A 144,179-nucleotide genomic window follows, 5' to 3' on the forward strand; every position below is an offset into this window, starting at 1 on the left:
CAACCACACAACACACACGCACAAACACTGTTACAGTAATATAGTGCAGAACGTTTCTATGCAACAGAAAACCACTGGAAAATATGAAAATAAGTGTACCAGTAAACCAGTCAGGCAGACAAGGCCAGATTGTTACAGGACTTTCTAACACAAACATCCAGGGCCACATTAAGTGAAGCGTGCAGTAAAATCCAGACTAAAATAACAAGTACACTTGTCTCTACACACACTTGTTGATAAACCATTTCGATTGGGTGCTTATGTATATTCGCTCGTATTTACCCCAGGCTAAACATTACACCAATTCTGTGCCAGCTTTAGGTGAACGTTGCAAAACAATGGCTGCAGTAGGAAAGGAAATAATACAAGAAAAGATAAGCAAACACTGTTTACTGTCGTAAACGTCTGAAGTGTGGATTCTGATAGATGCACAGTCTGCAATTTTTTTTTTAATTAGAAAGAGAGAAGTAAAAGGGAATCGAACACAGGACCTTCTTGCTGTGAGGTGACAATACTACCCACCAAGCCACTATGTGGCCTGGAGAAATTTTAGTTCTTGCTAAAACACTTTTTTTAAATGCATTTTCTCCCCATTTTCCTCCTGATTTAGCGCACTCTATTTTGTCTTCTGCTGCCGAGGGATACCAGATTGCATCCGAGGAGAGCACATCGCTGTACGACACGTGTACAGCCCTCCTCTTCTCGCCCCTGCTTTCTGCACAGGCGTCTCTTCCACCAATCAGGGTCCTTACACGGCATATGAAGACCCACCCACCCACACATAATCCGGCCCCCACCCTGCAGACACGGTGGTCAATTAGTATCTGCTGCAGGCACTGACAATTATGCCCGCTAGATGGCGCTCAGCCGACCGGTGGCAACACCGAGGAGTTCAGAAACTCGGTGCTGGTGTGCAAGCGGAATATCTGCGCCACCTGGGCGCCCATTCTTGCTAAAACACTTGATGAGGTTACGATCTGATTTTTGACTAAGTCTGCTATGGATATTAGTTCTATTATGTTTCATGTAATTTGCCAGCTACACAAGTCACACAAATCGCCCTCGGCTTGCTCAACAGGGGTTTTTGTTGCTTTCAGACAATGCCCATTGTAAAAAGCGCTATACAAATTAATTTGACTTGACATATGCGGCATATGTGCCAGCCTGTGGTCTTTCTCAGTCAGAAGGAGTGTAATGCATGGGGTCAAAGTTGCAAGTTTAATGGAAATCGAGCATAAAAACAGTCACTCAGTACACTTGTCTCTACACACACTTGTTGCTACACCATTTCGATTAGAGACAACTGGGGTGCTTACGTATATTCGCTCGTATTTACCCAAAGCTAAACATTAAACCAATTCTGTGCCAGCTTCAGGTGAACGTTGCAAAACAACGGCTGCAGTAGGAAAGGAAATAATACAAGAAAAGATAAGCAAACACTGTTTACGGTTGTAAATGTCTGAAGTGTGGTTTCTGATAGATGCACAGGCTGAAAAAAAATATTTTAAAAGGAAGGAAAAAACATGCATAGGTTCAAACAGAGTCAGCACTATGACCATCAGTGGCTCCTTCCAAATCCTTCAAAAGTGCCAAGACAAAGCAGCTACTGTGCAGAATTACTCATCAACACATTATGAAATCCAAATGATATGATAACCTTGTCATGAAAAATACAACACTTTTAGGGTATTATGGTTTGAAGAAAACATATAAAATTACACAAGGTGGTAAAAAAGGCCAAAAAACCCTTTAATTTATTTATATACAACTGTAATGCTGTAAGTGTATACACCTGACCGATATAGGTATATATCTATAGGAAATAAATCTGAAATATGCTGTTTCGCTGTTTTAAGGCACAATTTCTATTTATTTGTTGAACTAAACACAAATAAGCCAAAACATAAGGACCACCCACCTAATATGCTGTCAAAACAGCCCTGACCCATCGAGTTTTAAACTCCCAAAGACATCGTAAGGAGTCTTGTGGCATCTGCTACCAGGACATTACCAGCTTTTTCCCCGGTGCCATCTCTTTTGTGGGTAAATGATGCCCACATGCTTGACTGGCCACATAATCTTGAAAAAAAAAAACAGGATTTGAATGTGACAGTTGTAGCCTAGCGGTTAAGGTACTGGACTAGTAAGGAGAAGGTTGCTGGTTCAAACCCCACCACTGCCAGGTTGTCACTGTTGGGCCCTTAAGCAAGATCCTTTAACCCATTAACACTGAATTGCTTAGACGGTATAATGTAAGTCGCTCTGGATAAAAGCGTCTGCTAAATGCCGAAAATGTAAATGATGCTTGTGTGCTCACCAAAGGTGCTTTCGACAGTAAACAGGATTTAATATGGGCACTTGCAAAACACAGTCCCATACACAAATGGGTTCCATGGACTGGGTGTAGGTACTCACCCCCCCTTGCTGTTTCGGAGATACTTCAACCCAGTCGTTTATCTATAATGATTTGGGTCGTATATAAAGAAATAAAAGTCACTCAGGTCTTTATGTCTTTATCTACTAGATTTGAAACACACACCATTTAACTACCATCAGCAATGAAACAAGCATTGCCATGCACATTTTTGGGAGGTGGTCCTAATGTTTTGGCTTATCCGTGTATTTAATGAGCCATACAATATTAGACTTGCCATTTTTTTTCTTCAATGAACAGTATTTGTGTATAATTGTGTATGGAAATGTGAACTCGTGTCACAAGTCTAGAAAACGTAATTTGATCAGTCGTTTCTAATTATCTGCCATATGATCACACACACATGCTTTCAGTTGAACAGACTGTGGTACAGAGACTGAGAATGTTGATATATCAGAACTGAATTAGAGCCAATAATACAGAGATGGTTCAAAGATCATTTATTGTAAGATGCTAAACTAAAACCTTAACCCCAGCGTATTTGATGTGCATCAAGACAGCTGATGTGATTTGTTTTTAGAAAACGTACAGACGTTGTGATGGCTGGCCAGTCCCCGTCACTTCCCATTAAGGTAAAAGCACCATGCTGAGCAGAGATCATGTTATGAATGAATTATTAATTAATTTTGTTTTACAAAAATGGATTATTCTTCTTTAAACATACAGGTTTTGGATGCTTTATTTATTTAATAAAATTTAACGTCATGTTTTACACACTTTGGTTACATTCAGGACAGAATAGGTAGTTACTCGCAACACAATGTAATGTCAAACACAGTCATGGACAATTTTGTATCTCCAATTCACCTCACTTGCATGTCTTTGGACTGTGGGAGGAAACCGGAGCTCCCGGAGGAAACCCACACTTGCTGTGAGGCGAGAGTGCTACCCACTGAGCCACTGTGCCACCATTTGGCTGCTTTATTTTAACTCATGATGTGAAAAGGTGATTAGTTGTAATATGATGGGCAACATTAAAGCTTTGTAATGATAATTGTTTGGTGGAACCTTAAATGCAATTTTCACCTTTTTCTAAGGTAATTAAAAGTCACTGTAATTAGGAAACTTTCTGTAAATTAGATGCATTCATGGCAGCAGTTTTTAACCTTGGGGTCAGGCCCTATAAGGGGCCCCGCTAATATGCAATTGTGAATACATCTAACGTTGCAGTTTTGAGCATGGTATAACAGCATAAGCTTAAGCTATTTTCATAATTTGAAGCCAGTCATGAAAAAATAAACTACATGAACAAAGCTCACTTTTTTAACTGCTTATCCAATTCGGGTCGCTAGAGCCTATCCCAGCTTTTCAATGGGCGCAAGACACACAGTAACACCCTGGACGGGGTGCCAGTCCATCACAGGACAGACACACACATACACACACCCATTCACCAATAGGGCAATTCAGTGTCTCCAATTAACCTGACTGCATGTTTTTGGACTGTGGGAGGAAACCGGCGCTCCCAGAGGAAACCCACGCAGACACGGGGAGAACATGCAAACTCCACACAGAAAGGACCCGGACCGCCCAGCCTGGGGATCGAACCCAGGACCTTCTTGCTGTGAGGCGACAGTGCTACCCACCAAGCTACTCAGTTCTATTTGTTAATTCACATAAGCACTTAGAACACCTACTTACAGTACTGCCATAAAAATAGCCCACAGGTAAAAAATGAGGTTCTGATGGGGTCGTAAATATCTTAAACCCCAGAATATAGCTCACTGAGAAAGTGAGATGAAATAGCCGCAAGATCTTACATTGAGACTTAGACACTGTCGCTCCATAACAAGCTTATTACACCATCATATGCTGACCAACAAAAGAACAGGCTTTTGTTTTATTACGATATGCAGTATGTCACCTGACTAAAATACACAATCTGAAACAAAATGTGCTCCGTAATTTTATTAGAAACGCATTCTAAACAGAATAAACACATACAAATTAATAGAATCATTTTCATTTTTTTGTTTCCAGTTGACAGTAATTGCTGTTGTCCCAAAAATATGCATAAATTACCTTTATAATTATGCAAAATTTACTCAGCATCATTCTTATGCATACACACCCTTTATTTTATACCAATAACCATTGGGTTAACTGCACTTAGCATGGCACCAGTCTTCTTCTAACCACACTTATCATTCTTATAAAAAAGAATCCTCATCACATTATAGTACAAACACTGCATTCTGAAGGAGGAGAATACTACATTAAACAGTAAAAAGGTTTAAGGACCATGCTTTTTGCATTGTAGCAGTCATGTTAGACTTTTTAAACACCTGTAAGCAATGTGTGTGGATAAAACACCCAAACTCAATACTTAGGACATGTTCACAAACGACTGGCCAGATTTATTATATACAGGTTTAGAATAACCGTTTATCTGTATATGAAGGTTCATGGTGAATGTAATCTAAAATGTAAATGAATAGCTGCTTAGGAAGGGAGTAGCTTTGTTCAAATTGTTTGGGTTCACTTGTCCCCTTAAAGGTAAAGCTGACTAAAAATTAGTAACAAGGAAATTAAAATAATTTCTATCATAAGTACTTTGTCTGGATAACAATGCCCCAAGGAGCAGGGCACAGGGGTTCACTAACTATATGCTCTATACTTATCACACCAACTATTCATATGCTTTTGACCTTCCCAGATCTTAATCCAAAAGTACTTTCAATTACTATTAATAATTCCCAAGCTATTGGCATGGATTCTACAAGTCCAACAACTTACTTCGATGGTTAATGGGAATTTGGAGTGAGGGAGGAGGGTTCTTTAATTTGTGAGCAGTCGGTAATAGAGAACTTAGTCTATGGAAAGAGACAATTTGCTAGGAGCTCATGAGTGGCACAACAGTACCCTACTTATAGGAGTTTGAATGCTGCTAAAGCCACAGCCACCCATGGCCGGGAGTTGAGAGAACAACTTATGCTGCTCTTAGAGTAGAAGGTAAAAAACAAATGATAGAATTACCAGCCAACCCAGATTGTGAAACTGCTCGGCAGCCTGTGTTTTGAGGATTGCATATGGCCCAAAGTATTATGTGTGAAGTGTCTATTGAAGACAAAAGATGATGTATGGATCCATGAGTCTTAACATAACTAGTACTAATGTGAATTTTCTCCCTAACCTGGTTACATCTGAATAGTTTTTGCATATTGGTTATATTATGCAATGCATAATGCATATAAACAATGCATAATAATTAATTCACATTTTTTTCTGTCAACATTGCAAAATTAATCAACTCAGTGTTTAAAACACATCATACGTCCATATGCAGTTCTGGTAGGTGAGGAAGATTTTTATATGGTTTAAATAAACACTGACATTTAAAACCTGCCTGTCTGGCCTTATCCAAATGTACAGCCCATAACGGTCCTTGTATAAGGATACATATACTTATAAAGATGAACATTTTGATATGTGATATCTATCATATATACAGACTCTACAAAGCTGCTTGACAAACAGTAAAAATAAGCATAAAAGCAACTTGACAGTATATGCCATCTGAAAGGGAAAACACCATGTTTGTCACAGCTTAGCACTAAAACAGAGTACTATTTACCAGCAGGCTTATGAAAAAGGTCTAGATTGCCATCATGGTAGCCTCACCGCTGACTATGACGTGTACTGTCATTTCTTTATGAAATCCAAACTCTAATAAAAGTGTCCATTTATATATATACTTACTGCATTCTAGTAATGTGGCTGTGTTGAGTGAAAGGCACGACTTATACAGGAACAGGAAAGTGTGAAAGTAAAAACAACTGGCTTTTTTTTCCTAGACAGCTTTGCAAAAGCACTACACATTTTATAGACTCTTTATGCTATGCTATTCTTGTGCATTATACTCAGCAGGGTGATTTTTTTTTAAGCATTTGAGCATATGGGTCAACGACATGTTTACAATAATTGATGTATTGATATGTTTGAATGCGCTTGAACAATTTTGTATTTTTTGCATTTTTCCCTCCCAATCTATCTAGTTTTGAGGAAAGTGAGACTGACACACACCCTGAGCAGTACCCGACTGCATCTTTTCACCTGCACGAGACGAGTTCATATACGAATCAGGTTTGTGTACGGAGAGACACACCCTGATCAACGCATTAATCCTCGACAAGGTACAGGCACCATCAACCAGCCTGCAGAGGTTTTAACTGCATCAGTTATGAGGTCCTGGCTCCGACTCCCACTCTGTATGTACGACAGCCAATTGAGAGTTTCAAACCGGCGAGTTCGAAATGTCAGTTCTGGTGTGCTAGTGTGTTTTACCGCTGCACCACCTGAGCGCCAATCATACTCTTTTTTTTACAAGGATGACAAATATGCAGGGGCTGTAATCTATGAGTAGTCTCAGTGGCACAAATTAAAATAGAAAATATGTTTTTAATGGCTGGATTTGTAAATAAAAAGTTTGGTTTCCTCATAATAGAACCAACTAATACATTTTGGTGCCCCGTGTGAGGAGCACTCGGAGTCCTTACAGAAATTATGTAAAAACTTTGTTTTAATGTAGAAACCCAGCATTTTTTTCCTGCAAATCATCACCCTATTTTAAGATTTAAAAAGATACATGCTATGGGTGGGTGGCAATAAGTGTGTAGGGAGGTTCTATTGTCTAGCTGAGAGTCACAACAAATCTACTTCATTGCATTACAAACTTGGGTGCACAGGCAGCTGCAATTAAACAAAATTGTCAACCTGAAAAGCAAACACCAAACAGGATCTGAATTTATTGGGTTCCTCTTGGTACTTCAGTTTTTTTCCTATTCCCTAAACACTACTCTTTTCCATTTCATGAGTTTGAATATATGTTAAAGAAATATTAATTTGCAGCTTGTTCTAGACATAAATTCATGCCTGTGTATGTTATGTAAAATGTTGTATGAACTCTTTACCATTTATATCAGCAAATATACATGGAGAGGTCACACAACCTGACAGATCTTTGAAAATTTCAAAAAGCAAATGCCTGAGATTTTATTATTCTTGAAAAATGTGTTTGGATAAATGAGTTAATGTATGATGTATAATGCATGACTGAATTATTTTAGAGAGAAATAACACAATTGGACATGTCATTGACCCATATGAATTTTCACCCTTATGTCTTTTGTCATTTTTATTTAAATCTTACATTGAAAAAGCAGTCCTGACTCAAACACATAGATTGTCATTGCTAACGAAGAAAGAAAAACAAACCAAAAAGTCAAATATACAGTAAGAAACACATTTCATTCATACAACAGGAATAAAAGATAATACCAGGTGCTTTAAAAGATGCCGTATCACAAAAGAATATGAACTCCAGTTTACGATGACCAGATAGAGACCTGAATTTGATTTCCCATTTTCTGTATCTACAATCTATTACTGTCTCTAAGGCCCATCATTTCCCAAATTAAGGTTTATGAAGGTCGCTGTTTTGATTGCTTCTGATTTTTTTTTATTTTGATATCTCTTTCTTGATTTACTCCATGACATCAATAACATGGCCACGTTAACAGCCATGGTGATTGCGTTTTTTTAAACGATCCAGATGTGGGTTTGAAGCAAAATTCGTCAGCTTTCAGAGTGTTCCTGATAATCCCAAGAGAGACACTGGGCCAGATCTCAAGCACAAACTCTGGACAATCTGTCAAGAATAAAGCTGCTCAACCAGGGGATGGTGAAGGAGCTCAGATTACATTTATCATGATTGACATCCTCAGCATTAGCATTCATCCCTGGCTAACTGTGAAACCTGCAGCCATTGGCTCTCTGATAAAACCAAACCTTAAGCCTTTCAGGTCTCTGGATTATGGATGCAGTCTCAGTCTTTGGAGTTCTATGCGGATGCAAAGTAAAATCAGCAGCTTTACCCTCCGAAATGCCTGGGCCTTTGTCATGCTATAGCTGCATCGCAGTCTTTCTTTCTGCAGGAAAGAGCATCATCCACCACATCAGTTTGTTGGGTTTCCTTTTTGGCTCAGTGTTTCCGTTTCATGTGTGCTTTTTATTTTCCTTAAAGCATACTGTGACGGGTCTGATCTTCTGGTCGATGAGACCAATAATCACATTGCTTTCAGGTTCTAAATGGGTCGATTAAGTACAAAGCTCACTGGGCTCCTTTTGTCCAGCCCTTTTGCACAAATGAGCTGATCAATGAAGATGTCCAGTTGAAACAAAGGCCAAGAAGAAAGCAGTGATTAGGTTAAACACTGAGCCAGAGGAAGGAGTAGGAGTGTAACATTTAGGCTCTACGCTCCACTGGTTGCTGAAGACACACTTCACTTCCTGCAGAGACGATCGGCAACCGGTTGTCCATGTGATAACTGATTAGGTGACTGACGCTCTCGAAGCGGTGGTCTTTGGTACGAACCTACAAATTAAAAGAAAGGATATCACTGCAATGACCATTTCTGGTTTCTGATTGGCTAGTGTGCATTTATTCTTTTTTAATTGTTTATTTATTAGGATTTTATCGTCATGTCAGAAACAGTAGTTGTACAAGATTCATCAGTTCACAAGGTTATATCAAACACAGTCATGGACAATTATGTATATCCAATTAACCTGACTGCATGTCTTTGTACTGTGGGAGGAAAACAGAGCTCCCGGAGAAAACCCACACAGACATGGGGAGAACATGCAAACTCTACACAGAAAAAACCCAGACCCACCTGGGGATCGAACCCAGGACCTTCTTGCTGTGAGGTGACAGTGCTACCCAGTGAGTCACTGTGCCACCCTATCCTTTATAAAAGGATAGTAAAAAAACACTATATGTGGCTAAAAGTATGAGTTTTAGTCAAACCTGTTACTTCATATGCTTTTAACTGTGTGACTGGTAACAGTTTTCTAATCCAGTATGACTGTGCACTTGTGCAGCAACGGAGGTCCAACAAGACATAGTATGACAAGTTTGATGTGACTGCCCAGAGCCCTAACCACTATTACTATTGAACAGGGGGATGAATTTTTTAAAACATGGTTTGGTTTGTTTGTGTGTTGGTGTGCAGAAAATAAGCACTGACGTCAACCCAAGGAACACCTTTGGGATGAATAAGAATGTTGATTGTGAACCTACAGTTCTTGCCAGCATCAGTTCCAACTGAATTTTACATTCATTTCTTTAAAAGAGTGTTTGTGATGTCAGACACTAATGTTGGCAAGATGACCTTGCTTACAACCTTGGTCCATAAGCTTGATGTCAAGGCTCAGACATCAGAGCCTTCCCCAAACTGTTTCCACAAAGTTAAAAGCATTACATTAATTTACTGTAATTATTCACTGATTACATGTAATGTAATTTTATACACCTGTTAGCAATTGGTGTGGCTACAACTGAACGTTTTGATAGTAGGGGTGTCCACATTCTTTTGGTAAAGCAAAAAGCTTTGTTCTTCCCACTACAATTAATAATCCCAACCCTCACTCTCATTTTAATTTCCGTTTTTCTTACCACTCCCTCTGGGTCCACCAGCAGCAGGTGTTTGGGCTGGCTGCCTTGCTGGCCCGTGAGCACGTACTGGCCTGGTGTGGTGCCCGACTCGCGCACCAGAAAATCTCCGTCCTTACTCAGAAGCCTCTCCGCCTGTCTACGACTTAGGGGCCCATGGAACCAGGGCTCGCTCTGCAGCTGTTCACCCAGAGGGGGCGCCCCTGTGCTAGACACTCCGAGGGCATCGTCGAATGGCTCTGCAAAGTCAAAGCATGCCAAGCACGATAAAGAGAAATAAACACACTGGTTTGGTTTTATGTATTGGATCAGCTTTGAAGCACAAGAATAATGAGGAATTGGACACTCACTCATGTCGAAAGCATCTTTGTGAGCATTGCCGTTGGCTGCAGGCGCCGGGGGGCGGGGTTTATCTACATTGACGTATGAGGGGTCGTCAAACAAACCGCCTTCCTTCGCTCCCACTTCAGAAAACGGAAAGAGAGTAAAAAAAAAGGTAAGAGGTTGATGCACAGATAAGTAGTATTTATAGAGCTGACCTTTAAAGCAACACTGAAAGCAGAGGAAGCATTAGATCAGCAGTAGTGACAGAAATGATGACCACCTCTGTTTTGGGTAAAGAGATGCTGTTATGTGGGTGAGAGATACAGCCAAAATTCACCATCATGGTACAGTAGATGTAAAAAAATCTACACCCCTGTTACAGTGCCAGGTTATTATGATGTAAAAAATCAAAAATAAGGAGATTGTTGTCATATGTAGTACACAACCACTACTCAGTATAAGAGTTCCCTGTTTATTGTAGGGTTGTTTTTAAATGTGCTCTATAAATAAATGTAATTGTATGCTTCATATTTTACCAGCAGAGCTTGATCATGTGCCAGGCAGAATGGGTAATTAACCAGGGTGCCAAAGCTGTCTTAGCACAAGTGTGTTCCCTACCACAACAAAAAAGAGTTTTACCCAGTTTTATTGTATTAAGACCTACACCGATAAACCATAACATTAAAACCACCTCCTTGTTTCTACACTCACTGTCCATTTTATCAGCTCCACTTACCATATAGAAGCACTTTGTGGTTCCACAATTACTGACTGTAGTCCATATGTTTCTCTGCATGCTTTGTTAGCCCCCTTCCATGCTGTTCTTCAAATGGTCAGGACTCTCCCAGGACCACTACAGAGCAGGTATTATTATGGGTGGTGGATCATTCTTAGCACTGCAGTGACACTGACATGGTGGTGGTGTGTTAGTGTCTTGTGCTGGTATGAGTGGATAAGACACAGTAATGCTGATGGAGTTTTTAAACACCTCACTGTCACTGCTGGACTGAGAATAGTCCACCAACCAAAAATAGGCAGTGTCCTGTGAGCACTGATGAAGGTCTAGAAGATGACCAACTCAAACAGCAGCAATAGATGAGCGATCGTCTGAGACTTTACATCTACAAGGTGGACCAACTAGGTAGGAGTGTCTAATAGAGTGGACAGTGAGCGGACATGGCATTTAAAAACTCCAGCAGCGCTGCTGTGTCTGATCCACTCATACCAGCACAACACACACTAACACACCACCACCATGTCAGTGTCACTGCAGTGCTGAGAATGATCCACCACCTAAATAATACCTGCTCTGTGGTGGTCCTGTGAGAGTCCTGACCATTGAAGAACAGCATGAAAGGGGGCTAACAAAGCATGCAGAGAAACAGATGGACTACAGTCAGTAATTGTAGAACTACAAAGTGCTTCTATATGGTAAGTGGAGCTGATAAAATGGACAGTGAAACAAAGAGGTGGTTTTAATGTTATGGCTGATCGGTGTATTTATAATGACCAAAACTGCTAAAAATAAAGCAATGTCAGGTAGCATGAATATTTTAAATGTGCACAATTCTGCTGAGGGAGCTGGACGGGCACTATCAGGCCCTGTGTGCCAGGTATTACGAATGAAAGTAATTTTCCGCTTGATTACTACAGAAACCAATTACCCACTTTCTTTCAATAAATGGGTTTAATAAGACTAGACACACACAGACTGTTAAATCTTAACATGACTTAAATCAAACCATATCAGTAATGTGAAGCTACAAGGTTTTAACAAGCAGCAACTGATCTCTTTTACGATACATTTCAAACAAAATATAAATAAAATATAGAAAAAAACATGTGGGCCGGTCAGGTGGCGCAGCGGTAAAACACACCAGAGCTGACATATTGAACTTGTCGGTTCGAAACTCAGCTCTGCCATCCGACTGGGCTGGGAAGCTACATGAACAACGATTGGCTTGTCGTCCTTACAGGATGGGAAGCCGGACAGGGACCTCATAACTGATGCAATTACAACCTCTGCTGGCTGATTTGTGGCACCTGCACAGAGTCAAGGAATAATGCGTTGATCAGGGTGTGGCTCTCCGTACACAAAGCTGATCCGCATATTAACTCGCCTCGTGCAGGTGAAAAGATGCAGTCGGCTACTGCACACGTGTCGGAGGGGGTCTCTTTCTTCTCAATCAGAAGTGGGGATCAGCATCAGTAGAGAGGAAGCGTAATGCAATCAGTTAATTGGATACGACAAGATTGGGAGGAAAATCGGGAAAAATACAAAAAAAAAAGAAAAAAAAATTTGTTGAGGAATTACAATAATGATAATGTTTTTTTTTTTTTTACAATAATGATTTTGTGATAATGTTTTGGTAGACTTATAAGTCAAGAGTGAAACTTTGAGTATCTGAAAGGTCCTATTTCATCTGGCATATAGTTATTAAATCATTCCACAATACGAACATTGAATTTGGAGAAATTATTACACACCAGGAAACGTTAATAAAAGACTGTAGTTTCTACAGATTTGTATTCATTATATGTTAATCAATGCAAGAATAGTGCGCTTGATTGCTACACTGAGCCTGCATTGATATTGAGTTCTTAGCACTCATAGCAAGGACACACTTCTTTTCCCGTCTTTTATTTTCATACAGATTAAATAGAAAAAGTCTCTCTGCCTAACTCCTTTGAATGAGGACTGATTCTTTCACTTGGCTGTGTTGAGGCGTTCGATACGCAGCGCTGCTTTTGGCTTCATCAGTGCGATACAAACCCCAACGGCAGAACATCCACACTATATCCTCACTCTTTTTTTTTACTGGCTTGCTGACTACAATTAAATGAATTTATTCTCAGTGCACCTGCTACTTCAGACTGAGCTGCAGAACTAATAGGAGGGGTTATTTTTAAATGGTGTACAAGATGTTTGTGCTTGTTTTTTTTTTGCTCTGTACTTTTTGCTTTTTACTTTGCTAATGGGTGTAAATTGAACCATAATAGGTCTTCGCTGAGAAGCAAAATCTTATCATGAGATTATCACCACTGGTGATGATTTTGTATTTACACCGATCAGCCATAACATTAAAACCACCTCCTTGTTTCTACACTCACTGTCCATTTTATCAGCTCCACTTACCATATAGGAGCACTTTGTAGTTCTACAATTACTGACTGTAGTCCATCTGTTTCTCTACATACCTTTTTAGCCTGCTTTCATCCTGTTCTTCAAATGGTCAGGACCCCCACAGGACCACCACAGAGCAGATATTATTTAGGTGGTGGATCATTCTCAGCACTGCAGTGACACTGACATGGTGGTGGTGTGTTAGTGTGTTTTGTGCTGGTATGAGTGGATCAGACACAGCAGCGCTGCTGGAGTTTTTTTTTTAATACCATGTCCACTCACTGTCCACTCTAAGACACTCCTACCAAATTGGTCCAGCTTGTAGATGTAAAGTCAGAGATGATCGCTCATCTATTGCTGCTGTTTGAGTTGGTCATCTTCTAGACCTTCATCAGTGGTCACAGGACGCTGCCTACAGGGCGCTGTTGGCTGGATATTTTTGGTTGGTGGACTATTCTCAGCATAGCAGTGACAGTGAGGTGTTTAAAAACTCCATCGGCATTGCTGTGTCTTATCCACTCATACCAGCACAACACACACTAACACACCACCACCCAAATTATATCTACTCTGTAGTGGTTCTGGGAGAGTCCTGACCATTGAAGAACAGCATGAAAGGGGGCTAACAAAGCATGCAGAGAAACAGATGGAGCTACAAAGTGCTCCTATGTGGTAAGTGGAGCTGATAAAATGGACAGTGATTGCAGAAACAAGGAGGTGGTTTTAATGTTATGGCTGATCGGTGTATATTTGTTGTCGATTTTATTGGTTTCCAAAGTTGGTTTCACAGAATTTTAATGAGCTTTACTTAAAACAGACACAGAACTAAAACTGTACAAACAGCACCAAGAATTTTATCGTCTATCACTTTACCCGGAGTTTAGATATGTGTAACTGGTGTCATTTAGAAGAGAGCGAGGAAAAAAAATCACTATTTATGTCTCACCTGGTAATGGAGGCAGAGGTTGCTTATGGATATCATTCTGTCCATAGGGCTGCAAACACAGGAAAGGCATTTACACACACATATACAATAATACACTGTCTGAACCAAAGTATTGGGACACCTCTTCTAATTAGTGAATTAATGTGTTTCAGCCACAACAACTGCTAACGGGTGTAATAAATTCATTCTATGAAGGAATTATATGCTTATAACTTTGCAGCAACAGTTTATGGAAGGCCCCTGTCATGTTCCAGCATGACTGAGCCCCTGTGCACAAAGCAAGATCCAAAAAGACATGAAGAAACTCTTGGTTTAAAGAACCTCCAGTGTCCCGCACAGAGCCCTGACCACAGCCCCACTGAACAGCTCTGGAATGAAATGGACCAAGCTATACAAGTGCTCTTTTGACTGAATGGGCACAAATTCCCACAGACATACTTCAAAGTTTTGTGAGAAGCCTTTTCAGAAGAGTGGCTGTAATAGCTGAAAAGATCGCATAAAAGTCTCTTGATTTAAATACCATTCGTTTTTAAAAAACAAGCTCATGGTCTGGTGTCCAAATACTTTTGAACATATAGTGTACATTCATAAGCTGATAAGAAGCAACATAATTGCATAGATTCCCTATATAAAAGACAGAACATCTTCTAATAATGCTTTCTGTAATGTTGCACAGACTCCATTTCAATTATTTTGCCGTCTTGACTAATTATCACATGGTCAAAAGACAAATCCTTATCAGTCACACTGCTACCAAAAAGACTACTGGAACTCGAATGACGCAGTGGTCTAACTTCTTAGCACACACACACATTAACATTAAAAGGTATTACCAGTGTGGGTCCTGTGCTGTGTCCAGGACGAGTCCTCATGTCCACCAGTCCTCCTGGGGGTGGCTGTTTTCCAGGAAAATTATTATAATAAGGGACCTCCGGGGGAGGAACCAAGTCATCTTCCTCCTCCTCCCACGCTGAACCATCGAATGGTGTCATCCTGTAAGACAAAAACAGAGCTAATTCTCTTGTCCAGTCTTTTGTGGGTGCTGGCTCATCAGATAAAAATAACAACTGCTTTTTTAAACAGCAGTAATAATAATAGTAATAATAACAACATTCTCAGAACCTTCCCCACCCACCCCCGGCTTCCTATTGCACGGTCACATTAGTCGTATACACTTATACCCTGACGCTGATACAACTCAGTCATCGGTCTTCCTCAAATTCTTTAAAAGCGCTTTAAAATAGGCTGACTGATGGTGCCTGCACTAAGATGGGGATAGTGGAGATCAATGCATGAATCATATGAACCTGCCTTGTGCAAGTGAAAAGATGCAGTCGGCTATTGCACACGTGTCAAAGGGGGCATGTGTTAGTCACGGCTCTCCTCGGTCAGGAGTGGAGGTCAACATTAGTAGAGAGGAAGCGAAATGCAATCGGGTAACTAAATATGACTAAATTGGGAGGAAAAAACCCTAGCCCAACATTGCAAGCCAGTGGTGCCAAACCAGGCGCTCAACATCTGAGAAAGGGGAGGCCAGACGGGCAATCACTTTCCTGTCGCTGTAACAGCAACTCCTATTGTCTGGTCTAGATGCTGGAACAAAAAATACAGAAAAATACAGAAAGAGTAGCATGGTTCTCTGTACACACTTGTGCAAATCTGCCGTCATACGGTCTAAAACCGCTGCTGCTTCTTTCAGTGCTGCATATTACTTCTGCTAGCTTGCAGCTCTCCAAGGCCAGCATTGATAATAAATAGTTACAGCTTACATATATAAAAGCTGACGAGAGGAATAAGGAACTGCAAGCACACCCATATACAGTGCCTTGCAAAAGTATTCAGCCCCCTTGAACTTTTCAACCTTTTGCCACATTTCAGGCTTTAAACATAAAGATATGAAATTATAATTTTTTGTGAAGAATCAATAACAAGTGCGACACAATTGTGAAGTGGAACGAAATTTATTGGATATTTTAAACTTTTTTTAGAAATAAAAACCTGAAAAGTGGGGCGTGCAATATTATTCAGCCCCTTTACTTTCAGTGCAGCAAACTCACTCCAGAAGTTCAGTGAGGATCTCTGAATGATCCAATGTTGACCTAAATGACTGATGGTGATAAATAGAATCCACCTGTGTGTAATCAAGTCTCCGTATAAATGCACCTGCTCTGTGATAGTCTCAGAGTTCTGTTTAAAGCGCAGAGAGCATCATGAAGACCAAGGAACACACCAGGCAGGTCCGAGATACTGTTGTGGAGAAGTTAAAAGCCGAATTTGGATACAAAAAGATTTCCCAAGCTTTAAACATCTCAAGGAGCACTGTGCAAGCGATCATATTGAAATGAAGGGAGTATCAGACCACTGCAAATCTACCAAGACCCGGCCGTCCCTCTAAACTTTCAGCTCAAACAAGGAGAAGACTGATCAGAGATGCAGCCAAGAGGCCCATGATCACTCTGAATGAACTGCAGAGATCTACAGCTGAGGTGGGAGAATCTGTCCATAGGACAACAATCAGTCGTACACTGCACAAATCTGGCCTTTATGGAAGAGTGGCAAGAAGAAAGCCATTTCTCAAAGATATCTATAAAAAGTCACCTGGGAGACACACCAAGCATGTGGAAGAAGGTGCTCTGGTCAGATGAAACCAAAATCGAACTTTTTGGCCACAACGCAAAACGTTATGTTTGGCATAAAAGCAACACAGCTCATCACCCTGAACACACCATCCCCACTGTCAAACATGGTGGTGGCAGCATCATGGTTTGGGCCTGCTTTTCTTCAGCAGGGACAGGGAAGATGGTTAAAATTGATGGGAAGATGGATGGAGCCAAATACAGGACCATTCTGGAAGAAAACCTGTTGCAGTCTGCAAAAGACCTGAGACTGGGACGGTGATTTATCTTCCAACAAGACAATGATCCAAAACATAAAGCAAAATCTACAATGGAATGGTTCACAAATAAACTTATCCAGGTGAAAGTGGCCAAGTCAAAGTCCAGACCTGAATCCCATCGAGAATCTGTGGAAAGAGCTGAAAACTGCTGTTCACAAACGCTCTCCATCCAACCTCACTGAGCTCGAGCTGTTTTGCAAGGAAGAATGGGCAAACATTTCAGAATCTCGATGTGCAAAACTAATAGAGACATACCCCAAGCGACTTGCAGCTGTAATCGCAGCAAAAGGTGGCGCTACAAAGTATTAACGCAAGGGGGCTGAATAATATTGCACGCCCCACTTTTCAGTTTTTTATTTCTAAAAAAAGTTTAAAATATCCAATAAATTTCGTTCCACTTCACGATTGTGTCCCACTTGTTGATTCTTCACAAAAAATTACAATTTCATATCTTTATGTTTAAAGCCTGAAATGTGGCAAAAGGTTGAAAAGTTCAAGGGGGCTGAATACTTTTGCAAGGCACTGTACCATCACCTTAGGAACATATGGAAATGTTAAACCCACAACACACCTGTCAGGTGGGGTGACGAGTTTAGGTGGGTTCTTCAGATACTGCTTGAATCGCAGCTCAAAGGCTTGACCGATGGTGCTAATCACCTCCTGCGCCAAACCCTCGGAGCACTCCAGGATGTGACATGCTAGGAGACAGGAAGACAGTACAAGACAAGATTAGAAGGCTTGGTGGTAGATAACAACATACGCTTAAACATAACTGATTGCAACAACATAGAGCAAGAAGAGAAGACACTGACGTCAGCTAAAAAAATAAAGCTAAAAATTAAACAACGTGATTTTTTAGCCCCAGTGGACAGCTTTCAAGCATAAACTGTCTGTTTAAGGTTCATCTAAAGTTTTGTTTCTTTTATTTATTTATTAGGATTTTAACGTCATGTTTTACACTTTGGTTACATTCATGACAGGAACGGTAGTTACAGTTACACAAGATTCGTCAGTTCCAAGTTTTTAATGTCACACAGTCATGGACAATTGTGTATCTCCAATTCACCTCACTTGCATGTCTTTGGACTGTGGGAAGAAACCCACACAGACACAGGGAGAACATACAAACTCCACAGAAAGAACCCGGACCGCTCCACCTGGTAATCGAACCCAGGACCTTCTTGCTGTGAGGCAACAGGGCTACCCACCGAGCCACCGTGCGGCCCAGTTTTGTTTCTTTTAAACTATTTACTGGTGAACTTGCACTTGTGCTTTTTCTTCATAAACAAACAGACATTCTCCTTTTAAGATTTCCTGGTAGAGAGCAAAATTCATGGTTCCGTCAATTACAGCATGTCACCCAGGCCCTGATGCAATCACTCGACCACCACCGTGTTTGACTGATATGAGGTACTTATTGAAAAATGCTGTGGTATCTTTACACCAGATGTAACAGGACCCACATCTCTTGACTAATTACTTAACAGAACAACAGTGTTTATCAAGGTGTTTTGGCAAAAGTGAGACAAGCCTTAACAATCCTCTAAAAAAGTTGTGGTTTTGCCCTGCCATTTTTCTACTCACTTTCTAATGAATTTTGGTAATCCAGACACAACTGGAAAAATTCTAATACACCCCCCCAGCTGGAAGTAAAGACTCACTTTGCGGTTTACTGAGATCCCACAGCTTGTGAGGGAAAATCAAGGTAATCAACATCTTCATTGTGAAATATGGTGGTGGTAGCATCTTGTTATGGTGATGGTTTTCAGCCAAAGACAGGCAACATGGTCAGGACTGATTAGTGAGGAATTATTGTTAACGTTGTGCAAAACAGATCTTACAACCCAAAATCAGAAAAAGTTGGGACAGTGGGGAAATGCAAATGAAAAAAAATGCAGTGTTCCTTACATTTACTTTGACTTTAATTGGATTACAAACAGTTTGAACCTGAGGTATTTCATGTTTTGTCTGCTCAACTTCATTTCATTTATTAATAAACGTTCATTCCTGCATTTCTGGCCTGCAACACATTCCAAAAAAAGTTGGGACGGGGGCAATTTAGGACTAGTAATGAGGTGAAAAAACTAAATAATGACGTGATTCCAAACAAGTGATGTCAACAGGTGATTGTAATCATGGTTTGGTACAAAAGCAGCATCCAGGCTGAGTCTTTGATGAGCAAAGATGATCAGAGGATCTCCAGTTTGTCAACAAATGTGTGAGGAAATTATTAAAATGTTTAAAAACAATGTACCTCAAAGAAAGATTGGAAGGGATTTGCATATTTCTCCCTCTACAGTGCATAATATCATTAAACAATTCAAGGAATCGGGAGGAATTTTAGTGCGTCAAAACCAAGGGTGCAAGCTTAAGCTGAAAGCCTGTGATCTTCGATCCCTCAGACGGCACTGCATCAAGAACCGCCACTCAACAATAGCTGATTTAACCACATGGGTGAGGGATTACTTTGGCAAACCTTTGTCAAGCACTACAATACAGAGTTACATGCACAAATGCCACTTAAAACTTTACTGTGCAAAAAAGAAGCCTTATGTTAACCATGTCCAGAAGCAGCGTCGACTTCTCTGGGCTCAGAGGCATCTACGATGGACCATCACACAGTGGAAACGTGTATTGTGGTCAGATGAATCAGCATTCCAGGTCTTGTCAAATCTTTGATCTTAACCCTCAAACACCCATGCAAAGATCTCAGATAGGATGTGCCACTTTGCTCTACTACTGATCTGGCAGAAGTTCTGTAAAGGACTCTGTAAAGTCGTACCAGCTCCATCATGTAGCTGGCTCCACCATTGATGATGAGTTTGAAGATAAATATGTGTTTTTTAATGGTCGACAGTTTTCATTCCTTTTTCTAATTACAAAGCTTCTTGTGAAATGCAAGTGACATGGTATTTTATTATTAAAACAGTTTAGAATCAGCCATCTGGTGTTACCTCTCTGGTTGACTGGGTCCTTGGCAACGTAGGCTACATATTCCGCAGTATCCTAAAGAAAGGGGGGAAGACAGATTGAGAAGACAGATTTAAGAAAGTCAAATAATCCAGAACACAAAACCAAAGAGGAAAAGAAGCGTCTCCTAGGTACTAGAGGCAGTCTACATAATTTTTACAGGTGGAGGAGAAAATATGATGCTATAAAATCTAACTTCAGGACAGGACAGTGGGATGACTCAGGTACAAAAAAGAGAAAACAAACTCTTAACAGAAGGTAACAGAAAGATAAGAGACAAGACTCAGGAATGTGGGACTCACTGGATCTCCTCCTGATGCAAAAGAGATGGACTGCATGTGATGGTTGGCGATAGTCTGCAGGGAGACAAAAAGATGAACAGACAAATGGAGAGATGGACACGTACAAAAAAATGAGAGGTGAAACCGAGTATTAATAAACAAAAAAGGACACGATGGGTATGTGGTGAGTGTGTGATTTAAAATAGCAGACAGTATGGATCTGTTTCATCGGTTTACAGGAATGCAGCATGGCAGGAAATGGGGCACTGCCCATCGTCAGCTTTCACACTGCTGAACTTTTTTCTTCGGGGTTGCAGTGACCTGAATGGAAAACTGACCAATCCTACATGAGCTCAGGAAGCCTAGGAGGTAAAGTGCAGGACTAGTAATCGAAAGGTCGTTGGTTCAAGTCCCACCAATGCCAGGTTGCCACTGTTGGGCTCTTGAGCAAGGCCCTTAACCCTCAATTGCTTGGACAGTATACTGTCACAATACTGTAAGTCGCTTTGGATAAAAGCGTCTGCTAAATGAACATCGTTGGCATGCCCAGCACCCACTAATCCTCGTTGAACAACTGCTTGAAAATGTTTAGTTTTTTTTTAAATTTTGTTTATGCATTTTCTCCCCTTTTCTCCCGACATTTAGCACGTCCAATTGACCGATTGCATCATGTTTCCTCTCCACTGATGCTAATCCCCGCTCTGATCTGAGGAGAACGAAGCTAACTCAAGTCCCCTCTGACACGTGAGCAGCAGCCGTATGCATTTTTTCACCTGCACAAGGCGAGTGCTAATGTGGATCAGCCCTGTGTACGGACACTCCTGTGCAGGCGCCATCAATCAGCCAGCAGATGTCATAGTTGCATCAGTGACGAGGAGACCCTATCCGGCTTACTACTACCCCACCCCTATATGAACAAAAGGCCAATCGTTGTTCATGTGGCCGCTCAGCACAGCCGGATGGCAGAGCTGAGATTCGATACGATGTATTCGAGATCCCAGCTCCGGTGTGCTAGCGTGTGTTTTACCGCTGTGCCACCTGAGCGGCCACAAATGCTTAAAAGGAAACAGTTCCCACAGACAAACACCCAAATCCTGCAGAAAACATTCCATGATGAGTGGAGACTGTTAAAGCCATAATGGTAAATCGAACTTCATATTAATGCCTATTGTAACGATACAATTGGGTTCACGATACGATTTTTTACCAATTTTTTTTAACTGAAATTGAAGACAAATTATGACCTTTCCTTTTAGTTTCCTTTTATTATTTCTCTTAAAAAATAAAATAAAATACTGTATTTGTGATTATCTTTTATTTATCTAAATAATGAACGCCTTTTTTTCTAAGGTAGGTACAAACTATGCAAAACAATTTTGAATTAAGCCCAATTTAGCTGAAAAACCCCGAATTTGGCAACCAGGCGTATAGCGCCAGTGACGTCAACAAGGCGAGGTGTATAGCGCCAGTGCCCTCTGCTGTTTAAAGTGAATATCGATTCATTTTACATGTCAAATCGATTTGAATCGTGGAATTTTTGAATCGGTTATTAACTGTATTGTGGTGAATCATTACATCCCTAATGCCTATGCTTTTGAAATGGGATATCCAACAAACTCTTGGTCAGGTGTCCAGATACTTTTGGCCATCTAGAGCAATCTTGTAAAAAACAATAGATCCCTATTATGAAGATGTTTCCATTTATATTGTAAGGTATTTAGTTCCCCTAATTGTTTAAATAACGTAAGTGTTTATCCACAGCTCCCTGTTTTACTGGTGCATAAATAATAAGCCGACAAATGACAAATTCTCTATGGGGTAAATTAGATATATATTTATAAATAAGGCAATGGTTAAAAATGTACACATTGCTGAAAAATGTCCATACTTATTATTAAAGCAATGACAAAGAATTTTAAAAACATCAAAGCTGTAAAAAAAAAAAAAAAAAAAAAAAAAAAAGCGTCACAGTTAAAGAACTTCATGTGATTGTAATATTTTGGGGGCACCAATTCTCCAAACCTACAATCAGATGCCATCTCTGTGCAATCAAATTATTTAAATGTGCCAGAGCCATTAAAACATTAATGTGAATTTGCTAGATGCCACTAAAACCAGATTTTGCCACGCAACTACACAGGCCTTTACACAGAATGCTGTGATGCATTGTGTTGACACATTCACCTCACCACCAGGATTAAAATAATCTGCAATTTGAGCTACACTTGCCCCTCTGTTGGTCCGTACCAGATGCCACTGCCATCATGTAATCTGGCTTCAATAAATCATGGCCAGTCAACAACCTGTCAGCGGTTCGTGGCTTGTTCCTCTTTGGACCTGTCGATGGGTAGCCACTATGACTGTCTGTGAGCACTCAGGTCTTTATGCTGATCATATCTGCTGCATTCAACATATGAACTACAATTAACTATCATCAGGCCGACATTAAATATATTCCTGATTGTCACATGTACATCACGATGCTTATTTTGTAACGTTTGTGCATTTATTTATTTATAAGGATTTTAAAGTTATGTTTTACACACTTAGGTCATATTCATTTACATTTTCAGCATTTAGCAGACGCTTTTATCCAAAGCAACTTACAGTACAGCTTGAGCGATTGAGGGTTAAGGGCCTTGCTCAAGGGCATATTCATGACAGGACAGGTAATCAGTGGTTACACAAGATTCATCAGTTCAAGTCTTCAATGTCTAACACAGTCATCTCCAATTTCCCTTACTTACATGTCTTCGGACTGTGTTAGGAAACCGGAGCTCCCGGACGAAACCCACACAGACACGTGAAGAACATGCAAACTCCACACAGAAAGGACCAGGACCACTCCACCTGGGAATCGAACTCTTCTTGCTGTGAGACTGTGTCTCTCTTGTTATGTGCATTTTTGGGTCTGGTCTTAATGTTTTGGCTCATCAACGTATATCGATGGTACTTATGATTGTGGTTTTGATTAAAAATTATAAAATGCTAATATCAGTAGCTAGAAATGAATTCTTTTTGTTTGTTTGTTTATTAGGATTTACATTTATGAGAGGACAGGTAGCCAGGTTACACATGATTCATCGGTTCTAGTTCAACGTCAAACATCGTCTTATTGATTTATTCATGTTTCAGGTTTGCACTACGATAATGGCTCTACATAAGTACTACCAGTGATACCAACTTGATAAGAGTGTGTGCTTTGATTTGGTTGAATAGTCCATCAATTATGTGTGGAACTGCTTGTTTTCTTCATTCTTTGAGGTACTTTTATAGAGGTAATTTACAGTGTTAGCAAATCCGGGGGTACCCTCCCCTCTCTAGATGCCCATGTGCCAGGTGAGAGTGCTCAGTGCAGCATCTTGTATATACTGTCTGTTCTGCCTGCAATCCAGACAGTGACTTTGGCAGAGTCTGGATGTTGGGGTGGAATAGTAATGACACAAATACAACTAGCTGGCTCTAACACAGTTTAGTAATAAAATAAAACAATGAAGTAATAAAAATGATGTAAGAAATATTAAGAATTATGCAAATGACAAGAAGAACAAATAAAATTTTACCTGCACCACTGAAAACAATATAACAGGGAATATCACAGCCTAGTTCGGAAACAGCACCAAGCAGTATACATACGTATATGTCCTTGTTTCTACACTTACTGTCTATTTTATCAGCTCCACTTACCATATAGAAGCACTTTGTAGTTCTACAATTACTGCCTGTGGTCCATGTATGCTTTGTTAGCCCCCTTTCATGCTGTTCTTCAATGGTCAGGACTCTCCCAGGACCACTACAGAGTAGGTATTATTTGGGTGGTGGGTCATTCTCAGCACTGCAGTGACTGACATGGTGGTGGTGTGTTAGTGTGTGTTGTGCTGGTATGAGTGGATCAGACACAGCAATGCTGATGTAGTTTTTAAACACCTCACTGTCCCTGTTGGACTGAGAATAGTCCACCAACCAAAAATATATCCAGCAGCACCCCGTAGGCAGAGTCCTGTGACCACTACTGAAGGTCTAGAAGATGACCAACTCAAACAGCAGCAACAGATGAGCGATCGTCTCTGACTTTACATCTACAAGGTGGACCAACTAGGTAGGAGTGTCTAATAGAGTGGACAGTGCGTGGAGCTGCCATGTCTGATCCACTCATACCAGCACAACACACACTAACACACCACCACCATGTCAGTGTCACTGCAGTGCTGAGAATGATCCACCACCTAAATAATACCTGCTCTGTAGTGGTCCTGACAATTAAAGAACAGGGTGAAAGCAGGTTAAAAAAGTATGTAGAGAAACAGATGGACTACAGTCAGTAATTGTAGAACTACAAAGTGCTTCTATATGGTAAATGGAGCTGATAAAATGGACAGTGAGTGTAGAAACAAGGAGGTGGTTTGAATGTTATGGCTGATCAGTGTATATACACATTTTAAAACATTTCTATTTTAATATAAATATATATTTTGTCCATTTTTGTCTGTACTAATGTGGCCGAGCAGTCACACAAGCATTTCACTGCCAGTTGTACTGTGTATGACTATGTGTATGTGACAAATAAACTTTGATTTGATAAACTGTGTTAGAGACAGCTAGTTGAAGCATTCTGAGAATTGTGAGAATTATTGAGAATTACGCAACTTTAAATTACAATCTGTTAAAGCCAGTGTTAATACAACTGTTAACACTGAAGTGGTGTTAATAACACCTTTTAACACTCACATAGTATAATGATTATTTCTGAGCAAGTTACGTGCTGATTCTGTAATCCATATTAAAAGCATAATTATCTCAAGGTTCTTAGTTTGTATCGAGTCCCCTCTTAAACATCTCTGTTGTTTAAATGTTAAATGTAAAAGCGCAGCAGTCTTCTGAATCAGTCCAATATTACTTTCTAGTGCCCTGTTTTAAAGACCTTTGATAGAAGTGTTGTTTCTTCACACATGCACAGTTGCAGAGAAGCGATAGCAATCAGAATGCACAAAAAAGCACATCAGCTGAATAACCAGATCACTGGGTGGAAACCCGGGTAGTGTGTGTGGATTACATTCCTGTATTCATGGAGTTCATACAGATTATTAGTGTGCACGTAAACATAATCGTTGTGACTTTCTCCAGCTGATGTCTGACCTGTTTGCAGTCGGCTGCCATGAGGTTTAGGCTGTTAGTCGAGACGGTGAGGTTGATTGTCATTCCAGCGAACCGGAGATTACTCTTCCCCAAGATAGAGGAAAGAGAACGAGATGTGGGCTAAAGACAGAGAGAGAGAGAGAGAGAGAGAGAGAGAGAGAGAGAGAGAGACAGAGACATAATGATCATCATACAGAGTAATGCTTAAAATACTGTAACTCACAATTACTACACAATTTCTTTGTAGACTACATAAATGTCACAAAATCATAAAATCAAGATTTACGAGAGGTACATAGAGATGACAGGAGAGAATTTATTTTATTTATTTAGATGTTTTACATATTTAGATGTGTTTTGCATTTTTTCAAATTTTCCTCCCAATCTAGTTGTATCCAATTACCCGATTGCATTACGCTTCCCTTCTACTGATACTGACCTTCACTCTGACTGAGCAGAGCCACGTACACACGCCCCCTCCGACACGTGTACAGTAGCCGACTGCATCTTTTCACTTGCATGAGACAAGTTCATATGTGGATCAGCATTGTGTGCAGAGAGACAAATCCTGATCCCATATTATCCCTTGTCTCTGTGCAGGCGCCATCCATCAGCGAGCAGAGGTCTTAATTGCATCAGTCTTCTCTGACACCTGCCCCCTTGAACTACAAGCCAATCGTTGTCCATGTAGGCGCCCAGCCTACCGGTAGCAGAGCTGAGATTTGTGCAGGTGCCATCAATCAGCCAGCAGAGGCCGTAGTTGCATCAGTTACGAGGAGACCCTGGCCGGCATATTACGACCCTATATGAACAACAGGCCAATCGTTGTTCATGTGGCCGCACGGCCCAGCTGGATGGCAGAGCTGAGATTCGATACGATGTATTCGAGATCCCAGCTCCGGTGCTAGCGTGTGTTTTTACCGCTGCATGTTTAACACATATTTGTACCATTTAGGTCATGATGAATATTATTTTTCAGTCTGTTAGTAGTTTCTTTTCTTTATATTTTGATTCTATTTATATAATAAGGATCTAAATAAGGAGATAAATAATAAAGACGGGCACAGAAAACAGTTCCAGACATGTGTCCGGATCACATTCTGCCAATTCTTTCAGACACTGTGCAAAACTGACCCCCTTGCATCCAAACACCACAAAAATGTAGGCGGCAGCTCTATACACACACACACACACACACACACGCAGTCCTGAAAATAAACTCCAGACAGAAGTGAAAACATAACCGAGTCACAGAGAGTCGGTAATAGATTGCAGTCGGATAGACAGAAGCAGTGTGTGTGTGTGTGTGTGTGTGTGTGTGTGTGTGTGTGGGAAGAGAGGCGCTACTAGAGGCGCTGGGATGAAATGATGTTGTGGAGACGCTGAAGTGGACGGATGCGAATGGACGTGCGCACACACGTTGTTTCAGCAGTGCTGTACACTCTATACACCAGACTATACCGACCTTCTTAGCTAGAGTTTATACAAATAAACAGCAAACGAAAAGTGTTTTTGGTCGTTTCACTTCTCGAACCTTTCTAAGCCGAGTTAAATCTGAACATACAGCGTTTGTTGCTTTACGTATCTATTCTCACTGAATCCCACCATTACATAACCTTACTCTTTTTTTTGCTTTTTTGAATAATAAGACATGTCAATTCACCTACACAAACCTTTGCTCTGTGTAAGACATCCATTCTGGCAGAGGAGGACGGCAAACTAGCACTGTAAAGTCACTGGCCTCACCAGCCTTCCCATCCTCATACTGGGTAATTTTGACTGTCTAGAGCCCAATCAGGGTGGTGGCACAAGTACTTAAGGGCAAGTATAATAGACTGATGTTTCACTCACGTTCCTTAGTCATTCTATAATTGCATATTCATGACTGATCATTAACTAGAAGCTTCCAAATGTAGCGGGAGGGGAATCTTCAAAAATGTGGCAACCCATAACATGTCCTTTCTTACATAAGTGATTTATCTTTCTGTATAGATATTTATATGTACTAAATAGTGGATGGTCTGGCGGATAGGAGGACTCAAAGGATTCCTCATTACTGCTGCAATTACGACTCTGCTGGCTGTTCAAAGCTTTTCAATGGGCGCAAGGCACACAGTAACACCCTGGACGGGGCGCCAGTCCATCGCAGGGCAGACACACATACAAACATACACACACACACACACACATTCACCTATGGGGCTATTCAGTGTCTCCAATTAACCTGCCTGCATGTTCTTGGACTGTGGGAGGAAACCGGCGCTCCCGGAGGAAACCCATGCAAACTCCGCACAGAAAGGACCCGAACCGCCCCGCCTGGGGATCGAACCCAGGACCTTCTTGTTGTGAGGCGACAGTGCTACCCACTTAGCCACCGTGCCACCCGTTGAATAAAATTAGATTGGGATAAAAAAAATATATAAAAATAATGAACTGGCGCCCAGGTGGCGCAGCGGGATATTCCGCTAGCACACCAGTGCCGAGATCCTGAACTCCTCGGTTCGAAACTCGGTGCTGCCACCGGTCGGCTGGGCGCCATCTAGCGGGGAGGGATGACCGATATATGTGGAAGGGGTGTAAGGACCCTGACTGACAAATAGAAGCACCTGTGCATGGGTGGAAATGGGTCTCGTTAAAAGCTGCACACGGGTCGGAGGAGGCGTAAGCAGCAATGGACCCTCCTTCATATACCCACCTTCATCAAAAAATAAAATTAAAAAAAAATTTTAATCGGGGATTCCCAGCAGCGGAAGATAATTTGACTATGCTAAATATATATATATATACTGTATATATATAATGAACTGCATGAGTGCGGCTAGTAATTATCAGTAAAGTAGGATGTACGCTTTTAAATTTCTGCGTCAACCTACTCAGGGCTTTAGGTCTGCGTAGCATTTCCACTAAACCCTACCTTCCAGGTGCATGTGTGAGAGTGATCTAAAGTGTTTGTTGTTTGGCTGCTTGAGTGCTGGGTGTGCGTTGGTGAAAAATACCTTTCTCCTGCGCTGAGCTCCTTTGGCACCTGGTACTGCCTCACACACTACTGATATGGCCTCTCTGAAAGACAAAATAAATGTCATAAATAAAAGCATTTGTGTGCTGATCGAATCGTCAGACAGATAGCAATCATGCTGTTTTTTAAGCTTCACATTTCGTGCCCTTACAAGGAGAAATTTGCTTTTATTGTAAATAATGATACACATAAAGCTATAAAATTGCTGATTCAAATAGCTGACATTGATTTCTTTCAGAAATAAAGGAGCAGAACATGCGGAGAATTTGGAGATTTGAGAGAGATTGTTACAAAAGTGTACACTTTAATCTTTGTCCTGTATGCACCGAATTCATTTTCTGACAAATGCCCTTGATTAGTAGTTCACTCTGTGAAAAGAAGATGAGGATGAGACTCTGAATAGGTGCGCACATTACGGCATAGCAGCGGCACATGGGCTGTAAGGATGAACCAGCGACAAAAGCTTGTTTTAATGGCATGGAAACTTTTGACTTTGCTTATGCCTAGTTCACACTACATGATTTTTTGGCGCTAGACGTGGCAGCTCGGCGACAACTCGGCATTTGCTTGGGGCTCGAAACTCGGCTCTTGATAGCTACAGTAGTGTTCAAAAAAATAGCAGTGACTTAAAAAAAGTGAATAAAGCACAAAATCATTATAATAACTTTTATTTCCATAAATGCAAACGCACTGAAAATACTACACTTTCAATTCTAAATCAAAACATTAACAACATTTAGCCAGTTTGTATTAATCCTTTACAGAAAATTAAGAAAAATGAATATTAGGCTGTTCAAAAAAATAGCAGTGCCAGCATTTTTCTTTAAAAACTTAAAAAATGTATCTATAACATGAAAAAATATTTGAGGTTTCACTTTACTTTAAATTACTGAACTAATATTCAGTGGCATAACAATTGTTTCCGAGATCTGTGTTGCATGGAGTCGACCAACTTCTGGCACCTCTGAACAGGTATTCCAGTCCAGGATGATTACACTACATTCCACAGTTCTTCTGCATTTTTGGGTTTTGCCTAAAAAAAAAAACGTGTTTCAGACGTCAGCCCACAAGTTCTCTATGGGATTGAGGTCAGGGGATTGGGCTGGTCACTCTATTACCTTAATCTTGTTTGTCTGTAACCAAGATGTTTTAAGTCATTGTCATGTTGAAACACCCATTTTAAGGACATTTCTTCTTCGACATATAGGGCAACATGATCTCCTCAAGTATTCTGATATATTTAAACTGATCCATGATCCCTCGTATGTGATAAATAGGCATAACACCATGGTACAAAAAACATTCCATATCATCATTTTGTACCACCATGCTTTACTGTCTTCACAGTGTACTGTGGCTTGAATTCAGTGCTCGAGGGTCGTTTGACATACTGTCTACGGCCACTAGACCCAAAAAGAACAATTTTGCTTTCATCAGTCCACAAATGTTGAGCCATTTCTCTTTGGACCAGTCAATGTGTTCCTTGGCAAATTGTAACCCATTCAGGACATGTCTTTATCTTAACAACGGGATTTTGCAGGAGTTCTTGCTGGTAAATTGGCTTCACTTAATCATCTTCTGTACTTACTGGTAACTTCAGATGTTCCTTGATCTTTCTGGTGGTGATCATTGGCTGAGCCTTTGCCATTCTGGCTATTCTCTGATCCATTCGAACAGTAGTTCCACGCTTCCTTCTGCGTTTCAGGTTTTGGTTGTCACTTTAAGGCATTTTAGCTGAGCAGCCAATAATTTGCTGCACTTCTCTGTATGTTTTTTCCCTCTACAATCAACTTTTTAATCAAAGTACGCTGTTCATCAGAACAATGTCTGAAACAATCCATTTTACCCAATATTTCAAAAGGAAATGAGCTATGACCAACCTGTGCAACATTTGCCACCCTCCTACATTAAATAAGGGCCAAAATTGACACCCATTCTTCTGCAGAATGAATGACTTCACCAATTGAACTCCTCACTGCTATTATTTTGAACAAACCCCTTTCAATCAATGCTTCAATTACTCAGAATGAGTGGGATGCATGTCCTAATTGTTGGGTTTGTTTTGTTTTCATTACTCTACTACACTTTCAAGTGAATTATTTGCTATGTAGAAATATCACTTCTACTAAAAACAGTGATTTATCAAGTTAATGGTGTTGGACTGCTATTTTTTTGAACACCACTGTATGTGTGAACTGTTAAACAACTCGATCCGAGCGGCTCGCTGAGCGACTCTGTCTGACTGGGGTTGTAAAAACGTGGGACAGGGATGTAATATGATTTCTATCAGAATACATCAGCACACACACAAGCTTTACAGTATTTGTGATCTTATTGTCTGCGCCAAACCATAATACCCACGCTGCATTGCAAAAAGTATTTATTAACCTCCAACTCACTACAGAACAGACAATCCCTGCTGGTCGTGTAGCCAAATTCACTCGGATTCATTTATTTTTCCTACTTGACTTTACGCTGCACATCAGCACATAAACAACTCTGATCGCTCGCTTATTGTTGGTGTGCGTTTTTGGACATGGTATCATTAAACCCCGGGTCACTTCTCAAGTGTGTTTTCATGACAAATTGTAGTTTGGGAGACCAGATAGACTCATCTGCAATTCCTCCCGGTGATAGATCGTTCCTCCCGATTGCAAGAGATCCAGTCGTGTAGTGTGAACTGTACAGCGACCTGAGCAACTTGGAAAGTCGTGTAGTTACTTGGCATAACACAACTTCCACAGATTTGGTTGCTCAATCGGCTGTTTCAAAATCTTAGTGCTAAAACAATCACCATTACTCAGAAAGAGAAAGAGAGAGAGAGGGAGAGGTTGGGTCCTGTGAAAACCTGCTGAATAATTAAATCCATAATGAACATGTAAGTGATCAATAGATGACCATGTCTTCAAGTGAACATCCCAACAACTGAAATCGTTTAGTCAGCTATTAAGGAGGTGGTTCAGCGGTTAAGGTACTGGACTAGCAATTAGAAGGTTGCTGGTTCAAGCCCCACCAATACCAAGTCACCACTTTTGGGCCCCTAAGCAAGGCCTTTATACCTCACTTGCTTGCACTATAATTGCTTACAACAGTAAGTTGTTTGGAAAAAGGTGTCAGTTAATGCTGTAAATGTAAGGAACTAAACACACACACACACAGTTAAAAGAAAAACAGTTAAATGCAGAAATACATGATCTCTTGTTTTTAGTTTTCATACAAAGTAAACAGGTGGCACAGTGGCTCAGTGGGTAGCACTGCCACCTCACAGCAAGAAGGTCCTGGGTTTAATTCCCAGGTGTAGCAGTTCAGTTTTTTCTGTGTGGAGTTTCCATGTTATCCCTGTGTCTGTTAGGGTTTCCTTCTGAAGCTTTAATTACCTCCCATAATCCAAAGACATGTAAGTTAGGTGAACTGGGGATTGGACTGGAAATTGTCCATGACAGTGTTGGACATTGAACTGATGAACCTTGTGTAACCTGTAACTACCTGTCCTGTCATGAATGTAACCAAAGTGTAAAACATGACGTTAAAATCCTAATAAGCCGTTGCTGAATCATATTTAGATGTTTTTGTTACTTGTATCTGCTTGAAGGTAAGAAAAAGCTGTGATTTGCAGTCCTCGTCCACAATGCGTGTGTTTTTTAAAGCTGCGGTATGTAACAGATGGAGTGTAATTGAGTAACGAAAACCCAGGCATTTAGTTTGTGTGCTTTCGAGAGCTTTAAATCCCTCAAATAAGTTATAAAACTTTGTCACTGAACATTCTGAAAACCTAAAATCGCAGCCTGCAATAACCGCAGTCCTGGCAGTCTGATTTGTTTGGAGTCTGATCACCATACCAACAACACTGTAATTGTATAGAACTAAACCACAAAGATTCCAGAGACTTCCATAATAAGAGTAACTGGCAGCAAGCAATCCTGATGCCATTAAAATGCCTCTTTTTGCTTCTCTCAATCATTTCTGTTGGAGGTTTTTAAGGGATCTGTTGGAGGGCTCAGCAGAGAATGTTCTTCCTGAGACAGCTGAGGAAATTCAACCTGCCACAGAGTCTGCTGATCCAGTTCTACACAGCAATAATAGAGTCCATCCTTACATCATCCATCACCATTTGGTTTGGTTCCTCAACATCACATGAACGAGCCAAACTCCAGCGTATAATCAGGACAGCGGAGAGGATCATTGGATGTAGTCTGCCGACGCTTCAGGACATCTACAACAGCAGAGTGCTGAAGCGTGCCGGCAAAATTACTGCAGACCCCTCTCATCCTGGACATCACCTTTTTCAAACTCTTCCATCTGGCAGAAGACTCAGGACAATAAAAACAAACACATCCAGATACGCTAACAGCTTTTTCCCCAGAGCTGTAACACTTTTTAATCAAAGTTGTTCTCTTGGGCAAATGTTGGTAAATACTGGTTAACAGTCCGTGTGCTGTCGGGTCTGTTAAATATGTTCTATGTTACATGTCATACATGTGTAATTATCTGTACTATTATGTGTATTGTTTGTACTACTATGTGGACTATTGTGTGTATTACTGTGTGTATTACCAAAGCAAATTCCTTGTATGTGTAACATACCTGGAGAAATAAAGTGATTCTGATTCACCTTGCAATTAACTTCACATGCTTGCAGTCCAGTATATGGACACGCCTCTAAAAATCAACTGACTTCTACACATGGACTCAGCCCTATACTGCCCCGCAATTAAAATACATTATTACATAATTGAGGATCAATTTCTCATGTCCGATTCCCCATGGCATGTGCAGCTGGAGCCGTTAGGCCAAGATTCCTTCCTCCAATATGTGCAGCTGCTGGCCACTTTCTTTTTACCTGACATAGGTGGACTTACAGAGTCCTTTACTTATAGGAGGAACATGCTATGTTGACTGTATTGAAGTGTCAATGAAGTGTCAAGAAAGTAATTTCTGTAAAGTGTAAAGTAATTTTCACTGTTATGCAGACGACACCCAGGTTTATCTAAACTTTAAACCATCTGGCCCATTTTCACCCCCATCCTTCTTCAAGTGCATCCATGATTTAAACTCATGGCTGCATGCAAATTTTTTCCTACTGAATGCCCATAACTGGCTCTAAATCCGTTGTCTCTTCTCTCACTAACACATCCCTCTCTATTGCTGGTATCCCTGTTAAGTCTTCTTCCAAGGCCCGTAATCTTGGGGTTCCGTTTGACCCCCTCCTGTCACTTGAGCCACATATAAGTTCACTGGCGTTCTGTCAAGTTCTGTCCTCTCAAGCTGCTGAGACCCTGGTACATGCCTTTGTTACTTCTAAACTAGACTACTGCAGTTCTCTCCTCTATGGGCTTCCCTCAAAGTCCCTCTGACCCCTGCAGATTGTTCAGAATGCTGCTGCCCGATATCAGCCTGGTATTAGAACGACTCCATTGGCTCCCAGTCAATAAGTGTATTCAATACAAAATTTTACTGCTCACTTTTAAGGCACTTCATGGTCTGGCTCCCTTGTATCTGGCTAATCTTCTACACCGCTATGTCTCTTCTCGCAGGTTAAGGTTATCTGATGCTGGTCTCCTGGTTGCTCCAAGGTTTAGGTTGACCACCATGGGTGGTAGATCATTTAGTGTTGCTGCCCCTACACTGTGGGATTCTCTTCCTCTCCCTCTTCGTCTCTCTTCCTCTCTCTCCGAGTTTAAATCTCTTCTAAAAACGTTCTTGTTTACTCAGCACTTTCACTCGTCTTCTTCCGTTTCTGTTTGATCTTGTTTGTGATTATGATTCCTATGTAAAGCATCCTTGGGTACTGTGAAAGGTGCTACATAAGTTGAAATTATTATTATTATAATAAAGTGCCCTTGGTGGGCTAGCGCGTTATACCATTGCACCGCCCAGGTGTCTGTAAATTGTATTTTTGGTTGCCTATCTAATGGGTGGATTTATTTATTTTATAGGAATTTTAACGTCATGGTTTACACACTCGTTACTCGTTACACAAAATCATGGACAATTTTGTTTCTCCAATTAACCTGACTGCATGTCGTTGGACTGTGGGAGGAAACCGGAGCACCAAGAAGAAACCCACACAGACACAGGTAGAACATGCAAGCTCCACACAGAAACCACCTCGGAAAACCCGCTCCACCTGGAAATCAAACTCAGGACCCTCTTGCTGTGAGGCGACAGTGCTACCCACCGAGCCACTGTGCTGCCCACTAATGGGTGGATGGATCATTAATGGTAGCCACCTTTTTAAGAATGTTAAGCTATACACCCTCATAATATATGGTCAAAAGTAGAGATGGGACGATCGATCGGCTACGAATCGGTATCGGCCGATTTTTAATCAAAATATGCTATCGGCGATCGGCGATATTTCCTAAAAGTAGCCGATCCGATCATGTGATATATAAAGACCATGTTAAGTTAACAGCTCAGTGGATTGATCCAGACTTTGAGCTACGAAGCACCAACCATCACATCACCATTCATCAACCATCGTACAGAAACCATCGTGAAAGCTCTTACGATGTAATTTTGCTGATTGTAATATTTACTTTAAAAAGATCATTCAACCCGGTCACATCTGAGTCGATTCTATCAGCACGTTATATAAACTCCTGGTTCACTTTGGTAAATCGTGAGCGGTTCTTACTTGTGATGTAGATGAGAACAGAAGACGTTACAGAGCCAATCCGAGGCAAAAGTTTATTCATTACCAAATTCGTTAGTTCAGGATCATCTGCTGAACTTTTAGAAAACTTTTAGCTCCTTAGACGGAACGAGTCTGACTCGGTTACAGATCTGTGGTAATAGCAGTTTAATTAAGCTTTTTAATTAAGCTTTTTAATGTAAGAGAGGCACACAAAATGTTCTGTAGTAGCTGGTGTTTATTTAAAACCACGACATTAATTAATAACAGTAAACACGGAGAGATAACTGAGAAGAGAAACTTACGCTTCACATAAAAACGAATTAACTCATGAATCAATTAATCACTTATAGCAATACTGTGAACAAAGCGTCTCTTCTAAAGGCACAAACACACACACACACACGCACGCACACACACGGCTCCGGTTTATCTTTACTGTGAGGCTCTTTTTAAGTTTATTTACTGCTAATCCCCCCCCGATCGGAATCGGCTATCGGCCGATGTCCCTGAAAGGAGATCGGAGATCGGAATCGGTGCCAAAAACCCTGATCGGTCCATCTCTAGTCAAAAGTATATGGACACCCTTCCTTATTATTTTGTTCTAGTGTTAAATGAAGTATATAAAAGGAATGATATGCTTGTTTGTGGAAGGTTCTTTTCAGGTTCCAGATTGGGCACTATGCTACTGTGCTCAACGCGAGGTCTATAAAGATGTGGTTGTTGCAGTGGTCTGATAAGAGTCCTGACCTCAACCTCACTGAACACCCTGTAAAATTTAATGGGACTTTAATGGGTGGATGGGTCATTAATGGTAGCCACCTTTTAAAGAATGTTCAGCTATATACCCTCACACTATATGGTCAAAAGTATGTGGACACCCTTCGTTATTAATTGTTCTAGTGTTTTAGCCACACCCATTAGGACCACTGTAGAATCAAGTATATAAATGAATGATATGCTTTCAACTTTTTGCCAACTGTTTGTGGAAGGTTCCAGATCGACTATGCCACTGTGCACAACGTGAGGTCTATAAAGATGTAATTGTTGAAGTGGTCTGATAAGAGTCCTGACCTCAACCCCACTGAACACCCTGTCAACTTTATATTAATGCCTGTAATTCTGGAACAGAATGTCCATCAAGCTCCAGCGTCCACATAGCATTTACAAAGAGGGAAAATGTATTCAAGCACATCAAACCGACACACATTTAACCACCGCCTCTCCACCGTCACACTGCCTCTCCCTCCATCACCGACCACAACATGAAAGGAGCAGCACATGAGTGAGAGAGATTAATATTTAATCAAGCACTCGAGTCTTTCTTTCTCTTCACCGTATCAAGAGTGCACACAGATAAACATGCAAAGAGCAGAACGCCTTCCAGAAGAGTGTATGAGAATGAGTGTTACCTGGTAACCTGAGTTCTGGTGTTGAAGTCCAGTGCTCTCATTGACTGCAGCACCTCCACACAGCCCATGTACTGCAGGAAAACAGAAACACACAATGCAACAAGTCAGGACCATTTCCTGTATTAGCAGAAGCATAAAAAACAAGCATGAGCCATAAAAATACCCACATGCTCCTGTCTTCCCGGTACACCAGATTATTTCCGTGTGAGGTACATTAGATCGAATTTAGTCATTACAAACATTTATGGCCTTTAGCAGATGGCTTGCTTGGTGACTGAATACAACACAAGTAACTGAGAGTTAAGGGCCGAGCTGTGGCATCTTGTCAGTGGCAAGGCTTAGACCAGCAGCCTTATCAGTTAGGCTACCAATGCCCTATTACGTTTATTATATACAGTCGACCCTTGAGTTACGAACGGTTTACCATACGAACATTTCGGGTTAAGAACGACATTTTTCAACTTAACGTACGAACAAATTTCGGATTACGAACCGAAATTCGTGAAACACGTGACGTCACGAACAAGTTGACTCCGAGCGTCTTTCTCTCTGTATATATACAGTGAGAGAACATTCGCACAGCGGACAGTGTTTTTCCGGTGTTTTCAATATTAAAATGTCCCCAAATAAGGTGCAGAGGAAGCACAGAGCTGAGAAACGTTACATTTGTTGTTGTATAATTACTCCTGCCAGTAGCTGTCACTGTGTATCAGACAGAGGGGACAGTGAGTGAGAGAGAAGAAGGAATTCGGCTCAGTAAAGTATTCTTTCGTGCAATTACACCTACAAAATACAACACAAATAAAGAAGGAAATAATAGAGAAATATGAGTTATTGTTGTTTCTGGTAGATACATTTAATAAAAAAAGGAAATGTATTGTGGTGTATGTGATGGTGTATTATGGTGTATGAAATGTGATGTATGTGTTTTATGGACAGTACTACTGTGTATTTTTGTTTATTATTGTTCATTACAGGAATGTCTATTCTATAATTTAAGATTTAAGGGACAATATACTATATTTAAGACATAAGAAGGGTTAGGTAAGGGGGTGGTTTGGGAGGTCTGGCATGGATTAATTCTATTTACATTATTTCTTATGAGAAAAATAGGTTTAACATATGCACATTTTGACTTAAGAACAGCCCTTTGGAACCAATTAAGTTCATAAGTCAAGGGTCGACTGTATATTTTTAAATTATTTAGCCCACTCACAGAGTCAAGTCACATTATTATGGCCACTTCTTACTTTCGGCGGTGGCAGCACGTAGCTCATGAAGGAAGTCATGTTTCGTGACCTGGCTTGGTGGGTATATAAGGTGTGCAATAGGCTGTCTGCACACACATCCCTCGTTGCCGTTATGGGTAAATGTACCATGGGTAAAATTGTCTTCCCTGGGCCGGATGGGATCTTCCAGCAAGACAATGTGACATGTTACACGGTTAGAAATGACCAACATTGGTTGGAAGAGCATGACCTAGACTTCCAAGTACTACCCTGGCCCTCTAACTCCCCAGACTTGAACTCAATTGAGCATCTGTGGGACCACCTGGATTGTCGTGATCGCTCTATGGATCCTTCCCGATGCACCCTCCAGCAGCTGTGGGGTGCACTGCAGTCAGCAGAGCTCCAGATACATGTGACAACCTACCAGGACCTTTATTGAGTCACTCCCAGCCTGTCTAGCTGCTATCCATTAGACTTATAGCCGCTATCCATTAGACTTATAGCCAAAAGTATGTGGACAGCTGACCTGATTGTTGGACATCCTATTCCAAAACAAAATAAATTAATACAGAGTTGGCAACCCTTTGCGGCTTTCTATAAAATATAGATATGTGTCTTCTATAAGCTTAATGGGGTAAATTCTGAAGTAGGGGCACTGCAGCATTGAAACCTGAGGTGATCCAAAGCCCACTGGACTGTGCAGTCTAGACTTGTGTTCTAATAGCTGCTAATTAGTGGTGGTCTGTTTTCTGTTAGTTATTGGATTACATCTGACCATCCAGACAAACCTCCTCTGGTTATAAAGAGACAAACTGGATTTTCTTCCAGACCCTGACACGTGTACTTCTCTACAATTGTTAGAAATGGCTCCACATTTCTGACTTGCAAAAATCTATGGTCAGCATTCTGAGAACTGTTCAACGTTTCCAAGACTTCCTCATTGTCATGCTTGTGGCTTAATCTAATAGACACAGTCAAACTAGGCGTATTTATATGGCACAGAGAAGTCAGAATCTATAGTCATTCAATCACTAGTAAGGATGAACGCAAATGACATTATGGAGCTTTTTATGCTCCCAAATGAATAATTTAAGTTGCTGTGTGTACACAGATCAGCCATAACATTAAAATCACCTTTTTGTTTCTACATTCACTGTCCATTTTATCAGCTCCACTTACCATATAGAAGCACTTTGTAGTCCATCTGTTTCTCTACATGCTTTGTTAGCCTTCTTTCATGCTGTTCTTCAAAGGTCAGGACCCCCCACGGGACCACTACAGAGCAGCTATTATTTGGGTGATCATTCTCAGCACTGCAGTGACAATGACATGGTGGTGGTGTGTTAGTGTGTGTTGTGCTGGTATGAGTGGATAAGACACAGCAGCGGCTGATGGAGTTTTTAAACAGCATTTTTTAAGCAGCAGTAAAAGTACGCTAGTGCACCAGAGTTGGGGTTCTGAATGCATCGCATCGAATCTCGACTCTACCTCTCTGACTGGGTTGGGCGGCAGTATGAACAACGATTGACTGTTGTTCAGGGTTAGAGGGTAGCGAGTCGGATCATAGGTTCTCATAACTGGTACAACTGTGGCCCCTGCTGGCTGACTGATGGCGCCTGCACAGGGCTGAGAAATAATGCTGATGGGGGTGTGACCCTCTGTACAACAGTGTCCATTAGTGTATGAACTCGACTCGTGCAGGTGAAAAATGCAGTCTGTACTGATTGCGTACCGGTGGGGGCGCAAAGTCAGTTGAGAGGCGTCCTCAGTCAGCGGTGAAGGGTCGAACCAGTATAGAGGACGCAATCAGGGTAATTGGACACAACTAGAATGGGGAGAAAAATTGGGGGGAAAAAGTGAGGAAAAAAACCCCCACAAAACACCTCACTGTCCCTGCTGGACTGAGAATAGTCCACCAACCAAAAACATCCAGCCAACAGCGCCCCGTGGGCAGCGTCCTGTGACCACTGCTGAAGGTCTAGAAGATGACCAACTCAAACAGCAGCAACAGATGAGCGATCGTCTCCGACTTTACATCTACAAGGTGGACCGACTAGGTAGGAGTGTCTAATAGAGTGGACAGTGAGTGGACACTGTATTTAAAAACTCCAGCAGCGCTGCTGTGTCTGATCCACTCATACCAGCACAACACACACTAACACACCACCACCATGTCAGTGCCACTGCAGTGCTGAGAATGATCCACCACCCAAATAATACCTGCTCTGTGGGGGTCCTGACCATTAAAGAACAGAGTAAAAGGAGGTTAAAAAAGTATGTAGAGAAACAGATGGACTACAGTCAGTAATAGTAGAATTACAAAGTACTCCTATACGGTAAGTGGAGCTGATAAAATGGACAGTGAGTATAGAAACAAGGAGGTGGTTTTAATGTTATGGCTGATCAGTGTATATTGTGAACCCATTAAATAGTATTTTTTTAATAAAACATACAATAAACAGTTTTGACTTTAACTGTTCATAGTAATAACCAGGATGTTGGGGGGAGGGATGCATCAATGCCAAAAATACTGCCTTGTTTCTGAATTATGAAACATAGCCAAATATTTTGCAGCTGCTGCCTGTATATCATGAGTCAGTGGACCAGTAACACTGAATTAACAAAATGCAACAACACACAGAATCACAATGACACCACGAGAAGGTCTGAACTGAGAGAAAGGTTAGCAATAAAGGGGAAAGAATTAGAAGAAGTGCTATAAGGAACCATAATTCTGTTTAATTAATCAATCTCCAAAATTAACAACCAACAGCCTTAGTTTTTAAAAGTCAGCGCTTTGCCTGTGGTGTGCAGTCAGCAGTATGACTGCACTGTATAACTAAAATTATACAGTAAAGAAAACCTGACCACAAACTTGTTGGACATTCAATTCCAAAACCATGGGCATTAATATGAAGGCCTCCTCTTCTCAGCTTTATCAATATTGCCTCTTTTAAGCGGGCTTTCCACAAGATTTTGCCTTGCTGCCCACTGCCTACCTAAGCAGCTGCCTAGGTAGAGAGGATTCTAATGTCGGAATTTAGAAGGAAGATTATTAAGATGATCTAGGAAGACAGTGATTGCATAATCGGATTCTTCAAACCAATGGGCTGAGGAACACTAGCACTTGAGGAACAACAGGCAGACTTCTTCCTTGACAAGAATAAAGTCTGGAGAATCTGATGGAAGATGTTTAAAAGTGGATGGGAACAAAGATTTATGCATTTTCTCCCTTTTTCTCACGATTTATTTTAGCATGCCCAATTTTCCTCTCTACTGGTGCTTATCCCCGTCCCTGATTGAGGAGAGCAAACTGACACACGTCCCCTCCGGCACGTCAGCAGCAGCCGACTGCATTTTTTCACCTTCACGAGGCGAGTTTTATATGCAGATCAGCCTTGTGCATGGACAGCCACACCCTGATCAGCATAATTCCTCTACTCTGTGCAGACGCCATCAATCAGCCAGCAGAGGTCGTAATTGCATCAGTTCTGAGGTCCCTATGAGTCCGGGTCCCTACCTGGATGAACAACCAGCCAAACGTTGTTCATATAGCCGCTCAGCCCAGCCGGATGGCAGAGCTGAGATTCGATACGATATATTTGATAGCTCTGGTATGCTAGCGTATTTTACTGGAACAAAGATTTATTAGGGTTATTATCTATAAGCCAATTGCGCATCATGAGGATGGCACTTAATGTTAATAAGGTAACTGAAATAGGAATTGAACAGTTTCCACATTAAAGTTGTAGCAGTAAGACATGTTGTGTGGACAAGTGAATGAAAAGGTGCCAACAGGTTAGTCTTATACCTAGTCTACACTAAGCAATTTTTGCCCTTATTTTCACTTACCAACAACAGGTTGCCGACACATGCGCCAAATCAGCGTTGGCTCAGGGCTCGCTTCTTGCTGACGTGCATTTTTGGACATGGTATCATTATACCCCTTGTCACTCCCCACGTGTGTTTTCATGACTAAACATAGTTTGAGAGACCAGACAGACTCGTCTGCGATTCCTCCTAGTGATAGATCATGTAGTGTGTGACCCCCAATCGCCAAGCAATCATGTGGTGTGAAAACCACAATGACTTAAAAGACAATTACAAGAGATCAAGTTGTGTAGTGTAAACGTAGCACTACAGGGCCAGAATTCTTTGCAATTTAAACCATACAACTGCTCCTGGAGGATTTATTTTGAAGACACAACTGTTAAAAATTGGGTTGTTGGGTGGTTTGAGTAACAGATTATTCACTTCAAGACTTTACAAGTGCACAGGCAAGAGGACGCTGGGTGAGGTTTAAAAAGGAAAGTCTGTTGGCTAATCCTTGGAAACCTGATGTGGATGTAGTCGCATTCAATTTAAGTGCAGTTTATAGGCAAATCTTATTCCAAAATGTCATAAAAATACTATTTGTAAGTTTTAAACTAAATCAGTGTTGAATAAATGCGTCACCGCTATCTAACCAAGCACTAGGAAGTAAAAGGCTTACTTGGTCAATTCAGTCTTTGCCTGGCTTAGTTCCTGGAATACGTTACGTTATGACTGGGTTAAGAAAAAATGCTAAATGAAGCAATTATTTAGAAATCTTGAGTAGTAGCTAAGAAGCTAGGTGATCAGCAGTAAGCTCAAGTCAGGAATTGTTAATTGTGAGGCAAAAACAAGTTGACACAAATATTTTTTGATAATGAAAGAATATAACTCCTCTTACCCTGACAGTGTAGGAGACGCCGGTGGTGCTGACCACGTTGTCTAAGTGCAGCCATCCTCGTGTGGGCTTGTTGACGAAGGAGCCGTGGCGCGTCCACTCGTCGCCTCCGAGCTGGCCTCCTTCCACGCGGGCCCTCCGAGACGCGCCGCCCAGCCGGTTCATATCCTGTGGGGGACGAGGAGGAGGACATGGAGCTGTTAGTGGAAGTAATGGAGGAGGAGGAGCGTGAGGAGGAGTCGAGGTAGTGCTGGAGGTGGTGCTGGGAGTCTCCTGGAGCCTAGTGGAGGCTTTCAGGCCTGGGAGCAGAGTGGCCGAAATGCCCAGGCGCAGGGAGCCCATCCTGGGGAAGAAGGAGCACAAGGTGGTAGGGCTGCTCTCGGCTTGGCGAGGGGAGGTCGGGGGCAGAATGGGTGCCAGGGATGAGAAGGAGAGAGAGGGAGGAATGCCCGGTGGAGTAAGAGGGGTGAGGGGAGCCGAGGATGGCAGAGAAGGATTGGAGGCCGTTTCGTCCGTCGAGCTGAACGAGTCGCTCCTGAAGGGGGTGTATTTGGTTTTAGGGACGAGCTCCATTTTTTTAAGTCTATCAGTTCAGGTAAAATGTAGGTTCTCTAAGTGTCTCTTTCCAAACAGTTGCGACTTGATCTTCTGTTTTTTCTCCGTAACAATTGTTCGTTTCTTGACGTCCAGTGATCTCTTCATCATTGGACCACTTTACACAAACTTTACACAGGGTGTCCTTGCATTAGATTTTATCCTGCATAGAGTTGTGTAATTACAGAGCACAAAAGGCTCGACCAAAGAAACCCGAAGTGATTGTCATCAACTGGAAAGTGCGTGACAAAAAAACAAAACAAAACAAGAAACGTTAATATTTGGCATGCTTTTTTGGTTTCTTTGATCTAGGCTAAACTCTAGAAGCTCTTGTCTGACAGAGTCTCTCATAAAACCTATTAGCTGCAGCCGAGACTCTTAGAAGATGCTTCCAGGGTACAGACAGATCAATAAATAAAGAGAGAGACAGCGAGAAGATCAGAGAGTGAACGAACGGCAACAAACCAGTGAACACTGATCAGTTAACATAAAGACTTAGTAAGGATCAGATGAAACGTCTACCTAAATAAACCTCCAGACAAGAAGGTCCTGATTAAATAAATAGGTAGATAGTAGATAGTCTTTTGAAGAAGTAGCTTTCAGTTTGAAGTAAAGAAAAGAAAGATCAGTGGAACAGCAAGTTCCTAATTCTGGTCAGAACTTACAGAGCTGAATTCCCTTCCTTCTCTGCCTTAAGCTTCAAGTCCTTCAAACTTCTCTTTATTTCTTTCTCCAAATAATTCTAGGTCCTCTTTCCTCCAGCTGTATCCTTTCCCTCTCTTTTTCTGTTTCTTCCACCTCTCTTTTCTTCCAGATCACTTCTGGCTGAGCTTCTTTCTCTCCCTCTGCGCCTGTTCCCTTGACTTGCTCCCCTTCCCTATCCTTCCTCTCATGGAATCCCTCCCTAAGTCTCCAGACGGCGTACTGTGCCCTGTTCCTCCTTTCCTCCTCCTCCCGTTCCCGCTCCCTCGCCCTCGCTCGTTCCCTCTCGATCACGCTGGCCCGTTTCTTCCAGACAATCTCTCGCTCCCCCGTTTCCCCACCCACGACTTCTTTCCCGTTCTCCAGGCTGCCTCCTTGTCTTCCTTCCTTACTGGTTGAGAAGTCTTACAAACCTTTTCTGATTGCTTCTTGCTTATACAGGAAAGGAATCGAATTGCTGACGGACCATCGGTAAAACAAGCCCCAAGTTAAGTTACATAGATATACAGGTACGATTTAGAAAAATGTAAACTAATCGAAGAGCCCTGAACCTGTTCTGTAAATCTTCCAGACCAGAAATAAGGTAAATATGGCTATTTAAAGAACCTAATTTGAGCACCATTTGTCATTTTCGAGCCAACAGTAAAATGCTTTGCAAGGTTGAATGTTCTGCATAACCACTAACAGCTGGAACAAGAGTTCCCACAGTACTGACATCCACTATTGGATCTGTCTGAAGTTCCGCCCAACCAGACCTCTAACGAGAACTAGAGGGTTCATTAGAGGCCAGCTGGGAAATCAATCATTCACTCATTACCCTAGAAGACTCCCATCTGAGAAACGGTTCCGTTCAACCGTACAGGTCTTCACAACTGGGTACGACTGGGTCATACAAAATGTAAGCACCTATAAATCCAACAGTCAATAAACGCTGACAGAACAGTCGTTAATCACAACAACCTCAGAACAGTCCAAATTTACTGCATATACGGTATACCAAAACCCCGGTAGCACTCTTAGAGATTAGAACGGTATCTACATTTATACACAACATCCGTCCTCTTTATCCTCTTTCCGTCCACGTAACTAGTGTGAAAGAGCTGCTTTAGTCCAAAGATTTGATTGAAATGTTGGTAAAACAGTCAGTTTTCGATTGTACAAAGCAAATCAATGGCTATTGTCAAAAGTTGATCATTATTAGTGCAGGTCCATCATGTCTTCTGTAGCACCAAGTCCCAGGATATACTAGACATCCAGTGCTTCACATGTGTTACTATGTTAGTCATGTTCTCTCAGTGCAGCTAAGTGCAAAAGCTTAAGGGACCTTGCTGAGAGTCGATTAAATGCACCAGTGATTGAAAGTCCATGGCACTGAATCTGAACTAATGCATTTCTTGAGTGAGAGTTGTACTTGGCACAACAGTACAACGTCCATACAGCCCATAAGGATTCAGTTCCTTCAGTTGTGACCACTGTAGCATGACAGGCTTACACTGGCACAGTGTTGAAACAGTGCACCTTAATGAGTCGTGTACCCAACACCGCACTGGTGTTCAAAAATGTTGAGTAACAGTACAGATAACAGAGCCTTGAGCTGAGTCGGAACCAGCAGCTAAGATGTAGCACCTGTTTGGAGAGGGTTTTAAGTTATGCCCGAGTTATGACGGGTGTGGTGCGACTCGGTGAAGATGGCATCGCTGTGAATCAGCTGATAAAAGGCAAGTAAGGTAAAATAGTACCAGTATAAACTGTCAAAGACGTCTGCATCCAGGTGAGGCTTCAGGTGGACAAAGTACCATTCCAGAATTACACCATGTAGGGACTCACAAACATCTGGAACCGTGTAGAAGCCAGTTTTGTTGGCTTAGGAATTAGCACAGGTGAATATTGCTAGCACGCCGAAAAGAAGGCAAACCTGAGGTAAACGTTAAGTGAACTTCGTTGCGCCAACGATTCAGCAGATGATGTGAAACCGGTGTGAGCCCTGATTGAACCAGGTTAGGTGGATGCCAAGTACAAATAGTCAAAAAAAAAGTCAGGAAAGGGGGGGGAAAAGAGCACCTTTGAAGTTGGTTGGCACTCGTCGAGCTCTAAAGTTCACATCAAACTCACGACTTTCACGGTCGCCGCCTTGTTGCCATGGCAACAGACCGCCGCGCAGAACCGTGTCAGACCGAACATTGGCTGAACCCAAACAGAAGGCGGCGAGTACCGCCAACAAGCGATGTGTCAGACGAGCGAGACACCGGCACACTCGTGAGCGAGCGCGCGCGCGCGCACACACACACACACACGCACTGAACTTCAATGGACAACTCAGTGAGAATCAATAGTCTGAATGAGCTGAATTCAACACCATGAGAAGCCGAAGTCCCGTCGCCGTCTCTGCTTCCATAAGGCTAATCAATGTTGACATCTCGATTAAGGGAGCACCAGACGCTCAGCTAAAAACACAGCCAGACTCCAGGTCAACTAAGAAATCGTATACGGGGCATACACACGCGCTCTCACATGCACACGACAAAGAAGGTGTAAAAGAACGCCTCAGAAAGACTAAATTATTGACTAGTTCTACTAGACTGAAGTTTTGCATAACAGGAACCTGATTTTGTTTGATTTAACACAAAGATCAGAGAGATGATTGTACATTTATATTACATCCATAAAATAAATGGTTGTCTGTCCTCATAAAAAAGTGAAGGCAAATGTATCGTCTCTTTAAGAAAATAAAAAAAGCAGAAACCGAATGACTAGTAGGGTCTGGTATAAAATAGTCAAAACAGTCACTTAGTTCAAATGCTCCGATGCCTCAATTCATCCACTGGCTTGTTTCCTCTTCCCAAAAAAAAAAAGAACACTCATGGTACTGCTTCTTATTTCCTCGTGTCTAGACCCCAATCGGGCCAAAATCAGCCAAAGAGCATCCTCCCTTTGCGTCTTCCCCGTCCCCCATGCCGGCTCATCCTTCAAGTCTCTCCGTGTCTATCTGCATTTGAGAAGCGTGCAATCGTCCAACTGTCCTCTGTTCTTCTTCTCCTCTCTGTCTAGCGCTCCCTCTCTCTCTTTGCCGATGCTCATTCACACACTGATGCTGCAGCTGATTCCTGTTTCCACCCCCCCCCCCCCCCTTTCCTTTCCTCCCTAGCCGACTCCTTGCAGCGTCAGTCATTTATGCATTGTGTGCGTGTGTGTGTGTGTGTATGTGGCCAGCCTCTTGTTTCCCTCTAATGCACATACTTATGATGGGGGGTCGGGAGAATGGAGTATTTGGACTCCGCCGCTGATGGCTGGCCAGAGCAAATGGAAGGAAAAAAGTCAACGCTCCTCCCTTGGTAACCTAAGAGCTTGAAGGACAAAGGAAGCTCATAGAGGATGAGTTTATTTCTCTTTCCGTCCTGTCTGTGTCCCCCCCCCCCCCCCTTTAAACTTATTACATCCTCTTCCAGAACACTGACATAACACGTGCCGGCAAATGAACTGTAACTGTCTTAGTCATTTCCTAGATTCGAGGTAAAGCCCATGACCTGTGAAACAAATCAAAGGTTAAGCGCAATGTATTCTGCCTCACTCTGGATACACAACATGAAAGAAAATCATTTAGTGACCTAAATATACACTGATTAGCCATAACATTAAAACCACCTCCTTGTTTCTACACTTATCAGCTCCACTTACCATATAGAAGCACTTTGTAGCTCTACAATTACTGACTGTAGTCCATCTGTTTCTCTGGATGCTTTGTTAGCCCCCTTTTATGCTGTTCTTCAATGGTCAGGACCCCCCACAGGACCACCACAGAGCAGGTATTATTTAGGTGGTGAATGATTCTCAGCCCTGCAGTTATAATAGCATGGTGGTGGTATGTTAGTGTGTGTTGTGCTGGTATTAGTGGATTAGACACAGCAGCGCTGCTGGAGTTTTTAAATACCGTGTCCACTAACTGTCCACTCCTAGACACTCCTACCTAGTTGGTCCACATTGTAGATGTTTACATTTACATTTTAAGCATTTAGCAGACGCTTTTATCCAAAACGACTTACAGTTGTGACAGTATACAATCTAAGCAATTGAGCCCTAAGGGCCTTGCTTAAGGGCCCAACAGTGGCAACCTGGCAGTGGTGAGGCTTGAACTGGCAACCTTCTGATTACTGGACCAGTACCTTAACCACTAGGCTACAACTGCCCTAGATGTAAAGTCAGAGGCGATCGCTAATCTATTGCTGCTGTTTGAGTTGGTCATCTTCTAGACCTTCATCAGTGGTCACAAGATGCTGTTAACTGGATATTTTTGGTTGGTGGACTATTCTCAGTCCAGCAGTGACAGCGAGGTGTTTAAAAACTCAACGCTCATCAACGCTGCTGTGTCTGATCCACTCATACCAACACAACACACACTAACACACCACCACCATGTCAGTGTCACTGCAGTGCTGAGATTGACCCACCACCCAAATAATACCTACTCTGTAGTGGTCCTGTGGGGGTCCTGACCATTGAAGAACAGGGTGAAAACAGGCTAAAAAAGTATGTAGAGAAACAGATGGACTACAGTCAGTAATTGTAGAGCTACAAAGTGCTTCTATATGGTAAGTGGAGCTGATAAAAAGGACAGTGAGTGTAGAAAAAAGGAGGTGGTTTTAATGTTATGGCTGATCGATGTAGGATAACCTGCAAACAAGGGTGGGCTAAACTACAACTCCCAGGGTGCAGGGTCAGAATCATGTAAGCATGAGGCTGAGCTTGGAGCAGAGAGACGTTGTGTCAGTTTTAATTCAGCTCTTCTGCACGTTAAGGGAAATGAAGCAGCAAGGCTGAACACAGTTGCATCATGGATGCATCCTTCGCTCCCGGGCATGGAGACAGAGTGAGCAAGACAGGCCCAGACGCACAACTCTAACAATGAATAGTAAAACCTGAGTCACAATGATATTAACGCGGAAGACGGATTGTGTTACACTTCTGTGGAAATGCAGTCGAGCCAGCCAGCCTTAAGTGGACGCGCACATACAGTACAGTGTATTTATAAAGTATTCAGAAGCCTTGACTATTTGCACACTTTACTGTGTTGTGGATATGATTTGGATGGCTATAACTGCCTTTTTACCATCAATCGACACCTAATCACCCATGATGAGATACATAACATGAGATTTGTTTTGAACAGTTTGCTTTAATCAACCTTGCGATTTAAATTAACAAAACGACTCTGGGTGTATAAAGCCTGGAACTCTGGAACATCTGGGTGTATAATGACCCACAATATACACTGCGTTGTAAAAAAACAAGAAAAAACACTGCCATCCGACAGGCTGAGCACCTACACGAACAACGATTGGCTGTTGTTCAAGGAGGGTGCCGGAGGGGTCCTCATAACTGATTCAGTTACGACCTGTGTTGGCTGAACGATGGCGCATGCACAAATTTGAGGGATAATGAGGATCAGGGTGTGTCTCTCTGTACACAAAGCTGATCCACGTATGATCTCGGCTTGTGCAAGTGAAAAGATGCAGTCGAATACAGCACACGTGTCAGTGGGGGTGTGTGTTAGTCACAGCTCTTCTCAGTCAGAGTGGAGGTCAACATAAGTAGAGAGGAAGTGTAATGCAATAGGGTAACTGTATACGACTAGATTGGGAGAAAAATTGGTGGGAAAATGCTTAAAAAAAAAAAAAAAAAAAAAAAAAAAAAAAAAAAAAAAAAAAAAAAAAAAAAAAACAAGCCATAAAGTCCATGGAGCTGTCTCTGGATCTCCGTAATCAAACTGTGGCAAGGCATAAATTAGGGCAAGAATATAAAATTTCCTGGACCACAGTGGCTTCAAAAAATTTTAAATGGAAAAAGATTAGCACAGCCTTGACCCTAGGGTTTACCATCCAGCCAATTGGGCCACCTGGACAAAAAAGGTCTTGATCATGAAGGTAGGAAAGAACCCAACTGCTATCCTTACAGGAGCTTTACAATTCCTATGCAGACTTTGGAAAACCTGTTGGACGCCTCAGGCCTTTATGGAAACCAATGCTGAGTAAAATGCATATACCAATAAAACATAATATTATGACCATCTCATTGTTTCTACACTCACTGTCCATTTTATCAGCTCCACTTACCACCTACAATTACTGACTGTAGTCCATGAGTTTCTCTACATACTTTTAGCCTGCTTTCACCCTGTTCTTCAATGGTCAGGACCCCAACAGGAACACTACAGAGCAGGTATTATTTGGGTGGTGGATCACTCTCAGCACTGCAGTGACACTGACATGGTGGTGGTGTGTTAGTGTGTGTTGTGCTGGTATGAGTGGATCAGACAGCAGTGCTGATGGAGTTTTTAAACACCTCACTGTCACTGCTCGATTGAGAATAGTCCACCAACCAAATATATCCAAACCAACAGCGCCCCATGAGCAGCGTCCTGTGACCACTTCAAGATTCAAGATTCAAGAGTTTTATTGTCATGTGCACAGAAGAACCGGCAGTTACACTGTACAATGAAATTCTTACTTTGTTCGTCCTCCAAACATCAATAAGTATTATAAATAAAATAAAAAACAATATTAAACTAACAGAATAAAAACACTTAGTATAAAAAAACTTTTTAAAGGATACATAAATTTAAACTATAAAAAAGACGTTTTATATACAGAGGAATAAAAAAAAAATAGAAATAAACTATGGCAGTAAAAAAAGAAGGCATATAGCAGCAGTCACATAAGGTGCAGAAATTATTGCAGTATTATACAGCATAAATACATACAATACAGCAGCAGTTATTTTAAGGTGCAAATTGTTAAGGTGCACTGATGAAGGTCTAGAAGATGACCAACTTAAACAGCAGCAATAGATGGGCGATCGTCTCTGACTTTACATCTACAAGGTGGACCAACTAGGTAAGAGTGTCTAATAGAGTGGACAGTGAGTGGACACGGTATTTAAAAACTCCAGCAGTGCTGCTGTGTCTGATCCACTCATATTAGCACAACACACACTAACACACCACCACCATGTCAGTGTCACTGCAGTGCTGAGAATGATCCACCACCCAAATAATACCTGCTCTGTGGTGGTCCTTTGGGGGTCCTGACCATTGAAGAACAGGGTGAAAGCAGGCCAAAAAAGTATGTAGAGAAATAAATGGACTACACTCAGTAATTGTAGAACTACAAAGTGCTTCTATATTGTAAGTGGAGCTGATAAAATGGACAGTGATTGTAGAAACAAGGTGGTCATAATGTTATGCATGATCGGTGTATAACAACCCAGTTAGAGTTTACTAAACTGACAAAAAAGAAAAAAGGGCTAATTGAGGGGTGCTCAGATGGTGCAATACACTAGTCCACCAAAAACCCAGAGTTTTGACCCAACCCAGAGGTGCTGCAGCGACACAATCAATTGTGTCTGGAAGCTGGATGATGTCATTGCAGAGTATACTGATAGCACAACACCCTTACTCACCAGACATTATACAACAGGTAGTTCCAACCTTACAATCTGATTGGTTGAGAAGCGTTCTAACCGTGCTGATATTCGTGATAACAGCACGGTCTTTTCACACCACAATGGTATTACTCCGCTGACGCGTTGACAGTAACGACAAGCTTCATGCACACAAACGCGCACGCAGGCGACACAGGCTTTTTTTTCCCCCGATCGCGTTTTAAATCCGTAATCTGATATACAATCTAGCGCACTGTGTAGGGAACATAAATCAATTGTCTAATATATTGTCTAGTGCACTATGTAGTGAACATGAATGCGTTATCTGATATACAATCTAGCGCACTATGTAGGGAACATTAATGTGTTTGTAACGCGAACAGTTAGCTTAATAGCCCAGTTAGCAGCTCCTAGAAGTTCTGTTCTCACCTATATCCTTTGGTGTGTGCAAGATGTTTTTTGTTTCTTTTTTTTCTCTTCGGAGGTTCTTGACTTTTTCTTCTTGTTGTTCTTACCTCCCTGAAATGAGTTTTTGCAACTTGGGATGTCTGCTTTGTAATGTTAAACTTTATATTCGTTGTGGAACTACTTTTTGGCGGAAGGTATTGTCAATATTAAAGCATATTTATTATGAAATTCAGGACTTTTTTTGATTTATTTTCTTTCTTTATTTTGTAAAAACTGTTGTATAAAAGCAATAGAACACTTGAGGTCGTGTGTTATCGCGAATAATATCACGGCTGTGATGATCTACGGCACTCGCCTTCGGCTCGTGCCTGCGACCGAATCACAGCCATGATGTTGTTCGTGATAACACACTCCCTCTCGTGTTCTATTGCTTAAGTATGAATCGCCGTAGCAGACAGATTGGGATATGTGAGTAATAGTTTTCTTGATAGTATCTACGTTTACCATGTCCATTCCCAATGGCCACAATTTACTATACTATATGGCTACTTCCATCATGAGTATGACAGTGCACCTTGTCACCAAGCAGGCGTCATCTCATGCTGGTCTCAGTGTGACATGACATTTCAATGACCTCCCTCATCACCGGACCTAAATAAAAAATCCTTTAGTGATAAAACAGAGGATTCCAAGCATGAATGTGCAGCTAACACATCTGTAGCAATTCAAAATGGAATGATGTTATCATGGATCAAAACTCATAGAGTTTCCAAACCCTGGTGGAATACATGCTAGACAGAATTAAAGTTGAGAGAACAAGGGTCCTAACCAGCATTAGTATCTGTTTTTACTTGAGGCCTAAAACTAAACAATTTTTTACCCAATTGTGTTATGCTTCTTCTCTACTGATGCTGACCCCTGCCCCAATTGAGGAGAGCGAGACTGTCACACGCCCCCTCCGACAAGTGTGCAGTAGCCGACTGCATCTTTTTTAAAAATATATATTTTCTTTATGCATTTTCTTCCCTTTTTTTAGCGTGTCCAATTGCCCCATTGCAACATGCTTCCTCTCCACCGATGCCGATCTCCACTCTGATTGAGGACATCGAAGCTAACCCACGCCCCCTCGGACACATGGGCAGCATGCCGTATGCATCTTATCACCTACACTTTGACGAGCGCAGTGCAGCCTAGCTGTGTGTCTGGAGGGACACGCCCCAAGAGCACTCTTTTCTCATCTCTGTGCAGGCGCCATCAATCAGCCAGCAGAGGTCGTAAATTGCACCAGTCATGAGAGAGAGACCCTATCCGGCTCAGTCCCGCCCATATGAACAACAGGTCAATCGTTGTTCATGTGGCCGCTCAGCCTCAGCCGGCAAGGAAGAACTAAGATTCGATACGATACGATGTGCCGACTGCATCTTTACCCTCGCTTGAGGCGAGTTCATATGCCGATCAGCTTTGTGCACGGAGAGCCACACCCTGATCAGTATTATTTCTCATCTCTGTGCAGGTGCCACCAATCAGCCAGCAGAGGTCGTAATTCGCTCAGTTATGAGGAGTCCCTGTCTGGCTCATCCTACCCTATGAACAACAGCCAATCGTTGTTCGTGCTGCCGCCCAGCCCAGACGGATGTATTCGAAATCTCAGCTCTGGTGTGCTAGCGTGTTTTACTGCTGCACCACCTGAATGGCTTAACAGATACATGTGCTCCTTCATCAGGCGTCCACTCCAATAAGCCTAGAGATGGGGTGTCACAGGTAGCAGTATGGCATACGTACTTAGCAGCCATGCACTACTACCCCTGAATCAACCATACCATACAAGTGAAGTAGCAATAAGGAACCCATTCAACCCTTCCCTCCTCAGGCATGGCCAACTGTGCCTGCATGGTTTATTATTTATTTTATTAGGATTTTAACGTCAGGTTTTACACACTTGGTTACATTCATGACAGAAGTGGTAGATTCATCAGTTCAAGTTTCAATGTTAAACACAGTCATGGACAATTTAGTATCTCCAATTCACCTCACTTACATGTCTTTGGACTGTGGGAGGAAACCGGAGCTCCTGGAGGAAAACCACACAGAACCAGAGAGAACATGCAAACTCCACACAGAAGGGACCAGGACCGCTCCACTTGAAAATTGAACCCAGGACCTTCTTGCTGTGAGGAGACAGTGCTACCCACCGAGCCATTGTGCTGCCCAGCCTGCATAGTTACCCGGTTGGCGGACAGCACAGCTGAGATTCAAGCTCAAGACCTCAGCAGTACTACGCTAGTGCAATTGTACAGCTGGGCCATCTGACTGCCCCAATACTTTATAAGATTTTTTTTAGCAGACCTCTGATTTATGCATGAAGGAAAGAGATGCAATTTATCATGTGCATGCTCTGTAAACTTGCCTTATGCTCAAATGTGCATAATTTTTCATGCATAATGCAACTGATCTGCAGGAAAAACGATACATTTGCATCTGCTTACATGTACACTGATCAGCCATAACATTAAAACCACCTCCTTGTTTCTACACTCACTGTCCATTTTATCACCTCCACTTACCATAGAGAAGCACTTTGTAGTTCTACAATTACTGACTGTAGTTCATTAGTTTCTCTGCATGCTTTGTTAGCCTCCTATTATGCTGTTCTTCAATGGTCAGGACTCTCACAGGACCACTACAGAGCAGGTATTATTTGGGTGGTGGATCATTCTCAGCACTGCAGTGACACTGACATGGTGGTGGTGTGTTAGTGTGTGTTGTGCTGGTATGAGTGGACACAGCAGAGCTGATAAAGTTTTTAAACACCTCACTGTCCCTGCTGGATTGAGAATAGTCCACCAACCACAAATACATCCAGCCAACAGCACCCCGTGGGCAGCGTCCTGTGACCACCGATGAAGGTCTAGAAGATGACCAACTCAAACAGCAGCAACGGATGAGCGATCGTCTCTGACTTTACATCTACCAGGTAGGAGTGTCTAATAGAGTGGACAGTGAGTGGACACTGTATTTAAAAACTCCAGCAGCAATGCTGTGTCTGATCCACTCATACCAGCACAACACACACTAACACACCACCACCATGTCAGTGTCACTGCAGTGCTGAGAATCATCCGCCACCTAAATAATACCTGCTCTGTGGGGGTCCTGACCATTAAAGAACAGGGTGCAAGCAGGCTAAAAAGTATGCAGAGAAACCGATGGACTACAGTCAGTAATTGTAGAACTACAGAGTACTCATAAAATGGACTGTGAATGTAGAAGCAAGGAGGTGGTTTTAATGTTATGGCTGATCAGTGTAAGTCTCAATTACAGTTCATCTAGGCTTTGTCCTTTATAAAATAGGCATTTACAGCGGATCCCTTAAAGAATAAAAAAAGGAAAAAAAAGATTCAGTTTAGAATTGGAACAAGACCGAAGGAACCCACACAGGATCAGAAGAAAGACCCCATCATACTAGCCCAAGTCAAGATCCAAAGATCCAGATGTTCAGAGATCCAAAACTAACGTACAGATAGGTTCGTATGACGAACAGAAAGGAGTGAGGATACACCGCATGTACCCATGCTTCGTACGGTTTTCCCTCCACCGGGTGCATGCATGGGTGGGGCTCCGGGGCATTGAGGCTGATTCTTACTCCAGTGTAATCGAACACCGCACGTATTGTTCGGCGCGTGTTGACGAATGAAGCGGCGGTCTAACAGGAAGTGGCTGGCGGAAGCAATGAGCCTTGCCTCATGATAAATTCGAGATGTCGGCATTGACCTACATTCTTAGCGGCCCACGGCGTTCGCCGAAGTTTCAGAGGGGAGTCTGTTCTGCTGACGTGCGTGAAACCGAGCCACTTGCAAGCAGCTTTATGCACTTTGCAGCCCTTTATGTGGTGACCTATTTTATGAAGTGAGTAATAGGCCTTCACGCTGCGAAATTCATTCACTGCCGTCATGTGATTATGATACGAATGTAAATTTTGGACAAGTTTTAGGACAATGGTGGTGACGCCACCTGATTTGCAAGGGAGCAGAATGAAAATCCCTGATACATCACTCTAAATTCTGCACTGAGTATACTGTTATCAAAAATGTATAGTATCACAATGCCTACTACTACTCACTGTTCATACAGTTAGTACATAATTGCATAATGCATTTCTACTGGGAAAAGATTTAGAATAAACACATTTGTCATACATACTGTACATATACAGATGTACAGTAACCCAGCTTGTTTGGAAGTTGGGGTTCAGAGCAGCAGTAAGGGTTAAAGACCTTGCTCAAGGGCCCAACAATGGCTACATGGCAGACCTGGGATTCGAACACTCATCCTTTTAGTTGACAGCCCAAAGCCCTACCCACTAGGCCACCACTGTCCCCAAGTGATTTTTTTAGTAGCTTCTAGTGATGACTAGATGTACGCAGCACATTTTGCTGCCAAGATAAAAGCACCATTCCCACTTTCTTAAAATGGAATGGCAAAGACAGATCAATTTAGAAATAATTCTAATTATTAATAAAGGTTTAGGGGGATGGGGTTGATTTGTAAACGCCAAGTCAAGACATGAAATGCTAAATGACTATATTACCTATGGCCAGTTTTATGGTCTCTTTTTTATTATTAATAAATAGTAGTCACAATTATGTCCTAAAGCAGGGTTTAAAGCAATTTTCGCCCCTAATCTAGTCGTATCCTTTTACACGTAGTAATGTTCTTATTTGCACAGCTTTAATTGCACAATTTATGTAACTGCACCTCTAGGCTCCCTCCTTTTCATTTTTTATTTTTTGTTCTGTTAGATGTTTTATATTCTTATTTTTTAAATTGTTATATTCTATTTTCTTTTTTATATATTTTGTAGATTTTATATCTTAATTCATATTCTTTCCTACCCCATTGTAATGCCGTTGTGTGACGTTTGTTTGATGTTTGTAATAATTGTAATTGCTGCTGCTGCTACACTGCAATTTCCCTTCGGGGATCAAGAAAGTAAATCAATCAAAATCAATCAAATCCAATTACCCTGATTGCGTTATGCTTCACCTCTACCGATACAACCCTCCACTGCTGACTAATGAGCTTCGCAACTGACACACGCCCCCTCCGACACGTGTGCAGTACCGACTGCATCTTTTCACCTGCACGAGGCGAGTTCATATGCGGATCAGTCTTGTGTACGGAGAGTCACACTCTGATCAGCATTATTCCCCAAATGAGTCAGCAGAGGTCATAATTGCACCAGTTACGGCCTGGTTCGGCTCATCCCACCCTGTAAACAACAGCCAATCGATGTTTATGTAGCCGCCCAGCCCAGCCCAGCCCAGCCGGATGGCAGAGCTGAGATTCGATGCGATGTACTCGAAATCCCAGCTCTGGTGCGCTAGCGTATTTTACCGCTGCACCACCTGAGCGGCCTAAAGCAGGGTTTTTTTAAAACCATGGGTTGTGACCCACCCCCAAAAAATGGGTCAAAGTGAATAATAATAATAATTAAACAGGCACATAAGCACAAAATTAACGTGCACATGAACACCCCGTGTGAAGGCTTTATGTTATTATCTTATAACCCACATTGGGACCAGATTGCCACCATGTTTTTATTAATTAAGCATATTTACATTTGCATTTTCTGCATTTAGCAGACGCTTTTACTCAAAGCGAATTTCAGTTAAGGACTGTGCTCAAGGGCCCAACAGTGACAGCCTGGCAGTAGTGGGGCTTGAACCAGCAACTTTTTGATCATCAGTCCAGCACCTGAACTGCTAGGCTACGGCTGCCTGTTTTCATTTTGTGTTTCGTTTTGATGCATTGTTTGGGTTGCGGTAAAAATTAAGGACAAAATGTGGGTCGCTTGAATTTAAGAAAATAATGATATGCTTTTTATTCTATGGTTCTCGAAACCTTATATAGATAATACAGCATAATTAACTGAGCTGTGGTCATGACTTACCAAGCCTACGTGCAACTGTGCTATTTTTTTCTTTGCAAGTAAACCACGTAACAGAAGCTGTTTTCTAATCGTATTCCTTAATCGACCATTAAAACATAAGGCTACATAAACTAAGATCGCATATTAATCCAGATCTTACAATTTCCAAACAAAGTTACCTAATTTATGTTGATTTTTCCTGACAAATGTAAAAATTAGGGACGTATGTAGTAGAAAGTAGGGTTTAATCCATTTGTGCACATGTACAATCCATGTTCATTCTGCTCTGGAGCAAATCAGGAGTAATTCATATCGAACGCTCAACAAATCAGGTAAGACATGATCAGCCTCTATGCCTCAGGAGATCTGTGTGTGTGTGTGTGTGTGTGTCGCTTACCACGTAGTCCATTGGACAACTCTGCTTTTGTGTATCTGTTTCCCTAGAAACACCACAAAACGCACACAATCTCACATTAGCATAGACATACACTCACAAATGTTTATTAACCCGTGTACCTTAATAAACCAATGCAGCGCTCAGGATGGACCGCAGTCCATAGCAACCTGATCATGATCGACCGTTGATTGGCCAAGGCTTACAGACACACTTCACTACTGCGTTCGTTTACCTATAGTCAAATATGATACCGTCCTTGCTGTTTCTTATATGAAGCTGCTTTCAGCAGGTAACATCATTGTTCCATCCAGACTCTCAGTAATGAAGGTATTTGTTTTTGTATATTTGTTTAACATGGGAAAGTACATACAGGTGAGGTCATACATGGTATAACAAAGGTACAACAGTGTATTATGTGCCTTCAGTGCGGTTACGGTACAATACATGCATGTTCTCATCCAAGTATATACAGACTAAAAACACACGAGGAAAAGTACACCGATCAACCATAACATTAAAACCACCTCCTTGTTTCTACACTCACTGTCCATTTTATCAGCTCCACTTACCATTTAAGAGCACTTTGTAGTTCTACAATTACTGACTGTAGTCCATCTGTTTCTCTGCATGCTTCGTTAGCCCCCTTTCATGCTGTTCTTCAATGGTCAGGACCCCCACAGGACCACTACAGAGCAGGTATTATTTAGGTGGTGGATCATTCTCAGCACTGCAGTGACACTGACATGGTGGTGGTGTGTTAGTGTGTGTTGTGCTGGTATGAGTGGACTGTGTCCACTCACTGTCAACTCTATTAGACACTCCTACCTAGTTGGTCCACCTTGTAGACGTAAAGTCAGAGACGATCGCTCATCTATTGCTGCTGTTTGAGTTGGTCATCTTCTAGACCTTCATCAGTGGTCACAGGACACTGCCCACAGGGCGCTGTTGGCTGGATATTTTTTGGTTGGTTGGTGGACTCTTCCAGGGACTCAGTCCAGCAGTGACAGTGAGGTGTTTAAAAACTCCAGCGCTGATCCACTCATACCAGCACAACACACACTAACACACCACCACCATGTCAGTGTCACTGCAGTGCCGAGAATGATCCACCAGCCAAATAATACCTGCTCTGTAGTGGTCCTGTGGGGGTCCTGACCATTGAAGAACTGCATGAAAGGGGGCTAACAAAGCATGAAGAAATAGATGGACTAGAGTCAGTAATTGTAGAACTACAAAGTGGAGTAAGTAAGTGGAGCTGATAAAATGGACAGTGAGTGTAGAAACAAGGAGGTGTGTAGACTTTAGGGCTTTCATATCAGAGTGTAAGCTTACACAATGTCCCTTGTTAAAAAATAGTGACAAAACTTTTGATCAGCAATATGTTTTTAATTGAGAGCCTTGTGCAGATCTATGTGAGCTTGTGCACACAGTGTGCCTCAGATTACAAAACAGAATACGACAGCTGTATTATGTTATTCATATTCATTTGAACCTGTGTGCATGTGTGTTTGTGTTTATTAATAGGTTTATTAATTCCTGATTTAAAAACAAGGCAATATATTTTAAGGTCCGTATCTCTAGCAGACCTTACCAGTATAAAAACAAGCACACAAATTGAAAGCATATATCAACTCCCCAACCGCTGTTATTCATTCATTTATAGTGAACAAAGGTCCTATGGAGCAAGATTACATATGAACAACAGTTAAACTTCAGACAGACTGGAAAAGAAAAAAACAAAAACAATTGTGTGTGTGTGCGAGTGTGAGAATCTAAGCTTGTGCAACCCCGTTCCCCAATCCAGAGATCAGAGTTGGAAATTGGTGATCACTCTTGTTAACGGCAAATTCGGCAATCAGTACCAGCCTTAAAAAAAGCTCATCAATTTATCTCTGGAATTAAATGTTCCTCACACTATGCTCCTCAAAATTACATTTCCATATAATATCCATCAAATATTTAGTAAATATCCTATACAGTATATATAGGCACTACAGGCACTAGACATATCAGTCTATTAAATTAGCCCAACAATTTGAGTTTAAATCACAGCGGTGCTTTCGGTCAGCCGGGTGTCTACACAGACAGATTGGCTATGTACGATTGTGGTGAAGCCCTGCAATGGATTTGCACCCTGTCCATAATTTTTCTGCCTTGTGCCCAGTGTTTCCTAGTGGAACCTGACTGCGACACCGACCAGTATAAGGCAGTACATGAAAATACACAGATCAGCCATAACATTAAAACCACCTCCTTGTTTCTACACAAAAATCACTGTCCATTTTACCAGCTCCACTTACCATATATGAGCACTTCGTAGTTCTACAATTACTGACTGTCGTCCATCTGTTTTTTTTTTACATACTTTTTTTTAACCTGCTTTCAGCCTGTTCTTCAATGGTCAGGACCCCCACAGAGGAGGTATTATTTAGGTGGTGGATCAATCTCAGCACTGCAGTAACAATGACATGGTGTTTGTGTGTTAGTGTGTGTTGTGCATCAGTGGTCACAGGGCACTGCCCACGGGGCACTTTTGTCTGCATATATTTTAGACTATTCTCAGTCCAGCAGTGACAGTGAGGTGTTTAAAAACTCTATCAGCATTGTTGTGTCTTATCCTTATAACAAAGCATGCAGACAAACAGATGGACTACAGTCAGTAATTGTAAAACTGAAAAGTGCTTCTATATGGTAAGTGGAGCTGATAAAATGGACAGTGAGTGTAGAAACAAGGAGGTGGTTTTAATGTTATGGCTGATCGGTGTGTATATATATTAATGAATAAATAATAGGATGCCACTGTTGCAACAAGTCAGTAGGTAAAATTTCTTTCCTCCTGGATATTCCATGATCAACTGTGTTATTATTGAGAAGTGGAAGCATTTAGGAACCACAGCAACTCGGCCAAAGTACCAAACCATGTATAGTTACAGAATGAGGTCACAGTGCTGAGGCACATAATGCATAAAAGTCACTCCACTGTCCTGCTAGAAACACTTTAGGATGAGCTAGTACAGAGACTGCGAGCCAGGCTCTCTCATTCAACATCAGTGTCTGGGCTCACAATTCTCTTCTGAATGAATGGGCAGAAATTCCCACAGACACAGTCTTGTAGAAGGCCTTTCCAGAGAAGTGGAAGCTGCAAAGAGGGGACCAACTCCATATTAATGCTTATGGACTTTAAATAGGATGTCATAAAAGCTCCTGTATGTGTAATGTGTAGGTGTCCTCATACTTTTGTCCATCTAGCGGTTAAACATCCACTTTTTTGGGAAAGGCTTTCCACAAGATCTTGGCGTGCTATGTAAAATGACTACTGTTCAACCCCTAAGCTGGACCCTAAACCCTTAATTGTTTGCATTGTATTCAGTCACAATTGTAAGTTGTTCTGATAATAAACTTTCTGCTAAATGACGTAAATGTAAATATAGTTTAGTTTAGCGGTTGTGGCGATAACGTGCTGTGGTCGAGCGTCGTATTGTTTCCCTAACTGAAGCCTTTGCTTATCTTAATCCCACAGCCTGGAACACATCTGTCCACAAGTACATCCTGAGAAGTCATTAGAAGGAATTGAATTCCCCTGTAATTCCCCTTATGAGCAAACCTATTGTAATGAAGAAATTGCAGCTGATGGCAGCCTGCAGCTTACGGTGATTAACAATTGTATTGTTTTTCCTGTTGACTTCATACTAATGTAGCCATCTCCAAATCAAAAGACCTGCCAAAAGTATGTAAACATCTGACTAGAAGCGTATTGGACATTGTATCTCAAAACCCTACCTCTTTTCAGAAATTGTAATGTCAGGCACTTATGTTGGACAAAAAGGCAAAAAAGGTGCAACCCAGTGAGGCCACTGATGTTTTCATGGGTCTGGCTTGGTGCAGAGGCAATGGGTCTGTCCGAAAACCTAGTGAGCTGCCTTGCTGCCTACCTAGTAGGGGTGGGCAATATGGCCTTTAGATAATATCATGATATTTTGTATAATATATACAATATATATAAAAACACTTTTTTAAAAAGTTTATTTTGAAAACACCTTTGTTTTGCAGACACTCAGGAAATCTAAGGTGCAAATGTTACTAAATGTACATTAAATTAAGCATCACTTCCAGTAGGGCTGGGCGATATGGCTAAAAAAAACCTCATATCTTGATATGCTTTTGAGAAGTGGTGATATACAATACGATATAATGTAAACTTAAAGTACAATGGCAGGCCAAACACAAAACATTGTAGTTCTGATAAATTCTGACTAATTACAGTGTTTTTTGTATTATTACAGGCTGTATTTGTATTCATATTGACAACATTTATATTAAACAAACCAGCAGAATCTCACAATCACATTTATACTGTCCGTTTTACTTCAAATAAATGAGCATCGAAAAAATCCTGATTAATATTTGATCATGCTTTGCTATCATTGCAAAATGAATATCTGTCAATTATACAGCAACCAATGAAAAGAGAGCTTGAAATTCCGCCCAGAATCTGAATTCGAAGTTCTGATTGGTTTGTTCCGGAGCTCCGGAGTTGTTTTGCCCACAGAGTGAGCAAAACGAATGAATCTTTACCATAGATAAGAGCACAGTTTTCTGATTCGATTCCAATGAATAATTCGTCTGAAAAGAGTCGTTTCTGACTCATGACTCAGTGATTCAGTTTCCACGCTAATACGCGAAAGAAAGCGTTCCGCTTAGCGCATATGTGTTTTAAACATTCTCAGATGTAACCTGTGTATTCTATGTTCGTTCGCTGACACAGTTTGTTGCCACCTTTTGTCGTTACAGTATTTTTGCACGTTTTGTCCGACCTTCTTCTGTGTCCGAAAAACTTCCACACTAGTGATGTAGCTCGGCTTTTAGAGACTAGTTCGTCCTCGGTGCTAACTCCGGTACTACTCTCTGTCCATTTCGTTCACTGTTACGCGCTTGAGAGCGAGTGACGCCTACTACCTAGGCAGCTGTCTAAGTAGAGAGGATTCTAGTAAGACTCGGAACTCATACGGCAAATTACTTAGACGCACTACATAGTCACCGCAGTTTTACCTTACTACACTGACACAGTTAGCCTTGGTACATTCAAACCAACGGGCTAAGGAAGCACAACCCGCCAGCATGCCAGCTATTATCTCCCTATTTATAACGAACACGGTTAAACTGTCACTAATAAGCCCAATTTGCAAATAAATGACCCGTGTATACCTTTACACGAATTAAAAAACTATGAGAATTTATTTACATTTGAAAAGAACTCCACTCGCTGCTCTGCATTTGTCCGCCATATTTGTAATCTTTGGTAAGAAAAGTTGTGCCACACTGAATGCTAGGTTTGCCTTCACCACTAAATAAAGCATCGGATGTTCCTTTGTTATTCAGTAAAATGTTGTATCAACATGTTTCTTCTATTATATTTTAATTAAAAACAACTATTGTGAGATTTATACCCACTTGTCCTGTTTGCATTACACGAGACACCCCCCCCCCCCCCCCCCGTTAAAAAAGTAACTACGTAACGTTTACTCTGAGTACATTTTAAATGAGTTACTTTTTACTTCAGTAGATTTTTAGACTAGTAATTTTACTCGTACTTAAGTAAAAATTCATTACAGTAATAGTACTTTTACTTGAATACAATATTTTAGTACTCTTTCCACCTCTGGCAAGCTGTTGCCAAAACATTTGAAGCATTTCATTTATTTAATACAATTGACTTGGTAACACATATTTTTGGTAAAGTATAAAGTGTAGCTGTTATATATAATTTTTATATAGAGCCTCTAAAAATTCCTGCTGGCAGCATGATGCTCTTGTGAGTAATGTGAGGTGAATGGTAAACATTAATCTGACAAGGATTAATCTAGGAATCAAACCCAGGACCTTCTTGCTGTGAGGTGACATTGCTACCCATCGAGTCACCGGGCCAGCCATCAATGACTAAAGGAAAGGGGCTGAAAATACTGAATTCTGTGTTTTTGCTTGGAAGAAAATTTAGACCTGGGATTTTAGCTCAAATCATTGTAGTCCATTACATATTAATGGAATTATAAAATTATTACCAAACGAGCAGTAAAATGTCTTTATAAAATTATGGCTGCATTAGTGTAGTTAGCACCAGCTGAGATCGTTCATGTGTGAACTGCTGAGAAGAAAACAAAACCGTGGCTTTACCAGAATTCGATCTTCCCTTATAGTCAACAGTAATCTTTGTTCATTGTTTGCTGTGCAAATGAACTTTTGGAGCAGCCACGACCTTCTGCCGAGCACCTCAGTTTAAAAAACACAGCTGCACATAATACAGATCAATTCAGATACCGAAACAGTCGTGCTCAGACGGATCACGGTATGAGAGGCATGACCAGATAGAGGAGGAAGGGTGAATTTGCCCCCGCTTGTCCGCCTCTCTACCTCCCTCTCACAAAACAACAAGTAACTCGTGTTCCAGCCTGCACACTCCGTAACACAGTTAACATATAACATTATAGCAGCGTTTTCTAAAGGCAGTTACCAACAGCAACCCTGTCGAAGACTTTGTGTTCCTTGCGTGTTCAAGTTAGATGAGTTTTAAATAGCTGAAAGCCAGACAGACAGCCGGTTGTGTTAAGAAAGAAAGAGGAACGTGTGCAGAAGCGGCACATCTCAGTTTAACTCCAACTGCAATGTCAGGAATATTACTTTTTTAATAAGGTACCTCATGTTCCCCATTTTGGTGAAAGATTGGGATGGATTATCGTCCCAAAATAGATGAGGTACCATTATTATATAATGACTTTACCACTTACTTTCTTAACTGCTTATTTAATTAGGGTTGGGGGTGGGGAGTCTATCCTAGCTTTCAATGGGCACAAGGCACACAGTAACACCCTGGGGCGCCAGTCCATCGCAGACACACAGACACACACACAGACACACACACACACCCATTCACCTATAAAGCAATTCAGTGTCTCCAATTCACCTCACTTGCATGTTTTTGGACTGTGGGTAGAAACCGGAGCTCCCGGAGGAAACCCACGCAGACACAGGGAGAACATGCAAACTCTGCACAGAAAGGGCCCGGACCGTCCCGCCTGGAGATCAAACCCAGGACCTTCTTGCGGCAGTGCTACCCACCGAGCCACTGTGCCGCCCATAATGACTTTACCATGTAATAAAATGTATACAGAATAGAATGCCTTTATTTGTCATATATACATATTCAGTACAGTAAAATACAATTCTTTTTCCGCGTATCCAAGCTTTTTTTGGAAGCTGGGGTCAGAGCGCAGGGTTAGCCATTGTACGGCACCCGTGGAGCAGACAGGGTTAAGGACCTTGCTCAAGAGCCAAACTCAAGAGTGGTTGCCTGGCAGAGCTGGATTTGAACCCATAATCTTCTGATTGATAGCCCAAAGCTCAATCCACTACGCTACCACTGTCCTAAATTAGACTTATATAAGGTGAGACAAAAACTGGAAAACTGAAGTACATTCAGATTGTTTACATAAGCGGTGTCCAATCGTCATTAGTTGTCTATGGTAGCTATTAAGGGGTGTGTGGAGGGGGATCCGGTGGTCAAACGCATTTGAATGAGCTGGTTTTGCATGCGAATTAATCAGCAGCACCATTTCTCCTGTCACTGATCAGCTATTAGTCTTTTACTTTGAGTTTCCTCATATCTCTAAGCCTAGTGAAGACATCCAATGGGCATGCAAGTAAAAAGTTATTAATAATATTTCTTTAAAAGAATAACAAGCCTGGATTCTACTTGTCTGTACTAAACGTGACTGTGTGTGCATGCAGCTTAGGAGATCCAACCAAAAACCCTGATTTATTCCTGCCAGTAATGAGGTCTGCTCAAACAGCATTTATTTATTTATTAGGATTTTAATGTCATGTTTTACACACTTCAGTTACATATATGACAGAAACGGTAGTTACTCGTTACACAAGATTTATCAGTTCACAAGTTTCATGTCAAACACAGTCATTTTTGTATCCATTTTGTATCTCCAATTCACCTCACTTGCATGTTTTTGGACTGTAGGAGGAAACCGGCGCTCCCGGAGGAAACCCACGCAGACACGGGGAGAACATGCAAACTCCACACAGCATGGACCCAGACCGTTCTACCTGGGAATCAAACCCAGGACCTTCTTGCTGTAAGAAGACAGTGCTACCCACTGTGCCGCCCGCTCAAAACAGCATAAAAAAATAAATAAAAAAGTAAGCAATGTCAACTTGGGCTCTAGCAGCAGTGTGTTTACTATTTAGTACTATGTGGTTTGAGATGCCGCAGCCTATGTCCTATTTTAGGGGACCTGAATCAAAAAGATCCAAGAGATTGGTACATATATGACTTACTTAGATCAGGCATTCAGGTCAAGTATTTCTATGTGATCAGCTCCAGAGGCTGGGAATAGAGTAATGGGATTGGTCAAACATGTACCATTATGCTCTGTTTCAACTGGCAACGAACATGTGTGTTATCAATAAAACAGAATGACCATTGAAACCTTACTGATGCATATGTAACTAAAAAGGAAGTAAAGACCATCTGAGACACTTTGGGGGCGTTTGAATGTCAGCAAAACCACCAACCAGGTGCAAGAGACATACACTGATCAGCCATAACATTAAAACCACCTCCTTGTTTCTACAGTCACTGTCCATTTTATCAGCTCCACTTACCATATAGAAACACTTAGTAGTTCTACAATTACTGACTGAGTCCATCTGTTTCTCTGCATGCTTTGTTAGCCCCTTTCATGCTGTTCTTCAATGGTCAGGACCCCCACAGGACCACCACAGAGCAGGTATTATTTAGGTATTATTTGGGTGGTGGATCATTCTCAGCACTGCAGTGACACTGACATGGTGGTGGTGTGTTAGTGTGTGTTGTGCTGGTATGAGTGGATCGGACACAGCAGCGCTGCTGGAGTTTTTAAATACCGTGTCTGCTCACTGTCCACTCTATTAGACACTCCTACCTAGTTGGTCCACCTTGTAGATGTAAAATCAGAGACGATCGCTCATCTAGTGCTGCTGCTTGAGTTGGTCATCTTCTAGACCGGGGGGAGGGGGGGGGGGGGGGGGGGTCTAGGGGTCGTGGCATTAAGAGATTTTTTTTTACTTCTAAAACTATAGCAATTCATTTTTCACCCACATATTTGATTAGTCTCACTGACCACGCACACACACGCACGTTTAATGTTATTCAGTTCAGTTTGAAAAAAACCTTAAAAATAGGGCTAACAGTGAAGATTAACCGTGTTTAGATAAGACGTGTGTGTCTTTAAGAGAGACGCTCTGTTCACAGTATCGATAAGTGATTCAGGAGTAGATCCATTTTAAGCGCAGCGTAAGTTTCTCTTCTCAGACATCTCTCTGTTTTTACTGTTATTAATGAATGTTGCGGTTGTAAATAAACACCAACTACTACAGGACATTCTGTGTGACTCTCTTACCTTAAAAAGCTCAGCTTAATTAAACTGCTATTACCACAGAGCGATAACTGAGTCAGGCGCAAGTTCGCGGTTGGCACACGAAGGCGGGCGCATGTCCAAAAAGGTTGAAAACCCCTGTTCTAGACCTTCATCAGTGGTCACAGGACACGTCAGTGTCACTGCAGTGCTGAGAATGATCCATCACCCAAATAATGCCTACTCTGTAGTGGTCCTGAAAGGTCCTGACCATTGAAGAACAGCATGGAAGGGGGCTAACAAAGCATGCAGAGAAACAGATGGACTACATTCAACTACAAAGTGCTTCTATATGGTAAGTGGAGTTGATAACATGGACATGGACAAACAAGGAGGTGGGTTTAATGTTATGGCTGAACGGTGTATACGGTGGTTTGTACCTTTACTCTCAAATCAAATGTCTGTTGGAAATTTAAAAGCATTAATCAAACAGTGAACAATGACTTCTTTGTGAGTTCTCATTACTCGCCTTAAGCTATCCCAGCTTCCTGCCATTGTTAAATTAATCACATCTTTTGTATTAGCAATATTGCTTCTCCTACTTAATTTCCGAACTGCTTGGTTGTTATTCAAAAGTACAAGTACAAATCACACTAGCACATTTTCAGCACTTTTGATTGACTAACGCTACAAAATTGTCATTTCTTGAAATGGACGAACTGGAGTCAAGCTAAGACTCAAATGGCCATTTAGTCTGTAGAGTAATCATACATAATGCAGATACAGCAAAGCCTGTGACAATAGTTGCATAATTAAATGTGTTGTTTCCTTTGTTCTTTACATACTTCTATAAGACTGAGGTTTTAGCCCTGTCAGTCACCAAAACAACATTTAAAAACAGACCAGGTGCCAGAAACGTTTGTTTGACACTGGTGTTTTAGATTAATAATTAAACTGTCTCCGATTGGAAACTCCACCAGTTGGACCCTGCTATAAAAATGCAAAGTTAAACGGACTTATTTACATTTAGGCAAATAAAGCCATGCCAGCCAACGCACACCTAGGAGAGACCAGAAACCAGTGTTCAGTTACAAATCGTCTACAAAATGGGTGCAAAACAAATACACCAACACTTGGCCTAACTGGAAACTTGAGCTTTGGAATGGGAGTGAACAACCTCAGCATGGCCTTCATTCTTTGGCCTGCTCTGTTATCATCAGGGTTTTCAAGATGAGACAGATTCGTCTGAAATTAGAGCGAGCTTTCCCGAACTGCACAGTAAAATGAAGGCTGGGTTGTGAATATGGTTACTGAATGGCCAACTTGACATCTGGAAAATTCTTGAGGTCACAAAAGGAACCACACACACACACACAAACTATTATCCACAGGGCATTGCTGCTGGTCTACACCGATCCAAAAGATGACCAACCCAAACAGCAGTAATAGATGAGCGATCGTCTCTGACTTTACATCTATAAGGTGGACCAACTAGGTAGGATTGTCTAATAGAGTGGACAGTGAGTGGACACAGTATTTAAAAATTCCAGCAGCGCTGATGTGTCTGATCCACTCATACCAGCACAACACACACTAACACACCACCACCATGTCAGTGTCACTGCAGTGCTGAGAATCATCCACCACCTAAACAATACCTGCTCTGTGGTGGTCCTGACCATTGAAGAACAGGGTGAAAGCAGGCTAAAAAGGTATGTAGAGAAATAGATGGACTATAGTCAGTAACTGTAGAACTACAATGTGCTTCTATATGGTAAGTATTACACACTTTGGTCACATTCAAGACCAAACAGGTTATTACTGGTTACACAAGATTCATCAGTTCACAAGTTTAATGTAAAACAGAAAGACCTTGGCCTGGGACCAACACTGAGAGTGAAACTCCCAATTGCTTGGCTGTATTGGACATCTCCATATTTGAGATCAGATGGTAAAACTCTTCTGTTCTGTGTGGGTGTGTGGTTTGAATTCCCTAGTATCCTCGTATTTATTTACTTTAACCAAAAATTGCTTGCTATTTCAGTATTGGCAGTATCTGCTTTGTCTGGAAGTTGTCAGAACCTAAGCATGGCCTTGTAAAATAACAGGTTTGACAGGAGAGAAAGGCGAGCCAGATCCAGAGTGATGCGGCCCGCGTGATGCAGGCAGTCAGAGGACGGACTTCATGCCATCTGAGTGAAAGTGGGCAAGCAGTGAAGAGGTGGTAAATCAAAATTCACATGATCCGTGAAGGTGGGAGTGCTTCACGACATCTCTCTGGTGACACACAGTGTAGGCCTCAGCTTCGTGACAAGGACTCACTTTAACATTTGGACATGCTAAAAGGAGCGTTTCTTAAATGCCGAGTCTCTTAGTGACCCTAAAGCTGTGAGTACAAACCACAGAACAAAATGCACTTTTTTTTTTATTACTTCCATCACTGTATCAGTCAATTAAGGGCTAAAATTGTTACTTGTCCTCAATTAGTCATTAAAGTAAGGGCTTCTCTCCCCATACCTAAGCAATTTCAGACTTTAGCTTGGTGTGGGGAGCTTTTTAATCCCACTGTCTATCAAGAAAACTTGCGTTAAAACAGTAAAAACACATTTGAGCAGAATTTAAGGCTGTGTCCCAATACTCATTTTTTTCAATTTATTTATTAATTTTCTCCCTTTTTCTCCCCATTTATCAATTTTGTCAATTTGTCTTCCACTGCTGTGAACCCATGATTGTGTTTGAGGAGGGTATATTGCTGCTCACGCCTCCTCCGACACATGCACAGCCCTAGCGGACCCCTTCTTTTTGGCCGTGCATTCTGCACAGGTGCCTCTATCCACTTATCAGGGTCCTTGCACAGTGTTTGAAGACCCCACCCACTTAGTCCGGTCATCCCGCCCTAGCAGACACGGTGGCCAATTAGTGTCTGCTGCAGGCACTGCCAATTGTGCCCGCTAGATGGCGCCCAGCCGACCGGTAGCAGAGCTGAGATTCAAACCGGGGTGTTCAGAATCCCCGGGAACTCCTCCAACAGTCCACACACGAGGAGAAGATGCAAACTCTACGAAGAAAGAACCCGGACTACTCCATCTGGGAATCGAACCCAGGACCTTCATGCTGTGAGGCGACAGCGCTACACACCGAGATTCAAACCGGGGTGTTCAGAATCCCCCGGAACTCCTCCAACAGTCCACACACGAGGAGAAGATGCAAACTCTACGAAGAAAGAACCCGGACTACTCGATCTGGGAATCGAAACCAGGACCTTCATGCTGTGAGGCGACAGCGCTACACACACAGCCACCGTGCACCATGTTTTAAGGCCCATAGCCATAAGACTGGTGGCACTGATGAGACAAGATCCTGAAATTAGAGACTGTTCTTCCACCCAAGTATCTTAGTGATTTTGAAATCAACCTGGTGTTTTAGAGAGCTGAGATTCAAACCGGGGTGTTCAGAATCTCGGCGCTGGTGTGCTAGCGGAACATCCTGCTGCTTTTTAGAGAGCTGAGATTCAAACCGGGGTGTTCAGAATCTCGGCGCTGGTGTGCTACCGGAACATCCTGCTGCTTTTTAGAGAGCTGAGATTCAAACCGGGGTGTTCAGAATCTCGGCGCTGGTGTGCTAGCGGAACATCCTGCTGCTTTATAGAGAGCTGAGATTCAAACCGGGGTGTTCAGAATCTCGGCGCTGGTGTGCTAGCGGAACATCCTGCTGCTTTATAGAGAGCTGAGATTCAAACCGGGGTATTCAGAATCTCGATGCTGGTGTGCTAGCAGAACATCCTGCTGCTTTATTGAGAGCTGAGATTCAAACCGGGGTGTTCAGAATCTCTGCGCTGGTGTGCTAGCGGAACATCCTGCTGCTTTTTAGAGAGCTGAGATTCAAACCGAGGTATTCAGAATCTCGGCGCTGGTGTGCTAGCGGAACATCCTGCTGCTTTTTAGAGAGCTGAGATTCAAACCGGGGTGTTCAGAATCTCGGCGCTGGTGTGCTACCGGAACATCCTGCTGCTTTTTAGAGAGCTGAGATTCAAACCGGGGTGTTCAGAATCTCGGCGCTGGTGTGCTAGCGGAACATCCTGCTGCTTTATAGAGAGCTGAGATTCAAACCGGGGTGTTCAGAATCTCGGCGCTGGTGTGCTAGCGGAACATCCTGCTGCTTTATAGAGAGCTGAGATTCAAACCGGGGTATTCAGAATCTCGATGCTGGTGTGCTAGCAGAACATCCTGCTGCTTTATTGAGAGCTGAGATTCAAACCGGGGTGTTCAGAATCTCTGCGCTGGTGTGCTAGCGGAACATCCTGCTGCTTTTTAGAGAGCTGAGATTCAAACCGAGGTATTCAGAATCTCGGCGCTGGTGTGCTAGCGGAACATCCTGCTGCTTTATAGAGAGCTGAGATTCAAACCTGGGTGTTCAGAATCTCGATGCTGGTGTGCTAGCGGAACATGCTGCTGCTTTATAGAGAGCTGAGATTCAAACCGAGGTATTCAGAATCTCGGCGCTGGTGTGCTAGCGGAACATCCTGCTGCTTTATAGAGAGCTGAGATTCAAACCGAGGTATTCAGAATCTCGATGCTGGTGTGCTAGCGGAACATCCTGCTGCTTTATAGAGAGCTGAGATTCAAACCTGGGTGTTCAGAATCTCGGCGCTGGTGTGCTAGCGGAATATCCTGCTGCTTTTTAGAGAGCTGAGATTCAAACCGGGGTGTTCAGAATCTCGGCGCTGGTGTGCTAGCGGAACATCCTGCTGCTTTTTAGAGAGCTGAGATTCAAACCGAGGTATTCAGAATCTCGATGCTGGTGTGCTAGCGGAACATCCTGCTGCTTTATAGAGAGCTGAGATTCAAACCGAGGTATTCAGAATCTCGATGCTGGTGTGCTAGCGGAACATCCTGCTGCTTTATAGAGAGCTGAGATTCAAACCTGGGTGTTCAGAATCTCGGCGCTGGTGTGCTAGCGGAATATCCTGCTGCTTTTTAGAGAGCTGAGATTCAAACCTGGGTGTTCAGAATCTCGGCGCTGGTGTGCTAGCAGAACATCCTGCTGCTTTTTAGAGAGCTGAGATTCAAACCTGGGTGTTCAGAATCTCGGCGCTGGTGTGCTAGCGGAACATCCTGCTGCTTTATTGAGAGCTGAGATTCAAACCTGGGTGTTCAGAATCTCGATGCTGGTGTGCTAGCGGAACATCCTGCTGGCTTTATAGAGAGCTGAGATTCAAACCGGGGTGTGCTAACGGAACATCCTGCTGGCTTTATAGAGAGCCGAGATTCAAACCGGGGTATTCAGAATCTCGGCGCTGGTGTGCTAGCGGAACATCCCACTGTGCCACCTGGGCGCCTACAATACTCATTTTTAAATAAAAAAAGAAAGTATCGGCTACAATCGGCAGAGGCCGAACCTGACCCCCCCCGTCTGTATGAAGAATTTTTAATGAAAAATTACCCCCCCACACCCCCGCCTATTATGACAGCAAACTGGCTGGTCGCCACAATATATTAGGGATTTGCCACAGAGGATCATTCTGGTCCATAACACACATGATGCCATTCCTAAACCAACCCTCTGATTTCTATCCAGGCATGAGACCAGCCCTGCGAGGGCACTGACAAGTGGACCCCCACCCTCAGACATAGCCGACTAGCCGTCAGCATGGGTAAGATTCAAACCCCGGCTCTCGGCAATATTGGGCAGGTGTATTTTACCGCTGTGTTGCTCAAATGCCCTGTGTGCTAATACTCATACTAAGCATGAAATAATATGTTTGAATATTAACAATACCAGCTGTAAACTCGTCTTGTCACATTTCCAAATTCCTTCCTGTTGCATCGTCAACCTCTGCCTGCCTCATACATAACATTCCTGCTGGCTGAGAAGGATGGAAGACTAGCACACACCCTTTGAATAAAGCCTTTAAGTTAAAGCCTTTTCACCTGTCAACGCCAGACACCAACATACAGCTGAAACATTATTAGAGAAGTGCAATAGCAAATTTGTGGTGGTGCATTGACAAGAAAGTAGGAGTCACTGGCACAATGGCTTTGAGGGTAGCACTGTCGCCTCACAGCAAGAAGGTCCTGGGTTCGATTCCCAGGTTAAGAGGTCTGGGTCCTTTCTGTGTGGAGTTTGCATGTTCTCCCAGTGTCTGAGTGGGTTTCTTCGGGAGCTCCGGTTTCCTCCTACAGTCCAAAGAAGTGCAAGTGAGATACAAAATTGTCTGTGACTGTGTTTGATATTAAAAACTAGAATTGATGAATCTTGTGTAACCAGTAACCTGTCCTGTCATGAATGTAACCAACGTGTGTAAAACTGATCACTGGCCATAACATTAAAGCCACCTCCTTGTTTCTACACTCACTGTCCATGTTATCAGCTCCACTTACTATATAGGAGCACTTTGTAGTCCTACAATTACTGACTGTAGTCCATCTGTTTCTCTGCATGCTCTGTTAACCCCCTTTTACCTTGTTATTCAATGGTCAGGACTCTCCCAGGACCACTATAGAGTAGGTATTATTTAGGTGGTGGATCATTCTCAGCACTGCAGTGACACTGACATGGTGGTGGTGTGTTAGTGTGTGTTGTGCAAATATGAGGGGATCAGACACGGCAATGCTGTTGGAGTTTTTAAACACCTCACTGTTACTGCTGGACTGAGAATAGTCCACCAACCAAAAATATCCAGCCAACAGCGCCCTGTGACCACTGATGAAGTTCTAGAGGATGACCAACTCAAACAGCAGCAATAGATGAGCGATCGTCTCTGACTTTACATCTACAAGGTGGACCAACTAGGTAGGAGTGTCTAATAGAGTGCACATGGTATTTTAAAACTCCAGCAGCATTGCTGTGTCTGATCCACTCATCCCAGCACAACACACACTAACACACCACCACCATGTCACTGTCACTGCAGTGCTGAAAATGATCCACCACCCAAACAATACCTATTTTGTGGTGGTCCTGACCATTGAAGAACAGCATGAAAGGGGGCTAACAAATCATGCAGAGAAACAGATGGACTACAGTCAGTAATTGTAGAACTACAAAGTGCTTCTATATGGTAAGTGGAGCTGATAAAATGGACAGTGAGTGTAAAACAAGAAAGTGGTTTTATATGGTGTTATGGCTGATCAGTGTATATTTAATAACAGATTATCTGTAAGATCTTAACTGTGGGCGTTTACCATAACCTTACAATCCTAACTTGTTTATGTGGTTTCAGGCAGAAAATGACTAATTAGGCAGGCATCTTAAGGGGTAACTACAATCTCTGGTAGTGAGGTTGTAGCTGTGCTCCCTTTTAAACAATCTAGATTGTAAAACATTTATTAACCAAAGGATTTAAATAAAAGGTTCTTTTTTTCCATCCAGTGCAAATGACTGGTTGATTGTTTGTTGTATATGTTCAGTCACTCGAATGCTATCACGCTGCTTGCCATTTGAAAATAAAAACAAAAAAAAGGACTGTTTCAGCACTGACTGACCCCAGACCCTTTATTTAATCCTGTCAATCATTTATCAAGTTGAATTGAACTCTGTGTGAACTCAGGCGTTTTCCAAAGTGCATGAGGAGACAACAAGAGAATGTAAATGGCTTTGTTGAAACATGACTGCGAAAGGTCTAGGCTTTTAAAAGCCATCTCAGGTTGTAGTCCTAATTCTGAGTATTCATCAAGGTAAACATTGTAATGAGTAATGTGCAACTTTAGCTTCCCTACTCCTAGATTGTGACAGGTGTCATCACAGGTTGTATTCACAGACACATGACCTATCCAATTGATCAAGAAACAACATTATCAGGTGGAATGTGTGATATTCTTGAGGAAAGCCTGATAAAGGGAACCTTTTTGATGATTTACGTTCAACGTGGCCAAAAGTCTGTAGACACCTGACCATGAGCTTGTTGGTTTGTTTGTTTGTTTATTAGGATTTGAACATCATGTTTTACATTCATGACAGAAACGGTAGTTACTCGTTAGGCAATGGGGTGGTCGGGTCCTAAGATATGGAGTTCAAATCCTGTGCTGTGTTATCAACTAACTGGGCGTGTACACACGATTAGCTATGTCTGGGGAAAAGAGGCATGGATTAGGGCTGAACAGACTTGCGACTGAGAGGTGCACCTGTCAGTGCACTTTCAGTGCTGGTCCTAAGCCCTGATAAAATAGAGTAGGTTGAGTCAGAAAGGGCATCTAGCATAAATCAGGCATGTCAAGAATGTCCTGCTGTAGCAACCCCTAAAAAATACAGGAGCAGCCTGCACCCAGGTGGTGCAGCAAGATATTCCCCTAGCACACCAGTGCCGAGATTCTGAACACCCCGGTTAGAGTCTCGGCTCTGCTGGGTGCCATCTAGCGGGCAATTGGCAGTGCCTGCAGCAGACACAAAGTTGGCCACCATGTCTTCTGGGTTGGGGAAATGACTGAACCAAGTGGGTGGGGTCTACAAACGTTGTGCAAGGACCCTGGTTAGCAAATAGAGGTATCTGTGCAGAAGCACGGGCGTAAAGAAGGGGTCCACTAGGGCTGCGCACGCATCGGAGCAAATATACCCTCCTCAAACGCAATCAGAGATTCACAGTAGAGGAAGACATATTAACTACACTAAATTGGGAGAAAAAGGGAGAAAATGCATAAATAAATAGAAACAAAAATACACTGGTTCAGTGTTTCCTCTAGAATTTTTTTTTTAGCAGCGGTGGCAGGCACCCTCAACCCCCCACACACCCACGGCCCCCACGTGACGTCATCTGTGGGCGTGTCACAGTGTAGAGGCTGTGAAACCGCTATTGCGCTGTTCTTTCATATTTTAAAAGTTCATCTGATTAAATTTTGATATTTTCAAAGCGATGAACTGTGTGATATGAGGCGGTAAAAGTGCTCTAGACAGAACGTACACTGCTTAACGTAAAAAATAAAGCTTAACGTGACTTATTGTACTAAAACAATGGCCGATGAATTTGGGCAGCACAGAGTACAGAGCGCTTATAACCAGTAATAACGGAGAGAAATTTAGTGTCCCTGTTTGGTACTTTTTGTACTCCAAGTTACGCTTTTTTTACGTAAAGCTTTTTCGATTCTCCCGAGAAGCCGAATTTCAAAACCCCGAGCTGCAGCATCACCACACAAGCACCAAGCTTTTGGACTGGATTTAATGGTTATTTCACGCAGATGGATGTTCGTGTCGTGGAACTTTTGTGATGTTTTATCGCTCAAGTCGAGCGCTGAGCAAATAGACTATTTGAGCCGAGGGTCGCGGTGAGAGCGAAGCGCAAAACGATTCTCACGTGATGCACTACAGAAAACAACAACTGAGACAAACACGTCTTCTTATCACCGATAGTTATTCGATGCTTTTGCATAAAAATGTGTAACAACAGCTCAAATGCTCACACAATCTACACACTCCGCATTACTCCACATCACTACTCTTTACTTTCTTTAAGCAACGCCCACCGTTGATGATGCGTGTTTGGTTTCCAAAAACTGGTGGAAACGCTGGTTGTAAGACTGACCGCCTGTGAGTACTTTGGGACGGGGGTAATTGCGGTTTCATGTCATTATATAAATTCTGATGGAGCGGCGGCAATAATTAAGCAGCAGCGGCCCGCCACCGCAAAGTACATGTAGCGGAAACACTGCTGGTTGACAATATCTATACCTGAAAAAGCTAAACTCTATATTTAAAAAAAGTGTGTCTACATACTTTTGGCTAAATATATGCTTTTTATGTTCATAGCACAAAATCTGAAAACAGGATGCATCTGGATCCATGTACTCAGTGTATAAAAATAGATTAAAAAAGTGGTTGACTATTTGTTACCCCTCACTGTATGGTCCAAGGTTATCCAATGATCACGTCATCTTGTTTTTGCCAGTGCGAAATGCACAACGACCTAAGCTCACTTAAAGCAGATCCTTGGTATAAGGTGGATCAGAGATTGTTACCTAGGAGCACATCATGGCACAAAAACCTTCACATGTACACAAGGGTGGATCCAAAATAAAGTGCCAAGTGTAAAAACAACTTCAGAAAGTAGTAGTTGTAAACCTGTTCGTGTTAGAGTTATTTTAAATCCCGTCTATGCACTTGTTCTGTAACATAACACCAACGAGCACGAGATTGCAAGGCTTTGTTTATAAGCTTATGGTGTTTTAAATGCAGTCTCCAAGAGCGCAAACATGCGAGTGGTCTATTTTCGGCCTCCCACGTTCTAGTCCTTCCTGCCACAGCGCTCATTTTTTAAACTCTCGCTATTTTACGCCTTTGCTCAGGCAGAAAACAAGTCACTTTTTAAACCTCATTTCAAATGTGAGCTTCCCGAATGGCAAAGAAAACGCTCAATCAGACTGCAAGATCAAGTTTTTAGGTTTTACATTTTCTTCCAATTCCCTATTAAAATTATCCACTTGCACCATCCCTACACTGGCTAAGGAAGGACAGAACCCAGCAACCGCTCCCTACGACTGATATAAAGTAGCTGGTCGCTTCTTCACACCAGCCAGCAACGTTTTATGAATAGAATAGAATGCATTTATTTGTCATATATACATATACAGACGTACAGTATAATTAAATTCTTATTCTGCATATCCCAGCTTGTTTGGAAGCTGGGGTCAGAGCGCAGGGTCAGGCATCATATGGCGCCCCTGGAGGTGACAGTGGCTGCAACTCTCAACCTTTCAGTGAATAGCCCAAAGCTCTACCCAGTAGAGCTTTACCCACCATCAACTCCACATAGAAGCACTTTGTAGTTCTACAATTACTGACTGTAGTCCATATGTTTCTCTACATTCTTTTTTTTAGCCTGCTTTCACCCTGTTCTTCAATGGTCAGGACCACCACAGGAGCCCCACAGAGCAGGTATTATTTAGGTGGTGGATCATTCTCAGCACTGCAGTGACACTGACATGGTGGTGGTGTGTTAGTGTGTGTTGTGCTGGTATGAGTTTTTAAATACCGTGTCCACTCACTGTCCACTCTATTAGACACGCCTACCTGGTTGGTAGACCTTTATCAGCGTACACAGGACACTGCCCATGGTGCGCTGATGGCTCGATATTTTTGGTTGGTGGAATATTCTCAGTAGGGATGCACCGATCCGATATTAAGATCGGATATCGGTCCCGATATTACCAAAATGAGATGGATCGGATATCGGATAATCAGGCCGATCCATGGGTCCGATACGTTCCCTTTAGTTCGTTTGCGACGCATGCTAAGCCCATACAGGACGCGCTGCTGACGTATGGCGTATAACACAAACAAGAGTCAGCTGCATGGAGGTATTTCACGCTTGCTATGCTAACAAGTTCGATGGCAACATGTTTATTACTCATGTTTAGCTGCTATATTTTATTTTGAATTACTGTTTGCACTAAATATTTACGGATAAGTTTATTTGAAAAAGTTATTTAAGCTACTACTGTTTTTCTCATTGTCAGCAGCCACATTTTGGGTGTGTTCGAAAACCTAAGGAGCTGCCTTGCTGTCTTACTGTCTACATAAGCGGCTGCCACAGTAGAGAGGATTCTAATAAGTCATCAACTTATAAGTCAGGTTATTCGAACGCGCTACTTACACAGCGATTCCATCGGGTTTAGCATTTAGCATCTTGCCATTAAAAACAATGAACTGAGGTAGCACAGCGCTAACGCTAACGTCAATATAACATTTCCCTTCATGTACCGATAACGGTTACATTTCCTGACAAGCTCGAACTTGCAAATAAAAACACTCTGTACAAGTTTATACAAGTTAAAAATCAGTAATATTTTATTTACGTTTGATAATAACTCCATTCGTTTCTCCGCCCCGTCAGCCATGTTTATTTTTCTGTAAGAAAAGCGCACCCGACCCGCAATGAATGCTGGGATTGCTTTGGTCACCAAGGCAGCGTTGGATGCTCACTCGTTGAGTGAAAATAACACTGAAATATTAAGATGCCTGTTTATTATTTTATTGACAAATAAATAGCAGTTCAGTACATTTATATCTGTGTTAATTATATTTTGTTTTGCAAACTTAGTAATGTTTAAGTCAATCCTGATGCCTTAAGTCTTTCCCACATAATAAAGTATACGGTTTATTAATTCAACAATGGTATCGGATCGGTATCGGGTATCGGCCGATATGCAAAGTCTATGTATCGGATCGGTATCGGAACTAAAAAAGTTGGATTGGTGCATCCCTAATTCTCAGTCCAGTAGTGACAGTAAGGTGTTTAAAAACTCCAGCAGCATTGCTGTGTCTGATCCACTCATACCAGCACAACACACTAACACACCACCACCATGTCAGAGTCACTGCAGTGCTGAGAATGATCCACCACCTAAATAATACCTGCTCTGTGGTGGTCCTGGGAGGGACCTGACCATTAAAGAACAGCATGAAAGGGGCTAACAAAGCATGCAGAGAAACAGATGGACTGCAGTCAGTAATTGTAGACAGACAGACAGACAGACAGATAGATACTTCATTGATCCCGAAGGAAATCGTAGAACTACAAAGAGCTCCTATATGGTAAATGGAGCTGATAAAATGGACAGTGAGTGTAGAAACAAGGAGGTGGTTTTAATGTTATGGCTGATCAGTGTATGTAAACTTTTGACCTCCTTTAAAGTATGACTCCTGCCTCATTTAAACTGTCATGTTCGGGCACTGAAGCAGAACGTGTGAAAGCACATGCAGTCAGATGGAAAGAGAGGGAAAAAAAACAACGAGCGGACATTGTGTTCATAAAAAAAAAATCTCACGCATCCTCAGAGAGAGGAAAGGAGGTCATTTCACACTCCTGACCTTCTGGACCTAAGAATGACCTTTAGTTGAGGTACTGGAAACTGATAAAACCCTGACCCTTGTGTCAGAGATAATATCGCATTAGGTGAAAGACAGGAAAGGCACTTTCGACTATAGTGTGTTCACAATCCCCCGATGGCCTGCTTACTGGAGGAGAACATTTGTGTACCCTCATGTGTGTGTGTGTGTGTGTGTGTGTGTGTGTGTGTGTGTGTGTGTGTGTGTGTGTGTGTGTGTGTTAAAAACCAACAGGAAATGGCCATGCACCATTTTAATGAAATTGCAGCCAATCCTGGGGAACAAAAGACAGGAAGAGCTTTGCAAAAATAACTGAATAACTTTGTGTAAGTTTAAACATGAACACTCACCAAGCACTTTATTAGGTACACCTAATATCAAGCATGTAGAATCATTGGTTGATTTAGAAGCTACACCTACCACACAGATGAATTGTTGCTCTGTACACTTTTCACCCCGCTGAACTAATTACCTCAAAGGGACCTCCAAAGGACCCTAACTGGCCAGATGTTATTTGGGTGCTGGACAGTTCTCAGCACTTCAATGACACTAACATGTTAATAACATGGTTGTTATTATACAGTTATACATGTGTAATTGTATCAGGTGTAGCAACGTTTCAGGTAAAATAATGTTGCAACCAAAAATATGAAGCCATAAGCATCTGTGATCAGAAAGTGTCCATTGATAATAGTCTACAGCAACTTTTTTTAAGCGACCCACATTTGTCCATGACCCAGGCAACACAAACAATACATCTTACTCCATCTGGTCTCAGTGTGATTTACAAGATGTAACATAAAGCCTCCACAAGGGGCGTTCACATACAAGTTTATTAATTATTATTACTTTTCTCTGCGACCCATTTTTTTTGGCTCTCGACCCTTAGGTTGAAAACCCTGGACTAGAAGAAGATTACCAAACATTGCTCACAGAAAAAAAATGGCGTGCTTCCAACTGGACACCTACAATGAATGCTACTAGGGTGTGTGTTCCTAATGAAGAGGTTTTAATTTCATGTTTAAAAATCTCAACAACACCCAGGTGGCACAGCAAGATATCCCGCTAGCACAGCAGCGCCGAGATTCTAAACTCCTCGGTTTGAAACTCGGTGTTGCCACCGGTCGGCTGGGCACCATCTAGCAGGCATAATTGGCAGTGCTTGCAGCAGACACTAATTGGCCACCGTCTCTGCTAGGGCGGGATGTGGTTGGGGTCTTCAAACGCTGTGTAAGGACCCTGGTAAACAGATAGAGGGCCTGCTAGGACTGCGCATGTGTCGGAGGAGGCGTGAGCCCCCCGGAGGAGGAATCCCCAGCAGAGGAAGACAAATTGACTATGCTAAATCGGGGAGAAAATGGGAGATACCAGATAGGTATACCTAATAAAATGCTCAGTTTATGTACATGATTATTCATCTTGTATTAACACTAGAGAGCGACAAAGCTACAGGCAGTTTTCAGATCCTACATGAAGCCTTAATTCAATTTTACATGCTGGGCAATAATGACAAAGTTTAGCAACAAATCCCAGTAACTGGCTCTAGCAGATCCCATGCACCAATTATATGGTTTGAGAGTCAAATGTCATCATTTTACAGATTCATTTATATAAATATACTACAGTGCCAAACAACTGCTACACCAGTCTAATGCAAGCATAAGACTCCACGAGCTTGCAGAAATATTCTGTAGGCAATGAACAACATACTTTATGCAGAACACTCCACAATTCTGGTGTATCCTGAGGTTTGGGATTTCTGTGTTCCACAATCACCTATCAGAGACATTTGTAGATATACCAGGGGTCCCATGGAATAGCAGCTAAACAAACCCCATACCATTATGGAGCCACCAACAGCCATTGGACACCGGCAGATTTTCTGGAGCATACAACAGCTTGTTTAGTAGCTCTGCTATGAGTGCAGGTCAAATACTACACGTCTTTGCTGAAGCCTTGCTCAAAGAAGCCAGGATTTGAACCCACAACCTTCCAATTGATAGCCAACCACTGAGCTACAGGATGACATAACTGAGCTTGGCCTTTGATATAATACTAAAACTGCATCTTTATTATTATCATCCATCTCTGCTGGATTTTACTCCTGGTGCTATTCCAAACACAATGAAACCTGTGACCGTCTAGTCAGAGCAAAATGTAAATACAGGCTATTACGTGATTACGTTTAAACATTGTAACATTTCTCCAGACGCGCTCATTCAGAACTGTGATTGAACTTGTCGTGATATATCACGTGTCAAACTGAAGGCCCGCGGGCCAAATCTGACCCGCCACGTCATTTTATGACACGAGAGCCTAAAAGACATATGATTGTCTTAAAATACACTGTAAATCGTACATAAACTACATCTCCCACAATGCATGCTGATTTTGTGACCCGCAAAGTGACCGCATCCCGCCACTAGATGGCAGTGTTGCCACATCAGCGTTTAACTGAGGCCGTTTTCCAACAAGTGACGTTGAGAAATATTTACAAATAATCCCACAATGTACAAGCGGAGAAAATCGAAGCAGAATGAAGATAATTTAATGAAAGATGGGAAAGTGAATACAAGTTTGTGCTTATGAGGCCGTGTCTGTGGTAAAGGAGTACAATATAAATGTAGATATACATTATACATATACGGCATAAATTTGGCATTTTGACACCAAACACAGAATTTAGCCTCCAAGAAAAACAACAAATTGTCCAAGAATTAAAAGGCAGACTGCAATCACAGCAGGATACGTTACAATCGGCCCTTTGAGGGTCACCATAATGCAGATGTGGCCCTCGATGAAAATGAGTTTGACATCCCTGTGATATATGAACTTTAAAGGCATCAGTGAGCCAATCAAACACCAAGATGTGTTCAATGTAGCCATAAAACAGTAACTGTTAGTTAAAATGTTAAGCCATTATATGTTTGTTTATATTTACTCTGGAAAGTGTGTTAGCTTATTTGCACTTGAAAACCAACACAACACAAGTGTCCACTCTTTGCGTTCTTTACATTCCATTCTGTGAGGCTAAATATAATTGAAAGTGGTGGGTGAACGCCTTAAACCATGATATTTTACAGGCTTAAGGTTAAGACTGGGGCTTAAAGGTGTAAGCTTGAGGCTAAGAGTTCGGCTAAGCTTAAAGCCCCCACCGGCTCAGGGCTAAAGCTCATCCCTGACCTCAAGTAATCTCTCCGATCCTACACGTCTCTGAATGGTACAGTGTGCTTTGTTTTCATCGGACAGCTCGACAGATACAGAGTGCAACATGAAACGCAGGCCTGTGTTTAGATGGGTCACCTGCTGTGCTGTGTGTTGCCAGCTGTTACTTAAGGCTGTGGGTTCTGTGACAACCTGTGATTTTCTCCAAACAGTAATAGCTGTGCGGGGCTTTAAGATTAACGACGCTCTGAAGATCAGCGCCGAGGTGGACAAACTGTAAAAGGGTTTGGTTTCTAATTGTGTCTGCATGATCTCGTGTGCATGGATTGTAAACAAAAGAACCACATCAGTGGCTTGGATTACTATGTTTTTTTAAACACCTTTTGTTCAACAGGTGCTGGACTAGAATACATATTTGCAGGATGACGGAACAAAAAGCCATCTTAACAATAAGTGAGTCTAAGTGAAGTGTAGTATAGGTAAACGTCCAGAACACAACACACTCCCAAAACATCACACTGGCTTTAATAAAGCATGAATGTGGCCACAGCGGCCTGGCTGGGTGATCCCACAAACACTACTGGCCGTGTTTTAGGGAAGAAAAGGTTAGACAGGGCATTGTCCCGCTTCTATATGTAACTAGTCCGGATGGCTGCGCGAGTGGGGGTGGAGTCTGTATGTGATATTGCTCTGTGTGAAAACTAGGGATGTAACGATACACTCTACCCACGATGCGAAACGATTCACAATACTTTGTTTTTTAAACAAAATGAAATTGAAGACCAATGATGACAGTTTCCTTTTATTATTTCTCTATAAAATAAAATACTGTATTTGTGCTTATCTTTTATTTATCTAAATAATGAATTCCCTTTTATTTCTGAGGTAGGTACAAACTATGCAAAACAATGCTGCACATTTCCTTTTGTGTGTGAAAAAAAATGAAAATTTAAAACAAAAAACATTATATAAATAAACGATTAATAAAAATTTAAAAGTATCCTCACATAAATAAATTTGGCTGTAAAATCCCGTACCTGGCAACCCAGCAAGTGCCGTCAACCAGGCGAGGTGAATAGCGCCAGTGCCCTCTGCTGTCTAAAGTGAATATCGATTCATCTTAAAGGAACTACCGATTCGAACAGTGGTCAAGTGTATGAACTTGACTCTTGCAGGTGAAAAATGCAGTACGTGCCGGAGGGGGCGTATGTCAGTTGAGAGGCGTCCTCAGTCAGCGGTAAAGGGTCGATTCAGTATAGAGGTCGCAACCAGGGTAATCGGACACGACTAAAGGGGGGGGGGGGGGGTTGGGGTCCATGACATTAAGAACATTTTCCTGTGAAATGAGTAAAACCCTAATCATTACACACGACGTCTACACATGAATTCGATTTGTAATTGTTCTTTGTGAAATACGAGGGAACTAGGTTACATTTATAGCACTAGGAAATACTGATGACGTTTCAAAACATGTCTCCATTGTGTTCACTATGTGCGGCTTTAAAAATCTGCTTAGATAAGCCTGCTGACTGACTGTAGGAATGAAGTTCTTGGGAAAAAAAAAAGCTTATTGTTTAGGTGTAATTCACACCAGGTGTATTACACCATGCAATTGTGGTGGTCTTCTACTGATAAGTTTAAAATATTTTGTCTGGTTTTATATGACACAATGTGAGAAATCTTCTGTACTCGGTATAAAGATATTTTTGATAAGCCTGCGACATCATGTCGTCAATCACAAAAGCACATCTGCACAACAGTGGCAACGTTCCGAGAGATAAAATGATTTAAAAGGCTGAAGCGTTCATGGCTAAGACAAGAGGCGAGTATGAAATGCTCATTCTTTAAAGAGAACATGAGGTAGAAAGGATAGCTTTTCACACATACACGGACCAGGCATAACATTATGACCACTGACAGGTGAAGATTATCTCTTCATCATGGCACCTGTTAGTGGGTGGGATATATTAGGCAGCAAGTGAACATTTTATCCTCAAAGTTGATGTGTTAGAAGCAGGAAAAATGGACGAGTGTGAGGATTTGAGTGAGTTTGACAAGGGCCAAATTGTGATGGCTAGACGACTGGGTCAGAGCATCTCCAAAACTGCAGCTCTTGTGGGGTGTTCCCGGTCTGCAGTGGTCAGTATCTATGAAAAGTGGTCAAAGGAAGGAACAGTGGTAAACCGGCGACAGGGTCATGGGCGGCCAAGGCTCAGTGATGCACGCCGGGGGGGCGAAGACTCACGCATGTGGTCCAATCCAACAGACGAGCTACTGTAGCTCAAATTGCTGAAGAAGTTAATGCTGGTTCTGATAGAAAGGTGTGAGAATACACATACATCACTGGGGACCAACACAATATTAGGAAAGTGGTCATAATGTTATGCCTAATCGGTGTATATTTGCATCTTTGGTTTTTGCATTGAGAATGTAAGAATGGGCAGGTTCCTGTGTGTCTTGGTACTAAGAATGAAACGCTCGATAATCTGATCATTCAAAAAACAGAACAAAGTCACAGTGTTCCATACAATAGCACTGTATCATTCTTTGTCATCCTCCTGATGGTAGATTTATGATGAGCCTTGTCGCAGAGGTCACACTGTAAGAAGATGTAAGATATAAATCCAACATTTCTGACACTGTTTTTGGTCACAGCAGCACTAAATCAGCTGTAGGTAAAACAAAGCCTCATGTATTTAACCTACAATATCCTACTGACTGATAAGGTACACTGTACAGCCAAGGGTATGTGGACACCTGACCACAAACGTGTTAGCCATCCTGTTTCAAAATTACAAGCATGTGCCTGTGAGAATGTGTGCCCATTCAGTCAAAAGACCATTTGTAAGGTCAGACACTGAAGCTGGACAAAAAGGCCTGGTTCGCAATCTACGTACCAATTTGTTGCAAAGGTGTTCAGTTGGTGTTGAGGTTGGTGCCCTGAGCTGGCCACAGAGTTCTTTTATACCAGGTGTGTCAAACTAACATCTGAATTATGGTGACCCTCAAAGGACTGATTGTAATGTATCCTGTTGTGATTGCAGTCTGCCTTTTAAGTCTTGGACAATTTGTTGTTTTTCTTGGAGGCTAAAATCTGTGTTTGGTGTCAAAAAGCCAAATTTATACTGTATATTTATCATGTATATCTACATTTATATTGTACTCCTTAACCACAGACACGGCCTCATAACACAAGAGTAGGGCTGGGTGATCTAGCAAAAAAAAAAAATCTCGATTATTTTAAAATTATACCCGATTGTCGATTACGATTTCGATTTTTTTTGTTCTTGTATAATGCAATTAAAATAAGACTTAAATTTCTTTTTTTGCATTGGAATTAAAGGCTGCAGAAGTGCAAAAATAGTAACAGCACCACCTATTATTATCCTTTTAAGGGACTCAAACTTTATAATTAACAATAATTAAAACAAAATAGATCTAAATTATCTATATCCTTATCTATCTATATCTAAGAATAGCTCACAAACAACTTTTATTTTAAATAATGTTCAGCATAACCTCCTTACATTAGGAAAAAAAACTACAAAAAGTTCTTTACAGGTTTCTTAAAAGGAACATGAGCCTGTACTGTGCTGTTTCCACCACTGAGTGAGTCTGTATCAGTATCTTCCTTGGGGGGGCATCAAGTGATCACTCAGCTCAGCTTTGATTTTGTCCTCTTGTGATTTGGGGGGTGGATACAACATTTTAAACATTTAAGGATGTGTAATGTGTCATTTTAGTCCCATAAAACTTTCAAACTGTTTTAACCACTATTATGTGTCGTAGAATGATTCGATTCTATTGAACGGCCCTTTAAGCCAAAATAAAGGAACCGATTCGCGCATTTGGGAGTCGTTACATACATACGGCTCTTTAAAAGAAACCGAGACAAAAGATCCGACTCCCTATCGCAGAATTCACTGCAGCAGTTTCCCAGACGCGATTTTTTACTCAGTAACGGATGTGATTTAAAATGTAGCGAATTACAATTCTTAGTACAAAACATACTTAAGTAAAAGTAAAATTACAGGCTGTAAAATCTACTTTAAAAAGTACAAGTACACAAAAAAACGACTCAATTACAGTAACGCGAGTAAATGTCATTCGTTACTTTCCAGCCAATCCTGATCGCACTCATCGGCTCCGTATTTTGATTCAGTTCAGCGGTGTTTGATTCAGTGAATGTTAATTAAACTCTTCTGTTTGTGTCTCGTTTTGCCGATCTAACCGTTACCGTGTATAATCCTTGTTGTCTTCCGTTTACTGTTTTGGTTTTGGCTGGTTTTGGCTGGTTTTTTATATTAAACTTTCCCTGATTTATATTCCGCGGGCGTCTGGTCAGTTTCTGCTTCGTGACATGTTGGTATTTTAATTAAAATATAAAGTATGTAAACGATCGCGATTGTCACATTCTAACATCGGGTGAAAACGTTCATGCGAATTAACCGAATTAATCGTGAAAATCGCCCAGCCCTACACAAGAGACGTACCGGTTTTTCTTCTTGAAGCACAAACTTGTATTCACTTATACAAGTGAATTCTTTGTAAATATTTCTCAACATCACTTGTTGGAAAACCGCCTGTGGAAGATGCAGTTTATGTACGATTTTAAAGTGTATTTTAGGCCATACATACATCTCTCAAGCTCTTACAGGCCACATAAAATGACATGGCAGGCCAAATTTGGCCCGCTAGTTTTATACCAAACTCATCAAACTCGGATGAAAAAGAAGCATGCTGTTTCTTTTCTATATTCGATTTTACACACCTGTTTGGAATGGGTGTGGCTGAAACACCTAAACTTGATGATTAAAATGGGTAGTCACATACTATACAAGGAACAAGGAAACAAATGTTTTAATCGAGAAAAATATTTACACTGCATTTGTTTTTGTAGATCCGTCACACGTTTTTTTTTTTTACATTTAAACAAGCACGGATGCCTGTGCAGTTGGAATGCCTGACATTCTATATGACTCGACTTGGAGCATTTGGGATGCAAGCCAAAGCATGACCAATCCAGCAATGGGGACTGGGGCAAGGGGGACTGGGGCAAAGTATGTATGCATGAAGGATTGAGAGTAATTACTGCATTAGTCATGCTTAAGCTTGAACTGACACCTATACAACACTATTTGGTGAGGTTTTCTGTACATGGATACCCTGCACTGGGAACTTATGCTGACCAAAATGTCAATTGGTAGGGTACCATTCGAGTACCTTATTTAGCACTCAAAATATTGGTTATACACTCCTGTTTTGAGACAGAAGTGCAGATATGTTACCTAACAAATAGTAGGGAAAGCCCATTAACATTTAGGACACGCTTGTATCCAAAGCAACTTATACATTGGTAGGGCTAAAACCAACAACCATCTGATTACTAGGCCAGAATGTGAGTGATGTAGGGAACATCTGTGTTGTTTTTAACACATCTTGTTGTGATTCCAGTTGGTAAAAATACCACCAGGCATACACACCTCATACATGTGTCATACGTCTTTTTTTAAACTATTTTGGTCAAATTGGACATTTGTTAGTGTGAACAATATATACAAACCAGGACTAAAAAGTGCCAAACTTAAGGTCCAAACACCTCGTCAAAAAATTTATGCAATGATCATTTAAATGCCTGTTAGCTTTACATCAATTGCATTATACTATAAGACAACCTTTATCGTACTCATACACGGGTGTATAAGGCAATAGTTTTGGTGATGTCACTCTCTTAGCCGTTTGAGACTGTGTGCTGCATGTCACAACTCCACATTTGCCAGATCTAAACTAGTAACAAGAGTGAAGTCAATCTGTCTGTATTTACACCCAGACCTGAAAGTAACATCTTCTGACAGCAATAAGAGAGACAGAGTGCAAATGACATAATGGTATTTTTATACATGTAGCAGTAAATAACTGCTGTAAGCCATCCATTTATTCGCTTCACCAACATCAAACTGATGTACACCAATCAGCCATAACATTAAAACCACCTCCTTGTTTCTACCCTCACTGTCCATAGAAGCACTTTGTAGTTCTACAATTACTGACTGTAGTCCATCTATTTCTCTGCATGCCTTGTTACCCCCATTTCATGCTGTTCTTCAATGGTCAGGACTCTCCCAGGACCACTACAGAGTAGGTATTATTTGGGTGGTGGGTCCGAGAATAGTCCACCAACCAAAAATATCCAGCCGACAGCGGCCCGTGGGCAGCGTCCTGTGACCACTGATGAAGGTCTAGAAGATGACCAACTCAAACAGCAGCAATAGATGAGCGATCGTCTGAGACTTTACATCTACAAGATGGACCAACTACGTAGGAGTGTCTAATAGAGTGGACAGTGCGTGGACACGGTATTTAAAAACTCCAGCAGTGCTGCTGTGTCTGATCTACTCATACCAGCACAACACACACTAACACACCACCACCATGTCAGTGTCAGAATGATCCACCACTTAAATAATACCTGCTCTGTGGTGGTCCTGTGGTGGGTGGACCATTAAAGAACAGGGTGAAAGCAGGCTAAAAAGGTATGTACAGAAACAGATGGACTACAGTCAGTAATTGTAGAACTACAAAGTGCTCCTATATGGTAAGTGGAGCTTATAAAATGGACAGTGAGTGTAGAAACAAGGAGGTGGTTTTAATGTTATGGCTGATCGGTGTATCGTATAATGTGCAAACCAAGCAAACCATCCAGAAAATTGATGTTTCTTTTGGGAGTTTTATAGTGGTTAGAATGAAACTCTGGCTCAGACATGTTGGAGAATATAAATTAGTTACCGTTTGCAGATTTAATTTGTTTACCTGTACTTTATAAGGCATGTTTTTTTGTTTTTTTTTACCTTTTTGTGGGTAAGTGACCTATTTTATGGTCTGAAACCTTGCTTTTGATGACTTTTTGCTTCCGGCTATATTTTAGTGTGGTTTTCAAAAGAACATATGCACATATAAATAGTGAGCTGTTAGTACTGTTCATGTGAATAATACCCTTATGAGGAGTGCCACATAAAAATAGCCTAAGACAAATGATAAAAAGGCATTATTTTTAAATAATTTGTAAGATGGATGTATCTGTCTAGAACTCTAGAAATGTGTATCTTAGGGGGGCCATGTGGGGTTGTAAACTGCTGTCCTAAGGTTACAGTGTTCCATGCAGTTCCAACTCTGTAATTATTTATTGTTTTGAATATAGTAAAACTCTCTCCTCCCTGGGTGAATGAAAAAACAATTTGCATTTTTTAACTGTCTGGTGCTAATAACCAGAATACAGTAAGCTTAAACTGTTTAATACGTTTGACGTTTATTGTTGAGTTATATTTACTTAAATTGGAAACTTCCTGGATAATACTCTGACTGGCATTTTTTTTTTTTTTTTTTCTTTTTTTTTTTTTTTTTTTTTTTTAATAATTTAGCGCATCCAATTTTCATCCCATCAGTCAATCTCTCATTATACCGGTCCCTGCTCCTGATTGGGGGCTGACGAGGCCGTTCCACGCCTCCTCCGATACGTGCACAGCTAATCGACCGTCTTATCACCCACACTTGACAAGTGGAGCGCGTCAGAGTACTGTGCACGGAGGATCACACACTCCGCCGCACCCCCTCCCGTCTCCATGCAGGCGCCCCCAACCAGCCAGCAGAGGGCGCCACCGCCCCATTCCTGAGAGAGTATCCCCTCCGGTCTAAAGTCCCGCCACCCCACCTGAACAACAGGCCAATTTGTTGTTCATATAGCCGCCCAGCCTTTCGACGCTCTTTCGACATCCAGCTCTGGTTGCAGCGCGTGTCTTTTACCGCTGCGCCACCTGAGCGGCCGACTGGCATTTCTAACATTTACATTTTCAGCATTTATCCAAAGCGACTTACAGTACTGGGACAGTATATTGTCTAAGCAATTGAGGGTTAAGGGCCTTGCTTAAGGGCCCAACAGTTTGCAACCTGGCAGTGGTGGGGTTTTAACCAGCGACCTTTTGATTACTAGTCCAGGACCTTCACCGCTAGGCTACAACTGCCCCTAACAATGTTCAAGGTCTTTAAAATGCTCTTTTGGTGCAATGAAATGCTTTGGTTTAATCATGTTGTAACCCAACTTTAGGTCATACAGATACAGACTAGTGGTAGGTTTTAAGGTCAACAGTATTATGAAGGGGTTGAATAAATCACAGATATGAGATATGCCAATTTGTAACAACTTATTCTGCTATTCTAAAATACAACATCTGGCTGATAAATACTTATACAGCTTGACAATCGTTTTAAAGATGTAGGAATCCTTATTTTCTTAGCAGGGTTACATTTTTCTGATTGACACAGTATATATTGGTAACAGCATTTAATTATTTATTAAATATTTGCTCCTTCTAAATTCAAAAGTAACAAGTTGGGATTACATAATTCACAATCTATGTGTGGTCAAGCTAAGTGTGAAAACATCACTGCTGACACTAAAGCCAGCCTACCGTTCATCTAGATTGTCAATCACAAAATGCTTATGAACAGATTTCTAGTCCTAGATCTAGATCGATATTAATGTAAGCAACTACCTGTACGTTAACCGATATGAAGACAGTTGGACAAATGCAGCATTCTTTTTATTGTAACCTGTATATGAAGATTAAAATTCATAACATAGGTCACATCTTGTAAGCTTGGGTATCATTCTGAATTGTACAGAATCAGCTAAACTAGAGTACAAATGTTCAACTCTCACAACAGATCAGATTTCTATGTTAATGTATCATTAAAAACACAAGACAAAGATGTAGCATCTATCCATAGTTAGAAAAAGCTTTAGCAATGCAAAATATTGAGCGTCCTGTTTGTCAATACTGACTTGTGATTGCACACGTTCGTTTGTTTGTTTATTAGGATTTTGACGTCATGTTTTACACTTTGGTTACATTCATGACAGGAACGGTAGTTACTCATTACACAAGATTTATCGGTTCACAAGGTTATATCGAACACAGTCTTTTACAATTTAGTGTCTCCATTTCACCTCACTTGCATGTCTTTGGAGTGTGGGAGGAAACCGGAGCACCCGGAGGAAACATGCAAACTCCACACACAAAGGACCCGGGCCTACCACCTGGGGATCGAACCCAGGACCTTCTTGCTGTGAGGCGACAGTGCTACCCACTTAGCCACCGGATTGCACAGATGAGAGTATCCCACTTGAAAATACTGTTTTCCCACTATAAAGTTGAGTGTTCCATACAGCTGACATTTATTCCATACGATATTAGAGTAAATAACTGTCTCTTGGTTGTTTGGAAGTTTTGTTTGTTTAGATATAGCCTATTACCTATTGTTTAGTGCATGACATTCAGGTCACAGTGTACCAAACAGTGCAAATAAAACAACAAGTTTTATACTAATTATCAATTTACTGATAATGACTATTGTGTGGAGTCTCTTTGTATTTGATTAGTTTTGAATCAAGAGTAGAAAATGTTACACAATTAAATGCAGAACTGTGTGAATGTATTGAACACTGTGGCCATATGTTACTCTTCAAAAACCATGTGTGAAACGTGAGAATGGGAGACTCGGTCCCAAATTGAATGATTTTTATTTACCAGGGAACTAGATAGGCTGGATAAAACTTTACTCCAAAGTCAATGTAAGGGCGCTTGAGTAGGGACTATAAAGCCGTTTGGGATTCGCCGAGTCAAAAGTAGCCACTTATTGTAGTTAAAGACAAGTTATTAAGTAAAGCAATTTTCCAAACAAGTTTAAACCCCTAATTTGCGTGTTATAAAGTTGGTTAATATTAACCACTTCGGCGTGGCGGAACAGAAAAGTAGGAGTAACTTTTTTTGCCACAAACTTACCCACTGTTCCTGCTCTCAGTCCCGTGCAGTGCGTGTGCTGCTCTCGCTGCTCTCGCTGCTCTTCTCCTCTCAACTTCGCGCACTACTTTATCACATTCACTCACCGTGCTGTAAGAGTAATGAACGAACAGCGTGGCTGTACCGGGTTTTCTTCACTAAATGAATTCTTCTTGTTTTCTGGCTCACTCTTCTTTTTCCTCTGCCCGTGTTCACCACTCACTCCGCGGACTAGAAAGAATCAACTTCCGCAACCGAGTGGCTGCGTCATGCGGTTTGGCGTACAACACGAGCGCCTGCACCTGGTCCGATCGAGCTCGCGCCGCACTGACCTTGTTCCTGCATTACACTGCAATGTAAATCCCCTTTAGACCAGTACTTGTTTTTTACCACATTTCATCCAAAAATACAAACAAATCTTTACCAGGGTGTCTCCACCACGCAATCTGATTCATTACAAAAGTTTGTGATTTGTAGTAAGAGCACAGCTATTTCACTATACTGTACAGTGCTACCTTGAAACTCGACCTCAATCGGTTCTAAGAGTGGCATTGAGTTTAAAAGACGTTGAGTTTCAAGGTATTTTTTCCCATAAGGATGTATGGTAAACCTGTTAATGCGTCCCATGGTCCCCTGAGATTGCATATATTTTAGGCTTATGTAAGATAATGTTTTTTTTTTTAATGCATTTTCTAACTTTTCTTTTTAGCGCGTCCAATCGCCCGATTGCATCATGCTTCCTCTCCACCAATGCCGATCCCTGCTCTGATTGAGGAGAACGGAGCTAACCCACGCCCCCTCCGACACGTGGGCAGCATGCTGTATGCATCTTATCACATACACTTTGACGAGTGCAGTGCAGCTCAGCGTTGTGTACGGAGAGACACACCCTGAGAGCACTCCAGCAGCAGAGGTCGTAATTGCACCAGTCATGAGAGAGAGACCCCATCCGGCTTAGTCCCGCCCATATCTGAACAACAGGCCAATCGTTGTTCATGTGGCTGCTCAGCCTTAGCCGGCAGGCAGAGCTGAGATTCGATACAATGTATTCGAGATCTCAGCTCTGGTTCCGGTGTGTGTTTTTACCGCTGCGCCACCTGAGCGGCCATGGGGATGTTTTTGACACTAATATAAATAACACAAATATAATATAGAAGCACTGAAAAACAGTGGTACCTTGTAACTCAACGTCCCTCATCGAGAAATTTGTACCCTTAAACTCAATGTTTCCCTTAAACTTAACGTGTGTGAGCGGTGCGGTAAAACGTCATGCAAACATGAGAAACTTGTGTTACAGTCAGGGTTCTGAGAAATTGTAAAAATCAGCTTTTCAGAGTCTAAAACACTTATAATTTACAAAAAAATAATGTAACTTAATGTATTAAAAGAACGACATAGAAACACTAAACCTCTCAATTATTACTGCTTATATGTTCTCTCCACTAATTAAGAAGCATAAGAAAACAATAAAGAAGTTAAGATAAAGTGCAGGTTTTATTGTATTTTTGATTGATTAAAATTTTTTTTTTTTTTTATCGTAGTTCAGTGTTTTTATATTATAGTTGTTTTTTTAGTGTATAAGTGTCAAAAACAACCCCCTTTTTTTACATTAGTCTAAAATATATGCAGTTCCACGGGAACACATTAACAGGCTTAAAAAAAATACCTTAAAACTTAACACCTTTTAAACTCAATGCCACTCCCAGAACCAACTGACGTTGAGTTTCAAGGTACCACTGTACAATTATAAAATCATTAAAAATACATCAAAACCTGCACTTTACCTATACTTCATGCTTCTTAATTGTGGAAATGCTTGATCTTGGAATACCGTATTCCGTTCAGTAAAAGCGCATTCACACGAGAAGCACTGGCTGTGCTGTTATTTTCTATGCAGGGTGACGGTGCACTTAAAGCTTAACGTGACTTATTGTACTAAAATGAGCAAGTAATTATATTAGTGAAGAGAACTTATGAGGTTTAGTGTTCCTATGTCGTTCTTTTAATACATTAAGTCACATCAAGCTTTTTTTTAACGATAAGCATTTTAGATTCTCTTGAATAAAAGCTGATTTTTACAATTTCTCAGCACCTCAAGCTATAACACAAGTTTAGAAGTGAAACAAGAGAAAAATCCAGCTAAACACAGATACATGTGGAGCTTTCAGAGTGAATTTGATGGTTATTCTACACAAATGCAGCTTTGTCTCGTATGTGCACTTCAATAGCATTTTACCACACCACTCATGCCAAGCACTGAACAAAGCAGCTGTGGTGCATTTTTAATTCTTTTCATTTAAATCATCTAGTTGTTGGTACTGCTATTGTTCACAGTTACCGTGGTGTAATTGCTCTGTGTCGGGTGCAAAATGGCATCACAACCTCACCTTTAGCGAACTTCTACACTCACAAGTACCTTTGTGCAATTGGAACAGCATGAACAGTTCAGGATTTGGGTGTGTACCGTATCATTACTCTACTGTACCATACCATAAAAAGGGGACTTAGGTCATCACAGAAAAAAGTAACATTGTTAGGGAGCACACTTGCTGTGGACAAGGCAACCAGTGACATGAGTCTTGTTTGAAACCTCTTTCCACAGCACCCTTATTCTCTTTGACTATACAATGAACACAAGAGTACATATAAAATATAAACATTAATAACTTTGTAGTAAATGAAGTGTAGCATATTTTTTGTTTTAGATTAATAATATGTTTATGCCACATGTGATTTTTTTATTTTTGCATATTTGTTTCATCAAATTGCTCTGGGTGCTCATACAGTGTAATTTAAAACAAAAAGAACACAAGAAAACTGGCAACATACTGTAAGTGAGTACACCCCACAGTGAACATGTCCAAATTGTGCCCAAAGTGTCAATATTTTGTGTGACCACCATTATTATCCAGCACTGCCTTAACCCTCCTGGGCATGGAATTCACCAGAGCTGCACAGGTTGCTACTGGAATCCTCTTCCACTCCTCCATAATGACATCACGGAGCTGGTGGATGTTAGACACCTTGAACTCCTCCACCTTCCACTTGAGGATGCGCCACAGGTGCTCAGTTGGGTTTAGTCCATCACCTTTACCTTCAGCTTCCTCAGCAAGGCAGCTGCCATCTTGGAGGTTGTGTTTGGAGTCGTTATCCTGTTGGAAAACTGCTCCTGTCAGATGTGACGGGTCTGGAGTAATTGCAACGACAAGAAATCACTACAGACTTTATTGAAGACTAGAGCGGATAACAACTCTATTATTATTTAATTGTTTATTTATCTATTTATTACCAGTTATGACTTTTAGATCATTTAATTCTGTGTTCGTATGCTCTGTGTAAATCGTGTATTTACAGTGTATCACAAAAGTGAGTACACCCCTCACATTTCTGCAAATATTTCATTATATCTTTTCATGGGACAACACTATAGACATGAAACTTGGATATAACTTAGAGTAGTCAGTGTACAGCTTGTATAGCAGTGTAGATTTACTGTCTTCTGAAAATAACTCAACACACAGCCATTAATGTCTAAATGGCTGGCAACATAAGTGAGTACACCCCACAGTGAACATGTCCAAATTGTGCCCAGATGTGTCGTTGTCCCTCCCTGGTGTCATGTGTCAAGGTCCCAGGTGTGAATGGGGAGCAGGGCAGTTAAATTTGGTGTTTTGGGTACAATTCTCTCATACTGGCCACTGGATATTCAACATGGCACCTCATGGCAAAGAACCCTCTGAGGATGTGAGAAATAGAATTGTTGCTCTCCACAAAGATGGCCTGGGCTATAAGAAGATTGCTAACACCCTGAAACTGAGCTACAGCATGGTGGCCAAGGTCATACAGCGGTTTTCCAGGACAGGTTCCACTCGGAACAGGCTTCGCCAGGGTCGACCAAAGAAGTTGAGTCCACGTGTTCGGCGTCATATCCAGAGGTTGGCTTTAAAAAATAGACACATGCGCCCAGGTGGCGCAGCGGGATATTCCGCTGACGCACCAGCACCGAGTTTCTGAACCTCCCGGTTCGAGGCTCGGTGTTGCCACCGGTCGGCTGGGCGCCATCTGGCGGGCATAATTGGCAGTGCCTGCAGGGTGGGGGACCGGACTATATGTGGGTGGGTCTTCATGCGCTGTGTAAGGACCCTGATTTGCAGAAGAGACGCCCGTGCAGAATGCACGGACGAGAAGAGGAGGGCTGTACGCGTGTAAAGAAGGCGTGGGGCAGCGGCGTGCTCTCCTTGGATGCAGGTCTGGTGTGCCTGTTAGCAGCGGAAGACAGATTGGAAGCGCTAAAAATTGGGAGAAAAATTGGGGAGAAAATTCGGAGAAAAATAATAATAAAAAAAAAAAAATAATAAAAAAAAATAATAATAGACACATGAGTGCTGCCAGCATTGCTGCAGAGGTTGAAGACGTGGGAGGTCAGCCTGTCAGTGCTCAGACCATACACCGCACACTGCATCAACTCGGTCTGCATGGTCGTCATCCCAGAAGGAAGCTGACGCACAAGAAAGCCCGCAAACAGTTTGCTGAAAACAAGCAGTCCAAGAACATGGATTACTGGAATGCCCTGTGGTCTGACGAGACCAAGATAAACTTGTTTGGCTCAGATGGTGTCCAGCATGTGTGGCGGCGCCCTGGTGAGAAGTACCAAGACAACTGTATCTTGCCTACAGTCAAGCATGGTGGTGGTAGCATCATGGTCTTGGGCTGCATGAGTGTTGCTGGCACTGGGGAGCTGCAGTTCATTGAGGGAAACATGAATTCCAACATGTACTGTGACATTCTGAAACAGAGCATGATCCCCTCCCTTCGAAAACTGGGCCTCATGGCAGTTTTCCAACAGGATAACGACCCCAAACACAACCTCCAAGATGACAACTGCCTTGCTGAGGAAGCTGAAGGTAAAGGTGATGGACTAAACCCAATTGAGCACCTGTGGCGCATCCTCAAGTGGAAGGTGGAGGAGTTCAAGGTGTCTAACATCCACCAGCTCCGTGATGTCATCATGGAGGAGTGGAAGAGGATTCCAGTAGCAACCTGTGCAGCTCTGGTGAACTCCATGCCCAGGAGGGTTAAGGCAGTGCTGGATAATAATGGTGGTCACACAAAATATTGACACTTTGGGCACAATTTGGACATGTTCACTGTGGGGTGTACTCACTTATGTTGCCAGCCATTTAGACATTAATGGCTGTGTGTTGAGTTATTTTCAGAAGACAGTAAATCTACACTGCTATACAAGTTGTACACTGACTACTCTAAGTTATATCCAAGTTTCATGTCTATAGTGCTGTCCCATGAAAAGATATAATGAAATATTTGCAGAAATGTGAGGGGTGTACTCACTTTTGTGATACACTGTATTTAAAGTATCCTCCAGGCCACCCAAGAAGGATGGGCCCTGCTGAGTCTGGTTCCTCTCAAGGTTTCTTCCTGTAATTTTCAGGGAGTTTTTCCTTGCCACAGTCGCCCTCGGCTTGCTCAACAGGGGTTTTTGTATCTGTTGGTCCTGGATTTTGTAAAGTTGCTTTGAGACAATGTATATTGTAAAAAGCGCTATATAAATAAAGTTGACTTGACTTGACTATGAGGCCCAGTTTTCGAAGGGAGGGGATCATGCTCTGTTTCAGAATGTCACAGTACATGTTGGAATTCATGTTTCCCTCAATGAACTGCAGCTCCCCAGTGCCAGCAACACTCATGCAGCCCAAGACCATGATGCTACCACCACCATGCTTGACTGTAGGCAAGATACAGTTGTCTTGGTACTTCTCACCAGGGCGCCGCCACACATGCTGGACACCATCTGAGCCAAACAAGTTTATCTTGGTCTCGTCAGACCACAGGGCATTCCAGTAATCCATGTTCTTGGACTGCTTGTCTTCAGCAAACTGTTTGCTGGCTTTCTTGTGCGTCAGCTTCCTTCTGGGATGACGACCATGCAGACCGAGTTGATGCAGTGTGCGGCGTATGGTCTGAGCACTGACAGGCTGACCTCCCACGTCTTCAACCTCTGCAGCAATGCTGGCAGCACTCATGTGTCTATTTTTTAAAGCCAACCTCTGGATATGACGCCGAACACGTGGACTCAACTTCTTTGGACGACCCTGGCGAAGCCTGTTCCAAGTGGAACCTGTCCTGGAAAACCGCTGTATGACCTTGGCCACCATGCTGTAGCTCAGTTTCAGGGTGTTAGCAATCTTCTTATAGCTCAGGCCATCTTTGTGGAGAGCAACAATTCTATTTCTCACATTCTCAGAGAGTTCTTTGCCATGAGGTGCCATGTTGAATATCCAGTGGCCAGTAGGAGAGAATTGTACCCAAAACACCAAATTTAACAGCCCTGCTCCCCATTTACACCTGGGACCTTGACACATGACACCAGGGAGGGACAACGACACATTTGGGCACAATTTGGACATGTTCACTGTGGGGTGTACTCACTTATGTTGCCAGCTATTTAGACATTAATGGCTGTGTGTTGAGTTATTTTCAGAAGACAGTAAATCTACACTGCTATACAAGCTGTACACTGACTACTCTAAGTTATATCCAAGTTTCATGTCTATAGTGTTGTCCCATGAAAAGATATAATGAAATATTTGCAGAAATGTGAGGGGTGTACTCACTTTTGTGATACACTGTAAGTGGAGCTGATAAAATGGACAGTGAGTGTAGAAACAAGGAGTTGGTTTTAATGTTATGACTGATTGGTGTATATTATGTGGTTTGGTGTGCATTTTTGTTGCAGCCATTGTAGCAGGACGGATAAGTAACAGATGTATAGTAAGGTCCAAAAGTCTTAGACCACTTGTAAAAATGCTCTAACTTTGCTTTATTTCATGTAATAATTTACAATTTATGTGAATCCTTAAAAATGTAGATGAGGTGCATGCAGTGTCCAACTCTTATTTAGCCAAATTAGTCAAAGATGGCAAAAAATGGCAAAGATATCAATCACTTCAACCTCATGAACAAAACTTAGCACATAACAGTGTGGAAAACAGTGTGCCTTCTCTATTTTTTGAGAACATGAGGTAATAGAAAAATGTTTTAAGTAATACATTTATACTAATAATTAATTATTTAGAAAAAGGTTATGCAACAAATATATTACCTATAGGAAAATAATTGTCTCTCTAACCTTAGAAACTTGCTGTGCAACAACAACTTTAGCAGCAGCAACTGCAACAAAACCTTTTTGATTTGGTGATAATACATCTTATCTTACTCTCATTGTGGTTTGGTGGAGTACCAAAGCTTTAGAAATAGCTTTGTCATGCCTTCCAGACTGATTTAGCTGAATAAATGTCAAGTCAAAGTCAAAGTTGCTTCATTGTCAATACTGCAATATGTATAGGACATACAGAGGATTGAAATTATGTTACTCTCTGACCCATGGTGCATCACTAAACATTAATTAAAACAATAAACCTAGAATAAGGAGAATATAAAAATAGATAAACACACTAAAGCGCAAATATATATACACTGACATACAAGAAGTATGAAAAATATAGCACTAAAATATAACAATTGAAAAATAGAGATCCCAAAACCTAGACATTTAAAGTGACAATGCAGATTTAGAAGTCTTTGTGTCAAACCAGTGCAATTACAACGGCAGTGAAAATGAGATGATTTATAAATAGTTTAAAGTGATGAGCAGACTAAAGAAGCTGTGTAGTGGGTGGGTGGAATCATCTGCCATGCAGAGGGCTTTATGGGTGAGGCGGGTGTCGTGTAGCCCGTGAAGGGTGAGGAAAGAGGTGCCAATGATCTTCTCAGCTGCTCTCACGATGCGTTGGAGAGTGTTACTTTGGAGACTTTCCATTACTGGTACGGTCCCGTTTCAAATGGAATTGGGGCGGCATGGTGGCTCGGGGGGTAGCACTGTGACCCAAGGGTTCGATACCCAGGTGGGGCGGTAAGCGTCCTTTCCGTGTGGAGTTTGCATGTTCTTCCCGTGTATGGGCGGGTTTCTTTCAGGAGCTCTGGTGTCCTCCCACAGTCCAAAAACATGTAAGTGAAGTTAATTGGAGATACAAAATTGTTCATGACCGTGCTTGACATAAAACTTGTGAACTAATGAAACTTGTGTACTAATGAAACTTGTGTAATGAGTAACTACTGTTTCTGTCATGAATGTAACCAAAGTGTAACACATGACATTAAAATCCTAATAAATAAATAATAAATAAATCAAATGGAATTGTCTAGTTTTATAGAACAATGTCCAGTCGAACTGAACCTAGTTGATAATTAAATTGGGTTAAATTGTTGACTGAGTAAAGCTGCTCATATTGTGTAACTTTCTGAGCGACACTGACGACCCCGGTCATGCGGTGTACTTAAAAAAAAGACCCGCCTTCTTTTTTTCTGAGTGGCTGATAGTTCGAACACGCCAGAGCGCTACGGCTCTGGAACACGCATGATCTCGCTCCTCGTTCAAAATCTTAGCCAATCCAGGAGCATTTACGTAAAACAGGTGGGATAAAAACACATCACGGTCAATGTGTTCTTTCCGCATTGGAGCTGAAATTCCCGCCCTTCGTTAAGCTCATTGGGTCGTTCAGCGGCACACAGCGTTTCTATTGGCTTAGAAAGACAGTCTTACAGTCAAGTTTTTTTTTTTTAAACATGACACTGGTTTGTTTTGGTGAGTGACTTCGGCAGAGGACAAGTGTGAGAGCATTAACGTGTAACGTTTTGTAATTCTTATTAAACCCTTCAGTTTTTGGTCATAGTCTATTTTTATTATTTTGAATTAAATAATTTGTAGAGAAATCTCACTGAGGTCCTACTACCGATAGAGTGGTCTTAATACCACATGGTGTTATGACAGTTATTTACAGATCATAATACGATCTGATCAATGTTTTATTGATAACTTAAAGATTTGTTAGACCTTGATTGTTAAATATTATAACATGATCATATCAGGATAATATACTGGACCCACAAAAAGAACATTCATTACCAGTTTAAAAGGTAAGATACAGAGCTCATCAAACCATCATGTTTAAATCAAGAGTTTACATACACTATTAAGGGACATCTCTGTCATTTTTAATAATTTCTGCAATAGTTCACTATTGTTCTTATCTGGAAGATTAAAGGGTTTAATATACATGTATATACTGAAGATGTGTATATACCTCCATGTTTCTACACTCACTGTCCATTTTATCAGCTCCACTTACCATATAGAAGCACTTTGTAGTTCTACAATTACTGACTGTAGTCCATCTGTTTCTCTGCATGCTTTGTTAGCCCCCTTTCATGCTGTTCTTCAATGGTCAGGACCCCCACAGGACCACCACAGAGCAGGTATTATTTAGGTGGTGGATCATTCTCAGCACTGCAGTGACACTGACATGGTGCTGGTATGAGTGGATAAGACGCAGCAGCACTGCTGGAGTTTTTAAACACCTCACTGTCCCTGCTGGACTGAGAATAGTCCACCAACCAAAAATATTCATCCAACAGCGCCCCGTGGGCAGTGTCCTGTGACCGCTGATGAAGGTCTAGAAGATGACCAACTCAAACAGCAGCAATAGATGAGCGATCGTCTCTGACTTTACATCTACAAGGTGGACCATCTAGGTAGGAGTGTCTAATAGAGTGGACAGTGAGTGGACACTATTTAAAAACTCCAGCAGCGCTACTGTGTCTGATCTACACATACTAGCATAACACACACTAACACACCACCACCATGTCAGTGTCACTGCAGTGCTGAGAATGATCCACCACCTAAATAATATCTGCTCTGTGGGGGTCCTGACCATTGAAGAACAGGGTGAAAGCAGGCTAAAAAAGGATGCAGAGAAACAGGTGGACTACAGTCAGTAATTGTAGAACTACAAAGTGCTTCTATATGGTAAGTGGAGCTGATAAAATGGACAGTGAGTGTAAAAGTGGTTTTAATGTTATGGCTGATCAGTGTACATGTTCAAAGGCATGCATTCAGGCCAAATTGAAATACTAAAAAGTGTGTGTGTGTGTGCATGCGTGCAGCTACTGTGATGGACCTGTGACCTGTCTGGGGTGTTTCCTACAACTCGCCCAATCAATCTGACCCACTATGACTGACCACAATAAAGCAGTGGTTTATCAGACATTAAACAAATGAATAAACTAAAGTTCAAAGTTATGTGGTGACTTTCCTGTGCCCATATAGCTACAGTGGATTCAAAAATATACAGACCCCTTGCCTTTTTGCACACTTTGTGTTGTGGATTTTATGTTGAATGAACATAATTTTTTTTACCATTAACCTACATTTATTTGCCCATAAAGTCACGTGAAAACATTCAAGTGGCTTTTGAAGAGGGTTTATTATCAGGCCATAAATGTCAGAAGCTTTAGTCACAAAAACTGTCCACATGGGGGGGATTTTAGCAGAGTCAGTGTATGTGTGGTGTACACTAAAATAATGGTGTAGGCACCAAAGCCTGACACAAGTAGCTGTGGTGTATCGCAGGTCCAAAGACTTGTAGAATCTATGCTAAGGCACATTCAAGCCTATGGTCCAACATCTTACTTAGACACTTTTTTTTTTTTTTTTTTTTTTCTTTAATTTGTTAAGTCATTACACTTGTATCCAATTAAAGGAACAAAAGGTTTCTAACCCATCTGTTCTCAAAGATCACATCCAATTAGCTTGACTTATGCCAAGTTTACATTACACGACTTTCCAAGTCGTCAGATCGCTGTACGGTTCACACTACACAACTGGATCTCTTGTAATCGGGAGTCTTTCAAGTCGGTGTGGCTTTCACACTACACGACTAATCGGCGATAGGGGGTTTCACACTACACCTCTATCACCAACTGGGATCGCAGACGAGCTTCTCTGGTCTCCCAAACTACGTTTTGTCATGAAAACAAACGTGAGAAGTGACGAGGGGTTAAATGATACTGTGTCCAAAAATGCACGTCAACAAGTAGTGAGCGATCAAAGTTTGTGTGCTGATGTGCAGCATAAAGACAAGTAGGAAAAATAGGAACAGTGTGGATTGTTCTGTAGTGAGTTGGAGGTTAATACATATTTTTGCAATGCAGCATTGGTGTTATGTTTTGTAGAGAACAATAAGGTCAGAAATACTGTAAAACCTGTGTGTGTCGATGTATTCTGATAGAAACTATATTAAGCCCCTGTCCCACCTTTTAACAACTTCTCCCCTGCGTTTCCCCTCACACCGTATCTTGCCAGTTGGGCAACTCGGATCCAGATATTTGACAAGCTAGATATCTCTCTTCATTTGCCGAGCGCTCGGCGAGCCACTCGGACCGAGTTGTATAGTAGTTCACATAGCGATTCAGAGCCAAGTTTCGATCGGCAAACGAAGGCCGAGTTACTCCAGAGTAGTGCTGGAAAATAATTCAATATTGATATATATCGCGATAGAAAATGTTTCAATAACGGTGATATGATTTTTAAACAAATTCGATCGACATACGTCAGTGCGTGATGACGTACGCCACAGGCACGAAGCCAGTGCTCAGCGTTACTGCTCTGATTACACTACCTACAACACGGTGGATTAGCGGCAAAATGAGTTCAACAGCTGTGAGTGAACGAGCATACACAGTCAGGGGCGGAGCCAGGGGGGGGCCAGTGGTGGCCAAGGCCAACATAAATGAGTCTTCGGCCGGCTCCCCCCACCACCGCTTTGCCGGTGTTACTTTTTTGCACACAGGTGTTCCCACAGGGATGCAATTCAACAGCGCACCTCAAGCAAGTAGTTCTCCACCAAAACAGTGCAGTAATACACTGAACATAAATGTCAACCAACACAATTACAGAAGAAGTACTACTGAGTACTAATTAATACTACTGTAGTTGAGGCGCGCTACGAGTAAAGGCTCTAACGGGCTCTGCGCGTTCCAGTGTTGCCAGATTGGGCGGTTTTCCTCTAAATTGGGCGTTGTTTTAAAAAAAAAAAAAAATTTAATAGCATTTAAATAACACTTCTATTTAAAAGAAAATGTTCAGTTGTAAGAAGCTCCAGCATTGTAGAAGGCTATTAAAAGTAAAGTCAATTTTCAATGCTGATTTGGCTTAATAGTGTTGGTCAGTCTGTATCATATTCTTGAAAGAAAATTTAAATTTGTTTTCCATGCATTCACGCTAGCATGTTCAGGGGTTCGAATGAGTCTCATCAGTACACACAAGTTTGCAGTCAAATGATCAAGTATTGCAAAGGAATATCTTTGAAATTCTTCCTCATAATGTTAAGGTTATAGGCTATATTTTAGTTTTTTTATTAGCTAGGCTTGATGTAATTCTACATGCCACTCACTGTATAGGTAAATGAGTGAGTGACCAAAACACTACTAGATCCATAGCAACTTGCCACATAGAAAAAATAAGCTATCAGACAGTTTCTGTGCCACCCCTGTGTGGGCAATGGTCTCAGTCTGGCCACCCCTATGAAAATTGTCTGGCTCCGCCACTGTCCACAGTTGAAAAAGAAGCAGACGAAATAGCTGATAAGAGATGAAGGACTATTTCAGTGGTGTATTCAGCTTGAATTTCTTGCCAGAAACCAGAAAAGAGGTTTGCAGGTACAGCCATCCAATTTTGGTGTTCTCGGCAGTTTGACATTTGTATTATTCATATCGATATCGGAATTATATTGTATCGACCGAAATTAGGAGTTATATCGTGATATAAATTTTAGTCATAGCGTCCAGCCCTACTCCCGAGCCAGCAAATCTAAAGCTGACCAATCAGGGCAAGAATCGTGTAGTGTGAACTAGGCGTTAGTAGTTCATGCTTTAAAATGATCATGTGACTTACGTAAATTATTTCTGTTCATGTTTCTTGTCTCTTTCAGATCATCTCTGCGTCTCTTCTGTGCTCTTGGTTTGTGGCTGAATGCTCCAGGCTTTACCTCGGCTTGGCAGAGCCGTGGGGAGGATTCGTCGTATCGGAGCTCACCTTACCAGCATGGCTGAAAATGGCAGCACTTTATCTGCCGACAACGAAGGGGCAGTGACAGCCGCCATCATCGTCATCGGTGATGAGATCCTCAAGGTAAAACCGACATACATTAGCTAGTTTCCCTCAGTAATTGACTAACTTATTGTTGACTTATTTCTACTTGGTCAAAGTGAGCAATTTGGATGGTTAAATACACTGAACAACCATAGCATTAAAACCACCTCCTTGTTTCTACACTCACCGTCCTATTTATCAGCTCCACTTACCATATAGTAGCACTTTATAGTTTTACAATTACTGACTGTAGTCCATCTGTTCCTTTCATGCTGTTCTTCAACAGCTAATCTCTCTCTCAAAAAAATATTTTCATATGAGTGATAAAGGTGTTGCATAACCTCTTTCCTGTGCTTTGTGCTGCATATTCTGCATGTTCTGCTTATATTAGACTTTGTATGAGGATCTGAAACTGTTCTGTGTGACAAATATTCAAACAAAATTCGTGGAAATCAGTAGGAGGGGAACTACTTACTCAAGGTGCTGTAAGAAATAAGACATGTATGTTTGATTAGCTGCACATTTTTAAGCGTGGCTGTTTATTCCTGGTTTATTTTCATGCATTAGGGACACACAGCGGACACGAACAGCACCTTCCTGTGCAGAGGCCTGCGCAAGCTTGGGGTCAGCGTGCAGCGCATCACGGTGGTCCCTGACGTGCAGCAGGTCATCGCGAAGGAAGTGGCTGAGCTCTCACCCACTGTCACGCACCTCATCACGGCGGGTGGCGTTGGGCCCACGCACGACGATGTGACCTTTGAGGCCGTAGCGCTGGCATTTGGCGAGAGCCTGCATGCTCACCCGGAGCTCTCGCGGCTCGTTAAGCAGTTCTTCGGTAACGTCGACTCAACCAGCGCCACCATGAAACTCGCCACGGTGCCTGCTTCCGCCAGGCTCAACTACGGCCGTGATCCACAGACAGGCGAGCCTCTCCACTACCCGCTGGTCAGCGTCCGGAACGTCTTTATGTTTCCCGGTATCCCCACGCTTCTGGAACGTACCTTTAATGGCCTGGGGCACCTCTTTGCCAGCCCGGGCACTGCTTTCCACACACGGCAGGTGTTCGTAGATGCAGACGAGACAGAAATCGCGCCTACGCTGACACGCCTGCAGTCGGAATGGGGCAAAAGCGTAGCACTGGGGTCGTACCCCGACTGGCTGAGCAACTACTACCGCGTGAGGCTGGTGCTGGACACGGGTAGTTCTGAGGAAGTGGAGAAGGCACAGGCCAGACTGGAAGAGGAGCTGCCTAAAGGAAGTGTAGTGCAATTGGTGCCTGATTCTGTAGCCATCGCACCTCAGGAGGTCTACTCACTCGCCAGTAAAGGTAATCATGTTCAAACTACTGTCTTTGGACTTTTGTCATTACTCAGAGTTGGCGCAGTCAGTGGGAAAGATCTGGAAAAGGTCAATACGTAGGTGAGCTTGTTAGTGGGTATATAAGGTGTGGAAGGCACTCTCAACCGATTTGGGTATGAATCCATCCTTAACTTAATTCCCTGGAGCGGATGGGATCTTCCAGCAAGACAATGCGACATGTCACACGGCTAGAAATGTCCGACATTGGTTGGAAGAGCATGACCAAGACTTCCAAGTACTACCCCGGTCCCCCCGACTCTGATTAGATAAGCGATTAAGAAAGAGAGTGAGTGCCGCTCAGGTTACGCAGCTCGAATACATCGTATCGAATCTCGGCTCTGCCTTGCCGGCTGAGGCTGAGTGGCTACATGAACAACGATTGGCCTGTTGTTCAGATAAGGGGCGGGACTAAGCCGGATGGGGACTCTCTCTCGGACTAGCGCGATTACGACCTTTGCTGGCTGGTTGGTGGCGCCCGCACGGAGATGGGGAAGGAGTGCGGTAGAGGGTGTGGCCCTCCGTGCGCAGCGCTGTACCGCACTGCACTCGTCATGTGTAGGTGATAAGACGTTCGATTGCTGTGCATGTGTCGGAGGGGGCGTGGAGCATCCTCGTCCTTCCCAATCAGAAGCAGGGACCAGCATTAGTGAGAGAATGATTGACGGGCAGAAATTGGATGCGCTAAAAGTGGGAGAAAAAATGGTTGGTTTTCGCGGCTGAAACACTATAACCCCATAACAAAAGACTTGGTCACATACTTTTGGCCATATAGACTGGATGGTTGGAGCACATATTTCTTTGTCTAAAAAAATTTAGTTCTGTAATAACTTCTAAATTCATGGCATGGCCTCCTAATTTGATTGACTATATGATTGACTATAGCTGGGGACTTCTCGGTACCCATATACAGTGTATCACAAAAGTGAGTACACCCCTCACATTTCTGCAAATATTTCATTATATCTTTTCATGGGACAACACTATAGACATGAAACTTGGATATAACTTAGAGTAGTCAGTGTACAACTTGTATAGCAGTGTAGATTTACTGTCTTCTGAAAATAACTCAACACACAGCCATTAATGTCTAAATGGCTGGCAACATAAGTGAGTACACCCCACAGTGAACATGTCCAAATTGTGCCCAAAGTGTCAATATTTTGTGTGACCACCATTATTATCCAGCACTGCCTTAACCCTCCTGGGCATGGAGTTCACCAGAGCTGCACAGGTTGCTACTGGAATCCTCTTCCACTCCTCCATGATGACATCACGGAGCTGGTGGATGTTAGACACCTTGAACCCCTCCACCTTCCACTTGAGGATGCGCCACAGATGCTCAATTGGGTTAAGTCCATCACCTTTACCTTCAGCTTCCTCAGCAAGGCAGTTGTCATCTTGGAGGTTGTGTTTGGGGTCGTTATCCTGTTGGAAAACTGCCATGAGGCCCAGTTTTCGAAGGGAGGGGATCATGCTCTGTTTCAGAATGTCACAGTACATGTTGGAATTCATGTTTCCCTCAATGAACTGCAGCTCCCCAGTGCCAGCAACACTCATGCAGCCCAAGACCATGATGCTACCACCACCATGCTTGACTGTAGGCAAGATACAGTTGTCTTGGTACTTCTCACCAGGGCGCCGCCACACATGCTGGACACCATCTGAGCCAAACAAGTTTATCTTGGTCTCGTCAGACCACAGGGCATTCCAGTAATCCATGTTCTTGGACTGCTTGTTTTCAGCAAACTGTTTGCGGGCTTTCTTGTGCGTCAGCTTCCTTCTGGGATGACGACCATGCAGACCGAGTTGATGCAGTGTGCGGCGTATGGTCTGAGCACTGACAGGCTGACCTCCCACGTCTTCAACCTCTGCAGCAATGCTGACAGCACTCATGTGTCTATTTTTTAAAGCCAACCTCTGGATATGACGCCGAACACGTGGACTCAACTTCTTTGGTCGACCCTGGCGAAGCCTGTTCCGAGTGGAACCTGTCCTGGAAAACCGCTGTATGACCTTGGCCACCATGCTGTAGCTCAGTTTCAGGGTGTTAGCAATCTTCTTATAGCCCAGGCCATCTTTGTGGAGAGCAACAATTCTATTTCTCACATCCTCAGAGGGTTCTTTGCCATGAGGTGCCATGTTGAATATCCAGTGGCCAGTATGAGAGAATTGTACCCAAAACACCAAATTTAACAGCCCTGCTCCCCATTCACACCTGGGACCTTGACACATGACACCAGGGAGGGACAACGACACATCTGGGCACAATTTGGACATGTTCACTGTGGGGTGTACTCACTTATGTTGCCAGCTATTTAGACATTAATGGCTGTGTGTTGAGTTATTTTCAGAAGACAGTAAATCTACACTGCTATACAAGCTGTACACTGACTACTCTAAGTTATATCCAAGTTTCATGTCTATAGTGTTGTCCCATGAAAAGATATAATGAAATATTTGCAGAAATGTGAGGGGTGTACTCACTTTTGTGATACACTGTAACTAGAGCTAGATGGTTACACCAATTAAAATCACATGAAACAGTTGTCTTTTTGCCAAGGTGGGGAAGAAAACTCGAATTGTCTCCTTATGCTAAGAGGAAATTTGTCTAGATGGTCAGATGAATCCAGGAACCATAAAATACTGGCCTGTCAGAAATGAGAACCTGGAACATGGGTGTCACAGTCCACAGTCGAGTAAGCTTTACATCCCCATGTGCAACAAACTCCTGCTCGTGAAATTCACTTTCACCCTGCAGCATTTTATCCCCACAGGGATTTATAGATTGATGATTTATTTGAAGTTTGAATGTTCAAGTCCCACTACTGCCACCTTCAACAATGCTCTTTGAATCTTGTCTCTATTGTAAGTTGCTTTGAACACAAGTGTCTGCCAAATAGCGAAACATTGAGTCTTCATCTTAATCTTAAATATTCAGCAGGGTCACCGTTAGGGGAGAAAGTGGCTGCAGCTCTGAAGACCATAGAGACGGCACTGGATCAGTTTTCCACCGACCAGATCTGTGTCGGCTTCAACGGAGGAAAAGACTGCACGGTGCTGCTGCATCTCTACTACGCTGCACTGAAACGGTAAGAATAGAAACGTTTTTATGGTGTGTTTAGTCTTGGCAAAGCTTGTCTTTATGGAACTAACTTTGTGCTCATAAAAAAGGGCCTTCCTTAAACTGTATGCCACAAAGTTGAAAGGATAGAATCTTTTATTTCATTCATTTTCATATATTGCTTTATGTTTTATGGGCAGGAATACCCCGGACAGGGCGACAATCTGTCCGAGGGCTTCGGCCATCCCACCTGACATAGCCAGTCATGTCTGCGATCGCAGATCACACTGCTGAGATGCGAACCCAGATCTCACAGGTGGTGGGCTAACTTAATAGCCACCCGAGCACCCAGGAATATAATTTACATTTACATTTTCAGCATTTAGCAGACGCTTTTATCCAACGCGACTTACAGTATTGTGACAGTATACAGTCTGAACAATTGAGGGTTAAGGGTCTTGCTCAAGGGCCCAACAGTGGCAACCTGGCAGTGGTGGGGCTTGTACCGGCAACCTCTCGATTACTAGTCCAGTACCTTAACCGCTAGGCTACAACTGCCCTGGCTGCCCATTTTATAAAACCATATAAAAGCCCATTTTATAAAATGTTTTATAATCCATTTTATAAAACCATTTTTTAAGAATTGTTGCAGGTGTCCACATACTTTAAACCTAGTGCTGTTTTTAAGACCTGCAACTTGCACACACATAATTGGACTGGACATCGGAGCAATGGAAGAAGGACAGCTCAGCCGAAAAATTATGTTTTCTCTAAAAACATGTGGGCAGCCAGGCAAGAATTGAGTGTGGGCAGCCAGGCAGAGGAGTTCAGAATCTCGGCGCTGGTGTGCTAGTGGAATATGCATGAAATATTTTTAACCAATAGCAACATATTTTATAAAAATGACTTATTTTCCAGCAGCAGCATTGATTTCTAGAACTAGGTTTATTTTGATGAAACATTTACATGTATACATTTGAAATACAGTGACTAAATACTGTTCCTCACCCATATAATTCCACTTTGTTGGATTTGTAAGTGGGCGATTGGTGACATGGGGTAAATTATGCGATCCTGCTACCACTGAGATCCAGGTTTCAAATCTGTCTGAGTGGTGGTGGGGATGGACGGGGCCCTGTGATGGATTGGCATCCTGTCCGGGGAGGGGGGGGGGGGGGGGGGGGGGGGTTGTGGTGCTACATTGTACTAAGTACAAAGTCAAAAGTTTATTTAAAATAACTGTTTGAATGTTTGTTCCACTTCACTATACATGCATTGCTTTGAGGAGAAAATCAATGAGCTGATCTGTATTTTCAATCAGCAAATAAGCTGTTTTATGGTGGAATTAGAAAGAACTGCTGGAAGGATGCAGTTTACCAGTAGTCATAAACCAAGCCTCATCTAGCTTTATTCCACAGTAAGACATTAGCAAACATATTCCTGTTATTAGACCATTAAACTGAATGGAATGCTCCTTGATGTCTCAGCATTTCGAGGAATGCGTATCAATAGTGCAGCTGTAATAAAGAGCGTGATTCAGCAGTGCTGTTTCTAAATAAAAACCTACCCGGTTCCTCTTCAGCAGCTACATTTTCATGTACATTGGTTGGCCAGACTTACACTATATGGACAAAAGTATTGTGGCTTTCCTTCTCATTTTGAATTCATGTGTTTCAGGCACAACAATTGCTAACAGGTGTAATAAACCAATTATATAGCATGACCGAGCCCTTGTGCACAAAGCAAAATCTATAAAGACAAGAAGAAAAGCTTGATTTAAAGAAACTCCAGCTGCCTGCACAGAGCCCTGACCTCAGCCCCACTACAGAGCTTTGGGATGAACTGAAACATGAACTGATGCTGACAAAATGCTCTTTTGACTGAATGGGCACAAATTCCCACAGACAGTATGGAAGTATGTAAGATGACTTTTCTTTTGGCTGTTGTTATAGCTGAAAATATCACATAGATGTCAGTTTATTTTAATACCATTTATTTTTGTAATGGGGTGTCCAACACGGTCATGGTCAGGTGTCCAAATACTTTTGGCCATATAGTCTGCTTTTCCCAGTTCCAGCATAAACTAACGACTGTAAAGACGCAATTTGACCTTCAGAGAAGGCATTCCACACGATTTTGGAGTCTGTGTGTGGGAAGCTGTGCCTGTTCATTCTCGTCCAAATGTTTGAATTCACTAATGTTACATCAAAAGGACCTGGCTGACACAATTAATCCCAATTCATCCCAAAGCTGTTCAGTAGGGTTGCGGTCAGGGCTTTGTGTAGGCCACTGGAGTTTCCCATACCAGACTCGTCAAGCCGTGTCTTTACAGACCTTGCTTTGGGCACAGTCACAGTGAAACAGGAATGGACCTTTTCACTAAAACAACAGAAGTCAACAATGAGGAGGGGTGTCCACATACTTTTGACCATATAGTTAGCAAAATTATTTTATTTTATTATTAAATTTATTTAGCAATGTCGTGTTTTTACTTAAGGTCTCAACAGAGGGTCAGTTACCTTTGAATAATGCTGTACCTGTCTGTATGGAAAAGCCTGGACGAGGTTTTTCCTTTGTTTAATTGCACAAATCACCATCTGATAACTGAGACGATTCTCCTTCTCTGTTTCAGCCGCCATCTAGATAATAAAGACAAAGTGAAAGCTCTGTACATCCGAATTGTCTCACAATTCCCTGAGATGGAACGGTTCCTGCAGGACACGATTCAGAGGTACACGAGTCGTCATGGTAAAATAAAGTAAAGATTTTGTTACTTGGATTGTCCTATTGGGTCTTCATTTACATTTGTGGCATTTAGCAGACACTTTTTTATCCAAAGTGATTAACAGTACTGTGACAGTATACTGTCTAAGCAATTGAGGGTTAAGGGCCTTGCTCAAGGGCCCAACAGTGGCAACCTGGCAGTGGTGGGGCTTGAACTAGTGACCTTTCGATTACTAGTCCAGTACCTTAACCACTATGCTACAACTGCCCTGTCTTCAGAAGCATTGAAGTACCATGGGCAATAAACTAGAGACCTTGCTAGCCCACTACTGAGATCTCCATCTTTCGAGTTTGAATCTCAGCGGTGCAAGTTCATGGCGTTACCCTACACAATGCGGCTCTCTGTGAGGGACTACATACATGATGATAGTCTCAGCTTCCAATTGCCACTGGGAGAAAAGTCTGATTTAAGCCTTCATCTGTAGCTTAGGATAAAGAAGGAAAAGACATCAATGGGTGCTTCCTAATTTGCATAATACTTCACTAACCACCAAGGTACCACTGATATTGTGATATTCTATGATACAGACTCCAATCGCTAACAATTAAACATACCAGTCAAGTCGCTAACATATAAAATCAATCATATTAAATAAATGTGATATTGAGTTTGCAGAAGCCTCTTTCCTGTTCAGCATGGCTATACCCCTGTGCACAAATGAAGGGCCCATGAAGATATTGTTAGATAAGCTTGGTGTGGAGAAACTTAAGTGGTCTGTACAGAACCCTGATCCTGATACCATCAAACATCTTATCAGTTTGTTGTAACAAATATAACAAAGTCAGTTCTTCTCATCTAACATCAGAGCCTTACAAGTACTCTTAAGTGCATGGGCAAAATTCCCACAGAAACATTTGTAAGAGTGGGGGCTGTTAGAGCTGCAAAGAAGAATTTGAAGAGAGCACATGGATTTGAAATGGGATGTCAGCAAGCTCATGGTCTGTGATTTTCCTCCACATTACATGTTTACATTTAGAACATTTGGCAGATGTTTCGAGCCAAAGAGTTCTATCCAATTGTTGGTTAATGGACTTGCCCAACAGTGGGTTCTTGGCAGTGGTAAGGCTTGAACCAGTGACATCCTGATCACTCGTCCAGTGCCTTAACCACGGAGCTACAACATAGACCCCAATAATCATGGATTTTATTGTATGTTCTGATCCAAATAAAGTGTGTGTGTGTGTTGCAGGTATGATCTGGACCTGATCTCAGTGGAGGGCAGCATTCGACAGGCTCTAAATGAGGTGCAGGAGAGGAGACCCGAACTCAAAGCCGTTCTCATGGGCACCAGACGCACTGATCCGTACTCACGTACCCTCACTGCCCTCTGCCCCACAGACCCAGGCTGGCCTCACTACATGAGAGTCAACCCCTTACTGGTGAACACACACACACACACACAGTGCAATACATTGAACAGTTCTGGATCTTTAAACTAAATTCAATATAAGAAAAAGGCATTTAAAGAACTAGTTATTACTTATCAAGTAAAAAAATTGGCAGTGGCCAAAATATCTCATCCAGGAAGATACAAAAGAACCCAAATAATTATCTAGGGAACTGCCTCTATCACCTTAGATAAGGTCAACATGTATAATTCCATCTTCGTAAACCTCATGATGTACAGTTATTCAGAAAAATGGGTCATAAAGTTGATTCTATGTTCTTTTCAGATTTTTTGTGTAATTAATCTCTAGGAATCTGAAAAGTTATGTTTTCTTTTTTTCTAATATACTGTACATTCAGACATGTCCAATCCCCCATTGCATCGTCAACCTCTACATAATGCACATTATGATGCTTATTTTTACCAGCCAGTTCAATAAGGCAATAAGGAGACATCCCATCTGGCCATTCCTCCCTTTAGTCTATAGAGCGCACAACCAGGTCGTCAGTGGTGGGCCCGTCTTTTTTTTTTTTTTTGCCCAGATGTTTTAAAGCAACTACCTAGCAACACCTGCTTAAATAATGAAATACCAGTTTTGGACACTGATTGGTTGATGTTAAAGGTAAAGCTCAATATGCAGAAAATCATCCAGCTTCTTTCTACCTTAAAAAACATAATTTGGATTTAAATTGTTTTAAAATTACAATTGTTCTACACAACATATCTTAAGGCATTTTGGGGGTAATATGGCATTTATACTATAACTCAAACAGGAGAGGCAAATCCTATTTTCATGTAAAGCACACTGGTTCCTGCTTGTGGCTGCTTGTTAGTATTGCAGCTACTGTTTTGTTTTTAGTTCTTCATGTACGCTCACATTGACAGTTCTGGGGGGAATGTGAGCATACACCCTCGATTGCTAATTAGTGACTATGGCTTTTTAGGGATTTCTGCTGTAAATCCCAGCAATAAGGAGTAAATTAAAGTTTTCCTTGAAATTGAATACAGTAATCATACAGATTTACCCAAATTAGCCATATCTATAATGCTGCTGGTGACATGAAGTCATGGGGATGATTAAATTGACAAGGATATGGAACAAAAAAATCAACTAGCACCATAAACAAGCTATGATTAATAAAAGCTTTGTCTGGCCAGTATCCATATTCAGATGTAAAGCCTTGAAACTAAAGAAAGAGAGAAAGTTATTTGAGAATAAGTTTGCATCAGAAAACTGCTCAAAATCTCATGAGGGAAGATGATAACCACTGAGCAAATTTACGAGATCGCCAGAACAGAAAAGGAGCCAGTGAACTGCATTAAGTCCCACTAGATATGCTACTTTGGGCATGATGAGGTACTCACATGACAACACTGCAGGCAGTGCTATGACAGAAAAACCAAGAATAAGCTGGATTGACAAAACAACATGGACTGCATTATCAGGAGCTAGTCTACTACAAGTAGCACAAGACATTGGAGAAAGCTGACCCGTCTGTGCCGTTTACTGTTATAACCATTCGTTTTCTGTCTCTTTTCTTATAGGACTGGTCATATCATGATATCTGGTCATTCCTAAGGAGCCTCCAAGTGCCTTACTGCATTCTTTATGATAAAGGGTAAAGCTTAATGTTCCATTAACCTCTTGGACCCTAGACATATTTGTGGATTTTAGATCTTAAAAATTCAATTGAAGATTAAAGAACATGACCCACAACAGTATTTAGATTGTACTGTACATTCTACAGGTCCTACCTACAACAGTGCTTTGCTTACTACTGTTATTTCTTTGTGTGTTGTAGCTATACTTCACTGGGCAGCATGGACAACACATTTAAGAATCCGTCCCTCAAAGTGGTGGACAGCAGGGGGGTCACACGTTATAAATCTGCCCACCATCTGGAAAAAGAGGAAGATGAGCGCAGTTCAAGGACATGATGTTCAGAAATTGTGGTCCAACATTTGACTAGTTTTAAATAATCATTAAAACATATATGAATAAATTTTAAATACTTATCAGAGTTGCCTGTTTTTATAGGATTTACACATTTACACTAATCTCACACTGGAAATATGAGAGAAATATTATGACCAAAACTGAAGCTTGTTTAACCTTAAGTTTTGGTTTTACTTGGTTATAAATAACACTTCCTTAGATTTAATAATTTCCTTAGATTTAAATAAGCAAATACATACGATTGTATTGTACAACATTGATTTGAAGATTGCTGGAGTTATTAACGTTTCAGCTGGCAACAATTATTTTAACCCTAGTTGGTGCAGTGTAATTTCCCGTAATTACAAAAAAATGGTTGGCCTGCATTAAACAAAGAAAACTAAGGAACTTATTTAAATTGGCTTTGGTTACTGTCTGATGCATTATTAAAACATGGAAGGATAGTGGTGAACCATCAACTTCGCTTGGTAAAATACAAATGGACTCACGACTATGTTAAGCATTACCACATGAGCATTTCCACACACACAATGTGACTGGGATTCAGATAACACTTGTATCATCTAGCAGCCAAATAGACCAAAATGTCATTGCAGTCTTTCAGCCAGGATGGCTAGTCTGTAGGGGGAACCCCCTACATATTAATCCATAGACCATTGCTGCTGGTCCATACCCATGATAGACTACTGGGATGTTTGTGGGCAGGTGTAACATTTTTATTGGATGGATAAAGTCTAAACCATTGTGTGGCCACAAGAGAACCACTTCTGTTTGCTGGGTATAATAACTATAGAAATCTGGAACAGTAGAAAAAGTCATGTGGTCTAATGAGTCCAGATTGACCCTACTACAGAGAGATGGGCTTATCAGAGTAATAAAGTAAGAGCATGAAGTGATGCATCCATCATGCATAGTGTTATGACCTGGGGTTGCATCTGTTGGTCAGCTGGCTACCTGAATGTACTGAATGACCAGGTAATTCCATCATTGGACCCCCTTCTGCCAATGATATGTCATATTCCTAGATGATAATGCCAAGATTCATTGTTCTCAGCTGTAAAAGAGTGGGTCAGGGGGCATGAGGAATCATTTTCACACATAAATTGGGGACCACATAAGATCTTGTCCAAAAATAAATGCAACTCTGGACGGAAATAAATTTGGTAACGTTGCATAAGGCTGAAACAAATGCCAGGGTGAAAAGTCAAATGCCTGTAGTCAGTTATAAACATAAAATAGATTAAATTACACAAATATTTTGTTAAATGTTACCATCTTTTTAGGTTTAGGCAAACACATCAACCAAAAATGTCCCATAATTTCTAATTTTATAATGATCTAATTATTATGGCTACAACACAGTCTGCAGTTTATGTCCTCAAAAGTTTTATATTTGCTTTTACTGTATTGTTCTCACAGGCACAAAACAAACAGCATGTTGTCTGATTTCGACTCATGTAGACATTGTTTACAAAAGATTACCAGGCTGCGTCCCAAATCACCTCCTATGTCCTTCAGAGTTTGAATTGTATAAACCAAGTTTAGTTACACGCTGAGTTTGTTTCCCCCAAAAGAATCTTTGTTTACACTTACCTGTATGCCAAAATCTGACTTTAATTTCGTCGGTGCGTGCCCACATTAGCTTGAACAACCTGTGTAATGAGTGTACTATTAGAATATGCCACCAGAGGGCATACATGACCTATCTAGGCCTTAAAGTGATCATCAACGATCTTGCCATTAAGTCTACAATTCTGGTAAACCAAAATATTCAATTGGTAGAGGTGGAAAGAGTACTAAAATATTGTGCTCAAGTAAAAGTACTATTACTTTGATGAATTTTTACTTTAGTATGAGTAAAATTACTAGTCTAAAAATCTACTTAAGTAAAAAGTAACTTATTTAAAATGTACTCACAGACATCCCAAGCTGCAAAAACTCATTTCAGGGAGGTGTCTCGACCCCGACACCCCAAGCCCAAAAAACAAAACAAAAACAAAACAAAACAAAAAAACCTAAAAAACCTCTCGCACACCTCAAAGGATATGGGTGATAACAGAACTTTTAGGAGCTGCTACTAAGCGTCACAAACACATTAATGTGTACTACATAGTGCACTAGATAGTGTGAAATATAATAGATTTATGTTCCCTACATAGTGCACTAGATTGTATATTTTAAAAGAATTTATGTTCCCTACATAGTGCACTAGATAGTGAATTAGAAAATTGGTTTATGTTCCCTACACGGTGCTCTAGATTGTATGTCAGATCACAGATTTATGTTCGCTACATAGTGCACTAGAAAGTATAACTAGATGATGATTTGTGTTCCTTATATAGTGCACTAGATAGTGTATTACATAATTAATTATGTTCCCTACATAGTGCACTCAATTGTATATCAGATAACGGATTTATGTTCCCTACATAGTGCACTAGACAGTATATTAGACAATTGATTTATGTTCCCTACACAGTGCGCTAGATTGTATATCAGATAACGGATTTAATACGCGATCAGGGAAAAAAGTCTGTGTCGCCTGCGTGCGTGTGTGTGTGCGCGGTCTTGGACGCTCGTTCTAGATTCCGGGAGATTTTATCTGATTTGCGGGCATCAGGGAGCCGCTATGTATATGCGGGAGACTTCCGGAACTTCCGGGACACTTGAGATGTCTGTACTCAGAGTAAACGTTACTTAGTTACTTTTTTAACAGAATTTCTGTCTCTCCTGTGTAATGCAAACAGGACAAGTGGACATAAATCTCACAATAGTTGTTTTTAATTAAATATAATAGAAAAAACAGGTTAATACAACATTTAAAACATTTAGGAATGTGTAATGTGTCATTTTAGTACAGACCATCCCATTAAACATTTTCAAAGTTCATAGATCAATCATACAGCAGACAACACACAGCTCACCAGCCATGCAGTGCATATTAGCAGTTAATGTGTGGATGCAGCCACTCTACAGACCTAACAGACTGCAACTGCTGTTATCAATTCAAAACAGCATTATTTCTGTTTATCCTCAATAAATCGCTGTTTAACGTTAGCATTATTTTATAGCTAATATTAGCAATGTCTTAGCAATGGTAGGCATTGATGTCTTATGGCTAATTTGAGCAACTAAACTACGAATACTAAAATTTTTAACTACGATTGCAACAGTACATTTTTACAGTATTTTTTAACTTACCTCTACATGTTTGCGCAAATTTGATGTCGAGTTTGTGAATTTCCCCACTGTGGGACTAATAAAGGATTATCTTTATGAGCGACTAGTTCAGTCTCTCTGGCTGTTGCCTATATTGCGCTTGAAGCCAAAGTGGTCCCTCAGATGTGGGTTCGCTTAATTTCCTTCGAGTTCAACTTCGATGGGCCCATCTTTTACTGCAGCAGTTTCCCAGACGCAATTTTTTTTTGCGTTTTTTATTTTTACTCAGTAGCGGATGTTATTGAAAATGTAACTAATTAAAATTCTTAAAACAAAACATACTTAAGTAAAAGTAAAATTACAGGTTGTAAAATCTACATTTAAAAAGTACAAGTACTTTAAAAAACTACTATCATTTAAAGTGTTACAGTACAGTAATTTTATAGGCGTCCAATTTTTATATTTTTTGGGGTGGCACAGTGGTCAAGTTCAAGCTATGCCATTGTCTACCTAGACATGATTGGCTTTGTCTAAGGTGAGGGTGGTCAAAGCTGGACGTTGGATTGACACCCTGTCCAGGGTGTTCCTGCATTGTTTGAATTGATTGATAAGAGAAAAAAAAAATCATAATATTCCATGTGTATGGAATTGCTCTTTTGAAAATATACTCATGGGTACATACATGTAGGTAGTAAATACATTCCAAAGTATCATTATACAGTACAGTTAACTGAGCTGTAATAAAATATTTTTTTTTCTAAATATTGGGACACCTCTTTGAATTTTTGAATTCATGTGTTTCAACCACAAGTGTTAACAGGTATAATAAATCAATTTTATAAATTATATATGATTATATCAAATGAACTGGAACATCAACTGAGGCATTCTTGACCAACATCAGTGCCCAGCCATACAAATGCTCTTTTGACTGAATGGACACAAATTCCCATTAATATACTTTAAAATCTTGTGAGAAGCCTTTTTTGGAAAAGTGGCTGTTTGTTATAGCTGAAAAGATCACTCTATTTTAATACCATTTGATTTTGAAATGGAATATCCAACAAGTGTGTTGTCAGGTGTCCAAATACTTTTGTTCATCAAGAAATGAAGCAGCCTGCACAACGTAATATACTGTATTTACCTACATAAATAGTGGAAACATATGTGAGAAAATGAAGAGAAAATGAAAGTATCTCAGAGGAAACTACTTTGCATAGACATTTGAACGTGCTGAAAAACGTGAACTGCAACCAGTGTTTGTAAAGATCTTGGAACAGATTGGTATAGGATTTGGTTTCATGTAAATTTATTTATTTGAATATCAGGATGAGACTAAGCTTTACCTTCAAAAAAGCAAAACAACAACATCAACAACAACAAGCTATTCATATAAGAGTCTCACTACCACAGCCTTGAACTGCCAATGTAAAATTATTATTGTAAAAAGTTACTTTATGCCATTTGTTTGGACCTTTGTTTTCCAAAATAATCAGTTTAAATTTTTGTTTAAAGATATCAAACAATATAGTGTGACAAACGCTATATGGACAGCCCTTGTAATTATTGAATTCAATTCATCCTGACCTCAGCCCCACTGAGCAGCTTTGGAATGAACTGAAACATCAATTGAGACTTTCTAGACCAACATCAGTACCCAGACATACTTCAAAATCTTGTGAGAAGCCTTATCAGAGGACTGACCGTTGTTATAGCTGAAAAGATCTTAGATGTCGCTCTATTTTAATACCATAATTTTTTTTAAATGGAATGTCCAACAAGCTCATGGCCAGGTGTCCAAATACAGTGGTTGAGAAATTTGTACCCTTAAATTCGACGTTTGTGCCGTTTTGTTCAGTGCTCGGCATGAACGGTGCCGTAAACTGTCATCAAAGTATTAATATTAAGAATATGTATATCAAACAAACCAGCAGAATCTCACAGTCACATTTATGCTGTCCGTTTTACTTCCAATAAATGAGCATCAAAAATCCATGGAAATTGAATGAGCCTATTATTTCAATGTTTTACTTAGATTTTCAGTATGAATTTGAGTACAGCCCTCCTTGTGTTGATGATTTTGATTTCCACTGACTGTTAATTTTGTTCTTAACTAATTACACATTTTATATTAGTAAAGATTTTTAACTTGAATCTTTCGTTCATTGACATCCGATGTGTGAGTGGAGTGTTCCCTTAAATTTGTTGAGCAGTGTATATTATATACTTCCTGGTAATACAAATACTTCCTATAATATAATTAGTTCCTGGTACTTTGTTTTATAGGGAGGTATTTATCCAAATAAAAAGAATGTGTTCGTCTGAGTAATGCATGAATTAAGAAGTTCACTTTCAGAAATACATCTCACTGGTCAGTATTGTATACATCTCACTGGTCAGTATTGTATACAAATTGGTTTTGGGAGGTCAGGGGTTAAGCTGTGCTAGTGACATACAGGCTGTGGCTAGATTTGCATATGGACATGAACATTTAATCAAGTCACTGACCTGCATACAGTACGTATTTCTTCCACTTGAACAACTGCTGAGCACCAGGTGAGTTTCCAATAATATTATTATATCAACATTATCATAATATAATAAAGCATAAGTTTTATATATGTGTTATGGATTCAAATGATGGAAATAATTTCTCTAGAGCACATGCCAAATCATAATACTGAAACAGGTCTTAGTCTTGCAACAAGAAATTAACTGTCAAATTCTTGCAGCTTTTGGAATACTCCAAATTTTAGCAAACTCAGAAATAAATGGAATACTCAATTTTTCTTATAACAGGCCCTTATAAAAATATGATTATACCAATAGTTAGTGTATGTAACACACATGATGCATTTTTATCAAAAGAGAATACCGTTATTTAAAGATTCTATAAATCTCACACATTTGACATTTTAGCCACCAGCTAAGTGATTTAAATAGAGTTACAGCAAGGAATTATGTGGTAAGAAACAAGTATTTAAGCATTATTGTGTTTGTTATACTGTATAATGTAATTCCAGTGAATTTATACACTTCAGATTTACACACATTATTACATCTTTTGACCTAGTCCTCATAAATATCTTTTTATAACCAAGTTCTATTTTAATATTGAAATATATAGATTTTAATGCTGCAAATGAAAAGAAAATGCTTTTGGTTTCATTTGTTTGGCTGTTGTTTCTCCACTCACTTATTTAAGCTTTTCTTTTATGTAGTTATATGTAGCTGAACTAACACACACGTAGTAATCTTCTATACTATCTGATAAAAAAATCTTCTACCTACACCTTTGTGTCCTTGGATGGTTGTTCCTAATAATATCTTATTTTTTAGTTACACAGTACATATGACACACACACACACACACACACACACACACACACACACACACACACACACACACACACACACACACACACACACAATGTAACATACATTTCACACAGACACAAGGAATTGCATTAATTAGCTACACTGGTTCTATATTGGGTACAGCACTACTTGTTGGACACTTTCTACATGTTACAACAGTGTGGCTTTATACAGTACATATATATATACAGTGTATCACAAAAGTGAGTACACCCCTCACATTTCTGCAAATATTTCATTATATCTTTTCATGGGACAACACTATAGACATGAAACTTGGATATAACTTAGAGTAGTCAGTGTACAGCTTGTATAGCAGTGTAGATTTACTGTCTTCTGAAAATAACTCAACACACAGCCATTAATGTCTAAATAGCTGGCAACATAAGTGAGTACACCCCACAGTGAACATGTCCAAATTGTGCCCAAATGTGTCGTTGTCCCTCCCTGGTGTAAATGGGGAGCAGGGCTGTTAAATTTGGTGTTTTGGGTACAATTCTCTCATACTGGCCACTGGATATTCAACATGGCACCTCATGGCAAATAACTCTCTGAGGATGTGAGAAATAGAATTGTTGCTCTCCACAAAGATGGCCTGGGCTATAAGAAGATTGCTAACACCCTGAAACTGAGCTACAGCATGGTGGCCAAGGTCATACAGCGGTTTTCCAGGACAGGTTCCACTCGGAACAGGCTTCGCCAGGGTCGACCAAAGAAGTCGAGTCCACGTGTTCGGCGTCATATCCAGAGGTTGGCTTTAAAAAATAGACACATGAGTGCTGCCAGCATTGCTGCAGAGGTTGAAGACGTGGGAGGTCAGCCTGTCAGTGCTCAGACCATACGCCGCACACTGCATCAACTCGGTCTGCATGGTCGTCATCCCAGAAGGAAGCTGACGCACAAGAAAGCCCGCAAACAGTTTGCTGAAGACAAGCAGTCCAAGAACATGGATTACTGGAATGCCCTGTGGTCTGACGAGACCAAGATAAACTTGTTTGGCTCAGATGGTGTCTAGCATGTGTGGCGGCGCCCTGGTGAGAAGTACCAAGACAACTGTATCTTGCCTACAGTCAAGGATGGTGGTGGTAGCATCATGGTCTTGGGCTGCATGAGTGTTGCTGGCACTGGGGAGCTGCAGTTCATTGAGGGAAACATGAATTCCAACATGTACTGTGACATTCTGAAACAGAGCATGATCCCCTCCCTTCGAAAACTGGGCCTCATGGCAGTTTTCCAACAGGATAACGACCCCAAACACAACCTCCAAGATGACAACTGCCTTGCTAAGGAAGCTGAAGGTAAAGGTGATGGACTAAACCCAATTGAGCACCTGTGGGGCATCCTCAAGTGGAAGGTGGAGGAGTTCAAGGTGTCCAACATCCACCAGCTCCGTGATGTCATCATGGAGGAGTGGAAGAGGATTCCAGTAGCAACCTGTGCAGCTCTGGTGAATTCCATGCCCAGGAGGGTTAAGGCAGTGCTGGATAATAATGGTGGTCACACAAAATATTGACACTTTGGGCACAATTTGGACATGTTCACTGTGGGGTGTACTCACTTATGTTGCCAGCCATTTAGACATTAATGGCTGTGTGTTGAGTTATTTTTAGAAGACAGTAAATCTACACTGCTATACAAGTTGTACACTGACTACTCTAAGTTATATCCAAGTTTCATGTCTATAGTGTTGTCCCATGAAAAGATATAATGAAATATTTGCAGAAATGTGAGGGGTGTACTCACTTTTGTGATACACTGTATATGTGTGTGTGTGTAATAATTAATATAGCTGACAGCAGTTTTTGTTTAGATCAGTAGTTGAATAGAGTGATTCACTGTTCTAACCTTTACTCTACACAACACAACTGATTGTTTCAAATACATTAAGACGGCAAAACATTTTACAAATGAACTCTTGACAAGGCAAACCTGTCAATTAAAAAGCATTCCAGGTGACTACCTCATGATGCTGATTCAGAGAATGCCAAGAAAGAATGCCAAGAGTGTGCAAAGCTGTCATTCGTCTGTCAAAGAAATCCAAAGTATTAAACATATTTTGGTTTTACATTTTTTGTTTACTAAATAATTTTATATGTGTCCCTTTATAGTTTTGATCTAAAAACATAAATATAAAAAATAAATAATAAAAATAAAGAACAAATTCTGAATGAAAAGGTGTATCTCAGTATCAGTTTGTGGCATGGTAAGCACTAATGGTAAGCTTCTAATCAAGCTGATAAGTTAAATGACATTATAGACCATTATAGAACAACCAAATGATTAATACAAGTTGCTGTATGTTTTTATATTTCCAATCCTGATGTTTAATATATTTTGTAAAAATGTATATGTAAATGTAAATTATTAAGTTACAGAAAAGGAGCTGAATATTTAAAAAAGACAGACAGACAGACAGACAGACAAGTAAATAGAAAGATAAGTGAACAGACAAACGGACAAATGTAGACATACAGAATAACAGGCAGAATGACAACCAGACAAATATGACACATTCAGTCAGCAGCAGAACAGAACAGAACAGCAACAGATTAACAGAAGTATCACATTTCCCCATATTCTTTTTATGCTGTTTTATTTTTTCCTTCAAACTAGTCGTATTAAATTACCTCCACTGCTGCATTCCAACAGCTTATAATTTATGGCAGTCCTGTTTTCGTTGGTTGTTGGATTACATCTGAGCATCCCAGCAAAAATCCTCAAAGCAAAGTGAGAGTTGGAATTTTCTACTTGAGTTTGACCACTGTTCCTTGTTTTTTTGTAAAACTCATTTCTATTTTTTAACTGCTTTCCATTCGACTGCTTTATCACTTTGTTTCCCATTTTTCTTTGCAATTGTGAAGCGAGTCTCGTTTCAGGCTGCAGCTTTGGTTTGGTTTTGTCTTATTAATTTTTTTGAGTTTTATAATTGTATTCTTTTAGTTATTATTCCCCTTATTATTATTTTTTTTTTAGTTATATCTCCTGCATTTGGGTTCATCACCTATTATCTCAGAAACAAGGCTACACCTGATTCCTTTGTCATGAGACACTCACCATGTGACAAGATTAAGTTGTTACAGTTATTTATTTTTACCCTATTAAACATGCCAGCATGTTTTTTTTATTTATCATCATTTAAGATTTGCACCCTCATTGTTTTGGAATTTGTCAAAACTGTTTTTATAACACTAACATGTCACTACACGTATTTATTGTATGGTTTCTTTCCTACAGTATAGTGGCACAGTGGTACAGCTGGTAGTGTGAGAGCTGTGAATTTATTGTGAGTTTTGCATGTCTTCCTTGTGTGCTCATCAGTGATGGCATAGTTACCTTGAAAAAGTAATCTGATTACTGATTACTGATTACTCCTTTAAAAAGTAACTTAGTTACTTTATGGATTACTTGATTTTAAAAGTAACTAAGTTAGATTACAAGTTACTTTATTAGTTATATAATGCGGAATATTTCAAAGATATTCCTTTGCAATACTTTATTATTTGGCTGCCAACTTGTGTGTACTGATGAGACTCAATTGAATCCCAGAACATGCCAGTGTGAATGCATGGAAAACATTTTTTCAATTTTCTTTCAAGAATATGATACAGACTGACCAACACTATTACGCTAAATCAGCATTGAAAATTGACTTTACTTTAAATAGCCTTCTACAATGCTGGAGCTTCTTAAAACGGAAGATTTTCTTTTAAATAGAAGTGTTATTTACCTGCTATTAAATTGTTTTCCAACAAAGTCCGCCCAATTTGGCGGATAATCGCCCAATCTGGCAACACTGGAATGCGCAGAGCCAGCTGGCGCTTTTACTCGTAGCCACGAATACTACATAATAATAAATAGTACTACTTCTGTAATGGTGTTGGTGGTTGACATTTATGTTGAGTGTGTTACTGCACTGTTTTGGTGAAGAACTACTCATCTGAGGTGCGCTGTTCCTGCGTGCAGAAATGCTTCCGCAAAAAAATTGGTGGGGGGGTCAGAGGGGTGGCCGAAGATTACTTTAATTCTGTGTTTGTATGATTTGTGTAAATCGTGTATTTATTTAAAGTATCCTCCAGGCCACCCAAGAAGGATGGGCCCTGCTGAGTCTGGTTCCTCTCAAGGTTTCTTCCTGTAATTTTCAGGGAGTTTTTCCTTGCCACAGTCGCCCTCGGCTTGCTCAACAGGGGTTTTTGTATCTGTTGGTCCTGGATTTTGTAAAGTTGCTTTGAGACAATGTCTATTGTAAAAAGCGCTATATAAATAAAGTTGACTTGACTTGACTTGACTTTATGGTGGCCATGGCAACCACTGGCCACCCCCTGGCTCCGCCCCTGCCAAGAAGAAAGCAAAAATATCTTTTCACTAAGGAAAATGACAAAAATAGTAACGCACAGTAACTTGGATAAGTAACTTTAATCTGATTACTGGATTGGAAATAGTAACGCGTTAGATTACTCGTTACTGAAAAATGTGGTCAGATTAGAGTAACGCGTTACTAAGTTACAGACCATCAGTGGTGCTCATGAATATTTTCTGGGTTGTTCTGATTCTGCCCAAATAGGTAAAGTTCAATGTGATGAGATTTATGTTTCCAGACAAAAGTGGTGAATATTTGTTTTGCGAATATTGCACTGTTACAGTGGAGTTTTATTTACCTTTTCCGCAACCCTTACAAAACTATTATTAAATTTAAATGGGTCAAAGAAAACAAAAACACACCTGTTCAAAGCAGATGATTCATCCAACAGTTACACAACACGTGACAAATATTTTCCTGAACAACATTTGTCTTTCATCACAGATCTATAAATTGTTTGACTTCTAATTCATTCTGACACATTTGATTCTGCATTTCTGACAACACCGGACTGCTGAACACAAGGTAAGATTCCAACAAGAGTTTTTATACAATATAACAAATGTATATATTTTATTAATATATTAAAATTCTGTTAATTATGTTTTACTGCCTTGAATTTAGTAAAATAATAAAAATCTTAATAAATCTATTGTACAAAAAAGCAGTGTGCATAAACAGGACATTGAGGTTTTCTGTGAGAATTTTCCAACTGTAAAGGTTCCTTTTTTAAAGATTAGTTAAGATTACTTTGTATGATTAATTTTATTATAAAATATATCTAAATACTAAACAGTAAAAAGGACTAACATTTAGATTATTTTCTTTTTTTCCATTTTGTAATTTGGGATTTAATAGGGGTTTGTGCATCTGTATCAAATTCCCTTGGAATTTTAATAAACTTGGATTAAAACATTAATTAAAAGTGGATGTACAGCAAATACTGGGGTTTTATCTTTGATTTTATTTATATCTTAATACACATTAATGCATGAGTTGTTAAACAAACAAACAAACAGTGGAGTAAGTTAGTTAAGAAAGTTAGTTAAAAGATTCAACATTAACATCCCACAAAACAGGTCAACAATGTACTATATTTAAATGTAATAATCTAGCAGACCTTTATTTATTACAACTATATACAACTAAAAACTATACATTCTGGTTATAATTACAAAATTATTCCTGTACCTTTGTTAAAAAAAAGATAAAATAAGATAAAAATAACATAAATAAACAACAGACCTGCCTGCATTCACTGTTGTTTCACTGCTGGCTGATTTGTTTATTTGTTAATTAGTGGGGTGAAATGGAGAAGAGGTGCATAAGCAAAAGTTCCAACTTTTAAGAACAATGGTGATGTACCTAGGCCTCGGTAACTACTGAGGCATAAAGTTGATCAGCCACAGCATGAAGTTTGAGGAAAAGTAGTGGAAGCTAGTTTAAAAAAAAAAACGTGAGGATTTGAGAGCAGTAATACGATTTCATGAAGGGAAAACCACAGATGCAATGGTTGCTTTGTTAATGTTGATAAAGAAGTATAGGGAAGGCCAGAAGGAGCTGCATTGTGTGTTTGTGGATATAGAGAAAGCTTATGACAGGGTGCTGAGAAAGGAGCTATACTATTGTATAAGGAGATTGTAAGTGGCAGAGAATTATGTGTGGGTGGTGCAAAATATGTCTGAAGAGAATGTGACAGTGATGAGATATTCATTAGGAATGACAGCCACATTTGAAGTGGATGTGGGACTGCATCAAGAGTCAGCTCTGAGTCCTTACTTGTTTGAAGTGGTTGTGGACAGGCTGATAGACTATGATGTATGCAGATGACAATGTAATTTGTAGTGAGAGTAGGGAGCAGGTTGAGGAGTGATGGAGGTAAGCATTGAAGAAATGGGAATGAAAGTTAGCAGGAGTAATGTGCTAGTAAAAGAGCACATGTGCATGAATAAGAGTAATAAGACTGAAAAAGTTTAGGTCAGAGAAGTTAAGGTGATGGAAGTTGACGAGTTTAAATACATGAGGGTCAAGTGTGCAAAGTAACTAAGAGTGTGGTAGAGAGGTGAAGAAGAGAGGGCAGGCAGGGTGGAGTGGGTGGCATAAAGTGATTTGTGAGGGTTTCTGCCAGAGTGAAAGGGAAGTTTTATAAGACAGTATTAAGGCCTGCTATATTGTATGGCTTTAAGGCGGTGACACTAAAAAGATTGTAAAGCTTAAAGATTCAGGTCTAAAACAAGATATATAGCTTAATTAAAAATAATTAAATAACTTAATTAAAAAGGAAATCCAATTTAGCTTTTTATTAGATAGATAACTTGTCTTATTATTACTGAATATTGTAAATATGCTCTATATTTCTTATAAAGTGAAATTCAAGTAAAAAGAAAACTAATACATAATATTAACTTACTCTTAGCATGAACACAGGAATTATCATCAGTGTGCAAAATAGTCTTTACATAGTGTGATGTAAATTTGTGAGATGGGCACATCAAAAGCTCAAAGGGGCTCTTCAGTACCCCTTCAGGTAAAAATGAAAAACTCAAGATGCAGCTAGACACGTATGCACAAACAAGGGGTGCAAGGTGTCATAAAAGATTGATCTAGTTGAGTCAGTATCTGGCATTAGTTGTTAGGCCTGAAAAGTTATGTTTTAGCTGCATCTTCAATATACCATTTTATAAAAATACATGGTCTCACAACAATTGGATTTTAAAAAGTATAGTAAAAATGTCAAAAATGATGGAAATAGACATAATACATATTTACATACATAAAATTCACACAAACAATTCTCAATGGTGTACATGTTTTTTTTTATATAAACATGGCACCAACATAGAAATTTATAATAAGAAATATATTAAAACCTTAACTCGGGTATGATACGACGGCGTATTAGAACCACTGTAAAAAATATTTTTAAGGTTTGATTTCGAGAATAAAGTCGTATAAGTTTCGATTTTGAAATTAAAGTCAAAATATTATGAGAATACAGTAATCCCTCCTCGATCGCGGGGGTTGCGTTCCAGAACCCTCCGCGAAAGGTGAAAATCCGCGAAGTAAAAACATGTGTTTATATGGTTATTTTTATAACCCGATTCCATCGGCTTTAGCGTTTAGCATCTTGCCATTAAAACCAATGGATTGAGGTAGCACAGCATGCTAACATCAATATAACATCTCTCTTCATGTACCGATAACGGTTACATTTCCTGACAAGCCCGAACTTGCAAATAAAAACACTCGGTACAAGTTTAAACAAGTTAAAAATCAGTAATATTTTATTTCCGTTTGAAAAGAACTCCATTCGTTTGTCCGTACCTTCAGCCATGTTTATTTTTCTGCGAGAGAGGAGCACCTGACCTGTCTTGATCACTAAGGAAGCGTCGAATGCTCACTCGTTTTTGAGTGAAAATAACGTTGAAACGTTAAGAAGTGAGGATATTAAGGCATCTAGGATTTGGAACAACATCCTAATCGGGAGCGCGCACAGGATGACGTGAAATGCGTCTATGTAGAGAGCGCACTAGCTTTTCAAACACACCCCTTGTCTGCAAAAATCCGTGAACCAGCGAAAAATCCGCGATTTATATTTAGACATGCTTGCAAACAAAATAGATAGAGTGAAGCCGCAAAAGTCGAAGCACGATATAGCGATAGATTACTGTAAAATTGAAATAGCCGACGTGCAGCCGTCGTAGGCTTGTCACTTCAGAAAAGCACGGGTCTCATTACCCCTAACGAGTGCTATTGTGGTTATCCAATAACCCACAATTATTTTGGGTAGCTGATTGTATTGTACACTATTGTACACTTCCATCCACATTATTTCGACTTTAATATCATAATTATTTCGACTTTAATCTCGTAATTATTTCGACTTTAATCTCATAATTATTTCGACTTTAATATCATAATTATTTCGACTTTAATCTGAAATCGAAACTTATACGACTTTATTCTCAAAATCAAAACTTAAAAAATATTTTTCTTTAAAGTGACCCTAATATGCCATCGTAGTTTGAAACCTTCTTTAATTGTATAATACATACTGTAACATGATAATCAATAAAATTATTGTAACTTTGTGATTTCAGAGGCTTTTCTATCGATGATGGCTTCAAAACCAGAAAATACCCTCAGTTTCGTCACCTGGAACACTCGTGGTCTTAAATCTAAGATGGATGATGTGTTTAATAAGCTCAGAAAGATTAATTGTGATGTTGTCTTTTTACAAGAAACTCACATTGGGCCAAACTCTTGCAGAGAATTGGAAAATGATTTAGGATGGAAAGTCTACTTCAGTGTTGACAGCTGTCGAAGTAAAGGAGTCGCAATACTGATAAGAAACAATGTGCCATTTGAGTATGTATGCCATGATGAAGATTCTTGTGGACGGTACATTGTGCTCTTCTGTCGTCTGCATGAAGAGTTGTACACTCTCGTCAATGTGTACAAACACGCAGAAGACAGAACTGTTTTGGGTAGATTAAAAGACTATTTGCTGGAAACAGCTGAGGGCATGCTTCTGGTCGGAGGAGATTTTAACATAGTTTTGGATCCCATCTTTGACCGAAGATCTTCGGTTGATTTTGTGTACCATTCACAATTTAGATCAGTTTTAGAGGACTTTGCTACCACATTGAATCTCAGAGACACCTGGTCATACAAACATCTGACTAGTAAGGGCTTTACTCAACTAACTCTGAAAACTGACTCTACTTCTACTGGCCAAACAGAAAGTCAGTCCAGGATAGACATGTTTTTTATGCAAGAGGCCACAATGGAGCGGCTGTGTAGCTGTGAAGTAAAGAGCAACAAAATTAAAGAAAAGACTCTTTCTGATCATGATCTTCTTGTTGTACAACTCAAAGTGCAACAGTCATTTAAAATGATAAAACCGCACGTTGTCTCAATGGTGGACAAATCTCAACAGAGAAGAAAACCTGCCAGGGAATTAGGAAAGATTAGTGGAGCGGAAATACTAAATGCCATCAAGTCTTTGACCAACTCTAATAAAAACAGACCCGGGCAGACAGTTGAATACTACAAAAAACGTCGATGTCCAATGACAGAGGTTTTAAAACAAAAGTTCAATCAGATGCTGTCTGAAAGACGAGTAGATCCAGCTTTCAAAAAATCTTATCAGTCAGGAAACAGACAGATCTTCAATGTGGAGTATTTAATATTTACACAAATTCTGTCAAACCGCCTCAATGTTTTCATTACCCCTTCTTTCAGGAGAATGAAGAAAGAAAGTCTTGAGACCTGTTTCACTGTGATTTTTGATAAAGGCTTACAGAAAGTCAGTTGGTCCTTTCTAAAAACCTGTCTCAAAAATCTGAAAAAGAAACCTTCTGCTCCCTCACCAAATTCCGACATTCTGGGCGCTCTTCTTCCTTTAGTCCCAGATACTTCTGGAGAAATCAGATATTTACAAAATGGCTGTCCACTCACCAACCCCATTCTAAAATTGGCTTTGAGCAGGCTAGATAAGATTTTGACAACTGAAATACAGTGTACCACCACTGTTTGCTATCACAGACAAGCTCTGCTGATACATTCAAACCCAGACCGAGATTTGACATTGAATGACATTAAATCATTGTTGACGCGAACAGTATCTGGGATTAAACTAAGAGTAAATTAGTAAGAAACTGGTTATTGCTTTTCTCATTATTAGAGGGAATTGCATTAATTACTACTGGTAATTTCACTGTTCAGAGACAAATAATGTTACTAATATACCATTATAAACATGTACATATTAGTGTGGTTGTTGGTACCTTGTGAGCATTTATCATATTAAAATACTAGGCTCTTGTTGTAATGAGTGTTTAGCATAACTTTTAATTAGTCAGCTATGTTCCTCTATCGTTACGTATTGATCTTTTTACCAATGTTTTTTTTTTATTACACTAACTGATTTTATAATAATTCATTATCTTACAAAGCAGATTTGTTAGAATAAGACGGTATAAAAAATACAGCATGAAAAATGTAAAGCTAACTGCATGGGTCACAGGATTTAAAACACTTGGAATAAATTCTGTAAAGTGTATAATATTCTTTATCATGTCATGTATATGTGTACTTTCTTTGTTTTGTGGCCTATAATCATGTCTTATGTTATGGACAGTTTATTTTGTTACATGTACAGCATATATACATTGTTTATTACAGTTTTATTAGTTTTTGTCTTTACGTCTGCTAAGAATGGTGGTTTTCATGTATTTCAATATATCAACAATGTGGTGATGTTTGTGATTTTTTTAATATTTTACTCTATAATACTATTTTGTGGCATATTAAATGAGAACAAAACTCTGTTGTGTCAATAAATTGAATGACTACATTTGAAGAGGCTGTATGTATTGTCATATTTTTGAGTACACACAGAAAGCAATAAAACAAAGTACAAGTCCTTACATTTAATATACTGAGTGTATGAAACATTTATATTCTATATACAGTATGACTATAAGAAGATATACTTAGCTTTAAAAATAGACCATCTGCATTACAATTACAATGTGCAAGTTAAAAAGACCTATTTGACTGTGTTAAGCAAAAAGTATAAAGCCCTCTCACAGCAGTGTGTGTGTGTGTGTGTGTGTTTTATTTAATTGTTTTGTGACATTTTCCATATCATACCTCATAACTGATGATTAAATTAATGAATATACTATAAGGGGATGAGATATAAAATGTATGTAAAATCTATCTGGTCACAACAAAGTAAATGTATTAAACTCTGTTGTGTAATGTACTAATTAATAAATCTGCCTTTTTCTCATCAGTGGTTGATAGCAGTTTGATTTAGTTTATGAAGCATTATAGCTGCTTGTCTTATTGATCGTGCTAGACATGTAGGCTTGAGTTTAATATTGCTTTTCTGATACTGTGTTATACTCTTAGTTAAGCTTATTTGCCAAAAAATATACCTGGATGTTATAACAAGACAAAAACTCCAAACAAGAAGCCAAATCAACTCTGCTTTTTATGATCTTTTTTAAGAAAAGAAGCAAAATTAAATACAAATTGTTTTTTATTGAAATTGCAATTGGTATTTCATCACAGACTTCTGTAACCTTGATAAACTGATGGCCAAGAGAAATTTTTTTTAACAATTTTTACACCAATTTCACCAAAGCCGTCTCACCAACCATAAGCTCATCATTAGATACAGTATTAACATCATCAACAGTAAAACTAACTGTGTGCAGCATACTTATTTTACTGCCACCAGCTGACTTAATCAAACGTTGTATGTATGTATCTACATATTTATTCTATTTCCTACATAAAAATGACATTATAGAACATTATAGAACAACCTAATTATTAATACAAATTGCTGTGTTTTTATATTTCTAATCCTGATTAACGCATTTTATAAAAATAGATATTCCAATTATTCAGTCACAGAAAAGCAGTGGAATATTTGAAAAGACAGACTAACAGACAGAATGACAGACAAATATGACAAATTCAGTCAGCAGCTTTCTGAGAGATTAACCGAAGTATCACATTTCCCCCGATATTCTTTTTAAGCTGTTTATTTTTCTTGCAAACTAGTTGTATCCAATTACCTTCACTAGTGCTCTACCTTCACTACACTCCTAAGCATATGTAATACACATCCCTTCTGACGTGTGTAGTTGTCAACCATTTATTTTCACCTGCAAGGGACAAGTTTACATACACATTTATATAATATTTGTAACAAATTGAAGCAAACAAGCTACTCTATAAAATAAAAATACAATAACTCAACCCCAATAAACACCTTTTGGTCCACTGATGACAAAACTCTATTTCAGAGGGCTCTTTTTCAGTCAAAGTAATGTTTAAGCAGAAGGTTTTGTAAGGCATTGTAAAGCTGGCTGTAGGCAACTGTAGCCTCAAATGTGTTCCAACACCTTTTATGACAGATTACATGGATAACATCAGAGCATCCCAGCACATGTCCTCTAAGCAAAGTGAGAGTTTGGGTTTTCTACCTGAGCTTGGCAAGAGACCACTGTTCTTTGTTTTTTTGTAAAACTCATTTCTACCTTTAACTGCTTTCCATTCCTTTAAATTCTTTACACACACCTTCTTTTTCTTTATTTAGCTCTAAATAAGAATGCTGGCATTGTTTGTCGGACCATTATGATATGGCGTGCACCCTTATTGTTTCTGAGAAAACAAAACTTGCTTTACAAAACAAACACTAACATTGCCTGAATCCTTTTTTGTACATTAGGGTGTGTGTGAGTAAATATGACATAAAAGTTTGATGACAAATTGCAGAAAGATGCAAGGAAGAATGACTATTCTGGTCTACTATTCAAACTTTTTTTCTTTTTTTTTTACAGTTGCCTCTCAGTAGCGCAGCAGGTAAAGTTCAGTGTGATGAAATTTATGTTCCCAGCCCTTCTTGCTGTGAGGTGCCAAGGTACCGCCCCTTATCAAATGATCACTAAATATCACAGAAAACAAAGACACACCTGTCCAAAACAGATGATTCAACCAACAGGTACACAACACGTGACAAACATTTTCCTGAACAGCATTCATCCTTCATCACAGATCCAAAAATTGTTTGATTTCTGATTCATTCTGACACATTTAATTCTGCACTTCTGACACCACCTGACTGCTGAGCACAAGGAAGGATTCCAAGAAAGAGTATTTATATAATAAAGTGACTTTTGTTTTTATTAGAATATTAACATTACTTTCATTATATTATCTTTCTAAAAAATTATTTATGTCTTTAGTAAAATGATGAAGTTTGTTCTTGTTGATGGCAGCAGTGGCAGTAAGACATGGAAAACTGCACTATTTTACTCAATATCAGTTGTTAGTAATAAAAAGACTAAAAATAACTATGTAACTATACAAGACAATATTAAACTATATAACTTATATGACAAATGTATTTAATTAAGAAATAATTTTAAAGTAAATATTATTCTACTAAAAAATATAAAATGTATTATAACCACATCAACAATGATGTTTATTCCTAACAGTCTCTGGGGCTTTTGAAGAAAAAAAAACCCAGCCCCAAAACATAGTTTTTTAAAATCATAATTAAATAGTGTAGAATTAATTTTTGTATATTACATTAGTAACAATCGTTCTTTCTCCAAGAGAAACAATTTTTACACCAATTTCACCAAAGCCGTCTTACCAACCATAAGCTCATCATTAGATACAGTATTAACATCATCAACAGTAAAACTAACTGTGTGCAGCAAACTTATTTTACTGCCACCAGCTGACTTAATCAAACATTGTATGTATGTATCTACATATTTATTCTATTTCCTACATAAAAATGACATTATAGAACATTATAGAACAACCTAATTATTAATACAAATTGCTGTATGTTTTTATATTTCTAATCCTGATTAACGTATTTTATAAAAATAGATATTCCAATTATTCAGTCACAGAAAAGGAGTGGGATATTTGAAAAGACAGACTAACAGACAGAATGACAGACAAATATGACAAATTCAGTCAGCAGCTTTCTGAGAGATTAACCGAAGTATCACATTTTCCCCGATATTCTTTTTAAGCTGTTTATTTTTCTTGCAAACTAGTTGTATCCAATTACCTTCACTAGTGCTCTACCTTCACTACACTCCTAAGCATATGTAATACACATCCCTTCTGACGTGTGTAGTTGTCAATTATTTCTTTTCACCTGCAAGGGACAAGTTTACATACACATTTATATAATATTTGTAACAAATTGAAGCAAACAAGCTACTCTATAAAATAAAAATACAATAACTCAACCCCAATAAACACCTTTTGGTCCACTGATGACAAAACTCTATTTCAGAGGGCTCTTTTTCAGTCAAAGTAATGTTTAAGCAGAAGGTTTTGTAAGGCATTGTAAAGCTGGCTGTAGGCAACTGTAGCCTCAAATGTGTTCCAACACCTTTTATGACAGATTACATGGATAACATCAGAGCATCCCAGCACATGTCCTCTAAGCAAAGTGAGAGTTTGGGTTTTCTACCTGAGCTTGGCAAGAGACCACTGTTCTTTGTTTTTTTGTAAAACTCATTTCTACCTTTAACTGCTTTCCATTCCTTTAAATTCTTTACACACACCTTCTTTTTCTTTATTTAGCTCTAAATAAGAATGCTGGCATTGTTTGTCGGACCATTATGATATGGCGTGCACCCTTATTGTTTCTGAGAAAACAAAACTTGCTTTACAAAACAAACACTAACATTGCCTGAATCCTTTTTTGTACATTAGGGTGTGTGTGAGTAAATATGACATAAAGGTTTGATGACAAATTGTAGAAAGATGCACCAAGGAAAGAATGACTATTCTGGTCTACTATTCAAACTTTTTTTCATTCTTCTTCTTCTTCTTTTTTTTTTTACAGTTGCCTCACAGTAGCGCAGCAGGTAAAGTTCAGTGTGATGAGATTTATGTTCCCAGCCCTTCTTGCTTTGAGGTGCCAAGGTACCGCCCCTTATCAAATGATCACTAAATATCACAGAAAACAAAGACACACCTGTCCAAAACAGATGATTCAACCAACAGGTACACAAGACGTGACAAAAAATTTTCTAAACAGCATTCATCCTTTATCACAGATCCAAAAATTGTTTGATTTCTGATTCATTCTGACACATTTAATTTTTTTTGTTTTTATTAGAATATTAACATTACTTTCATTATATTATCTTTCTAAAAAATTATTTGTGTATTTAGTAAAATGATGAAGTTTGTTCTTGTAGGTTGATGGCAGCAGTAGCAGTAAGACATAGAAAACTGAACAATTTGACTCAATATCAGTTGTTAGTAATAAAAAGACTAAAAATAACTATGTAACTATACAAGACAATATTAAACTATTTAACTTATATGACAAATGTATTAAATTAAGAAATAATTTAAAAGTAAATATTATTCTACAAAAAAATATAAAATGTATTATAACCACATCAACAATGATGTTTATTCCTTACAGTCTCTGGGGCTTTTGAAGAAAAAACAACAGCCCCAAAACATACTTTTTTTTAATCATAATTAAATAATGTAGAATTAATTTTTGTATATTACATTAGTCAGACAATAGCATGTTTCCACATTGTGTCAGTCTGTTTTAGATGAGCACAGAAAAGTCCAATGTAAAAAGCTTCCATCGTGCAGGAGCTTGAATTTTAAATACAGTATTAAAATGCACATGAATTTACCAAATTGTCCTGTGTATTTCCAATCCTATGCAGTTATGTTTTAATTCAGAAACATGCAGTGAGAAATAAAAGTTTATTAAAATTTATTATTTTTTAAAAATGTATTTATTTTATGATCAGACATTATTTTGGATTCTCTGAATATTTTATGGACTATAGATGGTGCAACCAACCTAACACATAACACACTTTTACCTAAAAAATAGTACTGTACTTTTGATCATAGTCTCAAAATATATAAGATATGACTGAGATTTTAACTGGTTTTAATTTTAACTGAGATATACACTCACTGACCACTTTAACCATCAGTGAAAGTACCAGATAGGTCTACCTAAAGTTGTTGGTCAGTGTATATTAAAATAAGATATACGGTGGGTATTTTATTCCTCCCTGTCTCACATTTAAACATAACAAAAAAATAAAAAAAAGTCTCGTAAAAAATTTTGCATTTTATATTTGCAGAATTTTATCATCAAATAAAGATGTCACAAAAAGGCAGTCTCAATTTCATCTCTTGGAATACACGTGGTCTTAAAAAAAACAAGTTTTCAAAGGTGTTAAAGAAGCTCAAACAGATTGAAACAGACATTGCTTTCATACAAGAGACACGTGTTGGACCAGAGTTTTGCACAGAGTTGGAGCATGTTGCAGGATGGAGGATCATCTACACTGTACACAGCTCTAAAAGTAAAGGAGTTGCAATATTCATAAAAGACACTGTACCATTCGAGTACATTTGCCATGATGAAGATTACAGTGGAGGTTACATTGTACTCATCTGCCGTCTGCATGGAGATTTGTACACTCTTGTTAACGTGTACAAACATAAGAAGGACAGAAACATCTTGGAAAGATTGAAAGAATATTTGCTGGAAACACAGAAGGGCGTGCTAGTAGTTGGAGGCGATTTTAACACAGTGTTGCATCCCAGCTTTGATCGAATACCTCTGACTTCTTATATAAAAAAGTTTCATTTAAAAACAATTTTAGATGACTTTACTGCACCTCTCAATCTCAGAGACACCTGGTCATACCGCCACCCCACTGCTGACGATTATACACGAAGTGGGAATAAAACAAGCTCTAGGTTAGATATGTTTTTTATGCATGAAGACAGAATGCATCTGGTGAATGACAGCAAAATAGAGACCAGTGAAATTTCTGATCATGATCCTCTTATTCTAACACTTAGAGTTCAGAAGCAGCAGTCTGCTTCACCAGTGCAAGAATTTAGATTCAAACATGACAGAAGACTGGGAAAGATTAATGGAGCAGAAATACTAAGGGCCATTAATTCTTTACCTGACCCAAGTGCAGAAGGACCTGTGGATTCCTATAAAAGGGAAATGAGGCCATTAACAGAGTGCTTAAAGAAAATTTACAATCATAGGTTAGAAAACAATTCGGTAGATCAACATTTTAGGTCTACTTGTTCAGGACACAGACACATTTTTAATGTGGATGATTTAATATTCTTAAAAATTCTAGCAAATCGCCTCAGCATGTTTGTTACCCCATCTCTCCCTGGAAAGATAGAGACAAACCATAAGATCACTGTGTACCTCGAGAAACCCCCTCAAGAAATAAAATGGTCCTTCCTGCAGCCAATTCTGCAGAACCTGAAGAAGATTGATCATGCACCCGCACCAGACTTTAGAATTCTGGATTGCCTTCTTCCTACAGTCCAAAATGAATCCAGGGAAACCAGATGTTTAGAGAATGGCTGCCCGCTCACCAATCCCATTCTCAAGCTGGTTTTAAGGGAGCTGGAATATCAGGTTCCCAAAATTGAGCCTCAATGCACTACCACTGTTTGCTTTCACAGACAGGCCCTGCGCATATATGCAGACCTAGACAAACATGAATCAATTTGTACACTAATGAAGGAATTTACAGCAGAATCAGGAATTAAGCTAAATGTTCTGATCTTAGAGCACAATGAATAAGGAGAAATGAACTGTATAAAGGACTGACTGCTGCCAGTGTAATCATTCATAACCATGCATGTTAATTTCTGTGTCTACTATTACCCTAACCCTATCAATAATGAAATGTGTCTTGTCCATTGTTTGTAATAAAATTCATTAAGAGAAGATTTTATTAACTTTGATGGAAATTTACTTTTATGGAAAGGGGATTTGTATACAGTACGTACATTTGAAGTTTAGCACACATAAAAATGTAAATGTTTTACCATGTATATAATTATTATCACTAAACCAATGTTTTTCAAACCAATGATACTAAAAGGGGATTTGTATACAGTACATACATTTGGTAAAAGCTTAGCACACATAAAAATGTAAATGTTATAGCTTATCTTTACAAGGAACATATTTTTTAAATTATTAAATACTTTCCATTGAGTTTTTGTTTTAACTCCTATATGTAAATATATTCAGTGCTTGTATCCTGTATATTATAAATGTTGTTATTTTATGTAACATTTTCATCTACTCAAACAATCAAATGAACAAAAATACATTTTCCAAACAAAAAATGAAATGTTTGTTTATGGTGGTTTACCCAATGTTACGTATATTTTAATTTGACTGGTAGTTTGTTTGTTTGTTTGGGTTTATTGCTATATCAACAACGTATTGGCTATTTTATGGCAAAAGTCAGGCACATGTTATTGGTCCCGTCCCTGTATAAATAGGAGGGTTGCATCACGAAATGCGTTCAATAGAAATATTATGAAATATCTATTTGTTGTGTAAGTGCCATTAATGTTTTACTTTCATTTGTGGCATATTAAATGAGAACAAAACTCTGTTGTGTCAATAAATTGAATGACTACATTTGAAGAGGCTGTATGTAATGTCATATTTTTGAGTATGCACAGAAGGCAATTAAAAAAAGTCCTTATGTTTAAAACATTTATATTCTATGTATGACTATAAGAAGATAGACTTAGCTTTAAAAGTAGACCATCTGCATTACAATTACAATGTGCAAATTAAAAAGACCTATTTGACTGTTTTGAGCAAAAAGTATAAAACTTTCTCACAGCACATTGTGTGTGTGTGTGTGTGTGTGCTTTATTTAATTGTTTTATGACATTTTCCATATCATACCTCATATCTGATGGTTAAATTAATTAATATACTATAAGGGGATGAGATATAAAATGCATGTAAAATGTATCTGGGCACAACAAAGTGAATGTATTAATCTCTGTTGTGTAATGTACTAATTAATAATTTTTTTTATCATCAGTGGTTGATAGCAGTTTGATTTTGTTTATGAAGCATTATAGCTGCTTGTTTTATTAATCGTGCTAGAAATGTAGGCTTGAGATTAATCTTGCTTTTCTGATACTGTTTTATCCTGTTAGTTAAGCTTATTTGCCAAGAAATATACCTGGATGTTATAACAAGACAAAAACTCCAAACAAGAAGCCAAATCAACTCTCTATTTTTGCTTCTTTTAAAAAAAAATGATCATAAAAATCATTCAATTAGTTTTTTTATTGACATTGCAGTTGGTATTTCATCACAGAGACGTCTGTAACCTTGATAAACTGCTTACATAAAAAATGTCATTATATAACATTATAGAACAACCTAATTATTAATACAAGCTACTGTATGTTTTTATATTTCTAATCCTGATGCTTAATATACTTTGTAAATGTCACAAAAAATTAACAGAAGCCATAACATTAAAACCACCTCCGTGTTTCTACACCCCACTGTCTATTTTATCAGCTCCACTTACCATGTAGTAGCACTTTGTAGTTCTACAATTACTGACTATTTCTCTACATACCTTTTTAGCTTGCCTTCACCCTGTTCTTCAATGGTCAGGACTCTCCCAGGACCACCACAGAGCAGGTATTATTATTATTTATTATTCATCAGTTGTCACAGTACGCTGCCCATGGGGTGCTGTTGGCTGGATATTTTTGCTTGGTGGACTATTCTCAGTCCAGCAGTAACAGTGAGGTGTTTAAAAACTCCAGCAGCGCTCCTGTGTCTGATCCACTCATACCAGCACAAAACACACTAACACACCACCACCATGTCAGTGTTACTGCAGTGCTGAGAATGATCCACCATCCACATAAAACCTTCTATGTGTTGGTACCTGACTGGTCAATTGTATCCTGATTGTTTACATTTATTTTTTATTTTTTATACAATAAAATACAACAACAACTCAACCCCAATAAACACCTTTGGTCCACATACTTTCTGCCATATAGTGTACTTCTGTTCTTCTTGGCAACAAACTGAATATTTGTTTCATCTGATGACAATACTCTATTTCAGAAGGCTGTTTTTCAGTCAAACTGTAATGTTTATGAAGAAGGGTTTTTTAAATTGAATTCCAGCCTCTAAACCCGTGGCATTGTAAAGCTGGTTCGGCTGTAGACAACTGTAGCATCAAATGTGTTTCAACAGCTTATAATTTATGACAGTCCTGCTTTTGTTGGTTGTTGGATTACATCTGAGCATCCAAGCAAATGTTCTCAAAGCAGGGTGACAGTTTGGGTTTTCTATCTGAGCTTGGCAAGAGACCACTGTTCCTTATTTTCCATTTCTTTAAATTCTTTACACACGCCTTTCTCTCCATTTAGCTCTAAATAAAAACTAAATAGGAATGCTGGCATTAAACATGATTTCTATAAATAGGAGAAGTGTGTATGGATTTACAATATTTTTGTATCACAATTACACAAAGAATTAAAAACAGAACACGAGCTTAGGGATCACAGTCCAACAATTGTAAATGATACACAATCGTTTAAGGAGCACACTTACATTTAGGGTTCCCACTTAGGAATTGCCCACAAATGTTTAGGGAAATCATACATTGAGTAGGTTCCACACTAATGACTACTGATCACACACATAACCATTAAGAGACCTGCACAAAATTTAGACGCCACTTGAGGATACATTCAGTTGTAGCCTATAGGTTAAGCCTTGCCACTGTTGGGCTCTTGAGCAAGGCCCTTAACCCTCAATTGTTTAGACAATATACGTACTGTCACAGTTCTGTAAGTCGCTTTGGATAAAAGCATCTGCTAAATGCCAAAAATGTAAATGTACATTCAAACAGTTGAGTGGTTCTTGGCATAACATGGTTTAGAACAGTAAGTAGAATATGGCTATTCACTGTATACGGGTCAAAGACGAGACATACATTTTTAGTGTCCCCATTTGATAAATAATATACAATTATATTAATATAAGTGGATATACCTTCAATCTACTCCATTTGTACATGTTTACTGAAACTTAAAGTAATT

The 144,179-nt window shown here is 40.5% G+C and overlaps 2 protein-coding genes across 5 annotated transcripts; one reads left to right on the forward strand and one right to left on the reverse strand.

The window, feature by feature from the left end:
* Positions 1-4,327: 4,327 nt before the first annotated feature.
* Positions 4,328-93,466, reverse strand: shc1 (SHC (Src homology 2 domain containing) transforming protein 1). Of its 3 annotated transcripts, XM_062992789.1 has the most exons (13): positions 93,249-93,466; positions 42,567-42,731; positions 36,627-36,697; positions 28,561-28,624; positions 25,565-25,684; positions 20,450-20,503; positions 20,132-20,183; positions 17,749-17,875; positions 15,115-15,274; positions 14,282-14,330; positions 10,238-10,351; positions 9,891-10,126; positions 4,328-8,807 (listed from the first exon to the last, which is right to left on the reverse strand). In XM_062992789.1, exons 2-13 carry the CDS (start codon positions 42,726-42,728, stop codon positions 8,679-8,681), a joined length of 1,338 nt encoding a protein of 445 aa, XP_062848859.1. In that variant the 5' UTR covers positions 42,729-42,731; positions 93,249-93,466; the 3' UTR covers positions 4,328-8,678. The 3 variants fall into 3 exon arrangements, with proteins under 3 accessions (XP_062848859.1, XP_062848857.1, XP_062848858.1); XM_062992787.1 differs by lacking the exon at positions 93,249-93,466 and having other exon boundaries at positions 42,567-43,612; XM_062992788.1 differs by lacking the exons at positions 20,450-20,503; positions 93,249-93,466 and having other exon boundaries at positions 42,567-43,612.
* An 8,604-nt stretch (positions 93,467-102,070) lies between these two features.
* On the forward strand, positions 102,071-116,862 carry flad1 (flavin adenine dinucleotide synthetase 1). Of its 2 annotated transcripts, none has more exons than XM_062992791.1 (8): positions 102,071-102,239; positions 106,094-106,293; positions 106,822-107,581; positions 110,555-110,702; positions 113,307-113,405; positions 114,649-114,838; positions 116,392-116,465; positions 116,649-116,862. In XM_062992791.1, the coding sequence occupies exons 2-8, from the start codon at positions 106,135-106,137 to the stop codon at positions 116,782-116,784; spliced, it is 1,566 nt and encodes a 521-aa protein (XP_062848861.1). In that variant the 5' UTR covers positions 102,071-102,239; positions 106,094-106,134; the 3' UTR covers positions 116,785-116,862. The 2 variants fall into 2 exon arrangements, with proteins under 2 accessions (XP_062848861.1, XP_062848860.1); XM_062992790.1 differs by having other exon boundaries at positions 102,073-102,239; positions 110,552-110,702.
* Positions 116,863-144,179: the final 27,317 nt, after the last annotated feature.

The sequence above is a fragment of the Trichomycterus rosablanca genome, chromosome 3, assembly GCF_030014385.1.
Source record: "Trichomycterus rosablanca isolate fTriRos1 chromosome 3, fTriRos1.hap1, whole genome shotgun sequence".
NCBI lineage: Eukaryota > Metazoa > Chordata > Actinopteri > Siluriformes > Trichomycteridae > Trichomycterus > Trichomycterus rosablanca.

Bases quoted from the DNA above. Each gene is read 5' to 3' on its own strand.
- shc1 (XM_062992787.1), bottom strand. From the start codon at position 43,136: ATGGAGCTCGTCCCTAAAACCAAATACACCCCCTTCAGGAGCGACTCG. The intron at 25,685-28,560 runs GTATTTTTCACC...CTCTGTCTTTAG, and splicing joins GAGCTCAGCGCAGGAGAAAG to CCCACATCTCGTTCTCTTTC. The intron at 17,876-20,131 runs GTAACACCAGAT...CCTGTCTCCTAG, and splicing joins GGACCCAGTCAACCAGAGAG to CATGTCACATCCTGGAGTGC.
- flad1 (XM_062992790.1), top strand. From the start codon at position 106,135: ATGCTCCAGGCTTTACCTCGGCTTGGCAGAGCCGTGGGGAGGATTCGT. The intron at 106,294-106,821 runs GTAAAACCGACA...TTCATGCATTAG, and splicing joins TCGGTGATGAGATCCTCAAG to GGACACACAGCGGACACGAA. The intron at 110,703-113,306 runs GTAAGAATAGAA...TCTCTGTTTCAG, and splicing joins TACTACGCTGCACTGAAACG to CCGCCATCTAGATAATAAAG.